Source organism: Oryctolagus cuniculus, chromosome 18, assembly GCF_964237555.1.
Source record: "Oryctolagus cuniculus chromosome 18, mOryCun1.1, whole genome shotgun sequence".
Taxonomy (NCBI): Eukaryota; Metazoa; Chordata; class Mammalia; order Lagomorpha; family Leporidae; genus Oryctolagus; species Oryctolagus cuniculus.
This window is the reverse complement of record NC_091449.1, coordinates 34,072,703-34,210,685: the sequence shown is the minus strand read 5'-3', so window position 1 is coordinate 34,210,685 and position 137,983 is coordinate 34,072,703. Positions and strand designations below refer to the sequence as shown.

The following is a 137,983-nucleotide window of genomic DNA, read 5'->3' as shown; positions in this document are numbered from 1 at the left end:
AGCCGGCTCAGCAGTCCTTGGTGCCCTGTGGCTCCCGCAGCCTGTGTCACTCTCCTCCCACATGGCAGGCTCGGGGGAAGAGGCAGCAGAGACAAGGAAGAGCCGAAGCCTCAACTCTCAGCTCTTTATTGCGACAATATTTAGCCCTCCACATTCCAGCTAGAAGAGAGAGAAGCAGCACGTAAGGCATTGCTTTGTGCTCCTGGATCCAGCCATGCCTGAAGGCCCTAGAACTAGCTATTGTGCCAATACCTCTACATTCAGGCTTAAGGTAAGTTGAACAGGGATTCTGTCGCTGTGACCAGAGTCCTGATTATGTAGCTGCCTTCAAACCTCTGAGGGCCATGTCAGGAGCAGTGGCTGAAGGGTTCCGTGTGCAACAATGAAAACGGTTCTGGAACGGGACAACGGCCAAGGCTGCACATTACAAGTGTGTCAACATCGCTGAATTGTATACTTCAAAGGAGTAAACAAGAGTGTAATGTCATGTAAATAATATTTCAAGTTTTTAAAACTTCAGAGAAAATCTTCCACATTAGAGCGAGGCACATGTTGTTGGACTCGCCACCAAAGCATGATCCATAAAAGGTAAATTCTATAAACTGGATGTCACAAAGATACAAATCTTTTCCTCTGTGAAAGACCCTATAGGAGGAGAAGACGGCAAGTTACGGGGCGGGAGGCCACCGTTTCCGAGCCCAGCGCCACCAAACCTTCCTGCCTGCCAGGCTGTTTATTTGGCTTTCAACACTCCCTGGGGCTCAATCGGGATAAGAAGAGCCCAACAGAGGTTGTCTGACAATAACGAGAAAAGCGACTCAGACTGGGGAGGCCGCCCAGCAGCCGGCAGGGGCTCCAGGAGGCACACTCCATCCCCTGACCCCAGACTTCTCTCTGGCGGTCCCTCCTCTTGCTCCCCCAGGGTGAGGGGTAGGGGGGACAGGTCCTTCAGTGCCTCCCTGAACCTTCTAAGCTTTCTGTAAGGAGCAGGGGCCCTGAGAGTCCAGCCGAAGTCAGCCGAGCCTGGCTTGGAGCCAACTTGGTCCCCTGAAGACGTCTTGAGCCAGCCCCACCTGACCTCCCAGGTGCCTCCTGTCCCAGGAGGGCCACAGCAGCTGCCCTGCCCCGGTGCCCTGCTGTTCTCCACTCCCAGATGCCGTGAAAAAGCTAAGCACGGGCCGGGCCGGGGCCGGGGAGGCCACCGCGGTCACCGTTGGAAACCTGATCCCGAGTGGCTGATGAGAAGCAGGAGGGGGTTTTAATCGGCCGGGGCCATATGCTGTTTAACTGGAGATGAAAGCAAGCCTGTTGTTGAAGGAAGAGCCGAGCAGCGGTGGCATCTATCACCGTCTCCGCAGCCCCTCGCAGGGCTCCCGAGCCGCATCTGGGCCCTGTCCGTCAGGCGACACTGACGGTGTCCTTGTGTCCGAGCCTGCACTAAACTCCTGAACACACAACGAAGGCCTGTTCACGACAGTTTTCAAATCTGCGAAAGGAGGCGTCCTTCACCTGACGGCCTCTTCCATTCTACCGGGGAATTGTCTTCTCTTGGTTCCTAATTGCTGCGTCTGAAAACACCCACTTGCAGGGGGTGGGGAGAGCGGGAGGTACCCCACGTGCAGGTCTGCCCGTCCCCCAGCCATCACCCTCCCCCACTTCCTCCACGAGCCTGGGCGTCCCTGAGGGCCTCAGGGATGTCCCCAGGGCAGCAGAGTAGGTGTGAGGTCTGGGGGATGGTGAAGGGAGCGGAGCTGGGCAGCTCCTGGACCAGTCGGAGGTGGAGCTGAACCAGTGCATGCCGGGAGGAGCTGTGGAGAAGAAACCATGGTCACACACCTCGGGGCCCTGGACAGCCGAGTGTTGGCAGCCGTGGGGCTCACGCTCCGTGCCCACGTGAGCAGATGGCAGATGGCGTCCTTAAACCCACAGCGGAGATGGACAAACTAAGACTCACAAAGGGGAAAAGATTTCTTCAAGAGTGCAGAGCAGTCGATTCGCAGCCAAGCCAAGTGAGAGTCCCCCAGGACAGGGCCTCTGTGTGAGTGTGCCCCGTCACTGGCAGCATTGTTGTTCAGGGGCCTGGAGGGGGCGCCCCTGCCCTCTACTTTTGGGTTTGGCCGTGTGACTTGCTTTGGCCAATGGGTTGGAAGTAAATGTGATGCCCAACAGAACCCCTGCTTCTTGGTTGGTCAGGAGATACTGAGAGGGAGAGGGAGAGAGGATGGCACAAGCCTTTAACCTTATTGGATGAAACGCCTTGGGCAAAGTACATCAGCGCCCCGCCTGACCATCCTCATCTGTCAAATGGGTGTGACCACAAGCCTGCCTCCTTGAGCACTGTGCTGGTTAAGTGGGCAGTACTTTTGTTGCCTAAAGGCTTGCCTTGCCTCCTGTGGACTTTTGATACTGTGGCCTCTCTGTGGGCCCAGAGCACAGACGTGGCTGCTCCCTCGATCCAACTCCACGGGCTCACAGAGCGGTCTAGACCCTGTCGACCCTGGCTCTTATCCAGGGCAAGCACCTCTACAGGTCTCGCCCCTCGGCTCCAACTTCACTTCCACAGTGGTGCAGAATGGTGAGTAGTGTGATGGGGACGTGTGCAGGAGGCCCAGGCCCTGGGTGAGGCGGGGCTTCCCGGAGGAAGAGCCAGCAGGTGCACTGCAGAGCCACAGACACCTGCAGTTCCAGACTCACCTTCCCGCCAATCCCCAGAGCCTTCTCCAGCCCTGCAGGGAGTGAGGGGGTGTCAGCACCCCTACAGGCACCCCCAGGACTTAAGCCAGGATCAGTGGACACACACACCAGCCTCTCATCCTGCCGGGGGACCTCCCCAGGAGTGCTCTGTCCTCACCCCAGAGGGCCACCGGCCTCAGAGTGACCCCAGCAGTTCGCCCTCCTATTGGCTTGTCACCTTCCCTGCTCTCTCTCCCTGTCCCTCAAGCAATCTGCCCCAAGTCCTGGTCTTGGGCTCTGCCTTGGGAAAGGCAGGCTAAAACCAGGAGTGGCTGGGTGAGGGGGGAGTGGCACGTTCTGGATAGAAGCAAGGAGAGCCCTCCGTGGTTGGAGTGTCAGGAAGCACAGGGCAGGGAGAGAAGGGGCGAAGCTGTGAGTGGTTCACGGGACACAGGCAGGGGCTCCTTACAGAGGGCCTGGTCCCAAGGGCAGCGCCTGGAATGGGTTTACTGTGTGGTCTGTGAAGCGATCTGTGCGTGCAGCGTGGGGACCTGTGGGAAGCAGCAAAACCAGAGGCGGTGCTGGCCCCAGGCTGGGGGGCAGCTGACAGGGCTCACTGCTGGGGAATCAGCAGTGGAATGGAGAGAGCTGAAACCAAAATGTTGCAGTGATTGGCTTGGAGCCGAGGGAGAAGGAAGAGTGAGGGCTGACCCGCGGGCTTCTGCTTGGGGCTCCTTGGTGGGACGTTTTGCCCTTTGCTGGGCTGGGGACATGCTCGGGGTATGCTGATGCATTCATTTAGAGGCAGCTCGGAGATAGCCACAAAGACTGTATAAGTGGATAATATCCCAGGAGAAGGTCCCTGCAGAAGGCAAGGGGCCGAGTTGAACTCTGAGCAGTGCCACCGTGGAAAAATTTTTTTAAAAAATGATTTATTTGAAAAGCCGAGATACAGAAAAAGAGAGAGAGAGACACACAGAGAGCGAGATCTTCCATCCACTGGTTCACTTCCCAAGTGGTCACAACAGCCAGGGCTGAGCCAGGCAAAAGCCAGGAGCCAGGAGCTCCTTTTGGGTCTTGCACATGGATGGCAGGGGCCCAAGGACTCCGGCCGTCCTCCACTGCTTTCCCAAGTGCATTAGCAGGGAGCTGGATAGGAAATGGAACAGTCAGGACTCGAACCAGCACCCATATAGGATGCTGGTACTGCAGGTGGCAGCCTAACCAGCTGTGCCACACGCCAGCCCGGAAAAGACTCAGGAAGCTGCAAAGACAGCACAGAGGTCCCATACACTCAGGCTCAATGCCACCACTTTTAAAGAGTTAGGGAAAGTTAAGTGCTAAGAGTGGTTGAGAGAGGCTGGAGCAAGTCCAATAGGGTTCAGCATTAGGGAAACAATTTCACTTATGATTCCATTTGGCTGTGAGTGAGAGCAACTCAAACAAGACAGAAGCTGGTTTCTTCCTCATAGAACAGTCCAAACGCAGGTGTCCAAGTCTGGAACAGTCCTCGGGGACACAGGCTTCCTCAGCCCCTTCACCATCTGCAGGGAATTAGCTTTGTCTCACGGTCCAGAATGGTGGCTAGAATTCTAGCCATCACATCCACTTTCCATGCAGAAGAATGGAACGAGAAGAAGAAGAAAAGAGATGATGGCGCACATCAACAGGTTTTTAAGGGCTATTCCCAAGAACTGTGACATGATACCTACTCCTACTGACCAGAATTTAGTCACGAGTTTAGTTGGCAAAGGAGTCTGGGAACTGTAGTCGTATTGTTTCATTCAAACCAGAGGTCCTGGTAGCAAGGAAGAGAGGCTGGACACGGGGGAGCGTGTGGTGGGCATCACAAAGGTCGAGGAAGGCGGGCGCTGCAGTGCTGGTGGACTGGGAGGCCAGGAAATCAGTGGCAGGACGGGCGCTGTGGCACAGCGAGTTAAAACACCCACACCCCACATCAGAGTGCCGGTTCAGGCACCAGAGTGCTGGTTCAAGTCCCGGGGCTATTCCATGCTTTCCATACAGCCCCCAGCTAATGCGCCTGGGAGGCAGTGGATGATGGCCCAACCACTTGGGTTCCTGTGCCACGTGGGAAATCCAGACGGAACTCCTGGCTCCTAGCTTCAGCCCGGCACAGCCCTGGCCCAGCCCTGGCTGTTGCCAGCACTTGGGGAGTGAAGCAGAGATTGGAAGATCTCTCTTTCCATCTCTCTTTGTGTCTTTGCTGCTCTTTCAAGTACAGGAGGAGGTGGCTACAGGAGAGAGAGAAATAGGAGGGCTTTGTGGGGGCAGAGGTAACAACACCACGCGAGTGGGGCGCGGGCAAGTGAGCAAATGCCCGCGAGCCTGGCAGTGTGTCAGGCAGAGGGGGCTGCGGAGCCTCCTGGGAGATCCACGGGGCACGCCCACCGCCGGCCCCGCCCACCGCCGGCCCCGCCCCGCGGCCCGGAGAAGCCTTCCCAGCTCTCTCCTGGTCTTTGAGGCACCTGCCCCAGACCTTGACGAGCTCCCCGTGGGTTTCCAGGAAAATGGCCGAACTCCTCACGGCTGCCTTTGAGGCCCCCGGCAGTCCCCTGCGTGGACCAGGATGCCTCAACCGTAAGCAGCAGAAACTCCGAGTGAGGCCCTGAGCCTGTGTGGGAGAGCCGCCCTCGGCCAGTGGCTGGCAGGGACGGCTGGCAGGGCCGACCCATGCATTCACTCATCCAGCAGGGGCGGACTGAGGGGTTGCTGCGCCTCTGCCCTCCCGGAGCTCACAGGCTGCTTGCTGTGGGCAGGAATGGAGGAGACAAAAGGTAGCACCCAGGACCAAGTGTGGGCCAAGGGGCAGAGGCAGGACTTGCAGGTCCCCTGGGCCAGCCCTTCTCTCCCCCCCCCACCCCGGGGAAGCGTCCCATAAAGCCGCTGTACTCCCCGAGGCCTCTCCTGACGTCTGCACCCGCCACGGAGCCCCCTTGTGTGTCCCAGGCCCTGATTGACACTGCTGGCCCCTGGGGGTCCCATGTCCTCATCATAGGTGAGGGTCGTGTCTTCCCCACTAAGCGGGAGGCGCCGTGTCTCCAGCACTGACCCACAGACTGGGCACAGTGGCGGCGTGGCTCCAGTCCCGGCCCCCACACCTGCCCCACGGCCTCCTCCTCCTCCTCATGTCTCCCCGATCGATTTCTTATTTCATAAAAATCAATTTCTGTCCCGTTTTTGCCGTGTACATAAAAGACTGTGGCATCAATTAGCCTGCGCGCTCGCTTCTCTCCCTCTCTCTTCCTTCCTCGTCTTTTTTGGAAACCTCTTTGTAGGGAAAATCTCATATTTCAGCAATTTGCATTATCCACACACTCAGCTTTGAAGTTCTAAGTTATGGTAAGAAAAGGACCCACTTATCTGCCCATAAAAAATGTTCAAAGCTTATAAATTCCCTGAAACAGATGTACATTATCATTGGATTTGCCTCTCTCTTTGCTAGAGCATGCCTAATAGAGCTGCGGCCGCCCCCCGGCCCCCGCGCCCGCCCCCGTGAGCATCTCGGCTCCACACAAGCCTGCTCCCCACTGGGCCACACCGACTTCAAAGGTCCCAGGCTGTCTGCGAGAAGCAAAGCACCAAGCGGGAACATCGGGCCCCTTCCATCCCCCATGCTTAAGTCAATGTCCGCGCGCCCGCACAGTCCACGCTTCCTTCTCAGCCTTACCACCCAGAGGGAGTGGAGGCCTCTTTCTCTCCCCACCACTCTCTGTCTCTGCCCCTCCCCCTCTCCAACTTTTCTTTGTGATCAGCAGCAGGGAAGCGGCTGTGGGTGCTGAGACTTTTAGGGAGAAAGTCACAAAGGACTCCCACCCATCAGCTCAGCAGTGGGACCTACACAGCAAGCATCCCCTCTCCCTGCTTCTGTTCCCAGTCCCTTCTGCACACAGTGGCCAGGGGGTCGCAGCCTATCTGCCCCCACGGACCTCCAACCTCTCAGACCAACGAGCATCTTCTCCGTCAGGAGCCCCCAGCCCCGGGGTCCTCCCTGCTGCCTGTGCTCAGCCACGCTGGCCTCCGTCTGCAACCTCAGGACCGGCTCTTCCCCCACCTCGGGTTTTCACTTGGCTGACTGCTCCTCATTTTTGGGGAGTCCCCCACAAGTCCCCCCAGAAGTCATCAGGGTGGATAGCAATGTCCCGCTTGCATGATGGCTGCTCCCCTCTGGACACTAGGTTCCATGGAGGCAGGCAGATGTGCGTTTCATTTCATGGTGAGCGTGGCTCCTGACACATTGTAGCGGATCACTAAATAGTGGCACGTTTGGCTGTGGGGAAGAGGCTAGCGCTGAGAGCGTTGCACATTGCACGGGGACATGTGAGACGCCAAGAAAGGCCAGCTAGGCCTGAGAAGGACCTCTCTGGGCAGCGGGAGCCAAATCTGAGTCACTCTTTGCTCTGCCGACTCTTGCCCCGAAGCTGCATGTGGGCAGCTCCTTGGCACTGGGGGCCATCGCTCCCCAGAGACTGACTTACGGCGACTCAGCGGCACAGCAAAACCAAGTGAGAAACTCAGAGGCCAAACGCCTTCTCAGGAGGGAGGCAGGGAGGGGAAGGCGAGGGAGGGAGGGAGACAGGGTCACCCGGAGCACATCGGGATCTTCTGGCCAGGAATTTCTGGGCCAAATCACAATCAGATGCTGCCTTTTGAGGACAGAGTCCGAGGAAGTGGAATCAGGTGGCCTCGGCGAACATGGCCAGGACCCCTCTCCAGCTGGGGAGGCTCTGGCCAGGGAAACTGAGCACCTCAGCGTCCCTGTAACCTGGACTGTGCCAGGAGCCCACGGGCCAAGGCCAGCCATGCCACCCCTCTGAGCCACCGGACTCTCCCCAGCAGATGAAGGGGTCTCCAGTCTGGCCAAATGCTGCCACCCCTCTCTAGGGACCAAGGCAACATGCTAATGAGGCTCAGCTCTGGGATCCTGAGAGAGGGATGCTCCCCCGCCAATTTGCCTTCACAAACCAATTAATGCAGGCATGGTGAGTGCCAGCAGCCGGCCATATGCTGGGGCTGGCTGCGGGCCGCGGGGGAGACCAGGAATGTGCTATCCCTCAGTTGCACACAGAGGGACAAGAGGGTCCTAGTTTTGCGGGGCCTCTGGAGTTCCAGGATGATCTTTGGTGAACAACACAGTACCTTCTTCTTTTTTTTTTTTTGTTTCTTTCTTTTTTTTTTTTTTTTTTACAGGCAGAGTGGACAGTGAGAGAGAGAGAGACAGAGAGAAAGGTCTTCCTTTTGCCATTGGTTCACCCTCCAATGGCTGCCGCAGCCGGCACGCTGCAGCCGGCGCACCGCACTGATCTGAAGGCAGGAGCCAGGTGTTTATCCTGGTCTCCCATGGAGTGCAGAGCCCAAGCACTTGGGCCATCCTCCACTGCACTCCTGGGCCACAGCAGAGAGCTGGCCACAACACACTACTTCCAGGGCAACCGTATTATCGGAGGCATAGGCATGTAGATTCGTACAGTGGAGCTTCACTGTGCAGATTCTGGCTTTCTGGATTCACCTCTCACCAAACTTCATGCAACCCCCAATATCAGTATTTGTCATATTCATGGTGCTTTCACATTCTTTTTTTTTTTTAAGATTTATTTATTTATTTATTCATGCATTCGTTGGAAAGGCAGAGTGGCAGACAGGAAGAGGGAAATGGGGGCGGGGGGAGAGAATCTTCCATCTGCCCAAATGCCCGCAACAGCCAGGGCTGAGTCAGGACGAAGCCAGGAGGCAGGAACTCCAACCTGGTCTCCCACATGGGTGGCCAGAACCCACGGACTTGAGTTGTGGAATCTGGATCAGAAGCAGAGATGGAGGTGGGACTCGGTCCTAGGCACAAAAATTTGGCACGCGGCGTCCCACCAGCGGCTTCACTTGCTATGCCACAATGCCTGTGGCTTCTGGTCATTCTTGGCAGGCAATGCATAGAGCGGTGGAAAACTCCAAGTCACCGAGACACAGGCTCCCAGTTACTGCAGAACACAAGGCGGGGCTCCGCGTTCTCCTCTCAGCTTTCCATGCCCCAATGTTCCCGCCATGATCCACTGGGTTGTTCTGCATTTTTTTTTTTTTGGTTGGTGATGTCACTGTTTTACATGGCCCCCAGGCACCGTGCCGACGTGCCAGGTGGTGTCCTTAAGCAGAGAAGGCTGTGCCTTGCCTTAGAGAGAAAACACCTGTGTTGGACAAGCTGCATGCAGACCCAAGTCTATTGGCTGAGTTCCGTGTTAACAAGCCCAGCATGCCGAGCAGGTCCAAAACGGCCTCAACACAAGACTGCATGCCGAGGGGCTGGTGGGGCGTCGACCGGAGGCTCCCCAGAGCCTCACCGGGTGTCTCCCCGAGGAGCAAGGGCTCAGCAGTCACCCACTCAGTTTTTGCCCATCTTCACAGAACACAGAGGCCACGATTGCTGGGACTAACTGTGACAACAAACGCACTCAGCTCCGTGCACCAAGGGGACCACAGGGTGCCGTGAGCGCTGTGGTGCCACCTTGCCGAAGCTAGGACCTTGGCCCAACCAGCAGTCCCCTCTCCCGCTTATTTCCGGGGATTTGGCTGGGACTGGTCTTTGTTGATCTTTATTAAGGCCCACAGGCTCCTGGGAAGGGGGGATCATATGGCCTACAGCTCAGCCCCAAGGGCAGATGTCATGCACATGTTTAACCCTACCATGTGTTAACCAGGAAGCTGGTGAGTTTCTTTACTGGGTTCCCTCCTCAGTTTCTGCACAAGGTCATTCTATCGGTGCATTCTATAAGCTGAGCGCATACAGTAGGTGCTCCAGAAGTGGTCAATTAGTGATTTAGACTCCCCAACAATCCTGAGACTTAAAAGTTAGGCCAGAGTCCTTGAAGGCCAGGGCAGCTGGAGGCTGGAACTTTTTGCCAGGGTCCCCTGGACAATCATGCAGCCTCTCCAGGAGGAGTGGGGCCAAGGTCTGAGTGCAGGTCTGCAGGATTGCCCCACAGAGCTCCCCGTGAAAGCCGTCCCCCCAAAACACCCCCACTAGTTAATCCCCCTGCCAAAACGCTGCCTCCAGCAGGCCCAGATTTTAATTGGCATAGCTGACCTCAAGGGGTAGGTGCTGCAGGGCTGTACCGGGGTTTGTGAGCCACAAGGCCTCGGGGCCGGCTGGGGAAAGCCTGGGGAGCAGGTGCAGGCGCCCCCAGCATGCAAGGCAGGTGCGCCCACTGAAGAGGCAGAGGCTGCTCGGCTCCAGCGATGTGAGCCGGGAGCGATCACGTTTTCTCGTTTTTACGAGAGAAAACAAAAATCCAGAGTTTCAGCTGAAACCTTCAGATTTGAAAATTCACTCAAGATCCTTGCTACTCCGGATGGATCAAGCATGACATGCTGGGGGCTGTGCTAGGGACAGTAACAATACCAGAGAGCTCTCCTGGAGGCTCCGAGTGGGCGGGGAGTAGAAAGGGAAGGGAGGGCCCATTCCAGACCCTGCAGCTTCCTGGGGTTCTGGGCAAGTTGGGCTGGACCCCACCCTAGCCCCCCGAGACTGCACAGGGTCAACCCATGCAGGGTGGATGTAGCAGCCTCTGTAAGTCACTGACAGTGACCGAGACCCCAGAAGACAGCTGCCTCCTCCGGTATCACAGACTGTGGCTTACCCCAGTGTCCTTTGGTAAGCAGCTGTGGTCCCCAACCCGGGCCCGGGCTTAGCTGTGGGGAGAAGTGTGGCTTGCAGCACACACACCTGGGAGCCTGGTTCTTCCCTTCTCGTCCTACTACAATGAGTTGTCCAAAAGCACAACGAATGTTGGACAGAAGCCTCACTGGTTCCCAGGAAAACAAACAAACAAACAAACCTAAGACAACACAATGAGAGTGTTCTTTTTTTTTAATATAAAAACAAATTGTGTCCTTGTTTTTTTCTGGCTTTTCTTTAGTAAACAGTATGAAACTGAAGTTTTTCTTTTTTTTTTTTTAACATCCTTATTTAACAAAATCAAAAGTTGGCAATGCTATGTTGCTTTTCCAAACTTGTATTTGAAATGTTACTGCTTTGTAAAATTCCAAAGTCAAGGACTCACAGGCAGGAGGATGTCATAAATCCACAGGAAAGGATGTGCGCTGGCCTGCCCTCCCCTCCCACACCCCTCGTCTCTCACCCCCTCTCTTCCATTTATTAACCACCTACTGTATGCCGTCTCCTAAGGCGACAGTGACAGCTCAGGGGCCTTACAGAGCAGGGGGGAAGGCCGCTCCCAGCGCCAGGATCCCCATCCCCCCCGCCTCGGTCCCTCTTCCCCAGGAGCCAGCTAAGTCGGCTCCAGGAAGCGAGACCTTGCTGGAAAAAAACAGAATTAGCCAAGGTCCACTTTAGTAAACTCACTCCAAATTCTGTGATTGGAAATACAAGGGGACTCCAAAAAGCTTGTGGAAAAAAATGGAATTGGAAGGTAATTTTATTTTGGCACAAAGAATTTTGAAATGCAGGCATAGTTTTTTTTTTTTTCCTGATATGTATTTTCCATGAACTTTTTCAAGACCCCTTATATCTAGAAGAGAGTGATTTTATGGGACCGTGAGGAGGTCAGAGCGTGGGGAGGGGTGGGGATGGGGGTGCTCTTTCAGTGTTTGGGGCCCCTTCAGGCCTGGGTCCCACTCTGCTTGTCACCTTGAGTTCTCAAGCCATGGCCCATGGGTCCTGGACTGCCCTCCTCCCCCAGTGCCCATCCCTGGGCCCTGGCCATTCCTCCAAGGCTTGCTCGTACCCCAGGCTTCCTTCCAAGCCTCAGATGCCCCCCCTCCTGGCCCCCATGTGGGCTGGGAAGAGCTCTCTGGAGAGTGTGCCCAGATGTGAACCCCAAAGCAGACCCTGGGAGGAGCCCCATGAACTTGGAGCCAAGCCTGGGTCTGTAGTGCAGGGAAGTGAGACAGCTGCTGGTTGCAGCCCGCCCTATCCCCCAAGGCTGTCCTTGACCACGGGCCCCCAAGCAAGCCCAAGGTTGGGAAGGGACCTTTTCTAGAAGTCTCTGGCATCTTCCTAATTCCAGGCCCCAGGGGTCGCTGGGGAAGCGCCCTGGTTGGAAGACGCTCAGCGTCTCACTAAGTGGGGCTCTCTTGATGCCGGCAGTTCCACGACAGCAGAGGGGAGATGGGTAGTGCAGGGGCAGTTACTGAGCTCTCCAGCCTTGCCCTGCCATGCAATCATGGCCACTGGGGCCAGGGAGTTTTGGGGGGCCCCTGGTGGGGGTCTGGGCTCTCTCTGCCTCCCCTCTCACCCTAATGAGCATGTCCTGAAGGCGAGGCTGCTGGCTTCCACCCCGCTGTGTCAAGGCACCGGCCATTGGGGTTCCCTAGGGATTCAGTTGCAACGGTACTTTCAGGGGGTGGGAAGCTTGCTAAAAGCACAGACTCCCGCACCCCACCCGCAGAGTCACCAAACACCACCCGCTCCTGGGACTGGGCCTGGGTATCTGCATTTAACACTCTCCGGGAGATTCCCACCGCCCCTGCAGTTAGGCGATCCCCACCAAGGGGCCCTCTGAGGTCATCCTGTGAAAACAGGGCTGCGGAGGAAGTCACTTGGGCCGCACCCCAGACCAGCGAGCCAGCCAGCCTCTTCCCAGGTGGGATCCACGTCCCGTGCTTTTAAAACTCTCCCCTGACGACTCTGAAATGCTCCCCCTCCTCCCTCACCTCCCGCCAACAAGCCAGTCTGCACCAAGGTCACGTCCAGGGTGTCTCGGGTGTGGGCAGGGAGCTTCTTGTCTCAGCCAGGTTCAGGGCCCAAGTGTACCAGGATCCGTCTGCTTTGCAGGGAAAGGTGGAGGCACAAGGATGCCCACCTGATGGCCAGGCTCTGCCGGCTGCTCCCAGGGCCACTATCTGCTATGGAGAATGAGTCCATACCCACCGCCCTCCTGGTGGGAGCCCAGGGAAGTTAGGCAGGGCCGGAGGGCGGGGCCCCAGGTGGACTGGCCAAGGGCAAGGCTGCCTTGAGGTTTCTCTGGGACGTGGAGGCCCGGCATCCACAGCCCCGTCTTCAAGGAGCAGGAGAGGGTGGCAGGCGGGGCTGGCACTGAGCACTGTCAGGGTCACCTTTCAGTGCCAAGAGCGCTGACAGCTCTCACGGAAGCCGGGTTGTTAGTGGCGCCGCCTGACAGGCCCTGGGTGGAGGTACACGCAGCCTTCCCCTCCTCCTGCCGCCTCTGAGCCTGCTTCCCCTCCCCCCGCCCCGTAATGATCTGAGATCTAAACACTGCGGAAAAAGGGGGAGGAAGCCAAAGAAAGTGCTTCTGGCTGTTTGCTTTGCCAGAACTTGTAATTGGCATGGCTGGGTGGGAAGTGCCTCAGGCCCCCAGGCTTGGGCCATGCTCCCTGGGAGGGGACCTCCCTGGGCTCTCTGCCTCCCACACGCCAGGCGTCCCCAGCACGCTCAGGGACACATCGGCAGGAATGGGGCATCCTGCTGTGACCAGCGGAGCGCAGGCCTGTCTCCCTCCAGCTTCCCCAGCCCGAGGGGAGCCCTGTGCAGTAGTGACTGTCCCATGGGGTGGCTGCCAGATTTGCAAACATTGCCAAACTCTGCCTGCGGGAAAACGCGTTCAAAGCTGCACAAGGTCGCCACCTTCTAGTTGGCTTTTTTCACCTTTCTTTCCTTCTTCCCTTCCCTTGTTCCCGCCCTCTCCTTCCTTCCTTCTTCTCTTTCCTCTTCTTCCTCCCATGTTTATCTGGTACAACCAGATAGCATAGTTGTTGTAATAGCATCAACACTAAAATCACACTTGCTCTTGAACTTGGAGTTTCACGGTGCCCTCTTCTGTCACTTTCTGTCCCCAGGGCTCTTGGTGGTGGGCACTGAGACAACAAGCCAGGTACAGGGACCCTTAGGGGCCAGCATTGTGGCTTAGTGGTAAAGCAGCCACCTGCAGTGCCAGCATCCCATATGGGCGCTGGTTCGAGTCCCGGCTGCTCCACTTCCAATCCAGCTCCCTGCTAATGGCCTGAGAAAGCAGTGGAAGATGGCCCAAGTGCTTGGGCCCCTGTACCCACATGGGAGCCCCTCAGAAGCTCCTGGCTCTTGGCTTCAGTCTGGCCCAGCTCTGGCCATTGTGGCCATCTGGGGAGTGAATCAGTGGATGAAGACCTTTCTGTTAAAATAAAAATAAAAAAAAAAGGAGGCCCCTCAGGGCAGTGGGCAGTGCATCTGCTGCAGCCCAGGCTGAGAACCCCAGGCCAGGATGCAGGGTGGAGAACGGGGCAGGCCTGTGACAGGCCTCTAAGCAACGGGTGGCCAAGCAGCTGCTAGAGAAGAGGACAGGGCTCTGTGACCCAGGACGGAAGATCCCCAAATAGATGAGGCGGCAGGGAAAGAGGGTGTGATGTGGATACCGCACTCCTCGTGTAAAAATAAAAGGGTATGTGGCGGGAGATTAACCTAACTGCAGGGTTTCGTGTCTTAAAAATAGGTCTGAAAGATGCCGAGTTCTGGGCGGGGAGTTCACAATGCCTGGGGCACAATTTTGTTCTAACTCAGTGTTTGTCATAGTTCGAAACTCAACAAGGGGCTGGTGCTGTGGTGCAGTAGGCTCTGCCTCTCAAATAAATACATAAAATCTTTAAAAAAAAAAATTCAACAAAGTGTGAAGTGTAAAGGAGACAGTTCCTGGGAAGAAGCGCCAGCCAGCCTGGGACAGCGCCCCCACCGCCAGGCAGCCGGGTTCACAGGGCGAAGCCAAGGCACCCAATTTCACCTGAACAGCACAGATTCAGAGAGGAAGCGGGAGTGCTCCCAGGTATGCGGGTGCTTAAAAGGTCCCAGGCCGGAAGGAATTTTACTTTGTACCAACATAAACTTATCTTTTAATTCCAACTTCCCACAAATGTTCTTAGTGTATTTGCACCTGTCCAAGCGCACAGCTTACTTTTTTTTTTTTTTTTTTTTTTTTTTTGGAAAGCGTTACACAGAGAGGGAGAAACACAGAGACCTCCCACCTGCTGGTTCACTCCCCAAATGTTCATGGAAATCAGGCCGAAACTAGGGGCCAGGAGCTTCATCCGGGTCTCCCGCGTGAGTGCGGGGGGGGGGGGGGGGGGGGCCCAGACCTTGGGCCATCTTCCACTGCTTTTCCAGGCTATCAGCAGGGAGCCGGACCGGAAGTGGAGCAGCCGGGACTCCAATTGGCATGCTGGCGATACAGGCAAAGGTTTACCCTGCCATGCCACACAGCCGGCGCGTTAGTTCCCAGGAAACAACAGAATCCTGACCAGTGTGGAGACTGCGCCATTGTCCTCCGATGCAAACCCCGCCCCCTGCTGCACACAGGCATGTGACCCCAGATGGGCCATGATGATTGGTCCAGAGATGCGTCCCTGCTCTGAGCCCAGCCAATCAGAATCCACCCATGGGCTTTGCCCTCGGGGAGATCCATTTCCTTCAGTAGTTTGTCCAAGAGTGACAGCCGCAGAGATCCTGACCCTAAGAAAGCAGGGGGTACACTTACTGCTCCCGAGAGAGAGAGAGAGAGAGAGAGAGAGAGAGAGAGGCCCAAGGACCTTCATTCAGATCCCGGATCCTCAAAGCCAGCCCCCTCCTGCCTTCAGCCACAACCCCAACAAGGGGGGGCCCAGCCGCAGCGGCTGAGCCCCCCACCAGTGGCTGCCGGACGGCAGGGGACACCACAATGCCAGCCCTGTCTCCCTGCTGTGCGGTCCCAAGCAAATCACTTCACCTCTCTGAGCCGCAGATGGGCTCCCACCACCTGCCAAGGTTAGGCGCCCCAGTAATGAGTAGGAGGAGTAACACCTTGACAAGGAAGCCCTTTTCCTTTGGAAATAACTCCTTACCAAGCACATTCAAGACTCCGGAGAAGAGGATCCGGGTCGGGCGACAAAGCAACAGAAAGGCGGTTGGAACTGCGTTTCCTTCCGCGGTCCCTGCACCTCCGTGCTCCACCACCACCCCCTCCCCACCGCCCCATCCCCCCAACAAGCTGCCCTGGCCTCTGGTGCCCAGTGCCTTCAGAGTGAGGAGAGTGGAGACACGATATCCATCTCCCTACAGGGTTCCCATGGCTGGCTGCATCCCTCAAGGGCCCAGCTCCTTTTGGGGTCTTCCCCATGCCCTGGCCCCACCTGCTGCAGAACCTCCCCCCTTGCCCCTGAGGACCCCCACAACGCCAGCCCAGGAGTCTGCGTTCCCTCTGCCCCACTTTGTCAGTATTCCCTTTATTAAACTCACTTCAAAGTACCCAACGTGCACGTGCAACCCATTTTTCATGAGGACCCCAACTGTGACGCAGTGGTCCCTTCCCTGGCCTCCCCAGGTTCAGGCCAGACAGAGGACACTGCATCAGGACCCCAACGCTGGCCACTGTCCCCCTTTCCCTCCAGGCTGCTCCAACACCTGCCGGATCTCAGGCCTCAAGAAAGAAAGGAGCTCTGGTGAGCGGCAAGCAGCTTTTGGCCCTTGGTGACCATCTGGCCCAAGAAGAGGCCAGGAAGGGACCAGAGCAGCACAGCACTGATTTCTGCACACCAGAAAAGATACCTGAGAGTGTATATTTATAGGAAGATACACAGGAATGGACAGCGGGCATCTACCTAGAGATGCAGAACGCTGGGCGAGCACGGGCTAGCTACGAATCTGACTGCCAACAGGAACACACCAGGCTCCCCGTCCTCCGTCACAACCGACACACCACTGCCCAATGCTGCAAAACCAAACTGCTTTATGTGGTTGCTTCTCTCTCTAGTGATTTCCCGAACGAGAAGGCTGGTTTTAGGGACACTGGAAATATGTGCGTGTGTCTTTCTAAATGGGAGCGCAGGGTGGGGGTGGGGGTGGGGTGGGGGGAAGTAGCCCCGTGTTGTGCACGGCCGAGAAGACGGGGCTGGTTCGGGCATGAGCCCACTGGAAAGGCATGAAAGATACTCTAGAAAGGACAGCGAAGGTTGCTAGGTTGGGACGTAATAAAAACACAACAGCAAGGAGGCCGCGCATCTGCAGTCCGTTGAAATCCCTTGTAGCACGTTACAATCAGGTAAGGGCAAAATAAAATCAGAATAATACTAAGAGGTAGCAGCTGTTTCTCTTCTCGGAGACTTCAAGGGTCTCTGGAAGCCAGGCCAGGTAAGGGTGTCCGGATGGGGCAGAGTTTTGGCCAGGGCTCCCGTGGTGCTGGCAGGGGTGGGAGGCGATCCGTGTGGGCACCGCAGCCTGGGGGCCTCTGCCCCCTCCAGGCCACTTCCAAGCCCAGAGTCATTTCTTGGGTGAGTTATGCAGTCCCCACGACATATAAATAAAAGTTTAGTTCTGTGTTTCCATATATCTTCTACATGAAGGCTAGCTAAATATTAGTGGAGTAACAATAATTATTAATAACAATAACCGTCATAATAACAATAATTAATAGAATAATAATGCCTTGGGGGGGGGCGGCAGGTGCCAGGGGCGGGGCGGGGCGGGGCAGGGCTCTATGTCTGGTAGAAGTGGTGGTAGTGGTGGTGGTGTTCGTGGTGATGGTGGTGCTCGTGTCTCTGGACCGCCTGCCCGGCCTGGCTCTCGTACACCAGCACGGTGGGCAGCTCCCTGGCGTGCTCCCGCCCCAGAACGGTGCTGCCTGCGGCCAGCGGGGCCTGCAGGCCCCGGCAGCCCTGCTGGCCCTCCTTGGCTCGGTGCTTGTGCTTCTTGGACCCAAGGGGCGCCAGGGTGGGGAGGAGAGCCGGGCTGGCGGCCAGGTGGGCGGAGGGGGACCCCGCGGGGACGGCAGGTCCCAGAGGGGGCTTGCTTCTCGGCCCTCTGGCCACGTGGCCCACACCTACGCTCTTGCCCTGGGCCTTGGGGGACCTCACAAAGTGCTTGCTCCCGTCCTGGGCGCCCCGGAGCCGCTGCTGGAGCTCCGAGACCTTGGCGAAGGGGGTGTCAAGGAGGTGGCAGGAGCCCGGGTCTGCGCCTTGGGGCTTTCGGTGTGTGACGTGGATGGCTTCCGGCTCGTGGGAGCGCGATCGAGCGGGGTTGGAGGTGCGGGTGGGTAGTTCTGACTTCTGGGCCACTGAAGGGGAGCCTAGGAGGCAACAGACATTCGTGAGCACCGCTTCCCAGGAACCACGCCTGCCCCTCCCCAGTCGCCAGGGAGGACGGATGGCAGCCGTTGTGGGTCACAGCTACCCTCCCACCCCAGCCACCTCTCGCTGCCTTACAGCTAAACTCTTGCAGGGGAACCTTCCCAGGTGCTAAGTGGGAAGACCTGGTCTTCGGCAGCTCTTCTTCTGGGAGAGCTGAGAAAGGCTAAGTGGCAGGAGCTCGGCCACCTGGCTAAGGTGACTGGCAGCCCGTCAGTGGAAATCTGACCACAGAGTCGCACCCAGGCAGAGCAGCGCTGCGCCTGGTGGCACCGGACACAGCCAAGGGAGGGACGTGTGGTTGCCCTGGCAACGGGCCTGGCGTGGGAGCCATAACTTCCGTCCTTACAGATCATGATTAGTGGATTTGGTTTGACTTAGTGCAGAAAGAACTTTACATCTAAATGCATTTCTCCTGTCCCCTCCTCGAGGTGGCGCTGTCCGCAGAAGCCACGAGCTCCCCCAGACCCCGCCCACAGCCTCCCCTCGCCCGCCCCGCACCCTTACCGGGCCCAAACTGGGACGTGCAGTTCTCTATGCCGGCGAGATCTAAGTAGTGGTTTCTCCTCTCGAGGTTCTCATCCACGCAGTGGTGGTAGCAGCCGGCCTGCTCCAAGCGGCTGTCACCCTGGAACCTGCAGCAGGCGGGCGAGGCAAGCGAGTGAGCAGGAGGCTCTGGCCACCCACCTCCCTCTGTGGCTTGGGAAGGGGACAGCGGGATCATGATGCCATCCGTGCCCCCTCCACTTCCTCCTTTGTAAACAGAGGCAGAGCCCAGTGCCCAGCCTCTCTGGGCGCTGAGCAGGAGTGGCCCAGGACCAAAGCAAATAGAAGAGGATTCAAACCTAGGGAGGCTCCCACAGCCAGGCTTCAAACCAAGCATGCGCACTGCAGGCAGGGGGTGCCTAACTCCCAGCACCCAGGGAGCACGGGCAGACGGCAGAGGCGTCCCCTAAACCCTTGGCATCGAGGCTGGCAGATTCCATGACATGCCCCAAAGCCCAGCATGGGCCTCAGCAGTGTGTAGGGGTATGCAGGGGTGTGTGTGTGTGTGTGTGTGTGTGTACCTGAACACGTGTGAGAATGGAGTGAAGGGTACAGCAAGCAGGTGCTGTCACAGGCCTCCTTTCTCCCCTGTGGGACTCCAGCCTCCCTGGAGTTGCTCCCTTCAAGGACCTCCCGCACACCCCAGCTCCTCCCCCATCCCAGTCCGCCGCAGATTCCCAGTCCGCACCACACTGCACCTGCCGCTCCCAGGACCTCCCCTCTCCTCCCGGTAACACCCATCCCAACTCCTTACTTGCTTACTGTTTGCACCCCAAGTGCTAACACAGCCTTGCACCTGCTATTTATTCAATGTTTCTCCTTACACAGCCTCTCTGCTTCCCTCCTTCCCTCCCTCCCTTGCAGTTAAAGAAAGAACAACAGGTGGAAGGTAGCTGCCGCCTTACCCACGACCCTGAACTCCAAAAAGCCTGACAACTCCGGTTAGTCTGAGGCTGCCCAGGAGGTGCTGCCCGAGCCCCGCCCCGTCCTCAGCCCCGCCCCCCTCCTCAGTCCCGAAGCTGCTGCCCTCCAAAGCACCCCTGGCCCAAAGGGTCCTGTATAGGGGGATGCGGGCCTCCAGGCAGCATCCGTGTCGGACGCGGAAGCTGATGCCCGAGCCTGCACGCCGGGCGTCCTGGACTCCTGCCCGGGAGAGAGCACACTTGGGAGCTTCCTGCTCCAGGCAAACCCATGGTGTTCAGCGTGTGCCCAGTGCCTCCCCGCCCCGTACCTGAGGGGGGCGCGCTGCTGCTTCTCCCAGCTGCGCAGCTCCTCGGCAGGCTTGGTCTCCGCTCTCGGCCTGGTGCTCTGCAGCTCTGAGAGGTAGGAGAAGGCCCGGGTGAGCTGCTGGCCTCCCCCGCCGCAGCCCAGGTGGCCCCCCGCAGCTCTGTGAAGGCTCGGTGGAGGGAAGGGGCTGAGGAGGGGGTCGCACAGTTGCTGGCCTCCCAGGCCCAGCCCCGCCCCCCTCAGCCTTCACTGTCGCCGCAGGCACACACCCCTGCCCACCACCACCACGCCCCTGCTTGTGCGCCTGCAACCCCCTTCTCTTCCCCATCTGGGGTCCGCTGCAGCTCTACTCATCCCAAAAGCCCCCAGGCTCCCGGCTCTCACCCTGCAGGCCCCGCCCCTCCTGCAGCCCCTCACCGGCGGGATGGAGAAGGACGCTCCTCTTGCTCTGGCTGCCGTCTGGGGCCACGGTGAGCTTCACCCTCAGCGTCTTGCTGGACGCCGGGGAGTGGTTGACGGAGGAGTCGACCACCTCGTAGATGGTATGCAGCAAGCTGGTGATGTCCTGAGTGGGGAGGGAGGGATGCAGCCACACCCCCGGGCGTCAGCCACAGCGCGCATGCGCCGGCCGAAGCTGAGCCAAAGCGCACCGTACTCCTCCCACCCCAGAGCGAGGTAGGAAGCTTCGTGTCCCGGGTTGTTGGGGAGCAGAACAAGGAAGCAGGAGTGATGAAGTGGGGAGAGGGGGCAGGGCCGGGCAGCTGGGGCTCCGTGGCACTGGGGCCCCCTGAGGGCAGTGAGGCGCTGCCTTAAATGGTCTCATCCAGACTGGGGGGAGAGAGTTTGAATTGGCTGAGAGGTACCCTAAAGATGCCGCATCCCCAGTACCTGCAGGTGATCTGCAGGGGCTGAGGCAGCTCCCAGCCCCAAAGGAAGCTCTCACAGTGGGCACTGTCCCGCACTGCGACAGGAAAACTCGGGGCAGGTCCAGGGAGTGGGCTGTGGGGGCGTCGGGGCAGCTGCTTCAGGTCTGAGGAGTGCCATGTGCATGAAACCCCACCACCCTGCAGGCACTAACTGTGTGTCTGCCCAGCCTCCCCCGCCGGCCCCCGCCCATTCCCATGTTGAAGCCCCAGGCCCCAAGGTGGCGGTGTCCGGAGGAGTAAGGTTAAATAAGGTCAGAAGAGGGGGGCTAATCCATTAAGGCTGGTGACCCTAGAAGAGGAAGAGACACCACAGCCCTCTCTGCACCACATGAGGACACAGTGAGAAGGCGGCTGTCCACCAGCCAGGACGAGAGCCCTCCCCAGGGACACACAGGCTGGGACCCAGCTGCCCACCAGCCAGGACGAGAGCCCTCCCCAGGGACACACAGGCTGGGACCCAGCCGCCCACCAGCCAGAACGAGAGCCCTCCCCAGGGACACACAGGCTGGGACCCGGCCTGCAGCTCCATCTCCAGAGCCCTGCCGGTACACACGCCTGCTGTTTCCACCCCCAACCCCCCCCCCCCACATCGTCTCGGCAGGCTGAGCCCTGAAAGAGGAGCCACCCCGCCAGAGTTCAACCCGATCTCCCTTCTCGGGGCCGCAGACACTGTGTTCTGTGAGGTCGCAAAGGCTTCTGAGTGCAGGGAGGAGGGGAGGGCTCCCCTCACCAGGCCTCCCCTTGCTCTGAGCACCTGCTGAGGCCATTTGTCTGACATTGGAAACCCCTGGAGAAGATGTTTTTCTTTCCATCAGGTCCTACGCCCGTCCATTATCTGCCCAGCGATATGCCATGGGCACTGACCCAGTGTGCTCTTCTTGCTGCCCCCTAAGCCCCTTGGGCTAAGGTGGCAGGGACAGGCAGGGTGTGGAGGGGAGACCTGCAGTGGCGGGGCTGCTGTGGCCCTGGCCCTGCCCATGGGAGGTGGCGCCACCCAGCTCAGCCACCTTGCCCCTTGACAGCACAGGCTGATGGCCACACCAATGAAGCCAGAAATCCAGCACCTTCCGTGAGACCGTCAGCATCTTTGACACTGGAAACTACTTTTTAAACAAAATCCTCTGGAGACCCAGACCAGAAGAGCTGGGGACCAGACTGGGATTGTGGGGCTGCCAGTTTGAGACCCAGCCTCCTGTCACTCACTCACTGGCTTCCTGGGTGACCCCTGCAACACGGGCAAAGCCCACAGAGGCCACTGCTCCCTTCTTTTTGTCCCCTGCACTTCTCTGCAGAGCCCCAGTGGCTCCCGGGCTCTCAGATCCTGGGAAGCCCACAGGGAGGCTGCACAGGTGAGCCTGGGGTCCCGGACTGCTGTCCTGGTGGGAGGCAGGCTTTGGCAATTGCAACCTGAAAGTCACCCCAGTGATTTCACAGGGCCAGGCTCACGGGAATGGGTGGCCACAGATGAACATCCCACGGATGAACGGGGGCATTTTTCCAAGTCAGAAAGTCAGCTCAGGGGCCCGCTCTGAGCTGCAGATGCAGGGCGGGAGCCCGGACGCCTGGCACGCGGGAACGGGCGTGCCCATGGCCAGAAAGTGTGGCAGATTTGAGGAGTGGCTCTGAGGCTAAGAATAGACCAGGGGAAACACAGGCTGAGTCCTCCCTCCATCCCACGCCAGCCTCCTGGCTCCTGGGCAGGAGGACGACACCACCCAGGGAATACTTTGTCGGCGGCCAGGCTGGCCCCTGCCTTGCAAACCCTCGCTTCTTGCACTCGCCCTTCCTGGCCTACCCCGGGTGGTTACGGTGGGCACGAGGGCAGAAGCAGCAGACAGCATCCGCTGCAGGTTTCTGGCAGGTCTCCCAGGTGACGGGCAAAGCCCTGTGTGCTCCCCAGCATCTCTGACCCAGGAAGGAACGGAGAAGGCAGCGACGAAGGGGTGGGGTTTCCAGCACTGCACGTGCAGCGAGAGGGAGGCGCCAGGGCATTCCTGGGCAGCCAGGGAGATTCAGATCTGGAACTTCAGCTGGCGGGAGACCCTGCCCAGTGGAAACGTGAAGATACTGAGCGTCTGGATCCAGCCATGCCTGAAGTCGGTGCCCCGTTCTGCATCGCAGGTGCAGGAGCCAAGAGCTACTCCTTTTGTTGTTGTGACTTAGAGCAGAGGGTGCCGGAATGCTGTCACTTGCCTGCCAGAGTCCGGAAGGACCGAAAGGCAGTCATGGCTCCTCCCTCTGACCCGTGCTAGTGCCCAGGCTTCCACCCCAGCACCAGGTGCACAGGAAACACTTCCTGCCCGGAGCCAGGACAGCAAAGCACCAAGGTCTCTCTGCACACACCCTGGAGCCCCCATCAGCTGGATGAGAGGCGGGCATGGGGCCCAGCTATGCCAAGCTTGCACCCCTGTGCAGACGCACACAGCCGTCAGCCCCTGCAGATGAGGGCCTTCTGCAAAGGGGGGAGGTAGCTGGATGTCCGAGAGTGACCAGGGAGGAAAAAGAGAAGGAGGCAGAAGGAGTGGCCCCAGCCCTCCACGGCATCCCCCGAGAGTCAAATCCAGCTGCCACAGGCCCTGAAGGCCCCGCAGGACTGGCCCTCCTGGGTCCTAGATCCCAGCCACGGCTGCGTCTCTCCTGTGAAGCAGCCACCTCCTTGGTCCCCTTCAATTCCTTAAACACCCTGAGCGCTCCCATCCCGCTGCCACCCAGACTCTCTCCCCAGCTCTGCACACCATGCACTGCACACTTCAGCTCTCATGTTGCCTCCTCCGAGAAGCCTTCCCAGATACTCCAGCCAGTCTCTTTTGTACCACCCTGTTTATTTCCTTTACTGAACACCTCCCAGCCACAGTTCTCTGACTATATGGACCTGCCACCCTCATCAGACTGTCAGAGACACAAAGTGAGAACTGTCTGTTTTGTTCCAGTCATGTCCCCCAAAATAGTGCAAAGCAGGTGATCCAATGACAAAGACACAGGCACAGAGGAAGGGCAAGAGGAGCTCAGGGTGTGGGAGGGAGAGACAGACAGACAGAGAGGCAGGCACACAGACGGGGAAGGATGAGCTTGGGTGGAGGCTGCAGTCAGAGCTGTGACTGCAGAGGGTGCCCCGCCTGCAGGAGGCTCACGAGGCCACTGTGTAGCACCTCCCCCTCCAGGCCCCAAGCTCCTGGGTAGGGCAGCTGAGCAGGGATGTGGCCCGGGGTGGTCCCAAGCCCTTCCCATCACCTCTCCCCATGCACTGGCAACTCCTCCAGACCTCCAGGAGGCCCACTTGCCCCCCCCCCCCCCCCCCCGCTTAGGAGCAAGACCTATGTGAGGGAGGCGGGGCCTGGCCTCCAGGCCCGAGGGCCCCATGACAAGTGACAGGCGGCGGAACAGTGATCATGACACTCACCTCGCGGGTGACCTTGCCATTGTTGTCGAAGTCATACAGGGTGAAGGTCCACTCCTGCCGGCTGTCTTCCTCCACTGACACGTCGCACTGCAGCTCCTGGGCACACGCACACAGCGGGGCTGCTCACCCATCAGCGGCGCACCAGCTGCGCTTGACGGGGTATGGGGGGGGGCGGGCTCCAGAGGCCAGGCCCTGCCCTGGAGGAGTGCCAGGACCAGCCAGGGAGGCCTGGCCGGGGAAGAGACCCTGCAGGGGCACCAGGCAGCCTCTGCTCTCCCAGGACAAAGGACACACTCATGGGGGAGGAACCTTAGAGATTCCCAAGGGCTGCAAGTGAAAGGAGTGTCCCAGGAAATCCCAATGTTGGAGGCCCGGCCAGGACCTCAGGGTGGGCCACCTGGACTGCCGGGCCATGAGGGCTTAACTTCCAGGGTGGCCCAGGGCACAGGCCCTGCTTTGCCTTCCACGGCTGCAGGACCCAGGGCACGTCCCTGTGTTGCTCCATGCCTCAGTTTCCCCTTGTGTAGACAATGCAAGCTGATGTGTCTATCTGCCCCATGAGGTTGTTGGGAAGATTAAATGCCCCACCCCAGGCGCCCTGGGCCCAGCTTGGAGTATCCCTGCAGCCATGACAGACTTCTCCCACCCTCCGTCCTCAGCACCCCAGAACCAGCCCAGGGCCCTGAACAAGGGAGAAGAGGCCTGCAGGAGGCATTCCCACCCCACTTCCTCCTCCAGGGGGCGAGTCTGAGCGCTTTCTACACAGCTGGCTCTCGGAGGACCCCAGAGGGACTGAGCCCAGCGGCCTGTGCACTGGGCCACCCTCCCCGGCCTCTCTCTTCCCCATCCCTGGGATCACCTCCCAAACTCACTAGCTGCCCACACACCCTTGTCTCGGGCTGCCTGGGGGAAGTGGGACGGGAGGCTCCGTCTATGCTCGGGCACTGGTGACCTGCGTGCGGAGCAGACGCCCAGTGCATGGTCGTAGCTGCTATTCCTTCTGCTCTATGATTAATCCAGCGGCCTCTTCCTCATTATGCACAGTGGCCCACCGTGAATCTGAGCTGGAGGCGGCAAAGCTCCCTCCTTGGGAGGGCTTGGTCTGGTGGAAGGTTCTAGAAAGGGTGGTCATTTGGAGGAAAAGCCTTTGAGAGCCGTAAGATTCTCTCATGGTGAGAACGGACGCTGGAGGGCCATTCTGTTCTGGGATGTGTGTGCCTCACTCCATCTCTCCTCCTGCCGTGAAGATGCAGGGCCCCAGCTGGCTGGCAGAGGACGGGCTCAGAGCCCCAGACAGGGGAACGGCTGCAGCCCACGAAGGCTGGCAGGAGTGCGCCGAGCACGGCAGGCCTGCCCGCGGCTTCTGCAGCTCTAGCCACTTCCTTCCAGCAGTTCTCGGGCGGCCCACGCTGAGTTCAAAGTCAACCTTCCCTTAGTTGTGACATGCCCGTCTGATGCCTGCCAAATGCCCACTCTGCTCTGCAAGGCGCCGTTTCGTGCGGCATGACACACACGCTGCACACACGTGCACACACACACACACCATGAGTGTCTGCCTGCTTTTAAGACAGCTTGGGTTTGAAGTCACCATTGCACCTGCCGGTCCCTGTCACACTGTGGGTCTGTTTGGCTTCCCACCCACCCAGGGAGTCCTAGGTGAGTCCCCTTCAGGGACCATGGCTCAGTCCCAAGGGACCAGGGCTTGGTCAGGCTGCCCCCTCCACAGAAGCAAACACACCCAAGTGTCCAGCAAAGACGGGGCCTGGGTCTGGGCTGCTCAACACCCCCAAAGGCTGTGCAGGGAGCCAGGTGTTGGGCACCAGAAAAAAAGTTGGCAGCCCTAGCTCCTCAGTCAGACACTGTCCGCCCGTCTGCTCCTTTTCCGAGTCACCACCTCCGTACCCACCATCCCCGTGGGCCTGCCCATTGGCCCCTTTTCCGTGTCACCACCTACACGCCCACTGTCCCCGTGGACCCGCCCGTCAGCTCCTTTTCCGAGTCACCACCTGCACACCCACCGTCCCCATGGGAGCCTTAGTGCAGCTTGTTGCTCCCACCCCTAACTTGCCAGCCCAGTACAGCCTCCCGGCCTTTGCTCCTGCTGTTCCCTCTTTCCAAAATGCCCTTCCTGTGCCCCAGACTCCCTTACACACGGGCTCTCCCAACTCCTATCCTACACCCCCAGCCCCAGCCCCAGCTCAGACATCGCCTCCCTGACCTCTGTCTATGGCCGCTTCTTGCTCTCCCCTGGGGCAATGCAGGGTCTGGATTGGCCACAGTGTCTCCCACCCTGTGCCCCTCTGGTCTGACTCAGGCGACTCCCCTGCCCTTCACGCTCCCAGATCCCCATCTTCAGTGTGGCTGTCCCCATCTCAACACTGCCCAGTGAGGGCGGGACCATGGCCAATCCACATTGGGCGGAGAAGGAAAGCACACCCCCCTGTCCCAGACACCCTCTGCAGGCAGGAGCAGCATCCCACGGAGGTCAATGTCAACACCATCCCACCTTACAGGCAAGGCAAGTGAGCGGCTGAGACATCAAGGGATGTAACAGCCATTGAGAGGCACAGCTGGGATGGGAACCCCAGACTGCTGACTCCGAGAGACAGCAGAGGGAAGGAAGAGCGGCCAGTGAACTCTGCCTGGGCAGGCCTGGGCCCTGCTCTAGATATCTGGTGCTGTGCCCACTACAGAGAAGGAATTCGGTACGCAGTTGGGGTTAGATGGGCTGGGGGCAGGGTGCGGGATGGACAGTGAGCTCTCAGAGGGCACAGCTCTCATGTTGACCACGTTGGGAAACTGGGGCTCGGAGAGGGTCAGCGACTTGCCCAGGTCCTCTGCCCTCTGGCCAGGAGGGCGTCCACCCACCCTGTGCCCCCAAAACAGGCTCAGGAGTTGGAAGGAGAAACTAACAGCAGCCACAGGGCCAGGGTCCCATCTGCCCTGGTCCACCCTGGTGCCTCCCAGCATGGCTCAATCTTCTGGCTGCCACCCCACATGGAGGGGCCAAGGCCAGGTTGGATGAGCTGAGCAGTGGCGAGTGCTTGGGGACATGTGCAGAGCCAGGGTGACCCCAGAGTGGGGCTGTTTGCCCGAGAAGCGAGGGGCCCTCCCACCTGGAAAAGCAGCCCCCAGCGCCAGTAGATGGGGCTCACCTCAAACTTGAGCTGCTTCTTGGAGCCCGGACAAGACTCGCCGGCCTTCTCCATCCTCTTCTCATCTCCACTGCCAGGCGCCTCTGTCTTCTCCGGGGGCAAGGCCACTGCGGGGAGCGAGGGAGAAAGCGGGAGGCAGGGGCTCCCATCGGAGGCTGTCAGGGCCCCGGGCCTGCCATGGCTTTGTCCCTGGGACCTGGCATGCAGGGCATCTCTGCCCCAGCCCTGCCTGTTGGCTGGGGTCTGCATCACTCTGCTCTCTGGTGCCTGGGAGTGCCTGGGGCAGCTGCAGGGGACTCCCCAAGCAGGGCGCATCCTCACCAGCCACGCCGGGCACCCACCCGGCCTCTCAGGTGTCCACCCTCTGCCCATCCTCACGACCTGCAGCCTGAGTGTTCAAGTCCTGCACAGGAACGTGCCCCCCACTCCCACCCCCCAGGGCAGTGTCCGGCCTAGGGGCAGGATGATGAGGGCACGGGGAGCTTCAGGAGCTAGGGGACCAGGGACGTTTCCTACAGTCTCACAGCTGACACCTGGGCCTCCTCAAAGATGCTCCTGTCCGGGCCCAAGCAGGGGAGCACGCTGCCCGGGGTGGGGTGGGGGGGATCAGGAGGAGGGAGAGGAACAGTCCAACCCAGGTGGTGAAAGGCAGGCACGCACGCACCCACATGCACATACGTCACAGCTTCGGGGAGGAAGCTCCCCCGGAATCTCACCCTCCTCAAAGGTCACATGCCTCTGCGTGTCCTGGTAGGTGCAGTGGGAAACATGAAATCCCGTGACCCAATGACACCATTCTGCTGAACACCTCCAAGAGGTGCCAGGAGTGCAGTTCAGGGTCACATGCGAGGACCTTGACCTTAGCCCCAGAAGACAAGGCTCCATCCAACCTGGCAGGTGCCCCACCCGACCCCTTTGGCCCCTTCTGCCCATTTGGTCTCTGCTTGGGTGACAGGGCTCAGGTTTGCCCAGGGACACACTTTTCTAGAATGTGTTCACAGCTCTTCTCTCATTAGACTCCCTTTATCGCACTGGGGAGTGACTCTGTTGTTCATAAGTCTGGCTCCCACTAGAGGGACCCTCCTGGGTCCCCCTGCATGAGGGTGGCCAGGCTGCCGAGAGAGCCTCACGGGGAGCTGCGATGCCCAGCGAGAGAAAAAGGCTGGGCTTGCTCGGGAAGTCAGGAGCCTGGAGCAATGAGGCCCAGGCCAGGAAAGCAGGTGGCAGCCCCCACACCCCCAGCCCCACTACACTCACCCGGCCTGGCAGGTGTCCCTGCTGAGGACTGGTTCTCAGCCCGGCAGCTTGGCACCTGCCCCCAGGTCAGAGCTCTCAGCCCAGTGGTCACCCAAGTCCCACCCACTGTAACCCTCGCACTGTGTGTCTCTCGTTCCTTGGCGCCACTGTGCATAAAGATGAGACAGCGAGCCCGCACTGCACCAGACCCCACCCACACTGCTCACCAGCAACCCCTGGTGGCAGCTACTATCAGTAGCTCTATTTCCCAGATGGGATAACCGAGGTACGAACAGCTCAGGGCTCTGCTGGCAGTGACTGAGCTGGGATTTGAACCCAAGCAGCCGCATCAAGTTCACAAGCACTCCGTTAGACTGCAGTTTCTCCCGCTGTGAAACAAGGACGCCAATGGTCACGCACCCAGGATATTCAACGAGCTATGAACACAAAGGGCCCTGAGGCAGCCCAGCCCTCAGCTCCCGGCCGGGCTGGCCGGGAGCGGTGGGTTCAGGGGAATGAGGACCCCACCTCGCTGACCCTGGGCAATCAGGGCAGCCGGAAGCTGAGTTTTCTCCAAGTGGAGGCTTTTGGAACATGAATGGATACACAATCGCTACGTCACTGGATTCATGATCACTACATCAGCACAGCCCAGAAGTCAGTGGGACAGGGAGAGGGAGGAGCTAGCGGGTCACCCAGTTCCCGGCGCAGACATGGCAGGCACAGAAGGCCAGGGCCAGCACCTCCATCCCCAGCTCCCCTGCCCACTGGGCTTGGGGATCTTTCCTTCTCTTCCCTCTGAGCCTATTGGAAGCCGCCAGCCACAGCATTCCGCCTGTGCCACCCAGACTCCGCCATGCACACCAGCTGGTGCCCTGTGGTGCCAGAGCTGCCACCACCACGGGGGGCAGAGGAAACACAGCACAGCCACTACCACCCGGCCACCAGGGGGCAGGCGCTGCTGTCATCCCGTGCGTGGCTCAGCCAGGGCGGGCGCCTTCCCAGCACTGAGGACTCGCGCCAGCAGCCCGGGCAGGTGCAGCAGAGCTGGCCGAGAGCGCAGCAGTGAGAGGCCAGGCTCAGTCACATCCGGGCTCAGATTCGCACTCTGCCACTGACTCCTCTCTGGGGCTTGATCTCCTGGTCTGCAGAATGGAGAAACAGGAAGAGCTTACTTAGCACACAGTCAGTGCTCAATCAATGCTGGCTTTGCCAAGGATGTCAGTGAGTCATGGTCCTCACGGGCATCCCAGATCCAGATGATCCCCCTTGCCCTAAAATCACCGCCCTGGAGAAACCAGAGACTTCACGGCTGGCAGCACCCTCCCTTCACCGCCCCCGGGGTGGACAAAACAAAACAAGGCCTCAGCTCCATCTTCAAAGCTGCTACCTCCCCCTGCAGAGGTCCTGGCTGCAGATGCCAGCTGCAAGCCGGCCAGGCTTATCGAAACCAAACTTCAAGTTCAAAGGGAAGTTATCAGAAAAGCACCTTCAGGTTCAGTGTTGCCTTTCATGTTCCACTTGATAAAACCCAAAGAACAGAACCTCTGTCTCTGCTCTCTCCTTCTCACTGTCCCAGCCCACGCACTGGAGAGCCTGTCTTCCCTCTGGTCCTCCCTCCCTGCCTCCTTCCTTTCTCCTTGCCTGGGAGAAGGGATGGAAAACGTCCCCCTCCTCCAAGGACCAGCAGGGCCTGGACTGTCCTTTATCCACAGGTCTCTGCTCCATCCCTGCTCAGTAAACCACCCAGTCCCCACCCCCCCACCCCAGGGCAGCCATGGTCAGAGGACAAGCCAGGGTCCTCTGGCAGCACCAGCTGGGCACACTTGGGCAGCAGGACTGCAACCCATCTTGCCCTGAGGCCTTAAGGGGTGGGACAGGGACTGCCGGCACCCAGAGCCCCCATGCCCAGGGCCAGAGGAAGTGGCAGAGAAGTGGTCAGAGGTTGGGGCCGGGACTCAGGGGCCCTGTGCCTATGTTCACATACGAAGCCTCTGGAAGCAAAGCCAGGCAACCACCACAGCCTCGGGCCATCCCTGTGCAGCCCAAACCACCCCCCCCCACACACACACCCAGGCAGCAGGTGCAGGGTGAATGGCACTCCTTGGGGGGGGGGGTGCTGCCCAGGCACAGCAACCAGGAACAAGATAATGACGCTTGGCAGAGGTGGACTGGGGCACCTGAGCCTGACTTCACCCTCTGTCTCTAATTCCTGCTGAGCTCAGAGAGTTCCTCTCTGGAGATTATCTTCCAAAAGAGGCATAATTTCAGGGAGAATCTGATTACTCTTCAATGCAAGTTCCTAATTTAAAGCAAGCCAGGAAAGCAGAGGAAAAGGTAGAACAAGAGAGGAAGGAGGCAGAGGAGGGAAGAAAGCAAACCTTTCACCTCCCAGGGAAGCACCGCTGGGCGACTCACGGCTAGAGGTGGCAAACTTACCCTGTGAGCCAAGGCCCGCCCACTGTTGTTCTAAATAAAGTTTTATTGGGACACAGCCACGCTCACACACACGCTATGTGGCTGCTTTCATTCCACAACAGCAGAGTGGAACAGTTGCAACAGAGACCGCACAGCCCTCAGAATCTAAAATATGCACCATGTGGCCTTTTACAGAAAAGTTCGGGGACCACTGCTTTGGGTGAATGCAATTCTCTACTCCCTACTGACTACACTAGCCTGGAAACTCTTGCGTAGTACACAACCTGCCCAACCATACACAGTGGCCACGGAAGGAAAAAAAAAGTCATCTCTACTTTCACAAAACCAATTCTCAGTCCAAAACAGCACAGGGCGGGGGGCGGGTAACTAGTGACGGGTCTCATCTTTGGAAGCAGCTCCCTGTCCCGCTCACGCCGCAGCCACGAGCAGTCAGCTCGCTGTGTTTACCCAGTGACGGTTCTCTCCCACATTAGCTCCCAACCTGGCAGAACTCCACCCCCAGCAACTGCCAGATTAAATGCATTACTTGACCATCTTCACCCGGCTCCCTTTGATGTTCTCTTCTCAAGCTTCAAAATACCTTTTGGAGGGAGATCAGACAGCATTAAACAGAATTACTAATTAATTAAGCAAAGTTAAATTTTAAACACTGTTTGTTGTGTTAGCCAAAAGCCTGAACAGAACAGACTTTTTTCCTCCGCTGAGATCAAAGACGGTCTCTTCCCTTTCCCCTCCCCCAGTTTAAAGTGGGGGGGTGGGCAGCAGGAAGAGGGAGAGAAAGAAGGGAGTGAGGAAATACCTGAAGGGTGGCAACTTTGATCCGGGGTCTGGACTCCCATCTCCCACCCCCACCCTACCCCTGGCCACGCCCCCAGGGGCCCAGAGGGAGGCCTCCAGGCTGCTTTGGGACTGCAGGCTGGGGACAGCCACAGTCACTTTCTCAGGACTGTTTATCCTGGCAAATAGCAGGGGTGCAGGGGGAGGGCAGCAGAGCCCAGCGGGCAGGGGTGCTGACAGCTGGTGCCACCCAAAGAGCAGCAGCAGAAGGGCTGGGAGACGCACCAGGCCCATCCTCTTGCAGCCCCACCCTACCAGGCAGTGCGGGCGGGGCACGGACCTCTGGGCTCCTGTCCCTCAGCGTGGGATCACTTGGGGTCACATGAGACCAGTCCTGGGAAGCACCTTGTGCATGGTTCAACCCCAGGAGGCGCCACCACGAGGCAGGCATCTCAGATACGGGTATTGCACACGACGCTCCAGCACAGAAGGCAGAACGGTGTCTTTTTCTAACTTGCACATGTGGCATGGGCAGGGTCCTGGCTGGGACCCCCTGATTACTGCAAGGAGCCTCCACACCTGCACGGCCTGGTTCTCACGGGGCCCTGCCGGCTCAATGCTCCAGGCTGGCATGTGTCTGGTGTGGCCCACACAAGTGCAGAGAGCAAGTATTCAGCCACCAGATCCCATAGGTGGGCACAAGGAAAGCTGTCTATGGGAGCAAACACGCCATACATTCCGGCTGGATCGAAACTGGGTGCTGGCCTGGGGGAGGAGGGCGCTGAAGCTGAGGCTAACATCCAAACCCTGGATGCGAGCAGCACATGCCAGCCCCCCTGAACACAATCCAGAGAAGTCTGATACCAGGTCAGTCAACTTCGAAAGAAGGGACAAACCTGAGACACAGCTGGGACTAAAAGCAGGCCCCAGCAACGACCAGAAATGACCAATGCTGCAGGTGCCCAGCAGACACCTCGGCTGGCCCCGGCACCTGGCACGCTCTTCTCGGCTGATACAACGTTAAGACTGAACACCAGCCAGGGCTTGCTGGCTGCAGCTCGGACACTCGCCCTTCTCAACTGTCCTCGGCCACGTTATCTGCTACAAGTATTTCAGCCTCAGGGTCGCCTGCCAGGATGTTTCGGAGGCCCTGCCCCTCCGCCAGCAGCTGTTAGAGGGAATGCCGAGGAGTTTTAATATTAGCCTACGCCAAATATAATTAGGCGGGGGAACCTGCTGGCAGTGAGGAGGAAGGTATCGGGTGTACATTCCAGCCAAATGGTTTCTGGCACTACGTGCCTCAGGCCCTCTGGGGAGGGCGCGGCTAGAGATACACAGATCTGTTTGTAAATGCCCTCACCCACATCGGAGGGCTATGGGGGGGGGGGGGGAGTGGAGTTCACAGGAGCTCACCACGGCCTCTCAATAACCCCGTGCAGGACTCGACAGCAACTACATCTCACAAAAGAGGAAAGGAAGTTGAAGAGGCACCATCAATCATGCCATCTCCCTGCTGACGGCCCCTCCCCCGCCACGGCCTCTGTCTTCCCCGCCCTGATACCTGGGAGGCTGGCGCCCCACCTGCATCGCCGCCACCCCATCAACTGTCTGAGCGCTGGAGACGCTGAGCAAGCCTGGTCCACACTAGGTGCACCACAGCATCAAAATGGAGCAACTGAGAGCAAACAGCAGAAGCAGGGGTTTGAACCCACACTGAGAGTCTGGTTTCCCAGCTCCCCAGCCACTCAGCCCGGTCCCACCTGCTCCTGCACGTCCAGCAGTCCTTTGTGTTCTCCTAATAAGAGGGTCTGGGGGCTCATGTTGTGGTATAGCAGATAGAGCCGCCACCTGCAGCGCCAGCATCCCATGTGGGTGCCGGTTCCAGTCCTGGCTGCTCCACTTCCGATTCAGCTCCCTGCTAATGGCCTGGGAAAGCAGCAGAAGATGGCCCAAGTGGCTGGGCCCCTGCACCCATGTGGGAGGCCCTGAAGAAGCTCCTGGCTCCTGGCTTTGGCCTGGCCCAGCTCCAGTCGATGCCACCATCTGGGGAGTGAACCAGCGGATGGAACTTCTCTCTTTCTCCCCCTGTCTTTGTAACTCTGACTTTCAAATAAATAACTTTTTAAAACAAAGATAAGAAAAAGGGCATCTGGTGTCCCCGATGAGCGCCCCTCCCCCACCCTCCACCTCTGTGCTCTCTGGAAGGCTGATCCCAGGACAGCTCCAGGACACCCCAGCATGCCCACACCCCCAGGCTTGTTCCATCCACGGTCTCTGTGGCTGGGCCTCCGCCAGAACCAAGCAGAGGTCGCCGAGGGGCTGAGGAACCACGCGTCCGCTCCTCCCTCGCACAGGGCCCCTTCCAAGTGGGAATGGCCTTCATGGAGTGTGTGCACGGGCTGTGTTTGTGTCACATTTGCACAATTCGGCATTTTATCCTCCACTGGTGAAGACGGCTGTCTCTCTCCATTCAGACTCCCCAGGCTGCCGGGGTCGCGCGGGGCTGAGGGAGCGGCTGAGCTGGCTAGCAGGGTCTCTGTGCCCGCTGGAGTGCCTAGAGCTGGCAGGGGCCGCTGCTGCCCCCTCCAGGGGACACCAACAGGAGGGCAGGGAGAGATGGCGTTGGGGGGGACGGGGAGAGCGAGCCTCCACTGGCACACGTGTGTATGATGCCACGGTTCCAGCTCCTTGGCGCAGCCACGCCTCTTTTTTTTTAAACAGGCAGAGTGGACAGTGAGAGAGAGACAGAGAGAAAGGTCTTCCTTTGCCGTTGGTTCACCCTCCAATGGCCGCCGCGGCCGGCGTGCTGCGGCAGGAGCCAGGTGCTTCTCCTGGTCTCCCATGAGGTGCAGGGCCCAAGCACTTGGGCCATCCTCCACTGCACTCCCTGGCCACAGCAGACAGCTGGACTGGAAGAGGGGCAACCAGGACAGAATCCGGCGCCCCGACCGGGCCTAGAACCCGGTGTGCCAGCGCCGCAAGGCGGAGGATTAGCCTAGTGAGCTGCGGCGCCAGGCCTCTTAAGGCACCACCTCCCCTAGGATTCCTCCGTTCCATGAACCAAAAACTGAAACGCATTCGAGTTGAGTTTCCAGAAGAATCCAAAGAACCCTGACTTTGTAAACCCGGGGCTTTGAGCGCCACCGCCCCCAGAACAGGCGGTGACCCAGTGCAGGGCTCCTGGGGGTGGCCCCCGGGGCAGCTCCCGGCTTCTCCAGCGGGCCAGCTCCCGGCTTCTCCAGCGGGCCAGAGCGGCATGGCCACCGGGATCCTGCACTCACAGTCCCGCGACCCTGGGCGGCACGCGCCTGTCCCTGGGCTTTGCTGAGGGCAAAGAGAAAAGAAAGGAGCTTTTCCGGCCCCTTTCCTCCCTGCGGCTCAGGCTGCCGGCCGCTCTCCTTGGAGGTCCGAACGGGACTGAGACGAAACATCTGTTTCTGGAGGGATGGGCGGGAAGGAACATGGCCGTGGGGGAGGGGTCGCTACAAACATCAGGGCCCTTCCCCACCCTGCCCCCACGGCAGTGAAAACGTGTGACGCAAGGCAGCTTTTACGGCCTAACCCAAGCTACTTGAAGCCAGTAAAACCTCCTCGGCATCGGACCCAAGTCAGAATTTCCACCGCGCCCGCTGAGCTGTTACGGAGAGCAGACTTCAGAAAAGCCACCGCGGTAACAAAGTCCACTTGTTCTCTGTGTCACCGCGGAAACTCGGTGGAGGCCTGGCCGCTGCCTCTCCCCGCAGGACGGGCCCTGAGCCGTGGGGTGAGACCTGCCTGCCCCTCTGTCGGCGGGTCCCCGCTGCGCCCCAGCAAACACCCCCTGCCCTGGTCGGGGACCCCCAGGGAAAGCCAGTAGCCAGCCCTGCGATTGCCCTGGAGTACGTTCAGATAGGAAGTCTCGACCCTCTAGCCCAGCTGACCCCCGAACTCCGGCCACCACCTGCCAGGGGTCCTGCTGCCCACACAGCATCCCTACGGGGATGTCCAATAGGCATCACAATCCAGCACTCCCAAATACCGGAGGCAGGGGGTCGCCTGCCACAGCCTCCACCTCGGAAGGGACACGGCATCTCCATGTCTCAGGTGCGCCCACGACCCCCTCCTCTCCTCCGCCTCCCCGGCCCCACTGCTCCCTGCACTCCTCTCTGTCTACACCGCTCGCCTGCAGAGCTGCCACTGGCTCCCTCCACGCAGGCCGTGTTTACAGACGCCAGTTATCCGACTAAGTGGAAGTCGGCAGAACGGGGCAGCCCTCTCCCTAAACCTCCCCAGGCCCTGCAGCCGGCTCCACCCTCATCCCTGACATCTCTTCCTGCCACACCCGCCTCCCTCAGCCTCGGGCTCCCTCCCTTGGCTGGCACCCGCACCTTCTCACACTCCCCCCTTCTCGGGCGTTGACCTCATGGCAGAGCACCACGGCCAGAAACTTGCGTGCCCGTTCTCTGGATTCATCACCTCTCTCTGCCCTGGGGATGCGCTGGCAGCATCATGTTCATGGCTGCAAACCCGGGGCCCAGCAGGCACTCAGGAAGTAGGAGCCAGAGGTCTGGATGGTGTCTCCGTCCACTGTGTGATGTTGGACAGGTCAGTGTCCCTCTCTGGGCCTCAGGGTTGCAGCTACAAATGAAAAGGACTAAGTGCCTCTCCAGGAGCCTTGTCAGTGGCTGTGACACCTCTCACCTGTGAAAGCGGATGGGCGGGCCTGGGCCCCGGGAGAGCACATGGGACCGGCCTCAGCCACCCAAGGGACAGATCACTGCCTCCGCTGACTTCCTAGTGCTTGTGCTTTTTTTTTTTTTTTTTAATGATTTATTTATTTGAAAAGCAGAATTATACACAGAGAGGGAAAGGGAGAGACAGAGAGCAAGATCTTCCATTTACTGGTTCACTCCCCAAATGGCCACAGTGGCCAGAGCTGGGCCAATATGAAGTCAGGATCCAGGAGCTTCATCCAGGTCCCCCACATGGGTGCAGGGGCCCACACACTTGGGCCATCTTCTGCTGCTTTCCCAGGTGCATTAGCAGGGAGCTGGATCGGAAGTGGAGCAGTCGGGACGGGAACCAGCGCCCATATGGGATGCCGGCACTACCACAGCGCCGGCCCCTCTGGGTGTTCACTGAGCACCCACAGCATGTCAGAGGCTCTGCAATGCCCAGGGAGGAATTCACGGCTCCTAACGGGATTAAAGCAACTTTGAGAGGAGACCTTTGACCTGGCCTATGCAGATGACTGTAAGCCCAGGCCAGCCCCTGTCCGGGAAACCCGGGCCCATGGCACAACCAGAACCAGGACAGCCCGCGTGGACTGGGCACTTTCTCTGGACCAGGCCTGTTCTCAGGGCTTCTCTCAATGACGACACCAAACCCTGCAGGAGAAGTGCCACAAGGAGCCCAGCGAGGGAACTGGGACACAGAGAAGTGAAGTGACCTGTCCAGGGTCACACAGCGAGTGGAGGGACAGCCAGGTGGGGTCGTGGTCTGGCCTGCAAACTCCCAGGTCAGAACACAGGGTGCAGGGCACTCCTCATGACGGAGGAGGAAGGCCAAGTCCAGGGCCAGAGCAGAGCTGAAGAGGGCCTGAGCTCCCCAGGGCTGCACAGCGCATGGGGTCTCGGGCCCAGCATGAATGCCCTCCTTGGCAGAGCCAGCTCCCCAGGGCCACCTCTGCCTCGGGCTGGGAAGGGCCAGGCCCCTGAGAGACCTTCGAGGGCGGGAGCAGCAGGCTGGACTAGAACCTGCAGGGAAGACCAGAAATGGGCACTTGGGGGTGTGGAGGACACAGGGGCAGGGCCCAGAGGTCTTTCTCTGCCAGCGAGGGACCGGGCTGGGGCTGTAGCCAGCGATGCACCTGCAGGTCACCCTCAGACACAGCGGTTCCTGGAGGTCTCGGAGGGTGACGTGGGTGTGCCAAACATGCCTGGCACTGGTCCCCACCCCAGGGTACAAGCCACAGGCTGCCGCCACCTGGCGACCTGCCCCACTGGGGAGGCAGGAAGCAGCCGGGTGCTGCCACTCACCATGGGGTCACCTCTCCCCTGTCCTGGGCCCTCGCTGGGTCAGCAAAGGAAGGGGTCTGTCTCCCCTTCTCTCCATCCCTGCCACACCCAGTGGCTCTGGGGCCTGGAACTTTTGATGTTTACTTTGTTCTTTCCCGGGTTCAAAAGGAGCTTGCAGCCCCGGCCCCGCACGGAGCCCGGCCTTAATCTCCCATCGCTCCCGCTCCCAGCTGGCCGGTTAAGGCGGTTAAGACGCTGGATTAGGGCCGGCTTTACATAACAGCGCAGGAGCTAGAGCCAGCCTCTCCTGGGATGGCTAAAAGACTTCTTTTTATCTTCACGCCTCAGATGGCCTTTTTTCTCTCCTAAAGAGCTCTCCAGCCCGCCAAGAGGCAATGAACTTGGCCAACGGGAAGACAAAGAAGAGATTGAGGACTCAGCTTGTCTTCCCTTGGCCAGAAGCACAGAGGGACACCCTGGGCCCAGGTCCAGGGCAGGTGGATGGTCCCCAAGCCACCCTCAGCCTGCTCGCCATGGCCACGTCCCCATCCTGGGTGGCCAGAGACCCACAGCCAGCCACTGGGCCCAGGGTCCTTTCGCAGGGGTCTCCAGGGCCCAGGGAACAGGTCCAGATATCCACCTGGCTCAAATCAGAGCGGCCCCGCTCTCTCTGCCTTATTTATTCTTTGCTTTCACTCTTAAATTGTTTCTTTTTTCTTTCTTTTTCAAAAAGACTTACTTATTCGAAACGCAGAGTGAGACAGAATATCTTCCATGAACCAGAGGAGTTCACTCCCTAAATGAACACAACAGCTGGGCCTGGGTCAGGCCGAAGCCAGGAGCCAAGAGCTCCATCTGGGTCTCCCACATGGGTGGCAGGGCCCCAGGGACTTGGGCCATCTTCTGCTGCCTTCCCAGCCTATGAGCAGGAAGCTGGATTAGAAGCAGAGCCGCTGGGATTCAAACCAGCACATAAGGGTTTAACCCACTGTACAACGACACCAGCTGGTTTCTAGTATCACAAGGAAATTACGATTATACTCTCGTTACAGAAGTTAAGGCATGAAGTACAGATAATACTGCAACCTCCTCTGAGCACCCTTTCCAAATGCAGTCCCTCCCCTGTCCAGAGGGGCCAGGTCACAGCCGTCCAGGCCCATGTCCACAGAACAAAGCACGTGGACCCCATATGAACACCATAAAGTGTCTGGTGCCTTCTGTTTGCGTGAACATCGTCACGTGGTGTCCACCCTTCTAGAATGATCTGCCACATGTACATGTTGCACTTCTCTGCCAGCTTTTGTTTGAAGAAAGGAGCTGCAAAGCTTGGCCACCAACAATCAATCCAGCCCAACTAGTGGCACCCAAGCCCCACCGGACACCAGCAGTGACTGGTAAGATGGCCAGCTGCCCTTGAAGCCTGACATAGGGCTGGTGGGCTAGGGGCTTGGACCCTTTCCCTGACAGGAGCCAGGACCCTCAAGTGCCTCACGCATGCTTGCCACCCTCCCACCAAGACTCCTAAGTGCCACCTCTAGCAAGGTGCATTCCTCCCTACAGGTGCCCACATCCTGAGTGCCCACTGAGTCTGGCTCCATGTCACCACCCCTCATGTTACAGGGAGGCAAGGGGGACCCAGAGACGGAGGACCTGCCCGGGATCACACAGCAAGTCACTGCCAGGGCTGGGAGAAGCCAGCTCCATGGCTCATTTCCTGTCTGTCTGCAGGCAAAGAGATCTCAGTTGAAACCAATTATGTGGTTTTAGGCTGAGCCTCACTGCACGGAAATGTCCCGTTTCTGGCTTTAAGAAGAGACCCAGTAAATGGCGGACAGGTTGATGACCCGTGATAAACACTAATGGGTCGCTGCTGAGCAGATGGGTGAAGGATGGAGGGGAGGGCGCCCCATGGTGCACAGGTGAAGCTGGCTGGCAGATGGGGCGGTAACAGAACAGGCAAATGAATGAACAGGCAATGGTGGAGGGCTGGGTATAACAGCAGATGAGTGGATGAGTAAGAATGCTGGATGGGTGATGGACAGGTGCAGATGAGCAACACGTGGACGGGTGGGTGGAGAGTGAGTGGGTGATGGACGGAGCAGAGGTTAGGGATGGGTAGACAAGAGAACAGGCCTGACAGTAAGTTCCCATTCAAACAGGCAAGGGAGGAGAAACCTGGAATGAGTGGTGAGGCCCACGTCCTGGATGCCTGGGTCACCCTGCTCCCCATGCCTGTACCCTGCAGACCTCTAGGTACCAAATCCCAGCATCTCTCCATGCAGCCAAGGATACCAGCTGCGGCTTGGGGAGCCCAAGCCCCCATGTGCAGGCACCAGGTCCAGAGGCACAAGGGAAACACGTGCACAGAGCCTTCTGTCCGTACGACTCCACGCCCTTGGTTTGGGGCTGCTCCATTTGGAGCCAAGTTTGAGAGCTAGCTGGATCCCCAGGCCGCCTCCGACTTCCAGGCACCAGCGAGAATCTCTGCAAACAGTGCTGCTCCAAGTGCACCTGGGAGGTTACTGAAAGGCGCAGTGGAGTCGGCCGGCCTGGGCTGGAGCCGCAGAGCCCACAGCTAGGACAGCTCCCAGGCCAGCTGCAGCCATGGCCCTGAGGTCTGGCCCAGGCGGCCCCTGACACCCTCCAGGCCCTCAGGACGCCCTGGGGTCTGGAGCCTGCCCAGACAACCCCCAGGGACCCCTGCACCCCAGCCTGCCAGCCAGCTGCTGCCCTGGCTTTGGCAAAGGGGCTCTGACTCTCCTGGGGCTGCCGCATCTGGCAAAGCCTCGCCCCCAATTCCAAGTGACAAATGGAAATGCCATCCTGTCTGGCAAACACACGCTGGCTTCGCGACACCATTCCCTCCTCGCTCTCTCCTGATTCTTGCTGCAAATTGGCGCCCGTCCTTGAAGGAAGGAAGGGGTGAGCTCTGAAGAGAGAGGTGAGGGGCTGAGGGTGCGTGAGCGAGTATGTGCACACCCCATGGGCACGACACGAGTGACTACACAGGGAACCAGGACAGCTGCATTTGCAACACCTTCTCTCTGCCCACCACTGTTTGGGGGGCTTCCCACAGCCCTGAGAAGCTGCTTTCATCACCCCCAGGGCAGGAGGCTGAGGTCCAACACCTGCCCCAGGTCCCACAAGTCACACAGTGCAGGGCCAGTGTGCAGGCCCGCATGGGCCATGCGCCCCGGGCTCCTCACTCCCAGCCCACTGTGAACCACAGAGTCTCTGGTGTTGGCCGGGCACATGGTGGCCTGGATACCCGTTCACCCCTCAATGCCGCAGGGGAGAGCAACGGACGCCAAGTACCTTCCAGCCGGAAGTCCTCCTCTTCCTCCTCGCTGAGGGGCTCTCTGAAAACCTCGCCCACGAGCTCCTGGAGGAAGACAAAGCAGGGACAGTGAGGAAGGATCTTGGGGTCGGGGGGCGGCAGCCAGGGCCGGGCCGCAGCAGGCGGGGTGGGGACGACCCTGTCCTGAGGCTTCTGCTAGGAATTAGGTCAGCGGGGTGGATCCTGTGGCACCCGAGAAATCAACCCCCGTGACACTTCTGGGGGCCATGCTTCTCCCCCAGGAAGTCGGCCCCGCCCCACAGGTGCATAGACGAGACCAGAAGACGGGCCTCGCGGAGCCGGCCGAATCAGCTTGATGAACACAGGAGCAACAGACCTCCCCTGCCAACCCCAAGGAGAGACCTCAATCTGGAGCCTTCCTCCAGCACGGGGTCCCAGGAGGGCGGTCTCATGGGCTTGTGAGGAAACCCACGGGGTCGTCTGTGCTCTAGGTGGGTGCCTTTCACCATACTCTTCCCACAGGTGCCAGCTCCCACTGGCTCTCCATCTTGCCTCCCAGCTCGCTGATGACACACACACACACACAGCCCTTCCGGGAGCTGGCCAGATCCTCGCACACACTTTGCCTGCTGTCTTCCAGTGAGTTCGAGGTGTCCAGCGTCTCAGCCCACCTGGCAGGGCTCCTTCCAGCCCATGGGGCCGGGCAGCTACCCGGACGATGTTGGGTTTGCAAGGTGAGTTTGGTGGATCCACAGGCTGGGAAGTTCCTGGGCTGCCAACAGAGCCCTGTCTAGCCCACCCAGGAGGACGGTGCTGGCCGCAGGGAAGGCCAGACCAGGGCTTATCAGCACTCTGCCAAGAAGAGTTCTCTGATCAAAGGAGGTTGCTTCAAACAGAGCTAGGCAAGGTCGCTGGCCGCAGGACTCATCAGAGCCTTTACTACGCTTATAAACACCGGGACTCTGAGCACTAGCATACAAGGCTACTCTAAAAAGCGCATGGAGAAATGCAATGGAAAGACAAGTTTGAACTGGCGCCAAACCAACTGAAATCCATGCATAATGTTTTCATCATACACATTTTCCGTGGGCCTTTTGAAGTACCTTTGTACACTATATTCTGCAAATCTATTTAAGCCACAGAGTTCTGTCTCTCAAACACGTCACACAGGACTCGTGTTCCAAGGAACCCACTTTGAGATGCACTCCTGTTTTGGGGGACAGACGAGGTTTGGGGACTTGCACTCCCTTCTCTGCTTGCACGGTGCTTCCCGACCCGCAAAATGATGAGCAGTCCAAAAGCTGAGCTGTCACCACCTCCCCTTTGTGAGAAGAACAAACACTCTCTCCTGGAGGGGGAGAAAAAAAAAAAAAAAAAAAACCTACCGCTCCGCGGCTTAAAGGCAAAACTAGTCCTCGCCCTGATAAACCCAGGGAGGCTTCACACAGCTGGTCTCCTGGCTGGACGCAGTGGGGGGCAAGCGCGCGGGGTTTGCGGTTTTGTTTTAGAGTCAACCAGCACCACTGTGTGCTTCAGGGCTGCTTTGCCTTTCCCGGGCAACACACTCTCACAGGTTGCTCAGAGGCAGCCATTCCGACTCCTGGCGCCCCATTTCCCTTCTAAACCCAGCATCAGGCGGCGTCTCTCTCCGCCTCTGCCGATTAGTATAATCACCCAACATTTCCCGGGCTTGTAAACTGGCTGTTTGCGTTAACAGAGCTGGAGTTGACAGGGGAGCTGGGAGCCGGTGACAGGAAAGGGACGTGCACAGGTGGCATCATCAGATGGCAGCGACATCCTGGCAGCCAATTAAAGCTCATCTCTCTTATGGGAGCGAGACAGATGCCACCTGGCAGGAGCAAGCGACAGTCTTCAAGGGACTACACAAGGGACTGCTGAGGTTTCTGTGCGGGGGGTGTGGCCCCGACCTCAGACAGCACCCTGATCGCACCACACATGGCCGCCTGCATCAGTGAGATGCTGGGACTTCGCACCCTCTCATTGCCACACGTGGACATCACTTCGGACGAGGGCGTGCTGGGTGGGACCCCTCTGCCAATGCCCACATGTGCACAAGGCACCCACTCTGAGGACAGAAGCAGCGCCCCCTGGTGGGAGCAGCAGGCTGTCTGACACACTCAACAAAGCTGACTTCCGGCAAGTTCTGGGTCGGCCTCTTAGTGCTACACGGTCCCCCGCTCTGGGAACAGGATTATGGCAGAGTCACCTTGTCCACTGAGCCACACAGCCCAGGGTTCATGACACGCAGGGTCTGAGCTCCTTAAGCTTTGAGTCCCTAGAGCAGAGGCCGGGGGGATACGGAGCTGGACACAGCGTCATGCGCTGGCTCCACTAGCTTCTGTTGCTCTTGGACCTCAATCTCCTTCTCTGTAAAATGGGGCAGAGGAATAAACCACAATAATGTAACAACAGACGCTTATTATGCATTTGCTGCTTCTTGCAGGGTGCGAGGCACTTTTCATATTCAATAAACCCCTTGCATTATCACAACAGCCTGCTCTTTGTATCTCTCAAAGAACACAAGCTCTGGAGCTGGCACTGGGGCATAGTGGGTAAAGCCGCTGCCCGCAGTGCCAGCATCCCATATGGGCACCGGTTTGAGTCCCAGCTGCTCCTCTTTGATCCAGCCCTCTGCTCTGGCCTGGGAAAGCAGTGGAGCATTGCCCAAGTGCTTGGGCCCCTGCACCCATGTGGGAGATGCAGAAGAAGCTCCTGGCTCCTGGCTTCAGGTGGCCAACTGGGGAGTGAACCAGCAGACAGAAGATCTCTCTCCCTCTTTTTTTTTTTTTTTTTTTTTAAACATCTTTTTTTTTTTTATTTTTATTTTATTTTATTTTTTTTTTTGACAGGCAGAGTGGACAGTGAGAGAGAGAGACAGAGAGAGAAAGGTCTTCCTTTTGCCGTTGGTTCACCCTCCAATGGCCGCCGCTGCAGCCGGCGCACCGCGCTGATCCTGGCAGGAGCCAGGAGCCAGGTGCTTTTCCTGGTCTCCCATGGGGTGCAGGGCCCAAGCACCTGGGCCATCCTCCACTGCACTCCCTGGCCATAGCAGAGAGCTGGCCTTGGAAGAGGGGCAACCGGGACAGAATCCGGCGCCCCGACCGGGACTAGAACCCGGTGTGCCGGCGCCGCAAGGTGGAGGATTAGCCTATTGAGCCACAGCGCCGGCTTCTCCCTCTTTCTTTCTATCTCTTTTTCTCTCTGCCTCTGCCTCTCTGTAACTCCACCTTTCAACTAAATAAATAAATCTTAAAAAAAATAAAACCTCACAAAAATGAGGTGCAAATTGTCACGTGATGGGGATCCTGGTCATCACTTTTTTTTTTTTTGCAGAGTAGGATGACACCATGGGACAGGAAAAGGGTGCTAATGGCAGTACCACGGGCACACAGCAGGGAGGCCGGCAGATGGGGTCCCCACAGGCACTCTGGCCAGGCCTCCCCATCGCCCTATGTTTAAATGAGGAGATGGCACCAAGAGGCCAGTGAGAGGCAGGGTCAAGACTGGAGCCAGCTCCCAGGCTGCCCAGTCCGTGTTCAGGGAGAGCATGGTGACCGGGTCACCTGTTGTCTCCTCTGAGACTCTTGTGCCAATCATCCCCACTGCGAGCTGTCACTTCTGATCCAGCTCCCTGCTAATGTGCCTAGGACAGCCCCCACGATGGAAGCCTAGAGAGAGACCTCGGGACAGATATACACTCACACGCACACTCGCTGTCTCTCCCCATCTGATGTGCTGCTCCAGCTCAGGACGCTGCCAGCAAGAAGGTCATGGCCAGATGTGGGCCCAGGCCTTGCACCAGAACTGTAGGCCAAGACAAACCTCCTTTCTTTATAACGTACCCAGCCTATGGCAACCCAACCAGGACACAGTGGAGTCAGGCCTCCTGGGAGCAGGGACCACACTTAGAGAAGTGCGAGAAAACCAGCTCGGGTACCGGGGCCAGCGGCCACCTACTCCCGTCTGCCCCGCAGACAGCACCTACCCAGGGCTTGGGGACTCTGCCCCACCCTCATGCCAGGCACTGGCTGGAGCCTTGCATTGCAAGGTGCAGGAGCCAGGTCCTAGTCACATCCTGCAGGAAGGCAGGTGCTGGTGGAGCCCGCTGTGAGACCCACAGCAGCCAAGAACCCCCACCACGGGCGCCTCAGAGTGGAGGGCAGTGGACTGCGGTCCATCAGACCTCGGTTCAAATCCCAGCTCTGCCTCGCACAAGCTGCTCAGCGGCTCCCCATGAATGAGTCGCGGGGGCGGGGCCCAAGAGCACGAGGAAGCCACTGTGTCTAAAGCCCGAGGCGCTATACCTGATCCCATGAGCATCACTCCTGCACCAAGGACACTGCCGGGAGCCCTCACGGACACCTGGAAACACGACCTCGTCCCGCCTAGAGCTTTGCCCTTGATCCTCAGGGCGGTACCCTATGCCAAAGGGCTTTTCCTATTATTCCCACTTTAGAGATGAGAAAACCGAGGCCCAGAGACACCAAGGGACTTGCGCAAGGCCACACAGAGCCAGAGCCCACATCCTCCCTTCATGGCTGCGCTTCCTTCATTGCTTCTGTTTTCCACTGGGCCATCCAGCCCGGCCCCTCGAGTCCTGGGCCTCCCCGACTCTGGCCTCCGGCACAGTGGGCCTCAGCCTCTGCTCCACGTTCTGACCCAAAGATCCTTCTGGGTCCACAGAGCCCCCGCCCCACGCAACCTGGGGCCAGGCTGCCCCTTGGCTTGGTGGTCTCGGAGACCACACAGTCCAGCTGTGCCTCCCTCCTGCATCCCAGCACTGCCCCCTCTGCCCCACACTGGGCCCCAGGAAGAGAGGCCAGCTCCCCCCGGGCACTGGGTGTGCGGCCAGGGCCAGCCCAGAACCCAGAATGCAGGCACAATGCCTTATAAGGCCTCCGGGGACTGGAAACCCACATCAAAGAGGGGCCTTGGGGAGCGGGCTGGGGTTGGGTTGGGGCTTTTCCTCTTTGTCTCTGTGACTTCAGCCTCCGGAACTTAATATCCCCACCGCCGCCCGCCGGCCCTGGCGGGTCGCTGTCAATCTCTCTGTTCTCTGAGAGCTAACAGATGTTGGTGCCACGGCCTCAAAGCAAACTCCTGGTGCCCACAGAACACGACCCAGCTCACAGATGCCAGAAATGTATACGGCTGGGGCATGCTGGGGGAGGACAAGCTGGGGCTGGGGACCAGGACCCGGCCACCCCCGAAACCCTGAGATCCATGCAGCCCGCCCTGGAGCTGCCCCCGGAAATTCTTGGCAAGTTCTCTTTTCCCAGCACTGTACGGATGCAGCTCAGCCACGCCTCCCGAGGCCTCACTCAAAGTGAGCTCCCGCCTTCCTGTCCCTTCCTGGGAGGCAGGATGAGGTGCCTTGCTCCCCAGCACCCACAGGGACCTGGCTTTGGGCCCAGGCTCACCCAAGGCAGCTGCATGGCAGCAGACACGTGACTTAATTTTGCTGGTCCTCTTTTCTCCTCTTCCATGAAATAGGGATTTCAGGGGCCAACATGGTGGTGCAATGGGTAAAGCCATGGCCTGCAGTGCTGGCAATCCATATGGGCGCAAGTTCAAGTCCCACCCGGCTGCTGCACTTCTGATCCAGCTCCCTGCTAATGTGCCTAGGACAGCAGCGGAGGATGGCTTGAGTGTTTGGGCCCCTGCACACACATGGGAGACTCAGAGGAGCCTCCTGGCTCCTGGCTCCTGGCTCCAGGCTTGTTCCATCCCTGGTCATTGTGGCCATTTAGGGAATGAACAAGTGGATGAAAGATCTCTCTCTCTCTCTCTCTAAGTCTGCCTTTCAAGCAAATAAATAAAATATTTTTTTAAAAAAATCAAAGAAAAATAAATGGGGATTTTACTTTCAAAGAGGAGTTTGCCCAGAAGTGTAGACCAAATACCTGGGCTCGTGTCAGACACAAGGCTGGGGACAGCTTCCCTCCCCCTTCAGTTGTGTCTACTTCCCTGACATACACTCTGGAACATTCTCACCTGTTCCCCTCGCTATCACCTGACACCCAGCCATTCAACACCCAGGTCTCCCCCAGGGCAACCCTCACACGTGTGGACCAAGGGGCACAGCCAAGCTCACTGAGACGTGAACCAACAGCCAGAAACACCTGCACGCCATCAAGGGACCCGGGGGCCAGGTGCAGAGTTCAAACCAAGTGGGTGCAGGCACACCTGCCAGGCCCGGCCTGTAGGGCTCCATGCCACAGCACGAGACGAGCAGTGCACGGAGTCACACTCGCCACACATGTGCAGCGAGACCGGCACATCACGGAAAACACCACGAGTCCATCCACGCACAGGCGAACACGTGGAGGAAGATGCCGAGGGCTGCCCCAGCAGAGTGGAAAGGGGGGGAGCAGGGGTCCATCAGGGGTCCATTTATCTCTTAGATAAATTGGTGTCCCCTGTGTGTGGAACCTGCAAACGTCCTCCTGTACTCTCTGCATCACCCTGGAGGACCTCCAACACCTGGCACCAGGCAAGTGACATGGCAATGGTGTCACATTGTGTTCAGGGAATGACGACAACAAGTCTGGATGCACTCCAGGGAGAGGCAGGGTTTGTTTTTTTTGTTTGTTTTTTGTTTTTCGTTTTTTTCTGAGTATCTTCCAGACACGGCTGATTTGAACGAATGCCCGGATGTAGAACCAGCAGGTATAGGTGTTACCTGGGTAACTACACTGGACCTAACAAAGCCCCAGACAAGAACGCACTTGATAAAAGAGGAAACAGATTCATGGGCCAGGCAAAGGTCGCGTGGAGAAACAGTCAGAGTAGGCTCCAACCCGCCAGGCCTCGGGCCTCTGGTGTCCCCAAGGGGGCGGCACCAGGCTGAGATGGGGTGTGTGGCCACCTCGAGCACAGCCCTGGGGTTCCAGGCACCCAGACTTCTTCTCCAGGGCAACACCCAGGAAACGAGAGAGAAACCAGGGCCAGCCACCAACCTGCACCTCAACCCTATGGGTCTCTGGCCCTTCTGCCCCCACCATGGTCTTACCTGCCCCCAGCTCTCGGGGGCTCTCTCTGGCCTCTGGAGCCCTGTGCACCTGCAGACACAGCAGGCAAGCCCCAGCCCAAGCACAGCAACACACAGGCCAGCGGTGCAAAGACAGCATTGCTGGCGGCCAGGGGGCAGAGACGGGGGCGCTGGGGCAGCCCTGGCTGCAAGGACGGGAAGGGCTACAATGCCCACCCCCAGGGATGGGAAGAAAACTGGGACCCCCTCCCGAGAAACATCATCAAAACCCAGACCTCACTTCCAAAGGCAAATGGCATCTCCTCTGGAAATCAGTAAGAGTGAGGGGCAGAGTCCCTGGCCACTCCCCTGAGCTTGCCATGGCCATGGTCACCCCCAGCGGTAGCTCCTGGTCCTGCCTGCCCAGCACAGGTTCCCAGCCGCAGCATGGCCCACTGGAACCCCTCCCCCCACGACCTCTGTCCCGGGAGCTAGAGAGAAGATGGCTTCTCGGGTGCCAAGGCTGCATCCAATCTCCCTCCATCTTCTGGGACTCATACAGGGCGAGCGAGGGACAGGGGCCACCTCCCAGGGCACAGCTCTGGCCCAGCTGCTCTGCAGGGGGGCTCCTTGCGGGCAGGGTCTGATGTGCCCTGACAGCACCTGACACAGAGTAGGCGCTCAACGACCAAGTGCTGGCCGCCCCCAGCCAGGCCCAGCCGTCCCCTGCCTTCACAGGGCGCAGTGGCTGCAGAAGGCACTCAGGGCCCTCGCTGCCTACAGCGATTCAGCTACAAGCTCTGACACCCACAGCCCCCAGAACCCATCTGCGGCCTCCTAAAACCTGAGTCCTGGCCTCCCGGCCAAGCTAGGGAGCCACGGAAGGAAGCCTGGGCCGGAAGCCCTGGCCCTGCGCTGTGTGCAGCTGAGTGGAGGGGGGTAGAGGCTCCCGCCGTGCTCCAAACCGGCCCTTCTCGGCCCTCTCGGCCCTCCTCAGCCCTCTCGGCCCTCTCGGCCTGAGGACCAGGCCTCCAAGACAACAAAGATGTGGAGCTGCAATTAACATTCCTCAGATTTCTCCCAGCCCGTTTTTATCTGCTTTAGATGTAATCAAAGGGCTCCCAACCATAGAGCCCAGCTCCCCGCGTCCTGGGGACTCCAGTCCGGCCCCCTTCCTGGGTGTGCAGGACAGCAGAGGCCAGGCCTGAGCAGGCTGGCCTTCAAACCCAGGGCCTTTCCCTTCCTCTGCCCGGCAGGGTGCAAACAATCCCTGTCTGGATTTGCCCCCTTCTGGAACAAGCCAGCCAAAGTCCACTGCCCAAGCTGTCACCTCAGCAAGTCACCAGCATCCATGTGCCATCGTCACAACTCCCTCCACAGCCAGGTTCCAGAACTCACCAGGCCTCCCACGCGGGTGGCAGTGACCCAACCACTTGGCCATCAGCACTCCCTCCCAGGGTTTGCATGAGCAGGAAGCTGCTCCACTTCTCATCCAGCTTCCCTGCTAACGGCCTGGGAAAGCACAGGAAGATGGCACAAGTGCTCGGGTCCCTGCATCCGGGTGAGAGACCTGGAAGAGCCTCCTGGCTCCTGGCTCCTGGCTCCTGGCTTCGGATCAGCCCAGCTCTGGCCGTTGCAGCCATTTGGGGAGTGGATCAGAGGATGGAAGACCTCTCTTTCTCTATCTTTCCCTCTGTTTGTGACTCTACCTCTCAAATACATAAATTAATTAAAAAATCACACATGATTCACATGAAAGAAATACAGAATCACGGAAATATAAGAGTCCAGGGGCTAGCGCCATGGCTCACTTGGTTAATCCTCTGCCTGTGGCGCCGGCATCCCACATGGGGGCCGGGTTCTAGTCCCGGTTGCTCCTCTTCCAGTCCAGCTCTCTGCTGTGGCCCGGGAGGGCAGTGGAGGATGGCCCAAGTGCTTGGGCCCCTGCACCCACATGGGAGACCAGGAAGAAGCACCTGGCTCCTGGCTTCAGATCGGTGCAGCGCGCCGGCTGTAGCAGACATTTGGGGAGTGAACCAATGGAAGGAAGACCTTTCTCTCTGTCTCTCTCTCCATGTCAAGTCCCAACCCCAATACCCCATCCCCACCCCAAGAAGGTAGACCATCCTTTGGGACCTCCATGATTTTAATAAAAGCTCAGAATCGATATCCTGGCCCGCCCTGCCCCACCTGGGGCGGGGTGGGAGGCTGGTTCCAAGAGGTGGGAAGGGGGCACAGGAGGAGAGGGATCAGGCCAGGCGGGCTCCGGGTGAGACCAGCACTCTCCCCACCTGGCCTTGGGCCCTGCTCACAGCCTCCTGTTTTGTGAGTGGGATTTGGGGGTGTGGAGGAAAAAATGGCTTGAGTGTTTGAAGTCAAACCCAACAGGAAATGGTAAAGCCTGGCATTCCCCAGAATGCTCTCTGGTCTCCCCCTGGTGGCATTTCAGAGCTCCTAGGAGATGACCGGTGTAAAGCAGGCAGGCAGTCCAGAGCAGAGCAGGGCCGAGGCGTGGTGGCCTCACTGCTGCCTGGTGGGGACCTCCAGGTGGAAACCAGGACTCGAGGGCTGGCGGGCTGAGGGTGACGCAGTGGCAATGCCCAGCACTCAGTAGGTGCGCGACACCTGCCAGGCCCTCTACTGAGCATTTTGGGTGCCCTCAGAGGGGTTGAGCGATTGCCCTGCGTATCAGTCTGGTCTGGGATTGAGACCTGGCTCTTCCGCTTTACACTGCGTGAGTTCGTACAAGTGAGTTCACCTGTCTGTGCCTCAGTTTCCCCAGCTGAGAGTGGAAAGGACAGCCCTGGCCGGGAGGGTGCCTGTGGAAGGGAAGGGAGAGAGAGCATGTGTGAGGCACTCGGCGTGCAGCCTGGCACAGCCAGCACGTGCTACACAACAGCTGGTGCTCTCTCCTCCCCCAGGGTTTTCAGGGAGCCCAGAAAGCTGATCAAAGCCGGACCCAGCACGGCCTTAACCACCCCAAAAGGCCCGGAGTGGCCCCATCACTGCCCGGTCTCCTCCGTTCAGTGCTTGGCTGCATCTCTGCCATCCTGCCAGGCCGCTGTCCCCCACACCGCTAAGCCCATCACATCTCTGCCTGCCACAACTGCTGACCCACTGTGCCACTGACCCCATGCCACTGCCTGGCACTGCCTGGCACTGCGCGGACCTGCCCAGCTGTAAGTGGCTGAGTGCTGATAGCAGGAGAGGCCGGAGGGGCTGCGGGGCCTCCAGGCAAGCAGCTGTGGCTGCTTCTGCCAGCAAGGCCTGGCCCCGGGACAAGGCCTCAGTCTGCTGCCAGGGTCCAGCGCGCGTGCCCTGCTGAGCAGGGTGGCCCCGAGCCAGGCGCTTATGACAGATGGCACTGTCAGCTACTGACCAAAGAACAGTGTCCCTGCATCCCACGGCCACTCGCTGTGGGGCAAGGCTGGGCACTCCTGCCTGGGGCAGAGGCCAGCCCTGGGGCCTGGAGACCCGAGGGAGCCTGGAGGTCCTCGCTCTCAGCCTTGCATGTATGCGGTTCCTGCTTCTTGTTTCCCTAACTTCAACACAGAGACAGAATAAGAGCCTCCCCTTTGGTACAGGCCGCGAGGCCCCATCCGCTGCAGAGGACATACAGCAACAGTCTGGGACAGCTCAGGGGCCCTCCTGCTGCACACACATGCACGTGAACACACAGGTGCAGATTCATATGGTGCAGGCACGCAATATACATGAGTGCACACACACACACACACACACTACCTATCACTGCAACACACCTAAGGCACACACACCCATGTAATGCAGATGGCTGCACCCATGCACATGTATGTGTAGCATATGCATACGTGCACAGGCACGTACAACCCTTGCCTGGGCTGCTCCTCCACTTAGAGACTCCTTTCCCTTTTCTGGGGCAACTGCTGTGCCCCCCGCGCTGAGCCACTGTGGAGACTGACTCCCCACCATGCCCACACACCACACCTGGGCTCCCACAGGACAACTTGTCCCGACACTCGACAGTTATGCATCACCAGAACCAAACTCGTAAGCCGCAGTGTTCCTATCTGTAAAATGGGGGCACTGAATCCACCCAGTTCGTGGCACAGGGGTGCAAGAGCCACATAGTGGGGTAGATGTGGGAGAAGGCAGGAGAGTAAAGAGTGCTTTTGATGGTCCCAGCTCCTGGGGTCTACGGCGCTGGCAGGCCGGAGAGCAATCGAGCGTGGGCCGAGAGCGTGAACCCACAGCCCTGCCGTGTCACTCCACAAAGCCGCCGTGGCTCTGACTTAAACAGCATTCCCTTTCTGGAAGGGCACAGGGCCTGCCAGGACAGGAAGCTGGAGCTGTCGCCTCTGCACACCAGCTCTCAGGACCATTCGAATGTCGACGTCTCTCTTTCCATCCAAGAACACGCAATGCTCTCATGCTAAAAAAGCTGCTTTTTAAACCAGTGGTTGTTCCACTAGAAAGCACGCCATGGCTCAGTGCCTGGCTGCCACCACCAAGGTGCGCCACAGGCATCCGAAACCTCCTGTGTCCCAAACCGACGCCTGGCATCCCCAGAACCTGTCCCCCAGCCCAGCATCCCCCCTGCTTCACCCGGGGCGCCCCTCACCCCTGCTCAGCCCAGCCGCCCGGCCAACCCTCCCTGCCAGCCGCAGGTGCAGCCTGTGTGCTCCCCCTTCAAAACACATGGGGAAACCAGCCACGCCCACCTCCACCCCACCTCCTCCGCCTCTACCAGCTCTTCTCGCCCCTGCCCCACTCCCATCCCTTCCCAAGTCCCCAAGTCCTCCCAATGTCCTGCAGAGCTCTGCCCTGCGTGTCCGCCCCCCCCCCCCATCGACTCCTGCCCTTGCTCACTCCACCACAGCTGCACAGCCTCCTTGCTGTTGCCGGAACACCTCTGGCACAGCCCACTTCAGGGCCTTTGCACTTGCTATCCCCTCTGCCTCCAATGCACTGGCTCCAGACGCTGCCCCTCTCCTTCCCTGCCTTCAGGTTTGTGCAAACTGTCACCCCCTTTGTCACCAGGCCTCCCTGCTTACAAACACAGCATCCTCTCTGCCTCCCTGTCTTACTTTTCACTGGGGTGCCTCCACCCTCTGACCTACCATGAATGCCTGACAGAGGAGGCATCCACAAGCACGCACTGACCCACCAAATGCGGCTCTCTAGCTACTGACTCAGAAAAGCATCCCGTGCACTTGCCTGAGAAGGAGCCAACAGCTGCCAAAGAGCACAGAGATGCGACCGCCCAGCTGACATGACCGCCACATGCTTCCGAACATGGCGGTCAGAGGCACGCACCTGCAGAGGTGGGCACCAGAGGGGTCCCCGTGGCCGCGCTGGGTGCTAGACTCCAGCTCAGCTACTCGCTAGCCACGAGCGTGCGTAGCCACTTCTGCAAGCCGCCATGCATTTGGAAGAAAACAAAAGAAAGCCAAAGCAGGCAGGAAGGGCGCCAGCATTGGTTCAGGAAGGACCCACACACTGAGGCCACTAGGAGGGCCTGGGCCTAGCGCGGCTGGGTCCTCAGCTCCTCTCTCTTTTTTTTTTTTTTTTTTGACAGGCAGAGTTAGACAGTGAGAGAGAGACAGAGAGAAAGGCCTTCCCTCTGTTGGTTCACCCCCAAAATGGCCACTACGGCCAGCACGTTGTGCCAATCTGAAGCCAGGAGCCAGGTGCTTCTCCTGGTCTCCCATGGGGTGCAGGGCCCAAGCACTTGGGCCATCCTCCACTGCACTCCCTGGCCACAGCAGAGAGCTGGCCTGGAAGAGAAGCAACCGGGACAGGACCAGCGCCCCAACCGGGACTAGAACCCGGTGTGCCGGCACCGCAGGCGGAGGATTAGCCTAGTGAGCCGTGGCGCCGGCCCTCAGCTCCTCTTAAAACGGATGGTCTTGTGGTTCCAGCTGAGGGGAGAGGGAGGCGCCAGGCTTCTGTGCCCCCCAGACCCTTGCTGGGCCCCCTCTCAGCCACACTGCTGCACACAGCCAGCCAGGGGCGCCACCAGAAACCGCCTGCCTTGCATGGCTGTCGGCCACACACGCAAGGAAGCTGGGGTGCTGCGGGACCCTTTTCTTGTGGTCCTGTATTTCAGACAAGGCTGTGATGGTAGAGGCGGCAGGAGGCCGGCTGAGGAAGTCACACAGGTGCTGTCACTGGGAGCCCAGGCGGGGGGGGCAGCTCCCTCCTCCCAGTCCCACCCAGCGCACACCAGTTCTCACGCAAGCGAAGATCTAGAAACAAAAGCAGCCGGGATTGGGAGGCAGCTGCTGGCCCCTGCATGACAGGTCCAGGGAGGCCCCTGCACATCCGGGAGAGACTGGGCAGCCAGCTGGGACCATCTGAAGCCTGGCAGTCAGAAGGCGACCCCGCCCCTCACACCTGAACCTCACCCAGCCACCTGCAGAGCCCAGCAAGCAAGCTCTCGGCCCAATTTACAGATGCAGAGGCTGATGTCTGAGAAGGGAGAAAAGAAAGCGGGTGAGGTCAGAAGGTCCTAGACAGCACTCCCCTGAACTCTGAACTCTGAACTCTGACACACGTGTTGCTGACAAGCCGATGGAGAGCAAGCTCGGTTCATCTCGGACAAAGCAGACAGGACACGGGTCCAGCTCAGAGAGGCCACGGTCACTCGGGGGCCAGAGCAGCCGGATGAGGGCCCCCCACCCCATGCCAGGCCTGACTGACAGGCAAACAGGAAAGGTCATTTCCTCCCACTCCACCCCATCCCACCTCCACTCCACGAACCGCTGTCCCCACCTTTGGGGGTCTCACCCAAGCACAGGAAGCCCCTTCTGAGCAGCCCCTCCCCAGGGGCCTCTCACGCGCCTCCACGGCCTTCAGGGCTGCCGTTCCAGGCTGTCCCTTAGGGGAGAGCCAAGGCCACCCAAAGCTCTCCATCCTTCTCACCCCTGGCTTGGCCTCTGCAGTGGGCAGCAGGGCAGCAGAAGCCCAGCCCAGCACCCATTCTGCTTTCTCCAAGGAAACACTTTGCCTTCTCCACCACACCACACCCCCTTTTTTTTTTTTTTTTTTTTTGCCCACAAACAGCCATGGTTGGGCCAAGATGAAGCCACGAGTCTGGAACGCCACCCAGGTCTCCCATGGGAGTGCAGGAACCCAAGTACTTGACCATCATCACCTGCAGCCTCCCAGGTGCACCGGCAGGCTGAAGGCCCTGGGCTCAGAAGCAGGGCCGGGACGTGCATGGAGGCACAACGAGGTACGGTACAGGTATCCCAAGCGGTGTCTTGACCGCCACCCCAAACACCCACCCCTGCAGGTAACACTTGGATTTTCTTCCCTCCGTGGGCCTTCCAGACTTCACAAACACAGGACGCTCAGCTAAACTTGGATCTCTATAAACAACCAATAATTGTTTACCAAAAAAGCAGTATGTATTGTCAACCTCCAATGCAAATTTAACAGGATATCCCGTGTTTGCCCTACCCCTCCACTACTCTCTCCCACGTGGTGGGGGCAGAGTTGATGTCTCTCCTTAATCCTACCTAAGAAAACAGCCGACCCAGGGGAAAATGGGGCTAGGAGGTTAAAAAAAAAAAAAAAAAAAAAAAAAAGAGAGAGAGAGAGCGAGAGAGAGAGAAAATGGCTTCTGACATCATTTGAGCCCCTGGATCAAACCATGCCTGAAGCTAGTGCTTCCCGCAGACTCTTCAACGACAGGAACCTGCAAACCTCTATACCTTCCCCGCGTTTGCTCTCGCAGTTTGCACTTGGCTGTCATGGTGAGCAGAGTGAGTCCCTCTCAGTCTCTCCCACCACCCACTGGCACACAGCACGGACGGCATGGCGGTGCCGGAACACTGGGGTTTCCCCTTCTCCGTGCCCCAGCGCTGTCTCGTCCTCATCCCAGGGCCTCGTGCAGCCAACACGGGCCCCCACCAGCCCGGTTTCCTCGCCCTGGAAATGAAAACACCAGCGCCTGTCTCCAGGGCGCCCGGATAACTGCACTGCTCCAACAGGACCCTTGGTGGCGTGGCCAGTAACCAGGATGACAGGGGCGGCAGGAACTATCCTGGACAGCGGGGCAGTGCCCCCACCTGCCATCACACACCCCCGCTATGGTCTGCTCACCCCTCCAGCCCGCACTCCAAGGCCGCTTTCAGCCATGCCAGGAGCCCAGGCCACGGTCCCTCCCCTGTCTCCCCACTACAGGCCCTACGGACCTGGCGCAGGGCCTGGAACACACAAAACGGAGACCAGGAAGTCAGCGCCAGCCCTCCTCATCCTCCTCCCCACGGGCTCTGGGTTGCCTCTGTGTCTCCCTAACAGCCTCCCGGGTGAGCCATGGGCCTCAGGAGGCCCCGCCCAGCTCAGCAGCCCCCAGGAGGTGGCGGGGGTGGCGGCGACAACGCGCTGGCCCTGCGACAGTCTGCATTGATCTGGGGCCAGCGTGGACTGGATCTGAGCTGGCGGCCTGTTCCAGCCTCCAGTCCTGGCTCCTGCTCAAAACACGGGCCCGGCGTCTCCCTGCGGCCACTGCCAGCTCCAGCCCTGACAGCAGCCAAGTCACTGCCCAGAATGCAAATGGGGCAGGTGCAAAGGGCCTCTCTTCCACCCACGCACGGCCCGGCGGCCCACCCCCGAGCAGACAGCGGCCGCCTCCCACACAGCTCGCTGGCCTGTGCCAGGGCAGCCTCCCTGCTGGCGTCCGTGGTCCAGCCAGGCCCACGGCCTGAGGTCGGCTCCCTGGCTCACACCCCAGCCCAGATGGCACGCTCCTCTCTGTTCACGGGCTCCCTCCCCTGCTCTGCCGACCTCAGGGGCTCCCCATTCCAACCAACTCAAAGCCCTCGGGTGCTCCCTCCCCAGCCCTGCTCACTGGGAGCCGAAGGTTATGGCGTGGAGAACTGCGAGTTTGAGAGCTGGGTGGTCTGACTCAGTTTCCCCACCTGTCAAAGGGAGGAGGCGGGGCAAGAGGCTGTGCTACAGAAGCCCAGGACTCCGCTCCTGACTCCAGCTTCCTGCTAAAGCAGACCCTAGGAGGACCTCCATCAGGTCCCAGCCACCCACGCAGGAGACCTGGATCAAGTTTCCAGCTTCTGGTTTCAGTCTGGACCAGCCCAGGCTGTGGGCATTTGGGGAGTGAACCTACAGATAGGAGATCTCTTTCTTTCTCTCCCTCTCTCTGCCTTTCAAATATAAATCAATCAATAACCACTCCCTTCATAGGAATGCATGAACGTATGTGGGTATTTTTACTTCTTCTGTTGGCTGCATGACAATTTCTTGGTATGAGTGAATTCATCAGCTTCTCACTACTACACCCAAACACCCAAGACAAGCTGCTTATGAGGTTCACAGACAGGGGTGGGTCAGGTCCCACTGGCCAGACCATCAGGTGACGCCAGGGGACGGCAGAGTGTGTGTGGAGGAACAATGCACAGTGACCCAGAAGCAGAGGGAGTGGCCGGGCCCAAGCCTCTCTTCAGAGGGCGTGCCCCCAGTGACCTAAGGATGTCCCGCTCGGCCCAGCTCCCAGACACCAGGACCGGATCGAGACCCCGCCCTTCCTACACCTGCACCACCAGTGCACGGCTTTGGGGTTTCAATGTCTGCCCAAACCACAGTGAGGCGGCGTGAGTGTGCTCAAGGCTACATGATCAGTGCAGGGAGGAGAGCCTGGGCCCGAGCATCCGGGAAAAGGCCGGGTCTCATCCATACGCGGAGGACCGGGCTGGCAGGCGGGGCCACCTGTAGCACCAAGGCCACTCAGCAAACAGCTCCAACAAGACCCGCCGGCGCGGCTGCCTTCTCAGAGGCACAGGAACCACACAGACGGCAGCCAGCACCTCTGGAGACAACCCCCCAAGGCAGCAGGACCCCCACCACCACCACCACCACCAAGGCAGATACAGGACAGCAGCAGCAAGGCACAGCCTGGAACTGCAGGCGCTGGCTGCACAGAGCTCCACCATGCAGCCCATGGCGGGCCTGCTGGACCAAGGGTGGGGACAGGAAACCAACATGGAGATCACAGCAAAACTGGAGGTGAGGGGCGGGCGCTGTGGGGTGGCGGGTGAAGCTGCCACCTGGGACACCTGCATCCCGCGTCGGGGCTCCGATCTGAGTTCTGGCTCCTTCGCTTCGCTAATGCACCTGGGAGCCAGCAGTGCTTGGGCCCCCGCCGCCCACTTGGGAGACCCGGATGGAGTTCCAGGTTCCTGCCTTTGGCCTGGCCCAGACCTCACTGTTGTAGGCATTTGGGGAGTCAACTAGTGGATGGAAGATCTCTCTCTCTCTGTTTCTCCCTCTCTTTCTAGTGCTCTTGGGTTTGAACAAATTTTTTTTTTTTAATTTTTTGACAGGCAGAGTGGACAGTGAGAGAGAGAGACAGAGAGAAAGGTCTTCCTTTGGCCGTTGGTTCACCCTCCAATGGCCGCCACAGCCGGCGCACTGCGGCCAGCGCACCACGCTGATCCGATGGCAGGAGCCAGGTGCTTCTCCTGGTCTCCCATGGGGTGCAGGGCCCAAGGACTTGGGCCATCCTCCACTGCACTCCCTGGCCACAGCAGAGAGCTGGCCTGGAAGAGGGGCAACCGGGACAGAATCCGGCACCCTGACCGGGACTAGAACCCGGTGTGCCGGCGCTGCTAAGCGGAGGATTAGCCTAGTGAGCCGCGGCGCCAGCCTGAACAAGTATTTTTTTAAAAAACAAGAGAACAAGCGATGCGCCACACTGATGGGGGGGTGGGGGAGGCAGTGTTCTTAACGCCTTCAACTGTCAGCAGGGACACATGAAGGGACACTGCTGTTCTCCCCATTCTACAGATGAGGAAACTGAGGCAGAGAGCAGTTAAGAAACTTGCACCAGCAGCTAAGGAGTGGCAGCTTCGAGCCCCAAACTCGGCCGCCCGCACGCCCAAGGCTGTGCCCTGACCATCTGGCTGCTCCATTCCAGCCCAGCAGAAACAACAGAACAGGCTAAGGCTACAGCACCAACACCTGACTGCAACAGGTTTAATGGGAAGTGCTGCGATTGGCTGAGAACTATTGTTCTTGCTGTTACGATATCTTATATTGCACTTCATCCTCATCCTCAACTGTTTCTGGGACTCTAACTTGAAATCAGCATTGAAATACTTAAGACAAATCGGTTCCCCTGCCAGGTATGTATGTCACGTGACCTGAGCCACAGATAAGGCATAAAAGGGTGCAGGGTCCCTTGCCACGCCCAGGTGTTACCTGGCTGTCAGGGAACCCGGGCGCCCGCTGGGGCGGCCCATCATCCCCACACGGCCGGCTCACTGCCCGCCCTCTGGAGGCTCCTGCCTTGCAGGCTGCCCTGGGATTGCACGGACTGATTCGGCTCTGGATCTAGTCACGGAAGACGGCCCAGCTCCAGGAGCAGACAGAAGCCTGAGCTCCAACCCTCGAGTGCTTTCCGGCCCGGCAAGACTTCTGCAAACTTGCAGAGCAGTTTTCCCATCTAAGTCACTGATCCAGACTCCAAATCCAGAGGGCAAAGGCTGCCCTGATACCCCGGGTAACCCCTTTTCTCCCTAAGCGATACAACGTGAGGCCACACAGAAGCATTAGATCCATATCACGGGAGACGATGTGCTACCATCCTTGGACCGGGCCAGACTCCACCTGGAAAATGAAGCTCCACAGGGGAAAAAAAAAAGACACAGATACCCGTGCCTTGCTGCTCACGGCGTGGACCCAGGAATCTAGGAAGCTGTCAGAAACACGGGCCTAGGCCCCGCTTGACCTACTCAGATTCTGCATCTGCTAACGAGGCCCGTGCAATTCACAGGCACCCTCGAGTGTGAGGAGCCCTGGTCTGGGGGCGGCCACACCGCCGCCTGTGTGATTAAAGCTGATATTTAGTATTCTGACATGTAGCAAGTCCCGCGTTCATGGCTGCAAGGACTCCATGTGTATGAACTCACGGAATCCTCACAAGATGTCCGCGGCGGGGACCACGGCCACGCCCATTAACAGATGAGGAGCGGCCATGACCAACTCCAGGGCACACAGCGGTGAGGAGGCGGGGACTCTGGGGGGGTGGGGAGGGGCCCTAGGGCTTCCCAGCTGAGGGCCCTGGATGACCTGAGACGGGGAGGGCAGAAGAAGCCAGTTCTGCCCTGGCAGAGGGAGGCCTGGGCGCCTGTTGAAGGCAGGGCAGGGCTCTCAGCTCAGAGAGCTGCACTCTGTTCTTCCAGCAGCCTGGAAGAGGTCACTTCAGGCAGTGAGCTCCCCGTCACAGGAGGGATCCACGCAGGGAGGCCTTCTGCACAGGTGCACTGGACAAGGTTCCTATTGCACGAAGGGGTCAGGCAAGATGCTCCAACACCCCCTGGGAGAACCAGAAGCTGGTGTGCTCTGCTTCCCCACCAAAAGTCGGCAGTGAGCTGCAATGGCCCCCGGGAGCCCGGGGACGCTCTGTGGCCTTGTCTGAACAGAAGGCCAGGCCTGCTTTTACCCCAGAGCCCAAGCACCTCCTGGAATGTGGCTCTCAGACATGGGGCACGTGGTGGACCTCAGACAGCTGACCCGAGTGTGCGTGGAAGGTGCGGAGATGGCTTCCCCCCAGCCAGGGAGACGCCCGTGACTCAGGGAGCCCAGTTTTCTCCAACAAGGGAACCCCTGAAGGAGTTCCCCCACTTAGCCATCCTCAGGCCACGACCTTGCCTAACCAGACAGCGCCCACGGGCATCCTTAAGCAGCTGGAATGTTCGCTCTGCCCACAGAAGAACGAGATGAAAAATGAAAACCCCCGACAGGAGCCTGTCCCGTGGAACGCCAGGGGCCACCCTCGGCCCAGCCGACAGGACACCCGTGTTCCACATGGCAGGGCCTGGCTTTGAGTCCTGGCTCCACGCATGGGGACTCTGGGAGCCAGTGGTGATGGCTCCGGATTGAGACTGGGTCCCTGACACCCATGTGCAAGACCTGGACTGAGTTCTCGGCTCCTGGCCTATTTCTCTCTCTCTCTCTCTCTCTCTCTCTCTCCCTCCCCACTGCTCACATAATAATTAATAAAATGTCCAGGACCAGGGACATTTTTTACAGGGACAGGGATTTGGCTTGGAGGCAACAGGGCTGGTGCCAGCAGGGTTTAAACGCCAGCCTCCCTTGTGGACTGCCCACTCTGGGCCTCGGGTGCCTGTCTCCGACATGAAGGCCAGCACACTACCTGTCTCGGGATACGGACTCAGCACAGCCCCTGGCCCAGGTGAGCACCACATCTGATCACGGAAGAAACACAGAAAAAAGGGGACACAGATGCACGCTTGTCACGCAAACAAAGGCACACCAGCGCCGGGTACATCTGCTAAACAGCACAGAGACCAAGGCCTGGACAGAGCGCCCGGCAAGCCGGTGGGCGTGGGCATGGGCGTGGGCATGCACCCCACTGTTCCTGCCCCCATCAGTTTTATGATTACCAAATTCTCACCAGTCCTGCCCTGGGGCCTGAGGGCTGCAGAGGGTGGAGCCGGGGCTGGGGCTGGGGGCCGCCCTGCCTTGGGGGAAGCTGGGCGGCCGGACTCGCGGCAGCGAGGCCCCGGGAGAGCCAGCTCCACGGCCTCAGAAGTCCAGCCAGCTCTCAGTTCCCGGCATTCCAGCGCAAGGCCCCGGTCGGGCCTGCTGCCCAGGGAGCTCGGATTCTTCCAGGCCCGGGCTGTGCTTCCAAAGCAGCCCCATCACAGACTCGGCCCGGAATTCCTTGGCCAGCAGGGTCCCTGTCTCCACGGGGCTGACAGAGCCCAGCTGCCGGGGCCCGCTTCCCCACTCCCACCAAGCCCTGGCCGGCTCCTGAGCAGAGAACTCGGAGCTGCGGGGGCCCTCGTGCCCAGCCCCGGCCACATGTTTAGTACAAATGCTAGGGAGGGACCTCGGCCACCCTCCCGGCAGGCAGTACCCGAACGGTGGCAGGAATTGGTATGAATGACAGGTTCCCAGCCCTCTCCTTGGGGACCTTCTCTGAAATCCACGCAGAGACAAGTTTTCAGGTGAAAGCATCAAAAAAGAGACCCCACTGTTCAAACACGGAGGCACCCCAGCTTCTCGGGACGGCTCAGGACAATGCCACCCGTGGGCACCCAGCAGGTCCCCTCCACCAGGAGTCTGGGCCCCGCAGTCCGGGCGCTGCATTTGTTACCAGCTACAGGGGACAGCCCAGAGCCCTGTGGACACAGGTGCCGCGGGGGAAGGGGAGGGCATTGCAACACCCTTGCTGTGCACAGGCGGGAGGAGGGGGCTCAGCAGGGGCCACACCCTGGATGGTGCCGAACCTTGTCTATCCCCAGGGGTCAAAGAAACCACACAGCCCTGGTGGTGATTACACGAGTGCCTGTAGCCAGGGGTGCTTCTCAGTCGGCTGAAACCAATCATGACGATGATGATGGTGATGCGCCAGATGCCTGTTCCACGCTTGACGTTTCTCCTCCTTTTAAACCCTTGCAACACCCCTTCTATCACTGCACCCATTTAGCAGATGAGAAAACTGAGGCACGGGCAAAGGCAGGGCTCCACCCAGCCCGTGAGCCTGTGAGCATGGACAAGTCCCCTCACCCCAAGGGAGGTGATCTGATTACACAAGTCGCTCCCACCTGCCCATGGTGTCCTCTCTCATGGAGTCTGGGCATGGCTGTGTGCTTGCTCTGGCCAGTGGGGCACAGGCAGAGACTGAGACCTGCCCCAGTGAAATGTCTGGGCTTGCCTGCTGGAGCAATGTCAAGTCCACGTGAAGGGGAGGCGCCTTGTCCCCGGCAATTCTATTCTGGACCAGGCGGCCGCTGGCCAACCTGCCACCCACTCCCGGAAGCAAGAGCCAGCCCACGCCAGGTCAGCTCCACCCGGCCCCACCAAGTCACAGGCACAGGAGGAGTAACTAGTGGCTAAGTCTAGGAGTCCAGGGGTGGGTGTCACGCACCCCTAACTGATCTACCAACTGTGCTGCCCGTTCTCTTTATAAAATTTGAGAAGCAGAGGCACAGAGAGACAGGAACAGACAGAGAGAGCTCCCATTCAACAGTTCACTCCCCCAATGCCAGCCATGGCTGCAGCAGGGGCCAAGGCTAACGCTGGGAGCTAGGAACTCAATCCAGGGGTCCTGCACGGGTGGCAGGGGCCCGATGACTTGAGTCATCACCGCTGCCTCCAGGCCCACGATAGCAGAAAGCTGCAGTCAGGAGTGGCGTAGGGCATGGGCCCCGGGCACTCCAGCACGGATCGGGGAACCTGAGATCCCAAGTTGATGGCTAGGCCAAACGTCCACCCTCATACCCTCATTCTCTTTTGACAAAGAGACAAAAGCTCAGGCTGAATGGGGTGACACTTGGAAGTTCTCCATGAGATCCTGGGTTCAGGTCAGGATTTGAATTCTAGAATTCCCGACTACACGTACAAAGGGCTGGAGTCCCCTCTGCGGTCACAACCCTGCCCACTGTCACTCTGTGCACAGCCTAGCATGGCACGGCCATGGTTTGCCATGCGCCATGGACAGGGCGTCTTCCGCCCAAGTCAGCCAGGCGCTGAGTGACCCCCCTGCTTCAGTGACAGAGCCTGCATAAGGAACCAGACGCAATCTCAGAGGTGGAAGACCACCCCTCCACATCCCTCACGGGGCGTGGGGTGGCGGGTTCCGGCAGGCAGCTCTTCTGGCTGCACCTGAGCCTCCCATGAAGCCTGGGGCTGTGGTCATCCCAGTCGGGCCTGGGAGTGTCTGACGCCGTGGCTGGGAGGCTGGGAGCCCCTCGACCCTGGGATGCTCAGCCTCTCGCCTGCCCCCACACTGCCTCGGAGCCTCCTCTCTCCTCGGACACTCTCCCTGTGCTGTCTAGCAAAGCGGCTGCACTTCCTGTTCGGCAGCTTGGGGCTCTCCGAAGCAGCAGAGCACAGGCCTTCTCTCTCCAGGGCCCCTGCAGAGCCCAGGGAGGAGAAAATTCGAGCTCTCGGTGAGAGGGGGGTGGCCAAGAATCCAGCACAGCCTCTCACCTCCAACACACGCACAGCCCACCCGGCCAAACCCCCAAGCTAGCAGCCGCACGGAGCCTTAAGTGGAACAATAATGCAATGGATCCCCAAATCCGCCACTGGCAGCAGGCCTGGCACGAGGCGGCAGCACCTGACGCACCGAATAAGGGAATGGCGCGTTCCCACCGGAACCACGGACAGCTCAGGAGGAGTGCGCCAAGATGCCAGTGGCAGCCCTGGGGCCCAGAACCACCACGGGACCTGCAGAGGACGCCTTGAGGAGCGAGTGGCTGGGCTGACCAAGGCAGGGCAGCCTTCCCTCCCCGCACACCCAGCGGAACGTCGGGAGGCAGGCGCCTCCTTTGCAAAGACCTCAGTGAGCACATGGGGCAGCTGCGGGGCCTGGGAGGGATACGTTCTGTCCCAGAACAGAAATGGGTTTCATCTTGGCCGGGGCTCTGGGCACAGGCCTGAGACTGCTGCAGGGAACACAGCCCTGCGAGAGCGTTTAATCGTTTAACTAAAATCACATTCAAGGCCTAATTAGCAGACAGCTCCAAATGCACGATCTGAGGCCCGTCGGCTCTAATGGGCTAATTAGTTGAGACATCCTTGGGCGGGCAACGCACTCCGGCCTTCTCAGAAGCATCCCAGGGAGCTCGGCAGATCAAGGCCGGCATCTGGTCCACGCGCTGCCTTTCCAGGGCTGGGCAAAGAGACAGACACATCACTGGGCCAGGAACACACCTGACGGCGCGCATAGCTTAGAGGAGAGATCAACAGCAAGCTCCCCACCCGCTCAGTAACCCGCGCTGGCAATGCTCAGGTCCTGGGCACCAAACCCTTCGCTCCCAGCGGTCAGCAGCAGGCTCCCTGCCTCCTGAGCTCCCCGGCACTTTGCAAACCTAGGCAACAGTGCCGGAGGCATGCAGGCCTGCACGCACAGTTCTGCCTCCGCACATCCCACGCCTGCAGCCCCTGAGGGTCACAGCCGCTGAGAGCCGCTGCACAAAAGCACAGCATCATCTAGGGTCTGAAAAGCAATGCACCTGTTCTGCGGACGCCCCGAAAGCACCGAGAGCCACACACCCACCCGAGCTGCTCCTGCACGATGGCACGAGTTCCAGACGGCAAAGAGGACCCGAGATCTCTAGGAGCCTTTTGGCAGAGGCAAAGTCTGCACCTTTGGGAGGCCATCGATGCATCTGGCACAACTGCAGGTGCAGGTAGGGAATTCAGCTCATGTGCAGAGCGAGCGCAAGACAACACCCGAGAGAGCGAGTGCGCTCCAGCCCTACAGTGCTGTTTTCCCAAAAGATGCCCTGGCCAGAAACCAGGCACAAAACAACCTGAGTTACAGTGAAATCCACATTCTGGACTCACAGGGCTCATTAGCACAATAAAGGCTCTGAGAGGTCCTGCAGTAAGAAACATGCTTAATTGGATGCTGTAAAACCATTGCTTCCCCAAACTTACTTTCGCAAGGAATCCTTTTCCCTGCGGACTCTCTGGCGAGATAATATAATGAGGAAACACCGTGGAAAGCAAGGCTTCAGGAGAGGCCAGATGTCACCAGCTCCAATCCTACAGGAACCAGTTATTGGAATAAGCAAGATAGGCCAGGTCTAATAACTGCAAAGGTAGGATAAGGAATCTGTCTCCATCTCCATGAAGAACTGATCTTACTCTCCTTAAAGAACTCGTTTAGTTCAACGCCACCGCCCCCCACTCCCCGCTCCACTTATCCTTGATAGCAATTACTTTCCCTATGAGAGAAATAAAATGTTAAAGGAAACATCTCTGGGGAGAACATGTAACTCAGCAGGTTAAGGACGTCAGCATCCCCTATGAGTATGGGTTCAAGTTCAGGTTCCTTGGCTTCCCATCCAGCTCACTGCTAATGTACACCACAGAAGATGGTCCAAGTGCTTGAGCCCCTGCCACCTACGTGGGGATGAGGATGGAGTTCCAGGCTCCTGGCTTCAGCCTGGTCCAGCCCCAGCTATTGCAGCCATCTGGGGAGTGAACCAGCGGATGGAAGATTCTTCTCCCATCACGACTCTACCTTTCAGATAAATAAATAAATCTTGGCAAAGAAAAGCAACATTTCTATAAGGCAAAATGCAACAGGTAGAGAGATGAGAAGCAGAACGGGTGGGCACCGTGGGACTCTGGGGGACACAGGCCCCATCCTGAGGCACGGGCAGCTCAATGCTGCTGGGCCCAGAAGCTGATGCTGGGGAGGCCAACTTTCCCAGCTTTTACAGAAAGTCTGAAATCTGGACTTCCCAATGAAAGCCCTCACTTTAAAATGTTGGCTCAATTTTTTAAAAAATTGAGTAGGTCAAATAAAATACTCCCAGGGGGCTAGACCCAGCCCACCAGGCTGCAATTTCTATAGAAAGGGACCGAGCAATCTCCCTTGCTGTTCCGTCACCTTCCTCCCAAGCCCTGGCTCGCGAACCCTCTGGGAAGCAGCACTCTCTCGCTCTCTCGTGTGCCATCTCTTGCATTCGCTGGGCCCATGTGGTTTTGTGCGCCCTGCGTGCACCTGCTATGGTGCCAGCTGCATCAAGGCCTCCTCTGCCATGGCATCACCCCAAAAACTGGGCCTCTCCCCTCCTTGGGCTCTCCTGGCACCTGCGGGAACGGCACAGTGAGAGGCTGGAGTGGCCAGTGCAACGAGCGGACTTGTCACATACGGTGTCATGATGACACTCTCTTAAGGTCCCTTTCAGAAATGGCTCATTGTCAAGCCAAAAATAATACAACACAAAACCCCCTGGTGAGATCAACCAAGGAAGACAGTCTACAGGACAGAAGGAACGTGGGTGCAGCAGGTTAGACCACAGGAGCACAGACACAGCCACAGACTTCTCAGCTCCTCCCGTGGGACACGTAGCCAGGGTTTGCCTCAAATCTTTATGGAAAGATTTGTAACACCCACATTCCCCAGTCACCACACATCCGTCTGTCCAGGGCTTGCTCCAGGCCAGTGAGGACACATTAGCATACAGACCCAACTCTGCACAGAGGGCATGAAGACGCCAAGAAGCTAGTCTCGGACATTCAGAATCTTCTAGAATATTCTGAATCCCAAGCAGTGGGCTTGGTGCTTCTGGGCCTTGGTACTGCTGAGTTAGGGCCAGGTCATGCTTTGCGGTAGGGGCTGGATGCCGGCAGGATGCTGGCAGCCCCCCTGGTCTCGGCCCACTGGATGCCAGGAGTGCAATGGAGAAAGTACCTGGACCACGCAAGTGCCCTGGGCCCAGTGAGAAGCCCTGCTCTAGTGGGTGCAAACATGGCGGCCGCGCCACACTTTCCGATCTTCCTGCCTAAATTTTTCAGATCTTTCCTTTCTGGATTTGGATGTAATGTCTCTTTTTTTTTTTAAGATTATTTGAAAGGCAGAGGTACAGATAAAGGAGAGACAGAGAGATCATCCGCCCACTGGCTCAGGGCAGTGGAGCAGCCAGGACTGGAACCAGCGCCCACAGGGGAAGCCGGCGACGCAGGCAGCTGCTTAACCCACTACACCACAGCGCCCTCCCTCATGTCTCCATTTTTAAGTGTTGGCAGCAGATTACATTCTTTGAGGCCATGAGCGCCACAAAACACGCATGCGGGTCATCAGACACAGCCCCAGCGAACTCTCTGCTGGGTTCAGGTGGAAAAAGCCACAGGGCCGGAACCTGGATCGGGCCCCTGAGCTCCAGCAGGGGCCGCACTCAGAAGCCACGACCCCAGGAAGGAGCCCTGGGCTGTGAGGGGGACAAGGACGAGGACTCCGAGGGCTCCAAGTCACTTCCAGGGACACACTGTCACCACCCAGGCCCACAGCCCCGGAGCTGGGGACCATGCTCCCGGGGCGGCCCCCACTCCCACTCCACCCTGCCCGCCAAGACCACCGTCTGCCGGCTGATGGCCCCGAAGCCTAGGCCGTGCGCCATGTGGGGTTACGAAACACAAGCTGGGGGCCTCACCGCCCAAGTGCATGGGTCAGCGCCCGCCTGGACCGGCCTTGCTCTCCCTCCCAGCCACGGGTGGAGGAACTCATTCTGAGCAAGTTTCCTTTACTTGGAGCGAAAATCTGGGTTACTAGGGGGAGGCGGTGGAGATTTAATAAATCTTAGAATATACTTCTTGGCTCAAGGGTGGAAAAAAAAAAGCCACCTACTTACTGGTGTCACGAAACAACTTTGCAGCTGTGTCTGAAGCGAGCGGCTCAGAAGTCGCTATTGTGCTCGGGCGGCATTAAATCAAGCAGCGAGAAGCACCGAGAAGCACCGGGGTTAGGCTGCTAAAGAATGCCCCGAGCCAATTCTGCCGGGGAGAGGGGAGAGCGCTTCCGAGGAGAGGAAGTGTCGAGCTTGGGTGTTCGCAGCCCCTGGCCCCCGCCCGCACAGCGCCGGTTTCATGTATTTGGTTTTCCTGTTCAGACTTCAGGGTCTTTTAACTTTGTATTTTCACAGGGCTCAGAAGAAAAGGGCGAAGGAGCCATTTGCTCACCCAGTGCCAAAGAAAACCCCGGCGCCTCCCTCCGAGGCCTCTGCCTGGGCCGGCGGGAGGCAGGGAGGGTACCCCCCGGCTCCCGGCACACTCCGGCAGCAGCCCCTCCTGCCAGGCCAGCCGCCGAGGAGCCCTGAGCAGACCAGGTCCGGCCAGGGCCCACACCAGTGGAAGACAGGCAGGGCTGGCCCTCAGAGGGGACAGGGCTTCAGACAACGGCAGCAGGAGGAACAAAACGCACACTTTCCAGAAACAAGATGAGGTTCAGCCAAGATCCAACAGATCCTAAATGTAGTCCCTGGGGAAAGACGGCTGGGTCTGCCCAGCCAGGGCCCCGGAGAGGCCCCGTGTCCCTTGGAAATGTCACCCAAACCAAGCAAGCCCTCCTAGACACTTGAGCCCCAAGCAGTGACTTCAAGAGTAGGCTCAGGAGGGCGGGGTGGCCCCCACACGCCAGTGGCCACGCTCCAAGTGCTGTGCGCCCAGGAGCTGATCAAGAACGCCCACCGGACAGGCAAGGACACTGAGCTCCCACAGAGGTGGTGGCGAGGCAGACTGCACACAGGCAGGGGAACTGGCATGCCCCAGGAGCACCCCGTCTCAGCCACAGGTTCAAGTCCCGGCTGCTCCACTTCCGATCCAGCTCCCTGCTAATGCGCCTAGGAAAGCAGTGGAAAATGACGCAAGTCCCTGGGCCCCTGACCCATGTGGGAGATGTGGACGGAGTTCCCAGCTGCTGGCTTTGGCCTGGATCAGCCCTGGCTGTTGCAGCCACTTGGGGAGTGAACCAGTAGATGGAAGATCTTTATCTCTCTCTCTCTCTCCCTCCCTCTCTCTGTCACTCTGTCTTTCAAATTCATAAGTCTTAAAAAAAAATGTGCATGCACAGGTGGTCCTGAGTTTGGACCTCATAGGGCGTTCTCTCCCGTGGTCTCCCTGTGATCTGGGAGAAGGTCCTTTGTCACAGGCAGCCTCAGTTTTACCATGTGTGAAATGGAAGTGAGAATTCCCACTCCAAAAAGTCTTGAAAAGGCACACGTAAAATTCTAAAACGTGTATGTGCGTATGCACATGTACTACACGTGCACACATACATGTGAGATCTATGTGCCTGCGCTAAAAAAAGAACACTCCCCCACTGCCGCCGCACCCCGGACACTTATAGTCGGCAGCTGTCGTCCGTGCGTGTCAGCCTGGCACCCTTCCCCCTCGGGATCAGGGAGCGAGACCCTGCTATGCCTTGGGTCCCCACCCCCCCCTCCCAGGGCTGAGGCTGACCTGACCCCTGTCCCCTGGAGCTCCCCCCAGGAGACCCCAGCATATGCATTTATTTAAGCTCTCCAGCTCTGTCTGGGGCACCAGGGGCGGCCTTAGGAACAGCAGACACTGTACCTTTGCCCTGCCTTGCCCCACCCCCACACACAAGCGCCCCAGGGGAGTCCTGATGGGGAGAGAGCAGACAGAACCCCAACAGACCCTGGGGGGACACTCACTGCTTCCCCCCTCCAGTGATTCAGGCGGCCTTCTGGCAGCTCAAGGGCACGAGGAAGGAGCCCGGGTCTCCAACCAAGGCTCCCCTCAGCCAACCGGCAGGGGTAGGGGTGCACAGGGGATGTCCACCAGCCCACAGGGCAGCCTCGGTGCGGAGGTCTCCGCACAACCCCCACCCAGCCAGGAGAAAGCATGAGTTCAGGGTGCAGGGTGGACAACGGGGCAGGGGGAAGAGACGCTTGAGGGTGGGAGTGGGGCTTTTTCAGCGGGAAGGAAAGAACAAAGCCGCGTCCACGGGGAATGGTGTCAGAGAGACCTGTCCCTTCCCGGCGGAAGCGCTAATCCGCTCCCTGACCCAGTTCCACGGCCACACCAGCCCTGCTGAATTCCTGCACCCACCCCAGAGGGAGGGCCGCTGGTTGTCCCTTTTTAGAGATGGGGAGACCGAGGCCTCAGAAAGATTAGGAAAGGGGCAGGCATGGCGCACTGGCTCCTCTTCCTATTTGGGATGCCTGCATCCCACATCAGAGTGCCTGGCTCGAGCCCCCGTTCCCTTACCTCCAACCCAGCTCCCTGCTAACGCACATCCGGGGAGGCGGGGGTCCCATGTGGCTGGCTCCTGGCTTTAACCTGGCCCAGCCCTGGCTGCGTGGACATCTAGGAAATAAACCAGTAAATGGAAACTCTCTGTCTGTTTCGGTCTCTCTCCCTGTCCCTGTCCCTCTCTCTCTCAAATAAAATAAAAATATTTGCAATCTACCGTAGGAAAGTGGCCCGCGCGGTGTGGCTGGGAAGAAGCAGCCCCTCCGACTGCAGCCCCATCTCCCCGCCTCTCCTTCACACGGCAAGCAGCGGCCGTCTAGGCTCAGCCAATCAGGCTTTGGATCCATCTTTCTCTGACTCTGAGAGGCTGCCCAGAGTCTATACGGCTTAACAAGGGAAGTTACGGGGTTGGGGGACCCCATTGTTAGGGATAGATGAGTTGGTAACAGAGGACACTCCTGTTCCCAGGGTCCCACGGCAGAGCCCCTGAGCCCTCTGGGGAGCCCCACTACTTGGAGCCCTCCAGCCAGCCCCAAGTCAGACACCATGGATTCCAAGGCTCACTCCACCACGGCAGCCACTCAGGAGGCCCGAGGCCCACTGGCCCCAGCCCTGTTTTCCAGACAGGACATGGAAGCCCAGAAGGGGGAAGAGACTTGTCCAAAGCACAGGGAAAGCCCTTCCATTTCCCAAGTGCCAGGCCCGGGGCTGGACCACGGAGCTCCAGGGACTAAAGACAAGGGCCCCGCCCCTGGCACCTGTCCTGTGGGAGGTGAGCAACAAGTCTAGCCTCCCAACAAGATGCAGGACATGACAAGAAGGAGCCAGCTCTGGGGTGGCCATGGAAGCTGGGTCCAGGAGGGAGGGCAGGAGAGAAGCAGGGAAACAGGTGCGGGAGGCATCTCCAGCAGAGGGGACAGCATGTGCAGAGGCCCTGAGGGCGGACAGAGATGGGGACAGGAAATGAGGGGGAAGGGTGGTCCATGCTGAGAGGGGGGTAAGGGCAGCTAGAGCCTAGGCCTGCAGACTCCGGGGAGGGGTCTGCATGTTCCTCCAAGGGTCGTGGGAAGTCGCAGCAGAGAGTAAAGAGAGACAGCCACGAGGTCTCTCTGTGCACTGGCAAATCTGCCTGGCTCCAACACGGAAGAGAGGTTCAGAGGCTGCCACTGTCCTCCAGGTGTGACAGGTGCTGGCTTCCACAGGACGGGGCCGGGGACAGCGGCCAGCAGCTGTGGAACGCCCAAAGGTCTCCAGCTGTCGGCTCCTTGGCGGAGGGAGGGGAGGGGTCCGGAGCAGCCCCCAGGTTCCTGTCCGGGTAAAGGACAGCCCTGGGGGTGGGGGAGGGGAAAGCGCATGAGCAACACCAGGTGCATGCAGGCATCAGGCAGTGGGGACCTGGGGCTCCAGGCTGCCAGGAGCTGCCAAGGTCACCAGCCATGCCCCAAGCCACCACGCACATACAGCCTGGTCCTGTGCTCATCCCGCAGCAGCGCCACCTCCCTGTCCCAGTCACCTCGCCCCAGGGAAGGCCAAGCCCGGGCCTTGCTGGCTCTCACACTGGACAACCAGAACACACACTCGGTGTGTCGCTGATGGCTGCATCTTCTCTCCTCCCAGGCCTCAGCAGGGCCTTTAATCCAAATGTCCCTGTCTGTCATCAACAGGTGGCTCCTCCTCACCCCCTACCACTGCCACCGCTCTCCCTCTAGAACAGCCCTGGGCCTGGCAGCCAGCACTGGCACAGCCAGGAGGGCGCCAGGAGTCCAGCCAAGGCCACAGGCAGACAGCTCTCAGCATAGAGACCACACCACACCACTGCCTAGGGCTGGTGCAGCACCACTGGGGTTGAGGTGGGGATGGGGGGTACCACATCCCCCAAACCCCCTCCGGCCACATGTCCGGCCCAGCACAGATGTCCGGAATAATGTCCCGATCCAAGTGTCACCTGCACTCTGTGAGCTACACGTACACAGCCACTCTCACCTAATCCACACGATGGCCCCCTCGGACTCCCATTTGACAGGTGAGCAGCCGGAAGCTTAGCCAGGTTAATGCACCTGCTCAAAAGTCACACGGACAGGGCAGGGCCTCAGGCTTCATTACCCCCGCCCCAGACAAGGCCCAGGTAGACTCGCATTTTTCCCACCTGTCCACCAGGTGGGAAAGTCTCACTCCACACCTGTGCTGTAGCTCTGTTTATGTAAACAAGAAGGCATTTTTGTCCCCCATGAAGCAGCTTTCTCCTCCTTGAGAAGGGTCTGGATGAGACCAGTGCTGCTCAGTCAGAGAATACACCCATATACGTCCTGTGAGATTTCCTCGGGGCCGGCGCTGTGGCGCAGCAGGGTAAACCACTGCCTTTGATGCCGGCATCCCACATGAGCACTGGTTCAAGACCCGGCTGCTCCACTTCCAATCCAGCTCCCTGCTAATGTGACTAGGAAGGCAGTAAGTGGTGGCCCAGGTGCTCGGGCCCCTGTACCCATGTGGGAGATCCAGAAGGAGTTCCAGGCTCCTGGCTTCAGCCCAGCCCAGCCCTGGCCGTTGCAGCCATTTGTGGGGTAAACCAGGGGATGGGAGCGCGCACTCTCTCTCTCTCTCTCTGTCACTCTGCCTTTCAAATAAATAAATAAGCATATTTTAAAAAAATAAAAATTAATTTTCTAGTAGCCACTGTAAAGAACTTGAAATTAAGTGTAGTGTTATTTGAGCCAATAGGTCTAAAAATGTAAAAAAAAAAATACAAAAAAGTCACTGATAAGCAGCTGTGTACGTTTTCCCCTCTTGGACTCTGGACTCCCCATGCACTCATATTCCAGTGCTCAGGAGCCACGTGCGGGCAGAGCCCAGGTGCCTGGCACAGACGGCACCCACAGGGCCCCCACCCCCTGCTAAAGCAACACTGCTCCTCTCCCCGGAGCTCCGGCGAGTCAGAATCTGAGGGGCTTCCCACCCAAGGACCCCACGGAGTCCCCACTTCCCCTGACCAGTGGGTACCATTTCATAGGTTCTCAGGACCTGCTCCAGACGAGGCACCAGGCAAAGAGACGACTCTGGGAGACACAAGGACGAGAAGGAGCGGCCTCTGCCCTCAGGCATCATGCCATCCAAAGGCAAAGGGGGCGACGGCCAGCCGGACGGCCCTCTGCTCCTGCAGGCCGAGCAGCCTCAACCACAACCAACAGAGGGAGGACGATACTCCGGAAGAAACCAGGGCTCTGCATGGGACACATGCAGACAACTTTCTCCTGTCATTATTCCCTAAACAATACAGTAAAACAACTATTTACAGAGCCTTTACGTGGCATCAGGTGTTAGAAGGAACCCACAGGGCCGGCACTATGGCATAGCAGGCAAAGCCGCCACCTGCCATGCCAGCATCCCATATGAGCACCCATTGGAGTCTCAGCTGCTCCACTTCCGATTCAGCTCTGTGCTATAGCCTGGGAAAGCAGTGGAAGATGGCCCAAGTCCTTGGGCCCCTGCACTAGCTCCTGGCTCCTGGCTTCTGATCAGCTCAGCTTCAGCTATTGCAGCCTTTTGGGGACTGAACCAGCGGATGGAAGACCTCCCCCCCCACTACCTCTCTGTAACTCTGCCTTTCAAATAAATAAAAATAAAAAGGTAACCCAGAGATGATTTTAAGCAGATGGGAAGATGAGCGGAGGCCCTATGCAAAGCTGTACCTTTTTATCTAAGGGACTTGAGCGTCTGTGGATTTTAAACTCTAAGGGGTCACGACTGCATTTGCCAACCCTACTACGTGCCTGGCCCCAAGGACTCCCACCCCTTATCTTTTAATCCTGATACTCACTCTAGGACATGGGTTCTACTAGCAATCCCATTTTACCGATGAGAAGACTGACGCCTGAAATACCACAGATCTTGCCCAGGGCCCATGTACGTGGCCCAGCCAACCCCAGACAAAACAAAGGTGATGCCAGCAAAGCCAAACGAGGCCGTGGGAATCAGTGGGGCAGCCTTCAGGGAGGGGTGAGCGGACATGAAGGTGGCAGAGGAGGTGGGAGGCAGGGATCCAAGGATGAAGCAGCAGCGTGCAGATCTGCAGGGAGCGCAGAAGCAATGGGCAGAGTCCTGATGGACAGGGCCTTGGAGCCAAGTAGAGAGGCAGGCAGCTGCAGCCCATGCTCAGGGCACTGTATGAGAAGAGCCCAAGTTCAATCCCCCAGTCACGGAAAAGCACCCGCCACCCAGCCCACGGGCCATCATGCCTGCGGAATCCGACTTCCCAAAATATTTACCCGATGGCTCTGGGCACCAGACTCCATTCTGTAAACTTGGATGCCATTGCAGAGCCGACACCATAGATCTCCCGGGAACAAGATAAACTCTCTCACACACTCTAAATAACCCAGAGGGTGGGGGCACAAGGAAATAAATCAACCCCTGCAGCCACCCAACTTAAAAGGGATTACAGCCGTGGGAGAAGGCAGCCATGCTGCCGCGCCCTCACCGAACAAGCCAGGCACAAACAGGACTGCAGGCAGGCGTCCTTCCTCCACGCCGGGGGAGGGGCACCAAGGCTGAATCCTCAAAGGGCCACCCCAGCCCCCTTGACTATAACAGGGCCAAGATTCCCACCCAGTTTCCAGGAAAGAGCAACGCCTCCTGGGAATACGGGTCCCAGGTGGAGTGCAGGGGAGGGACCCACACTTCTCTGGCCTGCTAACACAGTCTAGCAGTCAAGCGTCGCAGCGCATGGGCACAGGTGGACACAGGGACGAGGAAGCCCCGCACGTTAAGCCCAGCGCTTGGCACTGCTGGGATCCCCAACTTGCAGATGGAAAGCCAGAGCCATGTGCTGGTGACAGGCGTCGTGGCACAATGAGCTAAGCCGCCACCCGCGACGCCTGCCTCCCATATCAGAGCGCCAGTTGGAGTCCTGGCTGCTCCACTTCCGATCCAGCTCCTTGCTAATGTGCCTAGGAGGGCAGCAGAGAATGGTCCAAGTGCTTGGGCCCTGCATCCACATGGGAGACCTGGAAGAAGCTCCTGGCTCCTGGCTTCGGATCGGCCCAGCTCCAGCTGTTGCAGCCATTTGGGGAATAAACCAGAGTATCAGAAAATCTCTCCCTGCCCCCCACCCACCCATCACTCTGCCTTTCAAATAAATGTGAAATAAAGTGAAAAATAAATCTTTTTCAAACAAACAAAAAGCAGGGCCAGAACTGAGCCAAACTTCCCGTCCCTCCAGCTGGGGGCCTCACATGCTGGTGGGACAGCCCGACTGCGGGTTCTTCCATTCCCCGTCATGCACCCTCGGGTTAAAGCCCAGCTCTGACCAGCCCCCTCCCCTGCCCAGCACCCTTGGGCTCCCCGCTGCCTGCAAAGCCAGCCCCCAGTCCCCAGGGAGGTGAAGACAGGGTGGGTGCAGACTCAGGCCTTCCCAGGCCATCTCATGTCTCCCGCTCCCAGCTCCAGAAATGCGGCCCAGCCTGTCCAACAGCCCATGCAAGACGGAGGCTTTCCGGCACGAGTTTTTCCTCCCCCAGAACGTGAGAATAAAGGGTTCTTTGCTTGTCTCCTGAAATAACTGCCCCCCCCCCCCCGGCGCCCCGTACAGCAATCTTCTGCCCAGTACAAATATTTCTGTAGAGCTTGGTAACTCTATCTGCGGTTCCTTTTCTGAAAGTCAAAAATCTTGGAGAGTGAAATACGGCAGGGGCCGGCTCTATGACAAGCTCATGAAGTCATGTCTCCCCAAGACAGTCCCTCCTTCGCACCGTGATTAATGTGCTGTTAACCAGAGGACTTTGTGTCTTAACACACGCGCAGTAAAGCACCAGCTCACACTGCTGCCAGAACAATTCCCACCACTCTGGACCTGCTCGCCGGCCCGACGAGGCAGGCATTGGAGCCACGCTGGGCTCAGGGGCCAGGGAGGACCCAGTGGAGATGGTGGAACTCCAGGTGGCCACGAGGCATAGGTGAGCCATCACCCTGTCCCTGGCCAGGGAAGGAGTCCTAAGATCGGAATGCCAAAGCTCACGACTGAACCAGGCCAGCTTCACGACACCTGGAGGAGCCACTGAACCTGCCTAGGCCTCGGTTTCCCCAGCTGTAAAGGAAGAAGCACCCAGGGGAGCTCCTGAGCCCCATAGGTCACGTCCTCTCTGAACCTCTTCATCCACCAAAGCATAGATAAGCCCCAAAGGTTTAAAGGCAGACTTAACAGGAATCTTCCAGAAACATCAGAATGGGCGACCAGAAAAGAAAGAAGCCAGCTGGCCCAAAAGGTCCTCCTCCTTGAGCACAAGCCCCCTGACGGTTGCCCCCCAGTGCATTCTAAAGACAGCAGCCGCGCGGAACATCTGGAGGTCACATCAGGGTGTGCAGTGCATGTGCTGGGCACGCAGACAGGTGCAGGAGCACAGCCACAAAAACCCAAACCACGGATCTAAAGCAACTCGGCTCGCACGGAGCCCAGCAGTTAATATGCTGGTTGGGGAGCCACTGTGGCATAGAAGGTAAAGCCGCGCCTACAGTGCCGGCATCCCATTTGGGCGCCTGTTTGAGTCTCAGCTGCTTCACTTCCAATCCAGCTCTCTGCTATGGCCTGAGAAAGCAGTGGAAGATGGCCCAAGTCCTTGGGCCCCTGCACCTGCATGGGAGCTCTGGAAGAAGCTCCTGGCTCCTGGCTTCGGATCGGCACAGCTCCGGCTGTTGCGGTCAACTGGGGAGTGAACCAGGGAATGGAAAATATCTCTCTCTTTCTCTCTCTTTTATTTATTTATATATTTATTTGAACGTCAAAGTTACACAGAGAGAGGAGAAGCAGAGAAATAGAGAGGTCTTATATCTGATGGTTCACTCCCCAATTGGCCGCAATGGCCAGAGCTGCGCCGATCTGAAGCCAGGAGTCAGGAGCTTCTTCTGGGTCTCCCATGCAGGTGCAGGGGCCCAAGGACTTGGGCCATCTTCCACTGTTTTCCCAGGCCACAGCAGAGAGCTGGATCGGAAGAGGAGCAGCCAGACTCAAACCGGCACGCACATGGGATGCCAGCGCTTCAGACCAGGGCGTTAACTCACTGCACCACAGTGCTGGCCCCTCTCCTCTATCTTTCTGCCTCTCCTTCTCTCTGTGTAACTCTTTCAAGTAAAAGGAATAAATCTTAAAAAAAAAAAAATATGCTGGTTAGGACACCAGCATCCTACGTCATACATTAAAAAAAAAAAAAAGATGCATTTATTTACTTATTTGAAAAGCAGTTACAGAGACAGATCTTCCATCCACTGGTTCACTCTCCAAAAGGCCACAATGTCTGGAGCTGGGCCAGGCAGAAGCCTGGAGTCTGGAATTCCACTGAGGTCTCCCATGTGGGTGGCAGGGACCCAAGCACTTGGGTCATCTGCTGCTGCTTTGCCAGGTGCACTCGCAGGGAGCTAGCTCGGCAGCAGAGCCACTGAGACTCAAACCGGCGTCCACATGGGATGCTGGTATAGCAGGCAGTGGCTTAATTCATTGTGCCACAATGCTGGCCCCTTGTCCTACATCACTGTACCCAGGTTCAATTCCCAGCTCCAGATCCTAATTCCAGCTTCCTGCTAATGCGGACGCTGGGAGGCAGTGGTGATGGCTCAAGTGGCTGGGTTCCTGACACCCATATGGAAGACCTGGATTGAGTTCCTGGCTCTTGGTTTCAGCCCCCTGGCTGTTGCAGGCATGTGAGGAGTGTCTTTCTCTAGCTCTCAAATAAACAAGCCCAACTATAGGCAAAAGCCCATAAATGACCTAAATGCCCAACAACAGAAGATCAGTGCAATAAAGCAGGGTACATTCTTAGAATGGAAGGCTTGGGGCCGGCGCCGTGGCTCACTTGGTTAATCCTCCGCCTGTGGCGCCAGCATCCCATATGGGGACCGGGTTCTAGTCCCGGTTGCTCCTCTTCCAGTCCAGCTCTCTGCTGCGGCCCAGGAGGGCAGTGGAGGATGGCCCAAGTGCTTGGGTGCCTGCACCCACATGGGAGACCAGGAGGAAGCACCTGGCTCCTGGCTTCGGATCGGCGCAACACCGGCTGTGGCAGCCACTTGGGGGGTGAACCAACGGAGGAAAGATCTTTCTCTCTGTCTCTCCCTCTCTCACTGTCTGTAACTCTACCTGTCAAATAAATAAAAAATAAAAAAAGAAAAAGAATGGAAGGCTTAATAGCCATGAAGACAGTAAGACTATATTATATACTGACATGGACTGATTTCCAAAACACACTGTTAAAACAGCGAGGTGCAGAGCCAGATGTGCAATATGCATCTGTTAAAGAAAATGCTTAAGATCTACAGCACTGTGTGTGTGTGTGTGTGAGAGAGAGAGAGAGAGAGAGAGAGAGATTCCTTAAGTGAATTTTTCAATTGACCTGCAAGTGCCAGGGCTCTCCAGTCTCGTCGGCCAAGACAGCTGCTCCTGGTCTGGGCAGGGACAGTTGTGCACAGTCACAGGGCAGGGCCCAAAGCACCTTTAGGAACTCAGAACAGCAGACACCTGGACAGAGGGGAGCTGGGACGGGAGCTTCCTGTGTGTGCGTACTCTTCCGTATAATTCAGCACTGTCTTTTTGTTCGGTTTTACCAGGTTTAGGACTTAATTCACCAAAAGGTGAAGAACCTTTTGAGAGGGCGAGGGAGAGGCAAGCTCTCTTCAAAGGGGCTCTCCGAAGCTGCAGAGCAGCAAGGCTCTGTAAGGTCTGTGGGGGTGGGTCTGGAGGGGCAGAACCTGACTCCCCAGCCCGTGTTGGCTCTGTCCTCTAGCTAAGCTTCTGCCCCTCACCCCCTGAACTTTATCCACCTGGAGATGACCCTTTAGTGCCTGTCATGCGCCAAGCAGTGCAAAAGGCCCCCAGGACACAAGGGAGAGACACAAGGAACCCGCCCCCTGCACTTGGCAGTCTGGCCTCAGTTTCTCCACAGTCCTAATACTGATTCAGGCCAGGTCTCTGCAAAGATTAAATCCTGGACAAGTTCTGCAAGGAAGGCGCTGGAAACCGTAAAGCCCAGGGCAAGCACTGGCTGGAGAGAAGCCCGCCCCACTCCTCACCCAGCAAAGCCAGAGCGTGACCAAGTGGGATGCCCAAGGTCAGGAGGCTAAGACAACCCCAAGCAGCAGCATGCAGAGCAGGTGCCACCAGCCACTCGTCTACAAGGAAGCTCACGCCCACGGCAGTGGCCTGCAGCCCCACGGCTCCTGGTCTTCTCCGTCGGCCCAGAGCTGCGCTGTCCAACCCAGCGGTCAGCAGCCTCCTGGGGCTGTGACATGTACACTTGAACTCCTGCACCAGCACCTCAAGCGCCACATTCCCTGCTCAGCAGCCACGGGCAGCTCCCCTGTTAGACGGCACCCACATGGATCACTTCCAGCACCAGAACATTCTGGTGGGCTGCACCGTCCGGAGGTCCTTTAACATCTCCTTCTTCCTTCCAGTTCAGGAAGGAGCTACCTGCACCCTTGGAAGAGAGGCCATGTGTCAACAACCGTCAGGGAAGTCCCAGATCCCCTTGTGGGTTCCAGGAGCCACAGCCCCAGGCACGTGGGAGGGCAGACAGAGCCACCAACTGGGAGTTCACCAGAGCCAGGAGCTGCGACAGCCACCCACTGGGTCCTTATGATTCTACAAATGGGGGGCACCAGCACCTCCTCAGCCCTGCCCACTCCTGCACCATGCCACTGCCGATCCTCCAGGCTCCAGCGGGCACAGCAGTCACCCAGGGCAGTAAGGTTCTGGTTCCGAAGGCTCGCACAGGTTGGGGGGACCCAAGGACTCCGCATTTTAAGCAGCAGCCAGAAAGCTGAGAGCAGGTGTGCCTCGGGCCATCCCTGAGTCCCTCCAACCCCACCTCCTCTCCGACTGCTGTCTTCTCTCTGAAGTCCTGGCCACGAAGCTCCCTCCAGCTGCCCACACACGCCCCACCTACTTCCTCATTTCTCTTCCCAAATCCAAGGACTTCTGGAAAAATACAAAAGAGCAGTGCTCAGGTTTTTTTTTTTTTTTTTAAGAAAAAAAAAATCAAACAATGTAAAAATGGCTCACGAGAGAAGTGGAATTCCTCACTCCTCAGGCAAAGAGTCTGACAGTGTAGCCTTCCAGAGCTTTCTCTGTGCACCTGCACATACAGAGAGACTCAGGCCTGAGCAAGACACAGGAGCAGGGTCCACTTCTGTTTCGTCCCCGCCTGGCTCATCTGGCAGCATTTCAAGGCCTCCTTCCGGTCAGCATGCAAGGCCCTAACACATCCTGCTCTCACCTGCTGCAGGCGGCACCGTGCGATGGCTGCCACCATCACCAGGGTCCCTGAAAGCGTCTGCTCACAGGCAAGTGTTTCTCAGGCCCTGTATAACCCACCGGAGTCTCCCCTCTGCTGTCACTGTGCCCACCCAGCTCCCGCCAAACCCCACCACCACCACCAGGAGCGTGGATCTGCTGACCACCTCTCAGTCCTGTCTCTGTGCCCTACCTCTGAGCAGCTCTCTCTAGTCTACACCCTTTCAGCTATACCACACTGATGGCCACCAGCGATTCTCAGTTGCCAGTATTCATGGCCCTGGCTAGGACTTACCCCTAAACCTATGCTGGACCTGTGACCTGCTGACCAAAAGAAAGTGGCATTGCCAACTCCAGGCCTAGGGGCTGGCACTGGGGTGGAGTGGCTTAAGCCTCTGCCTACAACACCAGCATCCCATGTGGGAGCTGGTTCAATTCCCGGCTGCTCCACTTCCGATGTGGCTCCCTGCCGATACACCTGGGAAAGCAGCAGAAGATGGCCCAGGTACTTGGGCCCCTGCCCCACGTGGGAGCCCCAGAGGAGGCTCCTGGCTCCTGGCTTCAGATCAGCCCAGCTCCAGCTGTTGTGGCCATTTGGGGAGCAAACACAGCAGATAGAAGACCTTTCTCTCTGTAACCCTCCCTCTCAAATACACCCTTTAAAAAAAGAAAAAAAAAAAGGTAATTTTATTTTCGTGCAAAAAAACTTTTGAAATCTACGCATCCTCTTCTCATAACACACCTTTTCCAGGAACTTTTTGAAGAGCCCATAAGAAGAGTGCTGGGCTCAGGGCCTGGCATCGGCAGGCACCGAGCAAGCAGGGCCGTGTTCCTACCCCAGATGCAGCACAGGGCTGTGCACACGATGGGCAGTGCATGGGCCCACTGAACCTGCAGGCGTGGAACACTGAGGACGCAGGCACACACGTGCCCAGGAGGGACCGAGCCCGCATGCGCCTGAGTGTCCCCGGGTAGGGTGCAGGGAGAACACCCCCAGGGCCCACTGAAGAGGTCTGTTTGCTGTGGTGGTCTTCCAGATCACTGCCGGGGGTGCAGGGTGGGGGAACAACCAAGTCAGGATCTCTGGAAGCCAGGTGGGGAGGGGGCGTGGCCTCTGAGTCGGGGCCGCCAGCCCACGCGGCCTCCCCCAGCCCTCACCCAGGGTGCATCTTGCCAGCAGGGGCCTTTACGCTCTGCCCCACCTTCCCAGGATCCAGCTCCATCCTCCAGGACAGGGGGCATGGGCAGCAGCCCCAGGATGACAGATTTCTCCTGCTACCTCTCCCACCTGGCCAGAAGCGAGAGAAGCTGAAACACACAAGATCTGCAGCGGGTAGATAGGCCCACTGTGGGCTGCAACAGCACCCACCCCACTGCCAGCCCACGGACTTCTGTGGCCCTGAGTCACACACGGGCTGAGATACCCTCTGCACACCAACCACACATGCCTCCTGGCCTCTGCTCATCCCATGCTTTCGGCCTTTCCTCCTTTGGCTATCTCCTAGTTACTCTCTGGGTCTCAATCATTGTCGCTGCCTGACGCACAACAGAGCCTCTTCTCCCTTACTCCCCTTCAACACAGCCTGTCCCTCGTCACACTTAGCACACATCCGGGTAATCAGTAATAGGACGCGGCAGGACGACACCTGCTGTGTTCTCTCGTCTGCTGAAACAAACTCATTTCACCCTGAAACACAACTCCACAAGGGACAGAACAGAAAACTGAGGAGCAGTAACACTTGTACCAACACCTAGCCCAAAGCCACCCAGCTGGGGACAGGTGCACCCAGGCCAGGCATCCAGAAAGTCTGATTCCGTGAGCTCTGACCACACTCCGGCATCTCCGACGTGCAGGTGCTGGTCCCCAGGATGCAGAGGCCTAACCCGCCTCCTTGCTGCCCTGTCCCACATGCACCCCCCATGCTGCTCTCCTGTCCAACAGAACACCAGCCAGGGCCGCCCAGCGCTTTGCTCCGGCCACACCCTCTGCCCTCCCCAGCTGCACTAGTGACTTCCACTTGCCGAGCCTGACTCCTGCTCTGGGCGACAGGGGTGTGATACACAGAACAGAGGCAAGGGTTCAACAAGAGGGTGCCTGTAAAGCTTCAGGAGCAACAGCACACGTAGGACTCCCGCTAGGACCCTTCCAGACAGTTGTGGAGGGACAGGTGTTTGGCGCAGTGTTAAAACACCACCTGGGGTGCCGGCATCCCTTATCAAATACCTGGCTTCAAGGCCTAGCTCTGCTCCCCATCCCAGCTTCCTGCTAATGTAGACACTTGGGAAGCAGCAGGTGATGGCTCAAGTACTTGGGTCCCTGCCACCCACAAGGGTGACCCAGACTGAGAGCCCAGCTCCCAGTTTCAGCCTGGCCCAGCCAGGCCAAAGCCAGGGGCCTGAATCTCCATCTGGGTCTCCCATACAGTGGCAGAGGCCCAACACTTGGGCCGTCCTCTGCTGTTTGCCCAGATGCGTTAGCAGGGAGCTGGACTGGACATGGAGCAGCCGGGAGTGAAACAGGTGCTCACCCATAAAGGATGATGCGATGCACATGGCGGCTTAACCTGCTGAGCCACAGCGCCAGCCCATGTTACACACATTTTCATGAACTTTGTAAAGACCCCCATATACAAGGAGTTCAAACAATTTTTGGACCCAGATAAACTTGCCTTTTTGCAGTCCCTGCCTACGCACTCTTATCACAAACATACTGATAGGCCACCACCATCGCCATCAACCTCTAAGCAAGCCCTGGCCAGGGTGTGACAGGCCACGCCCGGCTGTCTGGGTGACCCGAAGAAGTATTTTCTAAAAATTTCAATTGACTGGGGCCGACGCTGTGGCATAATAGCTAAAGCCACCGCCTGTAGTGCCTGCATCCCATATGAGCTCCGGTTCAAGCCTCAGGTGCTCCACTTCCCACCCAGCTCTCTGCTATGGCCTGGGAAAGCAGTGGAAGATGGCCCAAGTGCTTGGGCCCCTGCATTCACGTGGGAGACTGGGGGGAAGCTCCTGGCTCCTGGCTTTAGATCGGCGCAGCTCTGGCTGTTGCAGCCATCTGGGGAGTGAACCAGCAAGTGGAAGACCTCTCTCTCTGTCTCTGCCTCTCCTCTCCTTGGGTAAATCTGACTTTCAAATAAATAAATAAATTTTTTTAAAAATTCAGTTGATTGATAAGTGTTTAAATTGGAACATTCCACGTGATATGCAGACTGTGCAATTCTCTTAATGACCAGATGATATGACAACACCAGGACTGTGCTGAGCAGCACTGCCCCTCAGAACAGGGTCTGTGTTCCCTAGGGCACCCCAGTCCCCACCCCTCCCAGATGTCTCCCAGCCAGCCTGCTGCATTCACTAATGCAACCTCTCTGGCCCTCAGTCTCAGTCTCACCACCCTCCAAGCCCTACTCACCTGCCACCTCCTTCAAAAAGTCCTGTCCCCATCTCCACAGTCCCAGGCCTCTCTTGCAGTTTTACAACTTTAACAGCTTGTGCTGAGTGCTGGCTTCGCGCCAGGCAGTTACAAGCCTCTTATGCTTCGGGTCCTCACAGCCACCCCAGGAAGCAGGCACCCGCATCAGCCCCACTCCCCACCGCAGGCACAGGGCAGAGCCAATTGTTCCAGTGCCTCCGCTCCCCGCCACTTCCCTTCTCTGTGCTGCTCTGTACCCCAGAAGCTGACCCGCGGACCACGCATTCCGGGAGGCCTGCGGGCCCTGGAAGAAACTTGTGGACAGGAAGAGAGAGGGGTCATGGCACTCCGCCCCAGCTGCTCCCTGCTTCTGCAGCGGACTAAGCTCAGTCCTCCCCGCTTCGGCTTCTGCCTGGTGCTTCCCAAGTCTCCCCGGCTACTGTGAGAGCCTTCCCAGCCCCCCACTCTGGCCAAGCCCAGCTGCCCCTGACACCCCGTGAGGGCTCCCTTAACTTGCAAGGCCATGCTTTGGAAACACTGCCGCCAGGACCGCCTGCCCTTCTGCCTCGCCTCCTGGCTCCCTGCCCTGCTGTGGCCCCCGCAGGGTCCCCTGGATGATCCCCGAGCTCCTCTGAGCCCCCAGAGCACAGCCCGTCACTGACTCCTCCTTATCTCACCAAGCATTTCTTCCACCGAGCACCCACCCCAACGTTGCCCCGCCCCCCGCACCAGCTCCCCTGCCACTCACACAGGGCCTCCCCTCTGGACACGGCAGAAGTTCCAGAACGCCCAGCTCCTCACACCTTCCACGCGGGGGGCCTCCCAGCTGCTGCCGTGACCCCGCCTCTGACCCTGCCAGGCCCCACCTCCCTCCCTCCCTGCTGCCCGCTTGGCTCTCAGCTTCAATCTCTGGTCCTGGATGCGGGCAAAGACGAGGCCTCCCTGCTCACCGCTCAGAGCCTGGACAGTGCTACAACATTTTCTTGGTTGCTCAGGATCTATCTTCCCGAATTCTGCACCAATCTAACTCGCAAATATCCACGCCAAGATGCGGAGTGCAGCACCTGCAGAGCAAAGACAGCCGCAGCTGGAAGGGGCACAGTCCCACCACTGCGCCTGCCGTGGATGGTTCCAGAACTCCCTGCAGAGGCTTCCGCCCCCTGTACAGAACTGCACACAGGCTCCTGCTCACTTTACATCCTCTCTAGGTGACTCACAATACCTAATACTGGTTAGCAGATAATAACAAGAAAAATTGTACTGTTTGGTGCATATGCACTTTTTCTTCCTGCAGTTGCAATTTTTGATCTGCGGTGTATAGAAGCCACATGTTAAGAGGGACTGACTGCCATTGACCTGAAAAAGAAGGATCTGGTTGAGAGCACAGAGGGGGATGAACACTAGGAGATCCAGCCATGGCAATCGGGCACACAGAACCCCTCTGGCATGGCTCAAATCCAATCATGGCTCCTGACTTGTCAAATCTTAGCAAGCCAGGAACAGAAGAGAGCTGTCTTACTCAAACAACAGACGCCACATTTAGTGGTGACCAAAGAGAGTAGAGGAGAATCTAACCGATGCAATCAGAGAAGACAGACAGAAGAGGCAAAGAGGGGCGTTTCATGCCTTTAACTCTAAGGTCTGTGAGGCAGCAACTCCGGGCTGTTCCTTACGGTTTCCACAACCCCAGACTCCATGCTCAGGATACAGATGTGGTCAATGCCAAGGAGTGACCGACCACCCAGATGAGGCCTGGTCCCTATTTATGTTCTCAAAGCACCTAGAAGTTTTCTGAGGCACACATCACAGCTTAAAATTAAAAAAAAAAAAAATTGCCGTTCCCAACTAGTTTGCAAGTTCCCTGAAAACAAGGACAGTGCTGTTGAACAGAGCTAGGGTGCTCCCGGCCTCCAGTGGTCACCTGGTGTGGACTGCAGGACCAGGGATGGTTCGACCTGAACACATTCAAGATAGATGCTGAGGCAGAGCGGGTTAAGCCACCACCTGCAGCACCGACATCCCATGCTAGCATCCCAGCTGGGTGCTGGTTCCGGCCCCAGCTGCTCCACTTCTGATCCAGCTCCCTGCTAATGCGCCTGGGAAAGCGGTGGAGAATGGCCTGAGTGCTAGGGTCCATGTACCCATGTGGGAATCCCAGAAGAAGCTCCTGGCTTTGGCCTGGCCCAGCCCTGGTCATCACAGCGGAGTAAACCTGCATATAGAAGATGTCTATCTGTGTGTCTCTCTCTCTGTAACTCTGCCTTTCAGATAAAATAAATTAAAAAAAAAAAAAAAAAAAGCTGCTCTACTCTGATGATGTTACCCTACTTCTGAGCCAGAGAGGGGGACAGACCCTGCAGCAGGTGTCACTCCACTGTGAAGCCACTCCTTCCAGTACCCTGGGATCCTCTGAGAGGTGTCGGGTGCACACGAGGCCACACACATGTGCACACAGCGACAAGGAGGGAGGGCGATGCCCAGACCAATTTCTCAGAGCCCCCTAAACACCCACACCCAGGACCCACCCCGGCAGGCAGAGCGGTGCTGGTGAGTGCCCATGTGTGAGGCCAGCCCAAGGATGACTTCAGTGGAGAGGGCCCCGCGACCCTGCCCACATGGACCCTGCCCACTCCGCTGGCCCGGGGAAGCTATCAAAGAATTACTCATGCCTCTGAGAGCGCTTGTTTGGAAAAGGTTCCCCGCCCGCCCTTGGCAGACTGGGGCGGCCCTGGGGGAGGTTCAGGCTCTCCCTCCAGGCCATTCTTCCTGCCGCCATAAAGAGGCAGGCAGCCTCCCAGGATAAACGGAGCCAGTGACATCAAAGCCCTACTTCCAGATTCAACAACTGAAGCCTTCAGCCCTCGCTGGCCTGGCTTCCAGGATATTCTGGGCGCCTGCCTCAGTTCTCCCGCAGATAGAATGGCAAAGATTCTGTTTGCGAGAGTCGGAATGTTTTCCTTCCTCGGGACGGGGGGGGGGGGGGGGGGGAAGAGAAAGAATGTCTGTGAGAGACAAGAGCAGCAGAAAGAACATGTGTGAGGGAGCAAGCAAGAGAGAGGGAAGTCGGGAAGGCAGCCGGAAGTGCTGGCTTTGGAATTCAACAGGCGACCTCAAAATTCCAGAAGTTTCTAAACCAAAGCATGTTGTGAACCCACAGCCAGTGAGTGAGCCTGCAGAAGCCCTGGAGCTGGGAGGATCCTGGGGTCTTCGCCCATGAACGGGGACCACCAGCCCCTGGCCTCTTTGGGGACAGACCTGGTAAGGCCAGACAAGAAGCCTCCTCCCATGGGCACTGCTGGGGCAGGATGGGTTCCCTCTAGGGTTGGCCGGCACTACCTCCTGTTGCCCAGCTCCCTGAGATGCCACCCTCTGCCCACGAGCAGGTAGTCCCACCGCTCAGCCCCCCACAACCACCTGGGCTCAGCCTCTGGGCCTTAGAACGGGCCTCCTCCCCAGCACAGCAGCTGGTGCCACCAACCCTGCACCAACACTGCAGGTTTATCAGCTCCACGGAGCGCTCCCATAGCCCGAGCCACGCAAGAACTGGCCAGCCTGCTCTGCCCCGCACACCTGCCCGGAGGGGCAGGTAGCTCACAGGTGCCAGGAGCCACTGGCTTTCAGTGCTTTCCAGGAAGAATGACTACCAAGAAGGGTTTCCAGGCCCCACAGGCTGCAAAGCTACAATCCCTACCCAACCTCCTGGCCTGGTTCCCACATAGCAAAGCCCACCTTCTAAGGACAGTAGCGAGCCTGGGGCCTGGGGAGCAGGGGGCGCCCACCTGCACAGGTGCTCCCCTGGGCCCATGCCTTGCCTGGCTGCAGGCTGCTGCTCCTGCATTTAGACAGGAATCCCCAGGAGGGCAGGCACCATACCTCTTCTACCCACCACCCTATCCCCAGAGTTTGCCTTAGGGAATTGTCATGCTAATGACTGACAATTCATTCCCAATAATAATCAGTTAAGGAGGGCCTGAAAGGAAAGGCCCAGCTGAGACCACGCCTCCACTCCCGCAGGTGGCACCTTGTTGAAGATGAGATTTGGAAGCCTGGATAAAAGGGGAGAACTGGCTGGAGGTGGAGGAAGCAAGCATGCAGACCACTGAGTCCATCTTCAAGTGTTCATTCAACAGATGCTGCGTGCTGACCACGCACCCTGCGGACAGCACAGGGCAGAAGCTTCATCCCAAAAGTGAGTCTGGCGGCTGCCAGTTCAGCCTTGACTTCTGAAGCCCTCCAGGGCACAGTCTGGTCCCTGGGACAGATGGAACCGCCCCATGCACCCACCTCACTTTCCCAACAGCCCCACTGGGTGAGGGGAGGACACATCCTCCAAGTTCTAGGTCCCAGCAGGACCATGACATTGGAGGTCTCTTGGGTTATATTTTACCCTGGGTTTCCAACAAAACACAAGTGCAGGAGCCAGCTCTGTGGCATAGCTGGTAAAGCTGCTGCCTGCAGAGCCAGCATCCAAAATGGGCACCGGTTCAAGTCCCGGCTGCTCCACTTCTGATCCAGCTCCCTGCTAATGTGCCTGGGAAAGCAATGGAAGATGGCCCAAGTGCTTGTGCCCCTGTACCCACATGGGAGACCTGGAAGCAGCTCCTGGCTGCCGGCTTTGACCTGGCCCAGCCCTGGCCATTGTGGCCATCTGGGGAGCGAACCAGTGGATGGAAGACCTCCCCCCCCACTTTCTCTGCCCCTCCTTCTCTGTAACCCTGACTTTCCAATAAAATAAATAAATCTAAAAAAAAAAAAACTGAGCACAGAGGGGACATCATCACTGAATTCCAGGGAAGAGGACACACCTGCGTCCTGGTTCGGCGGATCCAGCCTCCTCGGAGAGAAAGTTTCTGCGGGAGGGCGAGACACCCCTCAAAGCCTGCACCAGAGACCAGCAAGATGCATGGAAGCACCCAGAACCCGACACCCTCGCCCACCACCCACCTTTCCAGAGGGACCCAGACCCCCTGAAACACGAGTGCCCCACCTGGCACCTTACCCAGCTCCAGCTGCCTGGCCTCTCGGCCCCATCCCACCGGGATAAAGCATGGGGGTGGGGGTGCCAGTAGGCAGGTGACCCTCCGCGGAAAACTCACAGACACAGCGAGTGGAGGCTCAAAGGCCTACACCCCGAGTCCTCCACCAGCCTCAAAGCAAATCATCTTTTAATTCTGAAACACCAAATATTTAATTTATGCTCTACCTCAAATGTCAAGTCCACCTCCCGGCACATAGCTTTGAAACCACGTAAGAAGGCCTAACACTTTCCATATGGTGAAGACATGGGGCCTTTTAATTGTGCCAACTGGTATCATTCAAGGGCAGTTCCCCTGGAATCCGGCACTCGGGCAACCTCATCGCCTGGCCCGGTCTGCCCCCACGGGCTCCAACTGGGCTTGCACCCTCCGGATCTCCCCCCAATATCAGAATGCACTGGGTGCCCCCTAATCAAATCCCCCACCGCCTGGCAGCCGCCTTTGATCCAGGCAGACTGGCCTGCACCGCGCTCACAGCCTATTTCTTCAGGCAGCTCTGCTACAGGAGAACAAAAGGGTCAACACACAGGGTGGCGTGCGGGCTCTGAATCAGGAGGTGCACCTCCGCACGCACGCATGCACACACACGCACGCACGCACACCTGTGCCACACAAGCAGGGACACGGGCACCAGTGGCTGCTTCTGCCAGGCTTCCCACCTGAGGCCTGGCTGTGTCCCATTCCCTGATCTAAGAGTTCAGTGTTTTTGGCCCCCACCCCTGTACTGCCCATGCCCAGCCCTTCCGACGGGTCCTGCAGTGAGTCTGGCCGCTGCCACGCGTCATCTCACGATGCCAACAGGACTCTCCCTCTGTGGAGCGCACTGCCCTCGGACCAGGCACTGCCCAGTCCACTCTACTTCTCGCATGGGACTTGTGCCCCTCCTGTTTCGCATGACTTCTCCAACGAGTTCACAATCCCTTGGACTTCATCAAGGACCCCCAGAATGACCAGAAGCCCAGGCCTCAGCCTGTGTCAGTGCCGGCAGTGGAAGCGAGGCAGGCAGGAGAGAGACAGCCTGGGTCCTGCCACCCCCAGCCTACAGGTCACATCTCCCCACCTCCAAACTGGCTTCCAGGTTCCACCTTTTTTTTTTTTTTTTTAAGATTTACGTATTTCTTTGGAAAACAGAATTACAGAAAGAGAAGGAGAGAGAGAGAGATCAATCTTCCATATACTGATTCACTCCCCTAATGACCACAATGACCAGCACTGGGCCAGGACAAACCCAGGTGCCAGGAGCTTCTTCCAGGTCTCCCACGTGGGTGCAGGGGCCCAAGGACTTGGTCCTTCCTTTGTTGCTTTCCCAGGCAGATTAGCAGGAAGCTGGATTAGAAATGGAGCAGCCAAGACTTGAACTGGCACCCATATGGGATGCTGCTGCTGCAAGCCGTGGCTTTAACCTGCTGTGCCACAGTGCCAGCCCCAGTTCTACTCTTTTTGAATGGTTATCTACTATAACCTTGCCAAGGATGAGAATATTTTGATACCCATTTTGCAGATGGGTTAATTAAGGTATACAAGAATAATTCAAAAAGTTCATGAAAAACTTTTAAAAGTTAAATTAAAAACTAAATAATGGGCTGGTGTCATGGTATAGCAGGTTGGGCCTCTGTCTGTGGCTCTGGCACCCCATGTGGGCACTGGCTTGGGACCTGGCTGCTCACTTCTGATCCAGCTCCCAGCTAATGCACCTGGGAAAGCAGCAGAAGACGGTCCACATGCTTAGGCTCCTATACTTACACAGGAGACCTGGAAGGAGCTCCTGGCTCCTGGCTTTGGCCTAGTCCAGCCCAGGCCATTGTGGCCATCTGGGGAATAAACCAGCAGGTGGAAGATCTGTCTCTCCCCTTCTCTCTCTGTAACTTGGCCTTTCAAACAAATAAATCTTTAAAAAAAAAAAAAAAAAGGTACGTTTTGGCACAAAAACGTCTTGAAATCCATGCACAGTTTTTTCATAATACACATTTTCCATGAACTTTTTCAAGACTCCTCATATGCATGAATTTCAATTCTTTGGGGCCAAAATAAACTTATAAATCCACTTTCCAAGAACTTTTCGAAGCAGCCCCCTACACAGGTAAAGTGGCTTGCATGAAGCAACAAGCAGGTGTGGAGAGCCTGGCCCCCTTCGCATCTGCACCAGGAGGCCAGGCTTGTCCCACACCAGCGTGGTCGCCGTAACTCCCCAGAGGACCTCGCACATAGCTTGGCCCAGGCTGAACGCTGACCGAGCTCCTCAGGCCCTGTCCTGGACGCAGAGGACCTGCAGGGGCCCCTCCTGCCTCTTCCTGCCCCACAGCTAGCTCATCTCCAACCGCTCAGTAGGCAGCCAGCGCACCCCGCTCTGGGGATGCGCAAACACGGCACCCTCCAGGCGGCCGCTGCGACCCAGGACTGCACCACACTCAACTTCCCTTCTCCAGGAAGGAGGAAAACCCCAGCCAGTCCACACTAGCTGGCCGGCAACTGCAGAAGGCTTTGGGGAGGATTAAGATAATGTAAGCAAGGTGCTAGACACACACAGGCACGTCATAAGCAGTTCTTATCGCAGTGATAACGATACCGCTAGTGGGACAAGCTTCTGGGGACAGGCTTCCCAGGGGAATGGGCCTGGGCCTGGGCCTGGGCCTGGCTGGAGGACTTCTGCCAGCCCAGGAACCCAGCAGACCTTGGAGCCCACACCCTCCTGCAACCTGATGATGATATCGGGGAAGGAGCTGCCGGCCAGCCCGGGGCCGCCCACTGCCTCCTGCTCAGCATCCCAGCATCAAACTGTGAGCATTCACAATTACAGACTCTGGACTTCCCAGACTTTCCTCTGCATCGACTTTAGGCTCTTTCAACTTAGCATCTTCCTAACCAATAATACGCACGGAGTCTGCGGTTTAACGCCCTACTTGCTTTTCGCCTGGTCAAAGACATAGATAACAACGAAGACATAAAAGAACCCTCCGGGTACCACCACCAGAAGTCGCCTCCCAGGACCCACCAGCGCTGCCCCACACCTGGGCACACTCTAACCACCTCCCAGGGCGAACTCGCCACCCCCCCCCCCACTGCTGGGCCATCTGGGGCGTCTCAGGCATCCAGGTCCCAGTCACCAGGAGCAACACCCAAAGAGGCAGACCGCTCCCCTCCCCCCCCACCCTGACACACACACACACACACACACACACTCTTAACATCTTTGATGCCTCAGCCCACCCTCCACGCACCCGCCACATGTCACGCCGATGGCTCTATGCCTCACATCTTCAAACGTACTTTGAACAAATATTAATGACTCCTCAGTGTTTCTCGGAGAGAGGGGGCGGCGGGGGAGGGGGCTCCCATCGTCCCATGCTGTCCTCAGCTGGGGGAAGAAAGCAGCCAACAGAATTCCGTGACTTCACCAAAGCCACAGACTTGAGCTGGGCCCCCTCCCCACCCGCCCGCCTTTCCCCCAATGGCAACTTTTACTGGCTTGCACTCCTCCTGCTGGGAACACTACTATTTAATTAAAAACGACAGACTTTTGTTTTCCTCTCCTTCTTTCCTCCTCCCTCCCATCCTCCCAGCCTGGATGCCAAGGAGACACACCAAAAACATGCGCGGAACATTTGTTATGGCTTTGAAGATAAAAGTCAATTGAAGTAAGCCCTCGCTGTATTTCAAGTCTCCCCTCTAGCGTGGAGCAAAAGCCGCCTGGCAGTTTACGAAAGAAAGAAAGAAAAGGGGGGGAAAAAAGGAACTGCAAATAAATGTCATTCTGCAGGAATACTTTGTAAAAATAAACAGGCTGAAAAAACCCAAAACTTGATTAATGGAAATCCACTCCATGGGCCTCTGTCTTGAGCTGCAAATGCATTTGTTCATATGGCTAAATTGCATCATTTTCACTGCCCTTTAAATAAATAAGTAGGATCAAAAACTAGAGACGGTGGGGGAAGAAAGGGAAGTTTGTAGTCCTGTTTTTAAAGGGCGCCGGCTGCAGTGCCCCCCACCCACCAAGTTCTGATCTTTACTAGGGCTTAGCAGCTCCAATTCCAACCCAGCCAACAGATGAAGAGAAATGGAGAAAAGAAAGCATCCAGCTAAGCCCTGGCGGGGGAGGGGAAGGGGGGCTTCTCCCAGACCCAGAGGTTATTTCATCCCCGAACAGGAGTCAAACGTGATCCCCAGGCCCACAGCCCCACACTGGCCCCTGCAGCGGAGCTGCCCAGTCCCCAAGACACAGACACACACACACACACACACACACACACACATCTGAAGACTCCACCGGCTTCGCCCCAGCCCACAGTCCAGACCAAAGAACTAACCAGACCTGAGACTTCAGTCTGTTCCCCCTCTAAGTTAAAAAAAAAAAAAAAATTAAATGTCACATCAAAAAGTTGATTCATCCTTTGATCCTCAGCTTGCCAGAGTTCCACGCAGACCGCCTGAAAGCCCCGTGCCGAGTTCTGGAGCTCACAGGACATCTGTGAACAGCAGTCCCAGGCCAAGAGCTGCGGCTGGCCTCACTCAATGCCCTGTCATCCCTACTGCTCCTCCGGGAACAACTCCACCCTCAGCAGCCCACGGAGCCGAGGCCCCAGGGTGGGCCTGGGGGCCACAGCCAAAGGAGGTCCTTGCTCCCGAGGCCCAAGCTAGGGGGTCTGCAGGGTCCCTGGGCCCCCCAGCTCTGGCCCCCAGCTGGCAGCCTGCCCTCCTGGGGTCCCTGGGCAGATGGCACCGAGGACTGCTGCAAACACTCAGACACATAAGGGGATGCCTGTAAGACCTGCCCGCCACGCAGTCACCCCCAGTGCCCTCTCTCTCTCCCCAGCCCCACCTCAACTCCACCTTGGAACAGCAGCCAGACAGGGGGAGAAGTCAGAGAAAGGCCCTCAGACTACTCCAGCACACACAAGCTCGGCCATCAACTGGGCCCACACCGCCTGGGCACCTAGGACCTTCCTCCCAGGGAACCCTTTCCTGCCGGGCACTGCCCAGCCTGACCTAAGGCCCCCCAAAGCACAGGCGCCCAGGGTCGCCGAGAGGAGGCGGGCGGCAGCTCCAAAGGGATTCTGGGACGATGGAGCGGTACCAGAAGGGCGCTAAAAGTTGGGGTGAGTGGGGCTAGAGGGTGGGGCAGGGGTCGTACCCGAGTGCCTCGGCCAACGGTGCCGGCCAACCGCAGCTGTCGGGGTGCAGAGACGCCGCCTGGGCAGCGCTGCCTCCCGATCCACTCCTCGATGCCTTTCCGAGCCCAGGCGGCGCTCACGGCGAAGCTGTCACCTGGGGCGGGGACGACAGGAAACCCCTGAGTCTGGCCCGGGAGCAGAAAGTCAGCCCAGAGCAGAGGGTAGGGAGCCAAGGCACTGCGGGCCAGGGCAGAGCCCGAGAGAGGGGTGCAGGTCATCAGGGTACGTTTCAGTGGGACCCCAAGAACCAGGACCCCTAAGAGGAAAGAGGGGTGTGACCTGTACCCCGGGAGGAGGAGCTGGGGAATGAGAAGATGGAGCGCGCGCCCGCCGGAGCCCAGGACTGCGGGATGGGGTCCGGAGAGGGGGCGCAGCGGGCGCAGGAGCCAAGATCTCGGGAGAGGGGGTTAGGGGCCAGCGAGGCTGGGAGTCAGGATTTGGGGGGAGGCACTTGGGGGTCTGAAGAGGAGGCTGTGAGCACAGAGGGCGGAGGAGGGGGAGGGGATGAGGGGTTCAAAGAGGCGCGCAGGACGGCTGGGAGGGGGTCCGAGGGGCAGAAGACGGGGCACGCAGGCTGCTCGGGGGCGGGTCTGGGGCCCCTGGTCGCAAGCCCCGCGGGCTGGGCCCTTCGGCCACCGCGCTGCCCCCTCCGTCCCCCGAGCGGAGCCCCGCGCGCCCCTACCTTCCGGGCTCTCCCTGCGCTTGCACACGGCGGCTGCAGCACATCGCGCGCGGCGGCGGCGAGGGGGGCGGCGGCGGGAGCCGGAAAGAAAGGAGAGGGAGAGAGTTAGCGACGGCGGCGGCGGGGCCGGGGCCGGGGCCGGCGCGCGGCGGGCGGGGGCACTGACCCGGCTTGGAGTGAAGTTTCCCCATGCTGGGGGCGCGGCGGCCCGGGCTGTCCTAAGCCATGCGCCCGGCCCGCCGGCCCTGCGCCTCTCGCCTCGCCTCGCCCGCTCCCTCCTCCCGGAGCAGCCCCCGAGCCGAGCGCAGCCCGAGGCGGCGCCGGGACGCGTTCCTGCCGCCGTCGCCGCGGCCCGACTGACGCCCGGGCGCCGAGCCCCCCAGCCCGCCGCCGCGGCCCCGCGCCTCCCCGCGTGCCCATTGGCCGGGCGCGGCGCATCAAAGGCGAGGCGGGCGGCGGCGGGGGCGGGCGGGGCGGAGCCTGCGGCGGGGGCGGGGCGCGCGCGGGTCTGCGGTCTCCAGCCAGGGGCCGCGGGCTGGGGACCCGGGCGGGGCGGCTCGGGCCAGGGGGCGCCCTGGGGCAGATCCTCGGTTAGGGGGCTGCGCGCCGTGGAGCCGACACCGCCCTCGCCGGCCGTGCTCCGCCTTCCTCGCCCTGGGTTTCCTCCAAGCGGGCAGGGCGGGACTTGGTGGCTCCAGTGTGCAGGTGGGGAAACTGAGGTCGAGCCGAAAGCCGGGCTACAGCGGGGCCCCTTCCTGGACGTCCCACCGCTGCCTCCTGCCAAAGTGTTGGCTTCTCGCCCGCCAGTGGCCCTCCTGAGACCCCTCTGGGTTTTCTGGTTTAGGAGAAGACCCCTGCCGCCCCCTAAGCCACCCCAGGCGGCCACAGGCGTCCCCGGGGCCGGTGGGTGCCCACCCCAGCTGCGCGGCCCGAAAGGGGTCACCGCTGGGCTTTCATCTTCGCGGGTCCTCCAGACCTGGGGCTTGGTTTGTTTTGTCTGGAGAGGACCCGCGGAGGGGTCAGAGGGGCTCCACGCCACTCTTGTGGCTCTCCGGGTGGGTGCCTGCCCTGCTGGGGGGACCGGGGGCTGTATGATGCTCACCCTGAGCTCAGAGGAGGAGGCGACCAGCTCGGCTCCCAGGGCTGAAATTCGCTGTGTGAGCCTCAGTTTTGTGATCTGCACAATAGAAATAGAGACACGTTTGTAATTAGGAAGTTTCTAGTAGCCACGTTTTTATTAAAAAAATAAAAAAGAAAAGAAAAAAAAAGAAATTGGTGTTGGTGTGAGGTGCCGGAGCTGTGACATCACGGGTAAAGCCGCCGCTTGCAGTGCCGACATCCCATATGGGCACCGGTGGCCCAGGGAAGCAGTGGAGGATGGCCCAAGTCCTTGCGCCCCTGCACCTGCGTGGGAGACCTGGAAGAAGCTCCTGGCTCCTGGCTCCTGGCTCCTGGCTTCGGATCAGTGCAGCTCCAGTCTTTGCGGCCATCTGGGGAGTGAATAAGCAGATGGAGGATCTCTCTCTCTCTTTCTCTCTCTCTCTCTCTCTCTCTCTGCCTCTCCTCTCTCTGTGTAACTCTGACTTTCAAGTAAATACATAAATCTCTTTTTTTAAGATCTTATTTATTTATCTGAGAGGTAGAGTTACAGACAGTGAGAGGCAGAGAGACAAAGAGAGGTCTTCCATCTACTGGTTCACTCCCCAACTCCCCAGGTCTTCCATGAGGGCACAGGGGCCAAAGGACTTGGGCCATCCTCCACTGCTTTCCCAGACCAAGCAGAGAGCTGGATCAGAAGTGGAACAGGCGGAACTCGAACCAGCACCCATATGGGATGCTGGTACTGCAGGCGGCGGCTTTACCCACTACCACACAACGTTGGCCCTGAAATTTCAAGAATTTCATACATATAGATTTAGCAGCATAGTGATACTTCCCACTCACAGTCCTACCCTCCCTCCTCCTTCCTTGTTCTCTTTTAATTTTTACAATAATCTACTCATAAGCTTAACCCTACTCTAAGAGAAGAAGGCAACCAATAGTAAGAAGAAAAAAAATTGTTCCTCAATGGTAGATACAAGGGCTGTAAATAATCATTGAATTTCAAAATGTCACTTTAATGCCTACACATTACATTTTTTTGGTACCCTATTAGTTACCACAGATCAGGATCTCTTCCTGGGACTGGCTTATTTCACTAAGTATAATGGTTTCCAGTTGTATCCATTTTGTTTCAAGACAGGATTTCATTCATTTTTATGGCTGAGTAGTAGTGTATGGTATATGCACCACATTTTCTTTATCCAGTCCTCGGTTGATGGACACCTGGGTTGATTCCGTACCTTAGCTATTGCAAATTGAGCTGCACACACCGTTTTTGGACTGTTCTTAAAAGTCAGTGTGGGCCGGCGGCGCCACGGCTCACTAGGCTAATCCTCCGCCTTGCAGCACCGGCACACCGGGTTCTAGTCCCGGTCGGGGTGCCAGATTCTGTCCCGGTTGCCCCTCTTCCAGGCCAGCTCTCTGCTGTGGCCAGGGAGTGCAGTGGAGCATGGCCCAAGTGCTTGGGTCCTGCACCCCATGGGAGACCAGGAGAAGCACCTGGCTCCTGCCATCGGATCAGCGTGGTGCGCCGGCTGCAGCGCGCCGGCCGTGGTGGCCATTGGAGGGCGAACCAACGGCAAAAGGAAGACCTTTCTCTCTGTCTCTCTCTCTCACTGTCCACTCTGCCTGTCAAAAAAAAAAAAAAAAAAAAAAGTCAGTGTGAATTTTGCTCTCGGACTCGGCCCCTGGCAGACTGGCCACATGGTGGGCAGTCATTGCAGCTGGCGGCTGGTGCACTGGATAGCTCAGCTCTGGAGCAGCCACGCGTTTCAGGGGATGTGGGGGGCTTCATGGCCCCCCGGAGCCATGCAGCTTTCCTTCAGCAGTCTTCACCCTCCATCCCGCAAGCTTGCTTTCTCGCATACCCTGTTTGGTAGACATGAGGGCTGCAGGTACACCGGTGCTGTCATTCCAGGAGTGCTGGCCACAGCACCATCACTGTTGTCACTTTCTTTTTAAAAAGGCAGAGTTACAGAGAGAGAGAGAGAAATCGTCCACCTGCTGGTTCACTCCCCAAATGGCTGCAGCAGCAGGGCTGGGCCAGGCTGAAGCCAGGAGCCAGGAACCAGGAGCTTCTTCCAGGTCTCCCAATTGGGTGCAGGGGCCCAAGCACTTGGGCCATCTTCTACTGCTTTCCAGGCCATTAGCAGGGAGCTGGATTGGAAGTGGAGCAGCCGAGACTTGAACCAGCACTTTTATGGGATGCTGGGCATTGCAGGCAGCAGCTTCAACCTGTTGCGCCACAACGTCAACCCTTTTTGTCATTTTCACATTGCCATTCCTTATCCAGTACCTATCCTGTGTCCCTGCCGTTGTTCAAGGTCACAACCACTCTCGGATGTAGACCTGTACTCGTTCTGGAGTGGTGGAAGCCTACCAGGTTCAGAGAGGTGAAGTTATGTGCCCAAGATCACACAGCTAGTCAGCGACCCGATTAGGAGCTGAGCCCAAGCCTGTTAACTGCACTGCTCATGGTTAATCTCAGGATGTCAGGTGGACCCAGCACCATCCAAACGCAATACCCCACCGCTAGAGAGAGTGTCCCATCTGGAAACCAGTAGGAAGCGCCAGCCACGTGACAGGCATTGTTTCAGGTGTGAGGATCCAGTGGTGAATCTCTTGGAGCTCACCCTCTCCCAGGGGGGTGGGGGAAGGAAGACAGGCCAGAAACAATCAACGTAATGAATGAGCGAACAGTATGGTCCCTTACAAGCAACGCCAGCCACGCCAGGCAGCTCAGTCCCCAAGGAGACACTTGGCCAGGGTTGCTGCTCAGCCTCCAATGTATAAGACAGTACCTCGCGCACTAGGACCACCCAGCCCCAGATGTCAGTAGTGACAAACGAGGACCCCTGAGCTACAGGAAAATGCGAGTGCAGAGCAAGGGGTGGGCAGGGGTCTGCGTTTCTGAAACAGAGCAGGAGCCTTCCTGCAGATCCCGTGCAGAGGAACCGGAATTTGCCAGGGCTCCCTGTGTGTCCGGCTCGTCCCGACCCCCCGCCGGTGCCAGCGTGCCTGTAAATCAAAGCAGAGCGCTCAGGGTTCTTTCTCACACTGCTTAGAACCTCAGTTACTTCCTTCAACCGGTCCCGGCTTTCTTCTTTCGTGAGAAAAAAAGGATCCCTTCTTCCCCCTTGGGAATTTCTTTTTACAGTTCAAAAAAGAGATAAAAGCAAGAACTAAAACTGCAGTTACTGGTTTGAGTCTTGGGGGGAAGTCAATCCCAAACGTGCAGACACAAAGGCCCCCTGGCAGCGGGCGCCAGGGACGTGGCTGCTCCCAGGATGGGACAGTGACACCACCCTCCTCCTCCCCACCCCACCCTGGGGTGAGGAGCAGGGGCGTGGGGGTGGGGGCAGCCGGGCCACGACTCTAAGAAGGGACTCACTCCCCAGAGCCCACCACGCTGTCCACCTGGGGTGCTGGGGTGGCGGCTCAGCCTGCGAAGGCTTCCCGCCCGCCACTGGGTGTCTTTTCATGTGTTTTAATAATTTATCTGGCCCATTTCTTGGGCTGTGTCCTTACAGTGACACATCTTTTGCTTTGAAGATTTCCCATCCTTTGGGGGAGGAGAATGGGAAGGGAAGGCAAGGGAGAGATAAGAGAGAGAGATTATAACAGCAACGGGTTTCGTGGGGCTTGAGATTTAGCGGGGCTGGTTTAGGTGAAATCTCTCACACGGAGCACGCTGGGAGATTTTTTTTTTTTTTTTAAACTACATCTCTCCGGTTGGCTGCCCCTATGCTTGTCCCCAGCTTAAGCCGTCTGATTTGGCCCCCTTCAAACGCTGCTTCCTATGGGAAGCCCTGTGTGACCTTCTAGCCTGGGGAGCTGTCTGCTGGGAGCAGCCAAGCCCCCTCCCCAGCCCATCTCCTGAAGGAGGAAGCCAAGCTTCCCTCTCTGGGGGGTGAGCGACCAAGGCAGAGTCCCACCTGGCTTGCATCTCTGGACCTGGTCGCAGCCTGGCGGGGCCGCGGCAGCGCCCCGCCCACCCCCACCCTGGGCTGCATTGTGCTGAGTGGGAAGGTGAGAGGGCTACGTGAGCATGGACATGCCAAGGAACACACTCACTTCTGAGTCTCTGCGGGTCCCCCGTGGGTCCCTACAGTGGCTTCATCTCAGTTTCCTGCACTGAGGGGCCTGGAAGCCTGGTTTGGGTGAGGAGGGGAGAACTTGGGGGAGGAGAGACAGGGAAGAGACAGGTGTCAGAGAAGCAGGGCGTATGGGAAAAGATGGTTAACCAGGCTCAAAGAAGGGGAGCCAGTGGTTAACTCTCCAGACAGTGGGTAACAAGCGGTGGCACCTGTCACCTGCTCAGTGCTGGGCTGCAAGCCCCTCAGTGCTCCAAACCCTCGGCCACGTCCTAACCACAACCCTTGGTTAGCAGCCCTGGCCAGATGGAGGTGTCGGGATCACGGCTTGGCACAGGTGGGCCACGGAGCCCAGGCAGTGCTCGGAGCCGGGCTGTTCAGGAGGAGGCAAGATGGGAGCAAGGGGCAGCAGGAGACAGGCAGGGGAGGCTGGCCTTCCCCGGGACGCGGGACAGGGCCCCCAGACCCTTCTATTTGGTGTTAAAGGAAAGAGGCCCCAGCTGTCAGGGGCACCCCTGAGTGCTGGATACATTGAACTTCCTGTGCGGCAACTCCTCCCAGGGTAGCAGCGTTCCAGCAAGTTCCGAGCAGGGGCTTCCAGGTGAGGCTAGGAGAGGGGGACGGCCCCTGCTCTCCTCCCCAGCCCGCCTCTCTGCTCTTCTCTGGCCCAGTTGAGAAGGCCTTGCAGGCACAATACCAGGCTATCTGTCTATTTACAGACTTCTTTCCCAAGACAGAAGGAGACAGCTGTCTCTCTGTGCCGTTGTTTTCCAGTGTGCATGCGGCCAGACCTAGGCCTGAGCCCACCCTCGACCTCATCAATAATATCGAAGGAAGGCTCAGGCAGGTCAGCATTTCCCAGTCCCTTCCCCCAACACTGGCTTTGTGAGACATTATTATGTGAATGAAAGACTCCGTGAGCAACTTTGGGCAGCCCTGGCTTAGCCAAAGGGAGACAGGTTCCTTTCCTGCAGGACTTGTCAGAGCCTTCAGCGAGTGGCCCAGCTTTGTGGTTCTTTAAGAGGAGGCATAGTAATCGGGGTTTCTTAAACTCACCTCATCAGGGAACATTTGGGGGGAATTTCCATGACTGTGGCCCACGCTTTAGACAATGCTGGGCTGGGTAACCTCAAGGGTTCCAGGTGCTGACTCTGGGGGCCCAGACTAAGAGCACAGAGGGCAGGAGAGCTCGGTGAGCATGGGGCCCCCAAAGGACACCCCCACCACGTGTGTCTAGGGGATAGGTGTCCGCCTCTATGCCTCTGAGTGATTGGTCATTTATTTATTCATTTCAAAGGCACAGTGACAGAGAGAGAAGGAGATTCAGAGAAGGAATGATCTTCCATCTGCTGGTTCACTCCCCAAGTGCCTGCAACAGCTGTGACGGGGCCAGGCTGAAGCCAGGAGCCAGGAATTCTATCCGGGTCTCCCACGTGAGAGACAGGGGCCCAGCTGCTTGGACCATCATCTGCTGCCTTCCCAGGTGCACATTAGCAGGAACACTGGGTTGGAAGTGGAGTAACCTGGACCTGAACCAGTGCTCCAATATGAGATGTGGGCATCCCGAGTGGTGGCTTCGCCCTCTGTGCCACAACGCCCACCCCTTGGTCACTGTCTTGTTCTGTTACTATAGCGGAGAAACCGAGGCTGGGTACTTTATAAAGAAAAGAGGTCTGCATAGCACACAGTTCTGGACACTCCAGAGCGTGGTAGTGGCATCTGCTCGGCTTTGGTGAACATGGTGGAGAGTACGGCACCATGGTAGGAGTGTATGCCACAGGAAAGAGCAGCTCGTGGCAAGACAGGAAGTCAGAGAGATCCAGGCTCTTCCTCTCCATCATCCGCTCTCATGGGACCTAACTGAGATCTGACGTCACCTGATCACCCAGGCTCCCCCAGTTCCTCAACAGTGCCACTCTGGGGCCCAGGCTTCCAGCCCCGGAACTTTGGGGGCACCCTCAAGCCAGATCCAAACCATCACAGATACGTACTATGCCCGAGGTTCTGTGCTGGTGCCTGGGGCTGCCTAAGGTCACAGCTCCAAAAGGGAGGGAAGGGAAACACCATCTCGGCAGCAGGGTTCAGGGTGGATTTGGCTGTGTCTCCCACCTTCCCAGCCAGCTCACTCCCTCCTCCGCCGCCGCCGCCTCCATCTCCTCCTCCTCCCCCACCCTCCACCCCTCCACCTCTTCCTCCTCTTTGCATCCCACAGATCTCAGCATCAGGGCGGCCCTGGCTGTCCTGTGGGTACCAGATGACCCATTCAGTCCTTGGCCACACCTCACTGGATGTCCAGTCTATGAGCCTGACCAATCAGGATCTCTCAGCAGAATTTGAATAAAGAGACCGAAGGCCTGAGGTCCACTGACTGGCAGCCCCTACAGCTGAAGGACCCCATAGTCCCAGGGGCTGAGTCCACACGGGCTAATGAACAACGAGGGAGAAGCGGGAGCGAGGCCAGTGGAAAGAGACACACACAGATTGTCTTGATCCCTGCTGCTGCTGGATCTGTGGCAGACCCTTGATCTTCCTTTCTTTGGGGGCCCAATGGCCTAAGAAAAAGTACTCTGGAATTTTCTGTGCGGGAGCTTGTTAAAGCGCCATGACCAGGGCCTGGGAGTCTGCATTCCTAGCAAGCTCTTGGTACAGCCGATGTTGTACACTCTGGACTAAAACTAAGCTTTCTCAGTGGCTACTAGGATGACACCACTTACACAGGTGAAGCCACTGCCTGCAATGCCAGCATCCTGTATGGGTACCGGTTCATGTCCTGGCTGCTCCACTTCTGATCCAGTTCCCTGCAAATGGCCTGGGAAAAGCAGCAGAAAGTGGCCCAGGTGTGTGGGCCCCTGCCACCTACATGGGAGACCCAAATGAAGCTCTTGGCTTCAGGCTGGCCCAGCCCTGGCAGTTGTAGCCACCTGTAGAATAAACCAACCGATGGAAGATCTCTCTCTCTCTCTCTCTCTCTCTCTCTCTCTCTGTGTGTGTGTGTGTGTGTGTGTAACTCTGACTTTCAAATAAAATAAAAATAAATGGGAAAAATGAAATAGGGAACGGGACAAAGAACTAGCAGGGCAGGAGGCTACCATTTTAGATAGACGAGTCAGAGAGGGCAAGCTCTGAGCACATGAGGAAGGGAGCCACAGGATGTCAGGGGAACGTGCATCTGGGCGGAGGGAAGAGCGAGTACAAAGGCCCTGAGGCCACAGGCTCTGCAGCAAAGAGAGCAGTGGGTTGGGAAGGTGAGGTTGGAGGTGAGAGGGTTGGTCAGATCATAAGCCTGTGGACCTTGGCCAGGGCTTTAGTTGAACCAGAGCTAGGAGCCCTTGGTGGGGAGGGTTGTGACCTGGAGCAACTGGACTGCTATGGGGAGAATGGTGAGTGTGGGGGGGCAATGGCGGGGTGGGCGTGGGATGATGCTAGCTTAGACTGCCGTGGAGGGGGCAGCAGGGGTGGGTGCTGAGTGTATTTTGAAGTCAGACAACCGGGTCAGCTGATGTATCACTGGACTTGAGCTGGAGAAGAAAGAAATGGCGCCAAGGCTTGGGCCCTGAGCAGCCAATAACTGAGGTGGGGGACAGGCAGCTGTGCTGGGGACAGGTCTCCGGGAGAGGCCTGTTGAGTGCCCGAGTGGTGGGATCCAGTGCACAGTCTATGAGCTCAGAGCAGGGATGAGGGCTGCAGGCTGCCAGCAGGTGTGACAAGCTCAGAGGCCCCGGGGGAAGTGAGCGTGAACAGGGAACAGGACAGGGTCAAGGGCAGAGCCGGCAGGGTGAGCAGCTGTTCCTCGCGGACACCCCACACCACAGCCCCACAGCATCCCCTAAGCTCCACCCAGGGCCTGTGAGACCCCCCACCAGAGAAGCCCCTTCTCCAGACCTGCCCGTGCCCCGCCCCGCCTCCCCATGGCAGGCGGGGCTCCTGGCTTTGTTCCGCCTGGCCCCAGAGATAAAGGAGACAAAGTGTGCTTCAAGGAGGTGCTTGGGACCCCCACCCGGTGCGGGCTGACCCCAGGCAAATCCCCTCTCCCATCACACAGTGGGGGTTTTCCGATGTTCCCTGGGGGCCAGAACGGCTGAGCGAACAGGCCCACACCTCCTGGCCCTCCCCACGCTCCCCGTGCCCAGTGTCACGTTGTTTCTTCCGACTCTGTGCCCAAGAGAAGGTCACTGCCACCAGGTGGCCGTTGCCAATGTCTCAGGCTGGGCAGGGGGGCCGCCGTCAGCTTCCTCCCATGACGCCGCAATGATGAGTGTTTACTTGGCCTGGACGGACCTGGGGCAGCTCCGTGGGCGCGTCCTCCAGCAGCGAGCCAGGCTCCGTCCTCCACCTGGCGCCTCTTTGAACATCATCTTCTGCAGACTTGTGCGGGTGACAAGTATCTTTGTCCCGGGCCCCTCCTGCCCGGCCCCTCCCTCTCCCCCTGGACTCTCACTCCCTCGCCAGCTTCCGTCTGCACAAAGGGACCATTGAGCGGCTGCCCGTGGGATGCCGCCTTTGATCTGGGCTTCTAATGTGTATGTTTGCGTCCCCAAACAAGACAGCAGCCTCGCTGGCTCTGTGGAGGCCGGCAGAAGAGGAGGGAGTTAGGAGATGCCACACAGGGCTTGGTCTGGAGCCTGGGCACATCTCAGCCCATCGCTGGCTGCTGTGGCAGAGGCAGAGCCTGAGTGGTCAGAGCCAGAGGCCACAGGTTCCCCCCATACACACCGCGGGACAGCAGGAAGCGGGAGGAAAGGACTTGTGCCCGAGAGACCCGGTGGTCACTGGACAGCGCCTGCCCAGCTGCTCGCCCACACCTGCCACCAGCTGAGGGCCCACCACTGCTCGATCTTTTAATTTTTCTAGAGTGGCTGGAAGTCCAGATTTCTAAGCGATCTCTCCAAATTCTAAGGATTGGCAGGGAGTTTAAAAGTGTGGGGTCGTGGTCTCGGCCAAACGAAACACATGTTCTTGCCTTTCAAATAAATAAATAAACCTTAAAAAAAAATCTTTCCCTTAATGGCCTTCCTTAACCTGGATCTCTCTGACTGTTCTTTTTGACGATGTGATATAAGATTGCTTTCTTTCTTTCCCATGTAAAGTATTTGAGTGTTTTTCAAGGCAATGCAGTATAAAGTACCAGGTGGTCTGATTAGGTAAGAAGTTACCTGATGGGGCCGGCGCTGTGGTTTAGTGGGCTTAGCTTCCACCTGAAGCACCAGCACTGGTTCGAGTCCTGGATGCTCCACTCCTGATCCAGCTCCTTGTTAGTAGCCTAGGAAAGCAGTGGGAGATGGCCCGAGTGCTTGGGCCCCTGCACCCACATGGGAGACCCAGAAGAGGCTCCTAGCTCCTGGCTCCGGATGGGCTCAGCTCTGGCCATTGCGAACATTTGGGGAGTGAACCAGCGAACTGAAGACCTTTCTCTCTGTCTCATCTCTCTCTCTGTAACTTTACCTATCAAATAAATGAATAAAATCTTAAAAGAAGGAGGAGAGGGAGGAGGAGGAGGAGGAGGTTACCTGATAGCAGGGAATGGACCTGGGGTACGGACAGCTCGGTCCTAGTCCCAGCTCTGACTCTGACTCATGCTGTGTGTCGTCAGGCAGGAGTCTCCGCTCCCCACCCCCCCACCCCCCGCCCGCACCGCGCGCCCTGGAGCTCAGATGCCTCCTTTATAGGGTGAGGGGGGATTTCTCTAGGGCCCCTTCCTGATCAACCATGCTCAGATGTCTGGGACAATGTGAAGACCCACGGCCCAGATCACGCGTACAGATGGACGAGATGAGAAGAGGAAGCAGCGCCAGGGTGCTGAGTCTATGTTGACCCGTCTGGCCTTCCACCTGAGTATCCCTTTGAGAATGGAGGTGAAGATAAGGAAATGGGCGTGCTGATTACCTGGTTGGATCCATTTATGCTGCAGACATTATTGAAATGTTTAACTGAACTTCATAAAAACATTCAAGTCCTATGTGCTAACTTTTTTTTAAAAAGAATGCGAAGATCTCCAGGAAAGGAAAAATGGAGGTATCGCCTCTTCCAATCCCACGCCACGCTCGTTGTAGCCCCAACTAGTATCTTCCCCCCATCATCCATTCTCCCTTATTCTCTGCAGTCATCGAATGGCCACACAGCATGGAACCGTACCTCCCAACCTCCACAGCAGCTAAGCATGGCCACGTGTGAATGGGAGGCGAGCAGGTGGGACGTGTGCTAGCCCTTCACGTCATTCCCCGCCCTCCATGCTGGGACACAGACACAGTGCAGAGACCTGACTTCAACCTGGGGAAGGCAGAGAACAAGATGAGAGCCCCTGAGTCCCTGCCCCATTCCCGGAGTCGATTGCCTTCCTCTCCCAGACCACCTCCTAACTCGGGGCTTTATGTGACAGAAACCCCCGTCTGTCTGTTTCAGCTGCTGCACGTGGGGGCCAGTTCTTACAGCAGCATCCCCGTGCCTCTCACCGGCGCCTCCTCCCCATCTCCCACCCAGCTCTTGACACCTTGGCAGCCAGGGGCCAGGAAGCTCATCCTGACCATGAGAAAAGGGGAGGAAGGGGAGACGGGGCGGGGAGGGGAGGACAGCGTTTACTGGACCCCCCCCCCACCATGCCAAGCATTTCTCTCCAGCAGCTTGAAAGCTGGAATTTGATCACCCACAGCAACGACGGCCCATTATTGCCCGTGAAGAGAGAGGCTCGCTCCATTCATTTTCAAGAGAATATCTGCCAATACTCAAGTCTAAATAACCATCATTTCTCTCTCTCTCTCTCTCTCTCTCTCTCTCTCTCTAACTAAAATGATGTTCAGCTAGGTCAGCTCACAACTCAATTGCACCAGCGCTTTTCCCTAAGACGGCTGTTGCGCTTTGGGCTATGGGAGAAATGTTTTATGTCCACTTCCGCTTGACCACAGAAAATTATTAAAATGGCTCTATTAAGGGTTGAGAAATGAACCAGTTAATAAATTCCCCGCTTCAAGGACCTTCTCGAGTGATACTGTCTCTTTGTCTGTCTTTCTTTCGGATTTGTTTTACTGTAAGGGTACCATAGCCGGCTTCCCGCCCTGGCCCCTTCAGGTTCTTCACCAACCATGCAAAAGTCAGCACAGTGCAGTTGGAGAGGGCAAATGGCATCCTCATATTATCATGATAAAGTGGTCTTGACCTTATAGAGCCCCTGAGAGGGTCCTGGAGACCACCAGGTACACTCTAGACCACACTGTGATAAGCACTGTCTTTCCAAAGCATACGAACATGTGCACACACATGAGCACACGCACAGTTCCTATCATTTGATTTTGAAAAAGGCTTTTGAATATCAAAAAGAGGAAGGACGTCATCTCCGAAGAAAGCAGAGGCCGAGCAACTGAATGCATTTCGCTCTAGGAACAGCTCACTGCATTGTCCTCGCTTGGCAGCCCAGGGGCAGATGTTGGCATGGAAGCCCGGAGTGTGGAAACTGCCTCCAGCCCGACACGCCCCTTCCTGGACAGATGAGCAGGGCTGGGCGCTGGCAGGGGAAGGGAGTCAGCTGAGCTGGACCCTGGGGTCGCCTCATCTTCCAGCAGCAACTGGCAGCAAGCTGAGGCTCCGGGCAGACACTCTCATCTCCCGGCAGAGCCAGGGGCAGACCTGCCCTCTGGCAGCCCCCATGAGGTCCACAGAGCAGCATGATGAGCTGGAAGGGCGGGCAGCTCAGTCCCCTACTGGGGCTCCTGGAGAATCGGTTTCATTCACTAAGGGGTTGGCATTGCTGGGTCCCTGCCCCCCGCCTCAATCCAGAATCCATAGCCTGGGTCCCTGTGTAGAAGCCACATGGGATCACCTATGTACACATGTGTGCACTGCTCCTATGTACATATGTGTATGTATACGTGCAGTGCACCTATGCACATATGTGTGCAATGCACCTATGTACACATGTGTGTCCTGCACATATACATGTGCCCTGCACCTATGTACATATGTGTGGCCTGCACACATACCTGCCACACACCCAGTTCACACGCATGTACCCTCTCACCCCGACTCCTAGTCACGTCACTCACATCCTCTCTACCCATCATGCCCTCGGTCCTCTGCTCACCATCTCCACTGCGCCCCAGGATACACACGAAGACCAGTGGCCACCCAGACAAGTCCCTGGCCCTCTCTGAGCCCCCCGCGGCAGCCGTAAGGAAGGAGAGGACGCTCGGTCTCCAGCACCCCACCAGCTCCAACAGCCAATGGCTCTGCCATGACAGGAGACCATCCTGAAGGCCATCCCGGCTGCCCAGGGGGTTGAGGACAGGGTGACCTCCAGGAGGCAGGAGGCGGCACGCTGTCAGCCGGGAGGTTTGCAATGGGGTTGGATGTGAGGGTGAGGGGCAAATCTGGAGGTGAGAGGCGTGGTGTGGCGTGGCATGGCACAGGGAGAGAACAGAGCTCGGGGGTTCCGGGGTGCAGGTGGTAGTCAGGGCGTGCCCAGGGCTCAGCGGCGAGGATGGGGAAGTGCAGCTGCTCGCGTTTGTCTGGGGACTCCCCCAGGGACCCACGGGGGGCACCTGCGAGACCACGCCCGGGGCCAAGGGCAGAGCACCACCTCTCCCCCAAGAAGTTGGCTCTGGTGGGAGGCTGTGCTGTGAGCTTCATGTGTCCTCAAGCCTGGGCCAAGGGGTGCCCGACATGTGGTCCACGTGGTCGTGGGCATGCCTGGGCCAGGTGGGCCCTGGAATCAGCCACTGAGCACTGGAGTGCCCTTGCTGAAATGCGGGGCTCAGCCAACCTGTTGAAGACCTGCATAGGACGAAAAGGCAGAGTCGGAGGGGCCTTTGGCCTGGCGGCCTTGAACTGGGCCCCGGGTGGCCTCCTGCCCTCAGCCGGGACCCCAACTTCAGCGCTTCCTGCGGCGCCGGCTTTCAAACTGCGACCTGTACCCTCGCCTCTCCAGGCTCTCAGCTCCTCCAGGTTGTCTGTCTGTCTTTCTTTCTTTCTTTCTTTTGACAGGCAGAGTGGACAGTGAGAGAGAGAGACAGAGAGAAAGGTCTTCCTTTGCCATTGGTTCACCCCTCAATGGCCGCTGCGGCCGGCGTGCTGCGGCCAACGCAGCATCTTTCTTTTCTTTTCTTTTCTTTTCTTTTCTTTTCTTTTCTTTTCTTTTCTTTTCTTTTCTTTTCTTTTCTTTTCTTTTCTTTTCTTTTCTTTTCTTTTCTTTTCCTTTCCTTTCCTTTCCTTTCCTTTCCTTTCCTTTCCTTTCCTTTCCTTTCCTTTCCTTTTCTTTCTTTCTTTCTTTCTTTCTTTCTTTCTTTCTTTCTTTCTTTCTTTCTTTCTTTCTTTCTTTCTTTCTTTCTTTCTAAATATGTATGTATTTGAAAGGCAGAGAGAAAGAAAGAGAGATCCACCTTTTGCTGGTTCACCCTCCAGATCTCCATAATATCCAGGACTGGGCCAGGCCAAAGCCAAGAGCCTGGAACCCCATGTGGCTCTCTCACATGCATGGCAGGAACGCAAGTACAGGGGTCGTCCTCCACTGCTTCCAAGGCACGTTAGCCAGAAGCCGGATGGGAAATGTGCGGTAGCTGGGACTCCAACCAAGCCCCTTGGGCTTCCAGCTCACAAACTACCAGCTCCATATCTGCAGGAGACAGTGCCTTATATAACTCTCTTTCTTGACATGCGTTGCGCATAGCCGTTAGCTGGGTTTCTCTGGTGAGCCCAGACTGACACAGAGGCCATGTGACATGAGACATGAGAACCATACCCAGGCAGGGGCCACTCTCACGAGAGGAGCAGCCATGAGCACTGGCCATCTTCTCTAGTCTCCCCCTCATCCTCCTCCTCCCTCTGGGTCACCGTCTGTCTCTGTCCCATTCCCATGGCCAAACACCCAAGAGCCAGGCCCTAGCGAGGCACTGTTCTCTGTTATCGGCTGGCAGCTTCCTGAGAAGGGTGTGTCCTCGGCTGGAAAGCTGGGCAGAGACGGAATGGCCAGGGGCTGCTGGCCGCTCTCCCTGCAGGTGCGTGGCAGGGCTTTTCTTAAAGGGGTATTTAAGGGGAGCGTCTTCATGGCTGCCACTTTGTGCATGGGTGTGCATGTGCACGCGTGCCCGTGGAAAGTGTCCTGTCACAGCATCGGTAACACGGATGCTAGCAGGTGCAATCAGTGTGTGCTCCCAGGATGTCAGCCCGCTGAGCCACCACCTGCGTTATCACACGGAATCACGACATCCAGCCTGCACAGTGGGCACTCACCATCTCCCCTTTTCACATCAGGAGCTGAGGTCCAGAGAGGCCGCGTGGGTTGCCCAGGTCCTCCTAAGGTGTCGGGGCTGGGAGCAGGATTTCAACTTGGACCCATCGGATCTGGCGCCTGAGCTCTTGCAATTGCTACACTGAAAAAAAGCAGTAGGTGCCTTAGCTATGGCTGCTCCTGGGCAGGGCTCCCACAGATGCTCCCAGAGCCCTGGGAGAGGAGTGCCAGCTGGAATTTAAAAAAAAATAAATAAAAGAGTCTTAACGGGGTTTGGCACTGTGGCAGGTTAAGTCACTGCCTGCAACACCAGCATCCCGCATAAGCACCGATTCGAGTCCCGGCTGCTCCACTTCCGAGCCAGCTCCCTGCCAATGCACCAGGAAAGCAGTGGAAGATGGCCCAAGTGCTTGGGCCCCTGCCCAGCATGGGAGACCAGGATGGAGTTCTGGGCTCCTGACTTTGGCCCGGCCCGAGTCATTGCAGCTATTTAAAGAGTAAACAAGCAGCTGGAAGGTCGCTCTCTGTCTTGTCTCTGTCACTCTGCCTTTCAAATTAGAAAAATAAATCTTTTTAAGGAGCCTTAACCACCCCCAGAGGGCTAGAAAGGGCAGGACCCTCACACACCTAATTCCAAGGCATGAGATGACCAATGGGAAGAGAACCACATGCGTGTGTCTGCAGTTACCTCCAGGGTGGCCTCCTGGATTTGTAGGTCCTTGCTCAGACTCCCGGGCTCTGCTGCATTTCAAGAACTAAATCTGATTCTTAGCTCCAGAACTCCCTTAGGAACATGGAAGACGGTCAGGTCCTTGGGACTGCCTCTCGTGTCACTGAGTACAAAGGAACGCGGCTAACGTTCCAGCAGTACCTACTTGCTGGTACTTGCACAGCGGTGGCAGCAAATCCACACCAGAGGTGTGGAAGCCAAGAATGGGAAACGGAAACACAACAGAGAAGGATCTCCCTGCACAGGAAGGGCCACCTTCGGCTTCCATGTTACAGGTAGATCCAGACGGGAAGCAGGACCCCTCGTGGGCAGGGCCTGGGAAGCTTCCAGCTGCTTCTGGACCGGAACAGGCCCATCTGCAGGCGGCTCCGGGGGGAGCCGTGTGGAATGACTTGGATGCTGGGAGGGAGGGAGTTCCCATTGTGCCCCGGGTGTCCCACGAGGGGTCTTAGCCCCCACGAAAGGCACAGCAGCATCTGCAGGGAACGAATCCCCACCCCCGGGCTTCCTCCGGCTCCCAGAGCCACTGAGTTAAAGGACCCCAATCATAGCAGAAGGAGCTGTTGTGGGATGGGGCGGGGGCAGGGGTGGGGGCGGGGCAGCACAGCACCTTGGCTGGCACCCTGGGCTCTGGGGGCCCCAGGGCCTGAATGCAAATCGTCCCAACTTTGCCCCCTCGGTGTCCTGTGGGCGCGGTACTTCCAGTCTATGCGGCCTCCGTCTCCCCATCTGTGAAATGGAAATGATAAGCATTGGAGCCACTGCATCAGGCTGGACCGGGCTCAGCAGCGAGCAGGTGCAGGTGAGTATGCACGCAGGCCTCTGAGGGGCCTGCTAATCCGCGTTCTCATCCCCAGTGCCTGCTCAGTGTTGCAGCCTGGCCTGGCACACGAGAGCCCCCGGCTCCAGCAGACTCTACCATCCCAGCTCCACCTTCTTGTTTGGGGGCTGTCATTCAACACCCCCCCCACCCCGCGCCTCAGTCTCCTCCTGAGAACCAGGGTGGCTGCCTTGCAACATGACCAGGGAAAAAACGGGACTTCTGCGGATTCTTTCCTGAGGCTGAATGCGGCACGCCCGAGGGCTGAGCCGCGCAGTCCGCAGTCCAGGTGATGAAGCTCCAGCCGTCAGCACGTGGGACGCCCCTCTGGGCATGTGCATCACATCACGTGGCAGCACAGACTCGAACTCCATCTCTCCTGAGCACCGTGGATGCAAAAACTGCGGCAGAACACAAGTTTCTAGCAGGAAACAACAGCCCGAGCCCCGCTCTAGGGCAGGAGGCATGCCACGACCCCGTGGGACAAGGAGTCTTGCCTTCCACGAGACCAGCACAGGAGGGTAGCCGCTCCAGACGGAAGTGGCCGTGTCTGCACAGGTGGAGGCCATGTTCCAGGAAAGAGGGTCACAAGCTGTCCTGCCTGCCTTCTGTGTGCACCCAGGGGTGCCCGCCCCTCCCTCGTCCCCTCCCCTGCTCCACTGGGGAATCTGCTCCGCTCCAAATGGGGCGAGCCGGAGAGCTCGCTGAGTGACACCATTTGTCTGTTACCCTTCATTGCAGCCACTTAGATCTCTGATTTTATTGCACACGTCCTCCATCCCAGTCACGGGCTGATCTCCTAATTGGAGCTGTGGCCTCCGCCCCCGCCCAGATCAAAGCCGCCCTGTTTGCTTGCAGAGGACGGAGGATGAACTGTCTTCCCAGCCTTTGAACATGAAGACCCCTTTGTCTTCCTGCTGAAGTCATCCCTGGCACCAGGCAGGGACGAGGCTGGGGGGGGGGGGGGGAGTGGGGGGGGAGGTGGCGGGAATCCTGGACCCTGGTCAGGGCTTGGACCAGAGCTGGGGGCGAGGGGGAGGCGATGGATTTCAAAGCCAGGCCCCAAACCTCCCTGTGGGGTCTCAAGCTGCTGGCCCCAGGGTATCTTCTCTGACACTCATGATGACTTTTATCTCAATACTAGCTCAAATATTTTAAGATGAAAAATATAGATCAGATACTTAAATATTTCCTCAAAAAATAGACAATTTCCTTTCTAAATATATATTTTTAAAATATTCATTTATTTGAAAGGCAGAGTTACAGAGAGAGAAGGATAGACAGAGAGAGAGATCCTCCATCTGCTGGTTCACTCCCCAAATGACCACAAAGGCCAGGGCTGGGCCAAGCTGAAACCAGGAGCCAGGAACTCTGGGTCTCCCACATGGGTGGCAGGGGCCAAACACTTGGGACATCATCTGCCGCCTCCCCAGGTGCATTAGCAGGGAGCTGGATCAGAAGCGAAGCAACCAGGACTAGAACAGGTGCTTAGATGGGATGCCGGTGTCACAGGTGCCCACTTAGCTCACTGCGCCACGATACCAGCCTCAGACTACTTCCTGTCCAATTTCTTCAGATCTGAGTATCTGCCCATACTGAAGCTCTGTGGAGAGAATGCACTAACCAGCTTTGCCTAGTCCTTGGAGCATTTGAGTTTTCCACCCTAATTCAGCCATTGCTGAATTACCTGTTGCTGTAAAATATCGCCTTCCTTGGAGCTCCTGCTTTTATAGCCCTGGGCCCACCACCAGCACCTCACCACCACCTCACCTTGGAGATGGTGGAGGGGAATGAGGAGATGACCGCACCCATTTTACAGATGGGAAAATCGAGGCCCTGTGGCATTCAAATAGCTAGCCTGAGGTCATACTGGAGTTAATGATAGTCTCAAGAAGCCCAGCACAGAAGGAATGAGCACTTATTTGTCCCCTCTCTTTTTGATATTATGGTCATTAAGGCAGTGAAGCTTGCTCATGGCGAGAGAGGGCCCTGATGCACCAGGGCCCCTTGATGTGTGAGGGCAGAGTAGGTATCGTCTCCTTGACGGGACAGTCCCCTGGGACATGATCTATTGGGCTATTCTGTCCCCATTTGTGGGCCTAGCCTTGTGGTACACAGGTTAAGCCAATGCTTGCAACGCTGGCATCTCATATCTGAGCACTGGTTTTAGCCCCCACTGCTCCACTTCCAATCCAGTTCCCAGCTAATGCTCCTGGGAAAAGCAGCAGAAGCTGACCCAAGTATTTAGGCCCCCTGGACCCCTACCACCAACATGGGAGAACTGGATGGAGTTTTAGTCTCCTGGCTTCAGCCTGGATCAGCCCTGGCCATTGCAACCATTTGGGGAATGAACAAGCTGGTGGAAGACCTCCCTCCCTCTCTCTCTCTCTCTCTCACTCTCGCTCTCGCTCTCACTCTCTCTTTCTCTCTTGCTCTGCCTGTCAAATACATAAACAAATCTTACAAATATATATGTATGTATTTTTTCCACTTGGCAATGGAGAAGGGACAGGTGTTGTGGCATAGCAGGTAGGACCACTACCTGCAATGCAGGCATCCCATATGGACGCAGGTTCAGCACTGGCTGCTCCACTTCTGATCCAGCGCTCTGCTGGTGGCTTGGGAAAGGCAGCAGAGACTGGCCTGGGTGCTTGGGCCGCTCTGCCCACATGAGAGACCCAGAAGAAGCTCCTGGCTCCTGGCTTCAGCTTGACCCAGGCATGGCTGTTGGAATCATCTGAAGAATAAACCAGTGGATGGAAGATCTCTCTCTGCTTCTCCCTCTCTGTCTCTGTAATCCTGGCTTTCAAATAAATGAGTCTTTAAAAAAAAAAAAAAAGGCAATGGCGAAAGCAAAGGCTTGGAGGTCAAGGACTTGCCCAAGGTTGCACAACAGGGCCAAGGTGTAGATCCAGGACTTCCTGGATTAACATTCCAGGCAGGTGGCTCCGTTTGGGGCGCATTGTGAGCTGGGGGACTTCTCAGATCCTCAGGCTGTGGTACCCAGCAGGGAGCTGCCTGCTCTGAGGACACACCTTCTGCGCAGGCGGACGCTCCCCCCCCCCCCCGCCCCCAGCCTCCTCCAGAGTCCCTGACCCCAACCACCGGGAAAGGCCACTCACGTGAATTTGGGCTGGGGTGGCCCAAATGGACCACAGGCAGGGAGAGGGTGAGCCATCTGAAAAGGGAAACAAAGACAAAGCTGCTATGAGAGCAGAGAGTCTGAGGCCAGGGGACCGCCGACAGCGGCGGGAGAAGCCCCAACAACTGGACGCCCAGTTTCACCTGCAGCCCTTGCACTTGGACACCGCCCGTGTCTGGTCTCTGCAGCACCATCCTCTGTGTGGCGTGAGAGGGTCTGCCCTCGGCTGGATAATCCCCCAGGTGGACATGAGGCACGGGACTACCTTCACCCCTGCTGTGAGCTTTAAGGCATTATTAAATGTCAGTTTCCCCCAGTTAAAAAGTGGGATTAAATTCCTACCTCATAAGATTTTGGGGAATTCAGAAAAAAATAATAATACTGCCATTGGAGACCATTGCACACAGCATCCTGCACACTAGGCCATCAGCTTGCCTAGTGCTTTGTCAGCATTGTCACTTAGAAGCCTCGGTCATGGGTACAACCAGCAGTAATTTCAACCAGCTCTTGATGATTCCACTTTGCAGGTCGTCCACAAACCAGTTTTTAATCACCCACTGACTTCTTTCCATCACCAGTTTCTGCACGTTCGAGAAAGACAGGACTATGTTATTGGCTAAACTCCAGCAATTGTGAAGATGGAGATGTTTACTGATGAAAACACAGAGAACTGGGATGAATTTTGCTCCATGGGCTTTTGAAAAGTCACTGTTGTATTTTCTAAACCAAATTAGGGATGGAGAGTGATGACCATAGAATCGCAGAACAGGAATTTCAGCCCTCCTCCTGGGGAGAAACGACTCCCGGTGCACAAAGGTACCTTCTCAGGAGCTGAGGGGTCAAGTGAGGGACAGCGGCACTGGAGTAGAGCACAGAGAGAAGTGCGTGGAGGAGTGGAGGAAGGGCAGGCTCACATTCCCACGTCACCTCTCCCACACCCAGGAAGCACAGCACAAACAGAGGCACCATCATGTGAGGGAGCATGTCACATGTCACTTTATCACAGGCCCCAAAACCAAGTCTACCCCAGTAAACCATGGTGCCAAACCAGCCCATGTCTCCAGGCTAGGCCCTAGTGTTCTAGGTTCCAGTCCCACCCCAGCACAAGGTTGATCTCAAAGGCATTGGCACTGGATTCACCTCTCCTACCCAACCTCCAGACCCACTGTGGCACCAGGCCTGACCCTATGGCCAAGCCCCCAGGCCAAGGCCAGTGCCAGGCCAGTTTCTGTGGTTGCAGGCTCCAACAGACCCAGGGATTATGCCAACCTCAGTAGATTCTGGCTCTGGGATGGCTCCTTCAGATCCAGACTTCAGGCCCACACCCAGGGATCCAGGACCCAGGCCTGCCGACCCAAACTCAGGATCAGGTATAGCTAGCCCTACGGTTCCAGGATCCAGGCCTATCCCTGTGGACCCAAGTTCTAGAGCCCACTACAGTAGACGTTGGTACCCAGCTGGCTTCTGAAGACTTGGGCCCAGGCCCATCCTCATAGACCCAGGCACTGCTCCTACCCTAGTACCAGGCTAGTCCCATGGATTCTGGTCAAGACTTGGCCACTCCAGCCTGCCCATAGACCCCATCCAAGGGCCTGCACAGAATGTAGATGGGCTGAGTGATGAATCAATCTGTAAAGAGTACAAAAGATGCCTACTTCTTCAAATATGCAGATACAAGTGCAAGGCTACAAGGATCTCAAATAATCAGGGAAAACATGACATCACCAAAGAAACTGTAGTGACCAACCCTCAAGAAATGAGTATCTACAACCTTCCTGAAAAAGAATTCAAAAGAATTGTCCTAGAGAAACCCAGTGAGCTATAAGAGGGCACAAATAGACAACTAAACAATATCAGGAAAACAATATAAGAGCAAATGAGAAGTTCACAAAAGAGATGGAAGTCGTGATAAAGAATACAACACATTCTGGAGCTGAAGAACACATGACTGAACAGAAAAATTCCATAGAAGGCTTCAACAGCAGACTCCACTGAGCAGAAGAATCCGTGAATTCAAACACAGGTCACCTGAACTTATCTAGTCAGAGGGAAAGCATGAGAAAAATAGAGGAGGAATACAGGATTTGTGGGGCAATATCAAACTAATGAATTTTCATCTCATGGGATTCCCAGGTATTGCACTGAGGGATAAAGGAACAGAAAGCATACTTGAAGAAATATTTACTGGGGCAGGACTTGTGGTGCCAAGGGTTAAGCCACAGTTTGGAATGCTTGCCTCCCATATCAGCCGTTTTGAGTCCCAGCTATTCTGCTTCTGATCCAGCTCCCTGCTGATGAACCTGGGAAGCAGCAGAAGATGGATCAAGTACTTGAGTGCTTGCTACCCTTGTGGGAGACCAGGATGGAGTTCCTGGCTCCTGGCTTCAGCCTGAACTGCCCTGGCTGTGGCAGCCATATGGAAAGTACAACAGCACATGGAAGATTTCCTCTCTCTCTCTCTCTCTCTCTCTCTCTTTCTCTGTCTGCCTTTCAAACAAATAAAAATAATATCTTTAAAAAAAGGGAAATAGTTACTTACTAAATTCGTAGATAGATGAAACGTACCTTCCAGACTTATGAAATTCAAAGAATTCAAAATAGTTTAAATAATTTTTTGCCAAGACACATTATAACCAAATTTTGAAAAGACAAGACATAGAGAAAATTTTGAAAGCAGAACAAGAAAAATGACTCATGGCAAATGAGGGAACATTCATCAACAGCTTTTGCAACAGAACCCTCTCAGGCTGAGAGAATGAGCTGATATGTTCAAAGTACGGAAAGAAAAAATTGCCAGCCAATACTATGCCCAACCACACTGTCCTTCAGAAATCAAGAGAGAAAAAGTCTTTGCTAGACACAAAAGCTATGGGAGTTCATCACCACTAGACCTGCCTCACAAGAAAGGCTGGAGGGAGTTATTCAAGTTGAAGTAACGGGGTGCCACTAGTCTCAGTCGATTTTGTGTTGCTCCAACAGATTACCCAAGGCTGGGTCCTTTAGTTGAAAAAGAGGCTTTTTGGCTCATAATTCTGATGGCTGGGGTTATCAGCTTCAATTAGAATGTTATGTTTTATGCAAGACTCATGTAATCACGAAGAGAAATCTGAAGTACATAGGAGAAGTGGAAAGAAATCAAAGGATACCACCATTTAAAAAAAGTCCTCAAATCACAAAGGGAGACAGAAAGGAAGTAAAAAGCAGAAAACAATAAAATGGCAATAGTAAGCCTCTCTCTATCAATAATTACCTTAAATGTAAATGGATTAAATTCCCAAGTCAAAAGAGAGAATGTCTGATTGGATAAAAAAATTATAACCAATTTTATGCTGTCTGTAAGAAACTCACTGTAGCTTTGTGGGCATACATGTGCTGAAAGAAAAGAGATGAAAAAATATACTCCCTGTGAATGGTTACAAAAATAAAACAGCAGTGGTTAGACTTTAAGTTGATAACTGTCACAAGAGACAAACATCATTATATAATGACAAAGGGGTCAATTCATCAGAAGGATATACTTGTAAATAAATTATATCCAACACTTCAGTATATAAAGAGAATATTAGTAGAACCAAAAGGAGAACTAAACAGCAAAACAACAATAGTAGGGACTTCGACATCCCACTTTCAACAATGCACAGATTGTCCGGACAGAAAATCAATGAGAAAACGGAAGCTGGAACAGTGCTAAAGATCATCTCAGACTTCCGTGATTTGACTTAGGCATTTCCAACTCCACAATGGTGTGTAATCAATACACATACGGTAGGAATTATACTTTTGGTTTTGAATGTGATATTTTCCTGTACTGGTGACTCGCGATACAATTCTCACACAGCTCCCGGCCAACCATGTGGTCACAGTGGTGAACAGCCAATGCTCTGCAGTGCACCGCGCAGCCAAGCTACGCTGTTCAGTCGGTTAGTAGGTGTATTAAATGTATTTTCTGACTTACTCTATTTCCAATTTTTAATGGGCCTATTGGGACATAATTTTATCGTCAATCAAGTACAAACCAGATGGACTTAACAGAGACACACAGAACATTCTACCCAGCAGTCACAGAACCCATATTTCTTTCAAATACAGAACATTGACTTCCAGGAGAGAGTATATATTAGGTCACAAAACAAGTCTTCACAAATTGAAGCTCACACTCATATCAAACATCTTTTCCAATCACAGTGCTATGAAACTAGCAATCACTACTAAGAGGAAATCAGAAAACTCTTAAATATGTGAAAATTAAACAACATACTCCAGAACAACCAATGGTCAAAGAAGAAATCAAAAAGTATCTTGAGACAAATGAAAATGCAAACACCACACACTAAAACTTAAGTGATAGACCAAAAGCAATTCAAAGGGGGAAGTTTATAATAACAGTTGCCTACATTAAGCAAAAAGGAAGATCCCACATAAACAACCTAACCTTATATCTCAAGGAACCAGAGAAAGAAAAACAAACTAATCCCAAAGTTAGCAGAAGGAAGGAAGCAAAAATCAAAGCAGAAGTAAATGAAATAGAAAAACAATAAAAAGATCAATTAAACTAGAGTGGGTTTTTGAAAAAAGAATTTACAAAGTAGGTTAACTAAAAAAGAGGGAGAATAATAAAAATAAACGTATAGATGAAAGAGAAGACATAACAACTCATACCACAGACATGTAAAGGATCATAAAAGACTACGATGAATAATTGTAACAACAAATTGGATAAGCTGGAAGAAATGGACAGATTCCTAGAAACATAAAGCCTACCAATACTGAATCATGAAAAAATAGAAAATTTGAACAGATCAGTCAAAAGAAACGCAATTGAATTAGTAATCAAAAAACTCCCAAAGGAAAAAAAAATCTGATGATTTCATTGGTGAATTGTACCAAACATTTAAAGAGCTAATACTTATCCTTTTAAAATTCTTCTGATAAACTAAAGTGGAGGGAACACTTCCAAACCAATCTTACAAGGCCAACATCATCTGGATACCAAAGCCAGACAAGGGTACAGTAAGGCAAGAAATTACAGATCAATAATCCTGCTGAATATACATGGGAAAGTCTTCAACACAATGCTAGCAAAGAGAATGCAACAGCACATTAAAAGGATTGTATATCATCATTGTGTAGCATCATCATCATCGTATCATCATCCTCATTGAGTGAAATTCTATCCCTGAGATGCGAGGATGGTTAAACACACACAAGTCAATAAACGTGATGCCCATCCCATGAACAGAGCAAAGGATAAACACCATATGATCGGGGCCAGTGCCTGTAGCAGGTAGAGCCACCGCCTGCAGTGCCAGCATCCCATGTGGGCGCCACTTCAAGACCCGGCTGCTCCACTTCCAATCCAGCTCTCTGCTATGGCCTGGGAAAGCAGCGGAAGATGGCCCAAGTCCTTGGGCCCCTGCACCCACATGGGAGACCTAGAAAAAGCTCCTGGTTCCTGGCTTTGGATGGGCGCAGCTCTGGCCGTTGCCAGAGTTTAGTTCAATCCGTTAGGGATTGAACTAGAGGATGGAAGACTTCTCTCTCTCTCTCTGCCTCTGCCTCTCTGTAACTCTGGCTTTCAAACAATAAATAAATAAATCTTTTTAAAAAACCCATATGACTATCTCCATAGAGGCAGAAAAAGCAATTTTAAAAATTCTTTATCCTTTCATGATTTAAAGATAAAGTGTCAACAAATCAGGTGTAGAAGGAATATACCTTAAGACAATAAAGGCCACACCTGACAAGTGTGCAGCTAATATCACCTCAATGGTGAAAAGCCGAAAGCTTCCCCTGTGAGGTCGGGAAAAAGACAAGGATGCCCACTCGTACCACCTTTGTTCAATATAATGTATTGGAAGTCCTAGTCGAGACGCTAAGCAAGAAAAGGCAAATCCATCGAAATTAGAAGGGAGGAAGTAAAATATCTCTGTAGGTGACTTGATCTTATATAGAAAAAGTTCTAGATTCCACCAAAAAAAAAAAACCCTGTCAGAATAAACAAATTCTGTGAAGTTGCCACATGCAAAAATCAGTTGCTTTTCAGTTTACACAAACAAACTACCAGAACAAGAAACTAAGAAAACATTCTCGGCCGGCGCCGCGGCTCACTAGGCTAATCCTCTGCCTTGCGGCGCCGGCACACCGGGTTCTAGTCCCGGTCGGGGCGCCAGATTCTGTCCCGGTTGCCCCTCTTCCAGGCCAGCTCTCTGCTGTGGCCAGGGAGTACAGTGGAGAATGGCCCAAGTGCTTGGGCCCTGCACCCCATGGGAGACCAGGATAAGTACCTGGCTCCTGCCATTGGATCAGCGCGGTACGCCGGCTGCAGCACGCCAGCCGCGGCGGCCATTGGAGGGTGAACCACCAGCAAAAGGACCTTTCTCTCTGTCTCTCTCTCTCTCACTGTCCACTCTTCCTGTCAAAAAAAAAAAATTAAAAAAAAAAAATTCTCATTTAGAACAGCACTAATAAATGAAAACTAGGGAATCAATTTAGTCAAGAGGGTGAAAGATCTGTACGTTGAAAAACACAAAACATTGGTAAAAGCAATGAAAGAAGACACAAATAAATGGAAAGATGTTCCACGTTCTTAGATTGAAAGAATTAATCTTTTTTAAAATTATTTATTTATTTATTTATTTACTTGACAGGCAGAGTTACAGTGAGAGAGAGAGAGAGAGAGACAGAGAGAGAGAAAGGTCTTCCTTCCGTTGGTTCACCCCCCAAATGGCTGCTATGGCCAGTGCGCTGTGCCGATCTGAACCCAGGAGCCATGTGCTTCCTCCTAGTCTCCCACGCGGGTGCAGGGCCCAAGCACGTGGACCATCCTCCACTGCTCTCCCGAGCCACAGCAGAGAGCTGGACTGGAAGAGGAGCAACCAGGACAGAATCCGGCGCCCCAACCGGGACTAGAACCCGGGATGCCGGTGCCAGGTGGAGGATTAGCCAAGTGAGTCGTGGTGCCAGCCAAAAATGTCTTAAAATGTCTGTGCTACCAAAAGAAAAGTACAGATTCAAAACAATCCCTATCAAAGTTCCAATGGCGTTATTCATTGAAATAGGAAAAAAAATCTTTAAATTCCTGTGTAACCACAAAAGACTCTGAATAGCCAAAGCAACCTTGAGCAAGATGAGCAAGCTACAGCCTTTACACTACCTGATTTTAAAATATACTACAAAGCTATAGTAATCAAACAGCATGACTCCAGCATACAAATTGATATGTAGGGGGCTGGCGCTGTGGCATAGTAGATAAAGCCGCCGCCTGCAGTGCCGGCATCCCATATGGGCGCCTGTTTGAGTCCTGGCTGCTCCATTTCTGATCCAGCTCTCTGCTATGGAAAGCAGTAGAAAATGGCCCAAGTCCTTGGGCGCGTGCACCCACATGGGAGTCCCAGAAGATGCTCCTGGCTCCTGTCTTTGGATCAGCGCAGCTCTGGCCGGTGCGACCAATTGGAGAGTGAACCAGCGGATGAAAGATCTCTCTCTCTCTCTCTCTCTCTCTCTCTCTGCCTCTCCTCTCTCTGTGTAACTCTGACTTTCGAATAAATAAATAAATAAATCTTTAAAAAACAAAATTGATATATAGATCAATGGCAATTTATCTGCAGATCAATAGAACAGAACAGAGTTCTGGAGTGTCCCCAGAAAATGAAAGATTTTTAAAGATTTATTTATTTTATTTATTTGAAAGGCAGAGGTGCAGAAAGAGAAGGAGAGACAGAAAGGGAGAGAGAGAGACATCTTCCAACTACTGGTTCATTCCCCAGATGGCCACAATGGCCAGAGCTGGGCCAGGCTAAATGCCAAGGCCTGGCCCTCCATCCGTGGAGGTCTCTCACATGGGTGGCGGGGGCCCAAGCACTTGAGCCATCTTCTGCTTTTCTCAGGCCACTAGCAGGGAGCTAGATGGAAAGCGGAGCAGCTGGCTGGCGCCACAGCTCACTAGGCTAAACCTCTGCCTGTGGTGCCGGCATCCCGGGTTCTAGTCCCGGTTGGGGCGCCGGTTTTGTCTCTGTTGCTCCTCTTCCAGTCCAGCTCTCTGCTGTGGCCCGGGGAGGCAGTGGAAGATGGCCCAAGTGCTTGGGCCCTGCACCCGCATGGGAACCAGGAGGAAGCACATGGCTCCTGGTTTCATATCGGTGCAGCACACTGGCCATAGTGGCCATTTGGGGGGTGCACCAACGAAAGGAAGACCTTTCTCTCTGTCTCTCTCTCTCACTGTCTAATTCTGCCTGTCAAAAGAAAAGAAAAGAAAAGAAAAGAAAAGAAAAGAAAAGAGAAAGTAGAGCAGCCAAGACTTGAACTCGCGTCCATATGGATGCTGGCAGCACAGACTTAACCCGCGTGCCACAACGCCAGCCCCAGAAAGTAAAGATTGAACACCCTATGACACTTATGCACAATGCATGCCTCTGAGTGTATAGATGAAGGAGATGAAGTCAGTATCTCAAGGAGGTGTCTGCGCCCCCAAGTTCATACAGCAGAGCATCCTAAAGATACGGAACCTGTCTAAGTGCACATCTACAGCTGGATGCAAACACAGACACGCATGCATTCAGTGCAACGCCACTCAGCCCGTAACAAAGGATATCCTGGCATTTGTCACAACATGGACGGAGCAGCAGTTTAGTGAAATAAGGCTGGCACGGGGACAGATTGCAGGGTTCCACTTGTACGTGGAGTCTAAAAAAATAGAACTCACAGTGGGAGAGTAGTGTGGAGTTGGGAGATGCGCAGATGGTCAAAGGGCACAAAGCATCCAGCAGAATGCGAAAGCGCTAAAGGTCTCATGTGCAGTGACAGTAAAACCACAGCGTACACTCAACACTCGCTAAGGGAAGAGACCTCAAATGTCCTCCTCTCCCTCCCTCTCTCTCTCTCCCTCCCTGCCTCTCTCTCTCTCTCTCTCTCTCTCACACACACACACACACAAGACAACCCTGTGAGTGATGGACAGGTGTGTTAACTTGCTTTACTGTGGAAATCACTTCATGAGTATATACAACTTCTGTCGACTATGCACACTCAATAAAGCTGGAAGCGGGGGCAGGGGTCTGCCCAGCAGCTAAGACACTCCCACTCCTGGGTTGGATCCCCAGCTCCTGACCCCAGCTTCCTGCTAATGCAGACCCTGGGAGGCAGCAGTGATGGCTCAAGTGATTGGGTTGCTGCCACCCACGTGGGAGAGCTGGGTGGAGCCCTGGCCCAGCCCAGCCACTGCCTGCATCTGCAGAGTGAATCAGCAGTTGGGAGCATTCTCTCTCTCTCTCTTTCTCTCCCCCCTCCCTCAACCACCCAAATAAAATAAATAACATTTTTTTAAAAAGCTGGAAAAAATGTTAACACATAACCAAAAATAAGACTACTTTCCACAGCATTTCATGTACCTTCCCCACGCTTGACCGCAAGTTTGTCCCTGATCATCACGAATGGGCTCCCCCACGCCCCACAGCAGAGCTGGCCTCACAGGGTCCCCGGGGGCTGCAGCGGTGGGCGCCTCAAGTCACTCCTGAGCGTAGGATCTCTGCGAAGGCCTGGGGCCTGGGGGCAGCCACACCAGATGTGGCCATTTCCCTCCACCGGGAGTACCACAGCACCCCAGGTGCTGGCCTATCACTCTGGGATCCTCGAATTCGCCCAACCTTTTCCACTGCCAGTGACAGGGAATACGTTTAGTCAAAACAAATAAATAAGCACTCCAGAAAATTCTCTCTTTTTTAAAAAAATACTTATTTGTTTTGAAAGTCAGAATTACAGAGATACAGGGAGAGACAAAGAGAGAGCTTCCATCCACTGGGTCACTCCCCAGATGGCCACAGTGGCCAAAGCTGAACCAGGCCAAAGCCAGGAGCCAGGAGCCAGGAGCTTCTTCCAGGTCTCTCACATGGGTGCAGGGGCCCAAGCACTTGGGCCATCCTCTGCTGTTTTTCCCAGGACACAGCAGGGAGCTGGGTTGGAAATGGGGCAGCCAGGACGTGAACTGACCTGTGCCGTATGGGATGCCAGGGGCACAGGCAGCAGCTTTACCCACTGCCCCCCAACGCCGACCCCTAAACATATTCTCACTACCTGACCCAGTAATCCCTCGCCTACTTATTCACCCAAGAGAAATGAAATGTATTTTCACACGAAAACCTGTATGCGAAGGCTTTAAATGGCTTTATTTATAATCACCCAAAACTAGAAGCAATCCGAATGTCCCTTGGCAGAGGAATGGGTAGACAAACCTCGGGACCTCGAACTGCGGACCACAAGGCACCAATAAGGGAGCCAACTGCCTGTACTTGGGATAAAGTTGCTGAGTCTGAAATGCAGTGTGCTGAGTCACGGAGCGCCGACCCAAAAGGCCCCCCGGGGTGCAGGATTCCGTTCCTATGACAGTTGGGACTGTGAAACTGACTGGAGGAGAGAAAACCCACCTGTTGTTACCAGGGGTTGGAGTAGGGTCAGGGATCAACCAAAAGGGACATGGCGGGTGGGGGCATTATGGAAAGTGATAGAAAGAAGCTATGTCAGGATCCACACTGTGGCATAGCAGGTAAAGCCACTGTCGGCAGTGCCGGAATCCCATATGGGCGCCAGTTCATGTCCCAGCCGCTCTACTTCGGATCCAGCTCCCTGCTATTGTCCTGGGAAAACAAGCGAAAGATGGCCCAAGTGTTTGGGCCCCTGCACCCGCATGGGAGACCCAGAAGATCTTGGCTCCTGGCTTTGGACTGGTTCAGCCCCTCTGTTGTGGCCATCTGGGAAGTAAACCAGTGGATAGAAGATCTCCCTCTTTGTCTCTCTCTCTATAAATCTGACTTCCAAATAAACAAACAAATCTTTTTTAAAAAAATAAATAAAATGATTTATGTCTTGATTATGGTGATATGTCAATATTCCCAAGGTTGCACACTTTCACTGTTAGTAAGTTATACAAAAAAATTAGACCTTAATAAAAAATAAGGGGTCAGTATTGTTGTACAGCAGGTCGTGCCTCTGCTTGCGATACCAGCATCACATATTGGAGTGCTGGTGGCTCTTCTTCTGACCCAGCTCCCTGCTAGAGCACCTGGCAAAAGTACTTGGGCCTCTCCAGCCACCTGGGAGACCCGGATGAAGTTCTGGTCTCCTGGCTTCAACCTGGCCCAGTCCCAGACATTGTAACTATCTGGGGTGTGAACCAGTGGATGGAAGCTATTTCTCCCTCTCTGTCTCTGTCTCTCTCCCTCTCTGTCTTTATAAAGAAATACATTTTTTAATTAAAAAAATAAATAAAAATTACGAAACAGTGCTTCAAGTGGAATGCAGCCCGTGGCCTGGCCTGCACTGGGCGACAGGGCAGAGAAAGGGACGGAGTCTCGTTCTGTTTCCTGTTGCTCTAGGGAAACCCGAGACTGGCTGATTCATAAAGCATGGAGATCTGTTTGGCTCGGGGAGGCTGGGAGCCCAGGGGCCTCGGGCCAGCATCTGCTCAGCACCTGGCGAGGGCCTTCCTGCAGCATCAGAACGTGGTAGGGGGCAGCGCACGGGGAGCCGGAGCTGGCTGCTGGCTCTGGCCTCGCTCCCTCTCCTTATAGAGCCACTGAGGCCACCACGGGGCCCCACCCTCAAGGCCTCCCAAAGGCTCCCCCTCCCCAGGTGCCATGAACACAAGAATTGGGGGTTGGCTTCCCAGCACAGGAACTTTTGGGAGCCACATTCAGATGGAAACGGGAGCAGGGCAGCTGAGAAGCAGGCAGTGGGACGCGACCCTGTGTGACAGCTGCCTGGTGCTCCGCCTCGGGTGACACGGAGGCATCTCTGGAAGCACACAGACTCCCTTACATAAATTTTCTTTTTTTTTGGAAAACCACCGTGTCCTGCAAAGACACCCCAGCCCCCAGCCCCCTTGCACATCATGACACACTCCAGGCAGCCCTTCAAAGGCAAGCGTCCAATGCTCAGAGCAGGGGCAGGCAGGTCTGCAGCCCCACAGCCTGCAGGACCCCCCAGGGTCCACCCTTCCCAAGAGCCCCGGTGTGAGCGCACCTTCCGTGTGGCCCCAGGTGAGCCTTCCTGGGTCATGCTGGGAGCTCACAGGCAAAGGAAGCCCTGACCTCTCCGAGGCCCCCACTCCTTGAGGCTAGAGCAAAGACAAGCTCTGCTTCCTCCAAGCACTCCTAGCTGGCAAGGAAGTGGGAAACAAAAGGGTTACCTCGAGTCCCCGGCTCTGCAAAGAAGCTGAGTGCCACCAATGCAGGGACAGAGCCACTCTGAGCACAGCAGGATGAGGCCTGGGCCCTTCTCCATGTGTTCAAGGGGTGGCAAGGCAAAGCCAGGTGCATGGCTGGGGCACAGAGCTGGGGGTGCCCCTGCCGGTAGTGCCCGTGCCGGTACTCCCTGCTCTGGGCGGCCGGTCACCCAGGGCACAGCCCCCCAGACTCCTGCAGAGTTATGCTCTCTCGGAGCAGAGCAGCTGAGGCACCCAGGACCGGAAGAAAGTCTTTGGCCCTGAATGTCTTCCAAAAAGACAGCCACAGAGAACGGAGGTGAGAGAGAGGAGCTGAGCCGGCCCCTGTCCGGGAAGATGGGGACGAAATCCCGAAGACAAGGAGAGGGCAAGTGGATCCAGGAAGTGGAGCCCCCCACAGAGGGGTCGGAGCAAGGAGTGGTAGCTGTGGGGCTGGGAGGGACTCACAAGGAGCGTGTAGACTGATAGGGCCGAGTGCGCAGACACAGGCTCCGCAGCTAAGCTGAGAAGCGCCCCTGCCCGCAGGAGCCCTGGGACCCACATCAGCTCCCTGGGGGACTGGATTCATCGCCATTTTTCAGGGGGAGAAGCTGAGGCCCCATGACCCACAATCACCTAATAAATGACTTGAGATTCCATCTCTGACATTAAATGACGCTTTTAAAAAGATCTCTTTTTTTGAAAGGCAGAGAGACAGAGAGAGAGAGACAAACCAAGATCTTCCATCTGCTGGTTCACTCCCCAGTAGCCGCAGTGGCCGGGGTCAGACCAAGCCAAATCCAGGAGCCTGGCACTCCAGCCATGTCTCCCATGTGGGTGCAGGTGTCCAGGTACTTGGGTCCCCTTCTGCTGCTTTCCCAGGCGCATTAACAGGAAGCTGGGTCGGAAACGGAGCAGCCGGGACTGGAATCAGCACTCTCGGCATCACAAGCAGCAGTTTAGCTCTCTGTGCCCTAACGCTGGCCCTGTGGCATTAACTCATTGAGGGAGTTTGGGAAAGTGTTTGTGCCTGTCTGGGCCTTAGCGTCCCCATCTTCTTAAAAACCTGAAAGCCTCCCGAGGCCCAGAGCCCCAGGTTCCAGAACCATGCAGCGTCCCAGCCCCAGCCCCAGCCCCACTGCACCCTAGGACTGGCCGTCCCCGCTGCGAACCCCCTACCCATACATTGGCACTGACCTCCCGGCTTCCCTGCCAGGGAAAATCAGTGGCCAGGGCCCCGAGCCCCTGGGAGCTACCCAGATCCCAGCGCTCAGGTGTCTGGAAGAATGACCCCACTCTCCTGCTCACTGTGATCCCCAGCTGGCCCAGGCCTCTTCCTTCCTCCTCCCTGCCCCTGCAGACAATGCCCCGGGCCCAGGCAGGACCCCCAGCCCCCAGCCCCCCTGCACACCATGACACACTCCAGGCAGCCCTTCAAAGGCAAGCATCCGACGCTCAGAGCAGGGGCAGGCACGCCTGCAGCCCCACAGCCCACAGGACCCCCGGGGTCCGCCCAGCTCGCTTGGGAACCATTTCAGGTCATTGGAGGCGCTGAGGAGCTGGAGCTGTGTCTGGAGCTGAACCACAGGAAGAAGCAGCCCCGTCTGTCCACGTGCATCCAGCCGAGTTCTCCTGCCGGCCCGCCGCTCCCCGAACCCTTCCCAGGGCTTTGCTCTCTGGCAGCTCTCTCATCCAGCTCCACACATATTTTTTCAGAGAAGCTGCTACTGGGCTGGCATCAGTGTCCGGGGAGGTTGGGGGGGGGGGTGCTGGGTAGGTCACTAAGAGGAGAGGCCAGATTTAGCCCTTGTCTGCCGGACTTGGCTTTCTCAAAGCAAGTGTTTGAGGTGGGTGTTGGGCACGGCTGGTTAAGCCACCTCGTAGGACACCCAAATCCCAGACATCAAAGCGCCTGGGATGGAGCCCCGCCTCCACTTCCCAATCCAGCTTCCTGTTAACGCACCTGGGAGGCAGCAGATGGTGGCCCTGCCACCACTGTGGGAAACCCAATTGGAGTTCCTGCCTCCGGGCTTTGGCCTGGCATAGTCCTGGCTCTTGCAGGCATTTGGGAAGTGAACCAGCAAACGGAAGATCTCTCTCTCTCTCTCTCTCTCTCTGTCTCTCTTGGCTTTCAAATAAATAAAAACAAATAGATACTTTTTATTTTTTTAATGAACACACAGTTCTTTTTTTTTTATAAAGATTTATTTATTTTATTTGAAAGTCAGAGTTACAGAGAGAGAGGAGAGGCAGAGAGAGAGAGAGAGAGAGAGAGAGGTCTTCCATCCGATGGTTCACTCCCCAAATGGCCACAACAGCTGGAGCTGCGCCGATCCGAAGCCAGGAGCCAGGAGCTTCTTCTGGGTCTCACACATGGGTGCAGGGGCCCAAGGACTTGGGCTATCCTCCACTGCTTTCCCGGGCCATAGCAGAGAGCTGGACAGGAAGTGGAGCAGCCGGGTCTCGAACCCATCTCAAACCCCATATGGGATGCCAGCGCCTCAGGCCAGGGCGTTAACCCACCGCGTCCCAGCGCCGGCCCCAGTAGATACTTTTTAAAAGCAAAGATGTTTAACACCTGTGCTACACATCTCCTGCCACTAGTGGCCATGCCCCTCATTTCTAAGTGGCTCCCAGGATGAGAAGCAGAAACCCAAAATGCTGTCAATCATTTTCTCGTGGGAGAGAGACATTCTACTGCTCGTTTCCTTGGTTTTCCAACTAAATGCCATGAGTAGTTATTAGGTTTGAAATCAGAAAGCAAAACTAGGCAGGTTTATATAATTTTTTAAAAAAATAATATTTATTTATTTATTTGAAAGGTAGAGTTACAGAGAGAGAGAGAGAGAGAGAGAGAGAGAGGTCTTCCTTCTGCTGGTTCACTCCCCAAATGGCCCCAATAGCCAGAGATGTGCCAATCCTAAACCAGGAGCCAGGAGCTTCTTCCTGGTTTAACACGTGGGTGCAGTGACCCATGCACTTGGGCCATCTTCTACTGCTTTCCCAGGCCATAGCAGAGGGCTGGATGGGAAGTGGAGCAGCCGCAACACAAAGCGGCGTCCATGTGGGATGCCGGCGCTGCAGACCAGGGCTTTAACCACTGCACCGTCCTCTGTATATGTTTCTTAACATGAAGATGATTTCTTAGAGGTGGCTGTGGAGGTTATTTCCAAGCCATCTTTCTTTCTGTCCCTCTTTCTTTTCTAATCCTGTTTATCTATTTTAAAATTATTATTACTTTCATTTTTTAATTTGAAAGGCAGAGAGACAGAGACAGAGTACCCATCCACCAGTTCACTTCCCAAATGCCCACAAGAACGAGGGCTGGGCCAGGCTGAAGCCAGGAGCCAGGAACTCCATCCTGGTGTCCCTGTGGGTGGCAGGAACCCAAGCACTCGAGTCACCATCTGCTGGCTCCCGGGGGTGTGGTGTGCACTTGCAGGGGGCTGCATTGCAAGTGGAGGAGCTGGGACCCGGATGGGAGATGCCGGTGTCCCAAGCAGCATCTTAAGCCCTGCACCGATGCCCGCTCCTCGACCTTTGGTCAGCAGCACGGTAAGCCTGAAAGGGCCTTTGAGAACCAGAGTGACCGGCACGCGGCTGTGAACGTCCTCCCGTCTTCCTTTTAATTAAAAGCTACTATTATTCACTTCCCCAAGCCTGTGCCCCCCCCCCCCCACCGAGCCACACTGCCAGGGAGATTGGGTACATCATCAAGTGAGGAGTTCAGCACGTACGGTCCACATGCACCTGCTCCACGTGCGTCTCGTGGAACTTCAAGCTTCCCGCCCTCATTCAGCTTATCTGTGCAATGTGACCCACTTTTAAAATATGCATTTTAGCCCAGGCCAGGACACTCAACAAGGAAATCATCAACCATTCATTGTCACAAGGATTTCCTAATAGAGCAGATATCTGAACACCAAAAACAGGAAGGACGGACAGTCAGGAGGCAAGACTTTGTGAGAAATGTCATACACTGCCCCCGCCTTGCCTTGTTTTGCTGTGGGGGGTTCAAGCTCCGGTGACGGGCTGCAGGTGGGCACCGAAGCAGGAGGCACTGGCTCTTTCCTCCCCGTGGGCCTCGGTTTCCTCATCTGTCCAGCATTCGTCTCGCTTACAGATGCGGCATTCCCTTCACCCCTCCTTCCTCTTCTCCCCACCCATGACAAACAGCTTTCTAGCGCTGGTCAGCGGCCCACATGGTTCCGGCAGGTTGGCTGAGTGCGCCAACACCCGGCATGCATTTGGAGCACAGCCTGGGAGAAGCAGGGGTGCCGAGGCTGTGGAGAGGCTGGGAAGAAGGGACAGAGAGGCAGTACCCCCCGAGGAAGGCGGATCCAGAGAGGGAGAGGGAAGAGAGCAAGTGGAAGGTGATAAAGGGAAAAGGACATGGGGCAGGGGTGTGCATGCGCTGGTGAGGGTACGGGGCAGGGGTGTGCAGGTGGTGGTGAGGGTACGGGGCAGGGGTGTGCAGGTGGTGGTGAGGACGCAGGGCAGGGGTGTGCAGGTGGTGGTGAGGACACAGGGCAGGGGTGTGCAGGTGGTGGTGAGGACGCAGGGCAGGGGTATGCAGGTGGTGGTGAGGAAGCAGGGCAGGGGCGTGCACGTGGTGGTGAGGACACATCCAGAGTTAGAAGGGTTTTCCAGACTCTTTCTGATCAGAGAAGAGGGGCCCTGCCACGACCCCCAGATGGCAGAGAAAGGAGGAAGCACAGCTTTGCAGCCTGGCCCTGCCCTGCCTGGTGCCTCTCCTTCTCCTTGGCACCCAAGGGATCCCCAGGGCTTCTCTGAAGACCCCAGTGGATGCCTGTCCCCCAGGGCTTGGGACTCCCAGCACCTGCTTTGTCCCTAGTGCTCCTGTCCCCTTCAGGTCTCTCCCCAGGGCATCAGACCCTCCACTGGCCAATCAGTCCAGCCACAGCCATGAAGGGGAGCAGCAGGTGGCAGCAGCCAAGGGTGAGGTGTGTGGACCAGCTCGATCAGTCTCCCATTCTAAAAAGCCAGGGGAACTGAGGCCAGGGGTGGGAAGACATCTCACATCAAGAAATTCCTGGCCGAGTGGAAACAATGATAATCCTGTCAACAACAACAACAGCAGTAATAATAACCAATGCCGTGGGGATCCGTCTTCCGGCTCTCACCTCAGGATTTATGCTGAGGGTTGGGTGCTGGAGCTGATGGGACCTTGAGACCCTGTGACCACAGGTGTGAGAGTACCTGGGGCGAGCAGTATCCTGGGTGTCTCTGGGTGGCCCCTTGTGGGCCCTTTGAGTCTGTGGGAGGCCCACAGGGGTACACACAGTCCGAGTGTCCCTGACAGGGACAGTTTTAGACAGTCAGATTCTTCTATTGGTTCCAGCCCCCAACCCCGCCATCACCCCTCCCAGCAAATGGATAACAGGAAACAGTCAAAGCTTCTTAGCTGTTCTTTAATCTTCCCCTCTCCGACAAACTGAAAAATCAAACGATAATTGTCTGGGTGATCTCATCATTGTCAACAAAATCCAAGCCTTGAAGTCCACGTCCACTGAAACGCTGACACATTAAACACAAAAGGAGACCGGGCTCGCACGTGGTTCGATAAATAAATACGGATACGGCTGCTGGGAGCGCAGCACGGGCCCGGCACACAAGGGGCCAGGCTACTGAGGATCCGGTGATGGGGATGATCACGGGGGCCACGAGCCCTGGCGTCTGTAAAAGACTGGGTCGCAGAGGTCAACATCCCACCCTGCCAGTTTGCATTGGGCCGGCTTCACCACGGGCTCCTTACAGGAAGAGGAAAGGTACCTGGGAAGCCGTTACCACCACCGGGGCCCAAAGGATAAGGGACGGAGCAGTGACCCGAACACAGAGAGATGGCATTTGGAGAGGGCGCCTGACGGCAGCTGAGGCTTTGCCGGGGCAGTGACACCGTGACTGCCAAGTGTGGCTTGCCAGGGGGACAACCGGAGCATGGACAGCCCAGCTGCCCTCCCCTTCCGCTTTCTGACCTCCTTGTGGGGCACCCACTGGCCAAATCCCAGCTGAAGTCAGAGGGTAAGGGAGGCATGATGATGCGGCGGTAGGGATGGAGCGACCTGGAGCTTGGAGCAGGCTGGAGGCCACACCGAGAACAGCCAGCATCCCACGGCACGCCACATCTGTGCATGGCCATGCAGGCAAACTCGTGCCCACCTCCACCTACAAACAGTCTGTCCAAAATGGGAGATTCCAAACCATGATTCCTGCCAAGCTAGGTTTTGGGACTGGGTAGCAGGTCACCACCATGGCAGGGAGAGTGAGTCCAGGCTGGGCCGGGGGGCAGGGGGCGAGTGGGCTGTGGTCTGGACCATGCATTGGCTAGTGGGGGCTGGGGTAGTAAACGCAGGGCAGAAGGTGGCCCCCCATTCATTCATCATCTCCTGATGCCTCCTGGTCTTGGTTTTCTACTGTCTTATCAGGATCCTAATAAAAGTCATGATGACATATACCCCTATCACTTTTGTAGAAAACGAGACACTCTGGGGGGACCCAGCATTGGGGCATGACAGATTGCTGCCTGCACTGCTGGCAGCCCATACTGGAGCACCAGTTAGAGTCCTGGCTGCTCCACTTCCAATCCATCTCCTTGCTTAATATGCCTGGGAAAGCAGCAGAAAATAGCCCAAGTGCTTGAGCCCCTGCACCCGCGTGGGAGACCTGGATGGAGTTCCGAACCCCTGGTTTCAGCCTGGCCCGGCCCAGCTGTTGTTAAGTATTTGGGGAATGAATGAGTGCATGGAAGATCTCTCTTCTCGCTCCATCTCCCCTCTCGCTCTGTCACTCTGCCTCCCAGGTAGAGTAAATCATTGTATCATGAGGGTCTGCCCACAGACTTCCCAGCCTGCCTCTCTCTCTCTCCCTCTTTCTCACTTCTCTCTCTCATTTCTCTCTCTCCCTCCCCGCCTTTTAAAGCAAATAGGCTGATCTCTATGTTTTAACCCTGAAGAGATTGGCAACTTCTCTGAGCGTAGAGACAGAAGCAGTGGACGAGTGTGCACTGCCGCCAACAGTACAAACGCGCTCCAATCCTTCCTAAACACACAGGACACTGCGCATCCCAGCACCCTGGGGTGCATCCAGCCACGCGACCAGCCTGGGCCAGTGCTGCAGTCGGTCTCTCCCTCTGCTGAGGCGAACACGGAAGCTTCGCGTGGATCTCCTGGGCCTTGAGCCACGCAACGAGGAAAAGCTGTCCCAGGAAGCAGGCTGGACCCGCAGCTAACCTCCGGGCTCCGCGTGCGGGGTGTGTGTTCCTGCCGCACGGCCACGCCCGGGGGACGTCGGAGACGTGCGTGGTCACTTGCGTGGGCCGGGAAGGGTGCTGTTCTCCCAGGCCGCCTCCATCGCTACCCGGGAGGGAGCGGTACTAGTTCTCCACGTTCCGGACACGAAACGGAAACACGGCCATGTTGGGTCACTGACCCAGAGTCAGGGAGAGGTGGAAGCGGGGCCGGGCCCGGTCTTTTGTCTCCTGAGCTCCGGGCCCCTCCGGCGGAGGAGACATCCGGGAGGCAGGCAGGCATGGCCCCGCCCAGGTCAAGGTGGAAATGCCCCTGGTCGGTGTGGGTTCTCTGCTGAGTAAATCGTCATCCTTGCGGGGGCTGAGAAAAAATGTTCCCAGCTAAGAGCAGCGAGAGCGGAGGGGCCCCGCCAAGGTCCAACTGCAGGCTGGCAGCATTCTCCATGGCTTGGAATTCCTGCTGGCACCGCAGGGTTCACGCTCGCCTCAAATTAGTTCTCCCACGCCTTCCACAGCCCCGGCCCTTATTTGGGATGGAAAAGAGAGAATGATTCCCGGTGGGAATTGAAAAACATCAGAAAAATTCCGCTGGGGCCTCAGCCTCTCTGTGCGGGCCAGGGCTCTGGGCAGGCAAAACTCTTGGTCCTTTTTCGTGCCTGGATCTGGTGCCCAGGAGGGCAGTGGGGCCATAGGGACGTGAAGCACCCCCTCCCCTGGTTCAGGGGGAAGGCATTTCTGGGAGGATCCTTGGCGGGGCCAGTGCAACTCCACGGCCAAAGGCAGGGCAAGAGAGGAGGAGGGAGAGATCTCACGGTGCTGCTCCTCTGTTGAGAGCAGGCTTTGCTCGCTCGCTTCTAGAAGATGCCGTGTGATTGGATCTCCTTCAGCTGTGAGCAACAGAAAACCAAATAAAAGTGTATTTGCAGAAGGCAAACTCCCAGAAGACCATGTACTGTGTTTCCTTTTTACAAGGCTCAAAAGCGGGCAACACAAAGCAGTATGTTGTTTAGATGAAACTTTATGTGTGATAAAACTACACACACACACACACACACACACACGAATCATAAACAGAATTCAGGACCGTGCTTATCGAAAGGGCAAAGGAGGGGGACGTCAGTGTGGCGCCCGGGTTAAGCCACACGGGAACAACCAGTTCAAGGCCCTGCTGCTCCGCTTCTGATCCGGCTTCCTGCCAGTGCAGACTCTAGGAGGAAACAGATGCTGGCTCAAGTGCTTAGGTCCCCGCCACTGACATGGGAGACCTGAATTGAGTTTCCAACTTCTGGCTCCAGCTTGGGCCGAGCCCTGGCTATTGTGGGCATTTGAGGAGTTGACCAGGGGGGTTTAGTGTGCACTTTGTCTCTCTCTATCAAATAATAGTTTTTTTCTTTTTAATTATCCTTCTTTGATACCAATTGGGGTGGGGGGTGTCTACTGGGAGATTAACACCAACCAAGAACCAGCAACTTGATTACACATGGGCAAAGAACTTGAATACACATTTCTCCAAAGAAGGCTCACAAATGGCCAGTAAGCACATGAAAAGATGCTCAACGTTACTAATCATTAGGGAAATGCAAATCAAAACCACAGAGAGAAAGCGCGTCACACCCATTAGGGGAGTTAGGGTGGCTGCTAGTAAATGAAAAATAGCAAGTGCTGGTGAGAAAGTGGGAACTCTGGTACACTGCTGTAGGGATGCAAAGTGGTGCACCTGCCGTGGAAGACGGCGTGGCAATTTCCAAAAAAATTAAACAGGATGGGCGTTGTGGTGCGTCAGGTTAAACCACCACTTGGGATGCCTGGACCCCGTATCGGTGCACCTCATTCAAGTCTCGGCTACTCTGTGCTTCTGATCCAGCTTCCTGCTAGTGTAGCTTAAGGCACCAGGTGATGGCCGAGTACTTGGTTCCCTGTCACCCACAGTGCAAATCTGGGTGGAATTCCTAGCTCCTAGCTTTGGGCAGGCCCAGTCCCAGCCATTGTGGACATTTGGGGAGGGAACCAGCAGATGGAAGACCTCTCTCTCTGTCTCTCTCTGCCTCTCCCTTTGTCCCTGTCACTCTGCCTTTCAGATGAATAACTAAGATTTTAAAAATGGTTTGCAGGAAAAGGAATTTAAAAAATCTATTTCAGTGCAAAAATTTTTGAAATCCATGCATAGGTTTTTCATAATATGAATTTTCCTTAAACTTTTCAAAGATCCCTAAATACCCAAAAAAATTGAAAGCAGGAACTCAAACAGACATTGGCACACTCTTGTTCATAACAGCACTATTGATTGTAGCTAGAAGGTGGACACAGCACCATGGCCATCAGTGGATGACTGGATAAAAGAGCCGTGGCAGATCCACGCAGTGGAATATAATTCAGCCTTAAAAAGGTAGGAGGTTCTGACACAGACCACAGCCTGAATGACCTTGAAGATAATACATGAAGCGAAACAAGCCAGTCACAAAACGACAAATAATGTATGATTCCGTTTTTCATACGATCCCTAAAAACAGGCACATTTACACAGACGGGGTGCAGAATGGCTGTTGTAAACACTCTAACTTCCTGTTTGCCTGATGCCTCAGCGTCCCCTCACACAGCACGTGAGTATCCCACCCAGCTGAGCAGGTGTCTCAGGGTGAAAAGGCTGGTCGCTGCCACCAGGTCCCCTTCTAGTCCTCTCCCGACGGAGGCCCACGGACATCCAAACACACCCGGGAGATGTGCTCCTGCCTTTTGTTTGTGCGTCCTCCCTGACCCCCGATAAAGGCGCTAACCCATGGCATCCCCCCACTCTGCCCCCACCAGCTCCCCACCTGCTTGGCTGAACTTGCCCCCTTGTCGCCCTCTAGTGTGGCCCCTGAAGGGCCAGCCATACTTCCTGTCTAGGATCTGTGAGTGTAATGAACCTTGAATTTCATATGCCGTGGTCTCATGGGAGTGACCCTTAAGGACCCCACGAGGGTGACTTCTGTCCCCATTCACAGCACAGTGGTGGTCCCCAGGGGCAGAGGAGGGGATGGGGATTGTTGCTCAGTGCATAACAGGTTTCAGTTGGGGAGGCTGAGAAAGTTCTAGACATGGACAGTGGTGCTGGCTGCCTAACAATGTGGGTGTATTTATGCCACAGAATTGCGTATGTAAAAATGGCTAAAGTGAATTTCAAGCTATGCGCACTTTACCGTAATTTAAGATTTACTCATTTATTTGAAAGGCAGAGTGACAGAGAGAGAGAGAGATCGTCCATACACTAATTCACTCCTCAAATGGTCACAAATCCAGGTCTGGGCAAGGCCAAAACCAGGAGCCAGGAACTCTGCCCATGTCCCCTACATGGGTGTCAGGGGTTCAAGTACTTAGGCCATTTTCTGCTGCCTTCCCAGAGCTTCAGCCAGGAGCTGGGTAGGAGAAGCTAGGACTCAAACTGACACTCCAATATGGGATGCCAGCGTCAAAAGTGGCAGCTGAGGGGCCGGCGCTGTGGCGCAGCAGGTTAACGCCCTGGCCTGCCATGCTGGCATCCCATATGGGCACCGGTTCAAGTCCTGGCTGCTCCACTTCCAATCCAGCTCCCTGCTATGGCCTGGGAAAGCAGTAGAAGATG

The 137,983-nt window shown here is 56.9% G+C and overlaps 1 protein-coding gene across 2 annotated transcripts; it reads right to left on the bottom strand.

Moving 5' to 3' along the window:
• Nucleotides 1–16,483: 16,483 nt before the first annotated feature.
• Nucleotides 16,484–95,207, bottom strand: NKD1 (NKD inhibitor of WNT signaling pathway 1). Of its 2 annotated transcripts, XM_051833876.2 has the most exons (10): nucleotides 94,989–95,207; nucleotides 94,823–94,855; nucleotides 94,101–94,234; nucleotides 40,796–40,862; nucleotides 27,033–27,139; nucleotides 23,878–23,973; nucleotides 19,969–20,116; nucleotides 19,556–19,640; nucleotides 18,286–18,413; nucleotides 16,484–17,720 (listed from the first exon to the last, which is right to left on the bottom strand). In XM_051833876.2, the coding sequence occupies exons 1-10, from the start codon at nucleotides 95,011–95,013 to the stop codon at nucleotides 17,131–17,133; spliced, it is 1,413 nt and encodes a 470-aa protein (XP_051689836.2). In that variant the 5' UTR covers nucleotides 95,014–95,207; the 3' UTR covers nucleotides 16,484–17,130. The 2 variants fall into 2 exon arrangements, with proteins under 2 accessions (XP_051689836.2, XP_069919277.1); XM_070063176.1 differs by lacking the exons at nucleotides 94,101–94,234; nucleotides 94,823–94,855; nucleotides 94,989–95,207 and adding an exon at nucleotides 65,185–65,206.
• Between the last annotated feature and the right edge of the window lie 42,776 nt (nucleotides 95,208–137,983).

Bases quoted from the DNA above. Each gene is read 5' to 3' on its own strand.
- NKD1 (XM_051833876.2), bottom strand. From the start codon at position 95,013: ATGGGGAAACTTCACTCCAAGCCGG. The intron at 19,641-19,968 runs GTGAGGGGCTGC...CCTACCTCTCAG, and splicing joins CGTCCTTCTCCATCCCGCCG to AGCTGCAGAGCACCAGGCCG. The intron at 18,414-19,555 runs GTACGGGGCGGG...CGCCTGCTGCAG, and splicing joins CAGCAGCGCGCCCCCCTCAG to GTTCCAGGGTGACAGCCGCT.